The sequence below is a fragment of the Taudactylus pleione genome, unplaced genomic scaffold (genome assembly GCF_031769625.1).
Source record: "Taudactylus pleione unplaced genomic scaffold, aTauple2 ptg000490l, whole genome shotgun sequence".
In the NCBI taxonomy this organism is placed as follows: Eukaryota; Metazoa; Chordata; class Amphibia; order Anura; family Myobatrachidae; genus Taudactylus; species Taudactylus pleione.
Genome location: NW_028284892.1, coordinates 969,607 through 1,091,502, shown reverse-complemented (window position 1 = coordinate 1,091,502; position 121,896 = coordinate 969,607). Strand labels below are relative to the sequence as shown.

Here is a 121,896-nt window from a genome sequence, read left to right as displayed (position 1 = left end):
TCTTTTTTTAATGACCAGCATATATTAAGTGCAGTTTGGGATTTTCACAAGATCTTCTGAATTTCAGCTATGCTCTTTACAACCAAGGCAGACATTTTTATCATAAACTCCTGTTTTACAATTAGTCTTGATTACTAGTAATACCTAGAAAAAAAATTATGTACACATCGCTTATAAGTGCCCAGGAAATTTCCACCACATTTTCTTCAACCCTGGTTCAAACCCCAACCCCCCCCCCCCCACCACCATAAATGAATGAATGAATTTTCATTTATTCAATGTTAACAAAAGTTGTCTTGGCCATTCCGGTAAGGCAATTGCCTGCAGCTACTTGTTTCTACTTTTTAGGAAGCAACGATCCACATGCTTGAAGATGGCATTGTTTGTGTGTATACAAAAATACAGTCTGAATATCCATTATTACTTTTCCCATCTCAAATATATGTTAAACAACATAATTCGGAAAGACTTCCTAAAGAATGCTCCAAAGTCTAGGAGTTCCTTTTCCCAGATTAGATGTCCACATGCATGGTCTTCTGCTTCAGAAGCTGCTGTAGATGCCTTCAGACAGATACGCTACATCTTTCAGGGAAACCAGTCTCCAACTCCCAAACTTATATTTACATCTGTGCAGTTTAAATAGAAACCAGTCCTTTGCTCCATCTCTATTGTACCCAACCAGAACCATTATTTTGTAAACAAAAAGCGATTTCACAGATCATGAAGACAATTCCAGCTTGAGCTTTAACGGTGTTGTTCCACAAGGACCAAGAAAGGATATTCCACAAGAGGTTCTCTCAACAGGCTTTCCGCTTTGCTACAGGAGATGGGGGATACTGTCGTACTGGTGGCATGTCGTAGTGGCTGGGAATATGGCTGTTTTTCGGAGAGTCGTAGTGGTTTGTTGGGAGACTGTTACGAGGGGAACTGGTGGATGCTGCCCCGGCTCCTAGCACAAAGCTGTCTATAAATAGGAAAATAATTATCTGTTATTTGTATACTTGGCTTAAAGGAACGCTAGAATAAGCAATGGTTCGGTACATATACTTTCTCTTTAATTCATTCATAGGGTTTACAGCCAATGTATATCAAAAACACATTGTAGTTATAAATGTTTTTTTTCTGTGTTTTTGGTTAATTGCTTTTGACAAATGCTCAGAGATGTGAAGGTTACCAAGGGTACAAATGTGTGGTGTTGTGATTTTGGTTAGGCAGAACGAGATATAGTGCTGACTGAGTGTTTGATGGCATTGCTTACATTTTCCAAATAGAGGCCCCACCCCAATGCCCACATTGAAAACCAATATAAAAAAAAAATTGGTGCATAAAATGACAATAATGCACCAACAATTTATAGAAATGTAAATATCTTTATTTCAGCAACAGTGATTTTTTCCATGAGTAATATTACTTTATTTGCACAATCAATAGCTCATACATTATAGATCTATGATGTATAGTGAATATATGATCCCTCCTCACTAGCCTGTGCCACACATTCCACCCTCATCACCAGCCTGTGGTCCACATGCCCTTACTTGTGCACAACATAACCCCCTCCTTAACTCATAGTGCCTCATGTTAATTGTGCCCAATTCAGCAACCAGTATCACAAATACCCTCTCCTCACCTACTTTGCCTTACATGCCTCCTCCTCACTAGAATGCTCCCCACATTGCTCTCCTCTCGCCTACTTATAACCTTTATGCATCTCCTTAACCACTTGTGTCCTACATGCCCATTCTCACTCCATTGCTCCTTAGATACCCACTCATCTGCTTGTGCCTCACATGCCCGCCTTACCATCTGCTTGTGCATCACATGCCTTCCTCCTCGGCTGCAATCTTTGTACCATGTCACTGAGGTAGTCATACCACCTGGTGTCCTTAACAGGGAGGGGGACTAGCCACTAGTATTGGGGTGAGTGACAGCAGGGACATAACTGAACACAGTTCCTGTGCCTGAAATAAATTAATTTTAGGTTCCCAGTCCACTCTAGCCCTTGTAAGACAATACGTAAAATAGTAACGCCAAGCAGATTGCCCATAACACACTGAAATACTGTGTGGCACTATGACCATAACATCTGGACCAAGATCTTGTGGCAACAAAAAGCCTAAGCAAAAAATTAGAATACACTGTAGATCAACCTTCTGTTTCAGCATGTAAAGAAAGATCTACAATTGTCAAGGAACCTACAAATCATAAATTATCATCGACTAAACTCCTTGATATAGTCTGAGGCCTTCTACAGATCTTACCTTGCTCCTGTGAGTCCACCTGGTACATGGCGTCTTCATCAAAGAGTCCGATCTCTGCATAGGACATCTCTCGATGGACTGGGGACTTCATCTCCATGTAGTTCCCCTCTGAGGTTTTGGACATCAACATTGGGATGTCTTTAATTGTCGCATAGGGATTCTCACTGTTCAAGGAGCTATTACTAACAGAATTTTTCACATACTCTGGGGGAAAAACAAACAATATGTCCATGTTATTCGCATTGTATTTGTTTTCAGATCTCTATAAATTTGTATCGCTGGACTTCTTGTTCACAATGACAATATTTCAATAACTTATCCTCTGTGCTCCCATTGGGCTGCCTGGGAACTTTAGCATTTTACCAACAAAGCCTCAGGAGGACAGACTCGGGCGTACAGAACAAAAAGGGAGGGGAGAAATGTAAGCGCTTTAACAAAAAAAAACAAAAAAAAAAAACACAGCGAAAGCAACAAACGAACAAGAAAAGATGCAAAGGGATGGCACCCTGTATCCCCCACAGGACTCAGAACATGGTATTTTGTACAGCCATATTAAATTCTTTTCTCATTCATCCTGTGGGACACTAAGGCAGAAAACGTTCAGCAGTTGTGACCCAACATCCTTGGCATTTTTGAAATCTGTAAAGTTTTGCGAAGGTTTGCACTGAAGACTCAGTGGCTGTCTTGGTGCAGAGCTGCCTAGGGGGCACTCACCAATCTAGGGTACCCAAACTGTGAGGACACATTCCACCAGAGGAGCAACAAGTCATCCATCCTGTGCATTTCCCTGGTCCTATTGACATAGATCCTCAGTGTCCTGGCAACATGAAAAGAGCCTTCTTCACCGGAGGTAATATTTTAGACCACCTTAGGGCTGTTCTTAAAACCAAATCTATACCTTTCTTTCATGGACACGAGCTGAAATAATTTGAACCTACAAGACAGAGCCCCAGCTCAGAAACTCTTCTAGCTGTGGAGATCGCAAACATAAAGGCAGTTTTCCATGTAAGGAACTTTAACTACACTGTGTTTCGGGATGAGATCCCAAGGAGCTACTAAGGGGAGGGAGGGGGGGGGGGGGAGGGGGATGTATTTGAGGCTGTACATGTATATCCCTGTAAGAAGGTCTGCATTTCATGGTTTTCTCTCAGAGAAAACTGCTCTTTTACCTGATGGTTGGGTAATGACCACTGAGTTTTATATAGACTTCCAAACAGTCTTGCAGAAATACCAATAGTGAACAGTAGCGGAGGTGAACTCTGGTGAAGGAAGGGGCCTTGACTTAACAGATGTGGTCTTGGTGGCTGATGCTATGCTAGGTCCTCTGCTAAAACCTTCTTGGCCTGTCTGTTCTCAGGATCACCTTAACACCCTTTCTTTTTACCAATCTGAGCATCTGTAGAAGCATTGCCACAGAAGACAACAGGTAGATCAGACAGAAGATCATCATGGCATCTTTCAGAAACGCCTGCAAATACCTCATCCTGGATCTGAAAATCACTACCTTTGCGGCTCAACTGAGATGTCATCATGTTGACAACTGGTCATCCACAATCTGCTGGAGGACTTTCGGATAAAGGGAACCATGCCACGGGTCTCTCATGAAGAGTATATCTGCTGAGATAATCTACTTCCCAGTTTTGTACCCATTGGATGAACAGCACTACAGCAGCTGGAATATTTTGTTCTGCTCAACACATGATCCTCTGTCTCCCTCATAGCCAGGGCACTCCCTCTGAGTAATTTATGTAAGTCAAAACTGTGGCATGGTCCGACTGGATCTTGATGCTCCTTTCCTTGGCAAAACTGGCATCCGCTGATCAGAGCATTGAAAACTGCTCTGAGCTCCAACAAATTTGTCCAAAGATCCTGTAAATGGAGCTAAAGAGTGACGGACCCCAAGCCTCCGTTTGCCAATGGCAGATACAATTGTCCAGTGCTAGATAGAGAACAGACCATCCCTGTTTTGTGTCACCTCTCAGCCAACAGGGCAATAAACGCACACTTGGAGATAGTCTGAAGTGCCGGTTGGTGAGCTGCTGTTGAAACTTTTCCTATATTGAAATTAGCTTGATGCACCCATCAATGGAATGTTGCAAATTGTACTCCTTTGAAAAGTAGACAATTTTTCTCATCACCATCATGCACCCACTGACACCTGTCTGCTAACCACCAAGGACTTCACCACGTCATTTAAGAAAATAATGGTCTTCTCTACTGATGACTAAACAGAAGCCACAGGAAGAGCATCTACTGCTGAGATGTCAGATGGAATTTCAAGGTTGAATTCATTTAAAGAAATCCAAAGATCTGGGATGTTTCCAAAACACAAACCTACTGCAGGGCTGGGGAGATAATCTTGAACAGCAGACTGTCCAGGTAAGGGATGATGTGACCCCTCATGAATTTGAGAAGGCAAGCCACCACTATCAAAATCTTTGTAAAACACCCTTGGGTTTATCGACAAGCTTAGGGGCACGGCTTGAAACTGATGGAACATCGACTAATCTGGGAGGGATCCCAGTGCCACCTCAGATCACCGGTGTCCTTGAATACCATGAACCCATCCTGTTGGATGACTGACCCCAAGAACTCCATCTTGGACCTGTCCACATTCAAGAGAGCATTTAGAAAATATCAGGTTCAGTATAGGAAAAAGGAACCATCAAGTTTAGGAAATGTAATAATTGCTCCTGCTGAAATAAGGGATTAGATGGTTTACCATAGGGCAAAACATTTTGTATTGTCTCCAGAAAGACTGGTGGTGAGAAAGCACCTGGGTGCAGTCTAGAGGAGCTCTATAATATATCCCCGACTTACAATGCCTCTCACACAGCGATTTGTGGCAGATTTGAAGTACTGGTCCCTGAAGAGAAGCAAAACCACTCTCCAGAGGAGTACCCAGGGGGGCAGCCTTGTCATGTTGTAGCTTGTTACAGGGCTAGGTAGCTGGAAGCTGAGCTGCTCAAACCAGTTTGCTCCTCATGGGGGCAACAGAGAGGCAGAGTAGTGGCAGTAAGGTCTGACTCATCGCCTTCCTGTAGAGACAATAGCAGCGAAACCCAAGACCATGAGGTTTGGGGACATTAACAGGGAGAAAAGAAATGTTTTGCTCTGTGGTCTGGGAAACCACTTTATCCATTTCTGGACCAAAAATAACCTCTACACAAGTATGGGAGGGACTTAAGGTGACTTTTGGACACAGGGTCTACCTTCAAAGTACCGAGTCAGAGGGCATGGAGTGCCAAGACTGCCAGTAATTAAATTCTAGTCCCAGCATCCCCCGGATATTCTCCAACAGAGTTAGAAAAGCAATTTTGCTCTGTTCTATTCCACATGCTGAACCAATTGTTATGACCACCTTTCCTCCACGTTGTGGACACAAGCCAGAAGCTGAAATGGGTCTGAGGGGAGACCCCTGCCAGGGAGTCAATTAACCAATCCATGCTATCCCGTTAGCATGTTTGTACGTCTTTCATGATTTATATGCCAGGTTCTGTACCGGTTTCTTCATGTATATAGGCGTTCTAATTGTCTTTCAGTGCAGAGTGTGGCTTACACATACACACAATCACCCTGACTAGAGAATGACTTGTAGAGATTATCAGGCCATTTAACCTACAATTATTGACAGTGTCCATTGAATACTCACCGTTTCCACTATTAAAGTGAACCCCAACACTGTAGCTTCTGTCAATGCAATATCTCCCTGCAATCAAAATAACATGCTATTATATGAATTGTCAAGAACATTGACTCCCGTCATTCTGGAGCACGATGGGAGGGCAGTTTGCCCTTATACCGTAGAGCTGTGTACTGTATAATGGGAGGCCACAAAGGATGGAGGCTGTAGAAGCTTGGCAAATGACCATTGAAATTCCCATTATAAGGTTGATTGGCTTATCAAGCAGATAATGAAACAGCATTAGCAAGTGCTATATTTGTACCATAAAAGTCTACATTGAAAAAAAAACAAAAACGTGAATTGTGGGAAACCTTTTCAAAGAAGGTGGTCGTGCATTGAAATTCCATGTACCTTTGTGACTCATAGGCACGCCCTGATGTTTCCAGTCAGCTGGTAAGGTGGCATTGTGTTCCGGGCTGTAGACACTCATCCTTTCCCTCTCTGCGTTCATCACATTGGAGAAATGTGGATTGCAATTAGTCTATAGAAAAACATAAATTACCACCATGTAGAAACAAATATTGTAATACCCAGTTGATACAACTTCCCATAATACACTATCTCAGAATTACCTTTTTAGAACCTGGTCTGTCCGGGTTGCTGGGCACCGGTGGTGGGATGGGACCACACTGCGACAGCGTATGGTAGCTGGGGTTAGTGTAATAGTGCAAATAGCCGGAAGGCACATCTATAAATACAAAATATGAGTAATTATAAAGATACTGTATTCAAATCACTCAGAACAGAAATAGATATTACATACTGGGGAAGCATGATATCCTGTATTCTTTCAGCCTAATAATCTTTAAAATACAGAATTGCAAGAGCCAGTGTTTCCTATTTTATAGCTGATTTAGTAGATTTGAATATTAAATCATTCACATTTTGCTCTTTGTACTATGTGGTGATCACTAGGTTTCGCTCTGTATTGTGTGCTGGTCAGTAGAGTGGTCACTGATAGTCACAAGGGTTCTCTATTGTTTGGCGATCACTAGGGCTCTCTCTATATTGTGTGGCGGTCATAAGAACTGTCTATTGTATGGTGGTCACAAGGATTCTCTTTATTGTGTGGTGTTCAGTAGGGTGCTTTCTGTGATGTGTGGCGGTCAGTAAGGATGGTGCTTTATGTATTGTGTGGTGGTCACTAGGGTGCTCTGTATTGTCTGATGATCACTATAATGCTGAATACTAGTTCAATGGGGCTGGGAGATGCATTTGATTAACAAACTTTACAGATATTTTCTTGGCTATGTATTACTACACCCACCATAGAGAAACTACAGCCGCACGGTTTTCACCAATGCCATATTTCTGTTGTGCATTGCTGGTGTATTGGTAGGAGAGCTTGGGTTACTTTCTTGTGTTTGCCTCCCTGGCCAACATTTGTCAGCCCAAAAATGTCAATGAGCATGGGCGTAACTACTATAGGTGCGAGGGGGGGGGTGCAACTGCTATGGTGCTAAAGTTACATGTGTTCTATACATTTGGCACCATTGGGTGGTACATAGGGGCCCTTATAAACTTTATTGCTAAGGGATCTTTACATACCTAGTTACGCTGTTGTCAACGAGCAACCATAGATTTTCCCTGAGAGCTTAGGCAGACTGACTATGTAATATAAAGTACATTTAATGTGTGTATGATGTGTCCTGTACTGTGTCCACTTATTGCTCAGCTTTCCATATTCCATGTAACTACACATTTTACAAACAGGACCTAACATTCCAGCAATGTCCTGTCCACTGCCTGCTCCATTTCTACCGTCCATTCCTCTCACTGGGGTAGTAGTCACCATCTTGATGCAGACAGAATGCTGGCGGACAGAATCCAGGCACCGGAATCCCAATGGCTGCAATCCCGATGGGGAGAATTAGGTTTAGGGACTAGAGTGTTAGGCTGCGGGAGGGGAGGGTTAGGTTGCAGGAAAGGTGGGTTAGAATACTCACCTGCTTGCTTCGGGATTTCCATTGTCGGGATTACGATGCAGAGATTCTGCCAGTCGACATCATCAGCGCCAGTATAGTGTACCCAACCCCTCACACCTCCTCCCTCCATTCCGTCTCTACCCCTCCTCCTTTCCCACCGTAACATCTCTGCACAGAGGAGGAATCATCTCTCCTGTCTGAGCAATAGGGGAAAGCTGAATTTTCCGCTCACTGCTTCCCACAGGAGAGCAGAGTTGTCCAGCTGTATGGCGATGTAGTAAAAAAAAAAAACGACAGTTCCTGGAGCTAGTAAACACGGATAATTTATAATAAATACTTTTAGTATGTATTCTTTCAATTAATACCTGCTGCGAGTAAAGGGGCCTATCCATTAGCAGATCTTTCTCTACGATGAAAGACAAAATATTTGTCCCTTGAAAATCCCTGGGGCTGCGGTGACAGATATCCGTCATGTACATGACAGATTTTTGCAAACGACGAACGATATTGCATGACATCATTCAGGGAGTGGATTTTTTTTAATGTTTCTATTCATTTTCATTAAAAATATCGTTCGTCGTTTACCGCTTATAAACTGACAGATATTTCTAATAGCGATCAGCGATAATTGACCAACATGTTGGAGACTAAAGACACAATTTGTAGGCCGCGGGAGTGCGCATCTGTCATCGTTCAGGGCCTATCCATGACAGATAAATTGAACGATATATCGTTCAAATGTATCTGCTAATGGATAGGCCCCTTAAATGTGGTCTAGTTAAGACCCAAATTGCACTTAATTAGCAAAATTAAATAAGCCTCCTGTTCAATTAATGGAGAGCAGAACTCACTAAAACAGATTTAAATACCATTTATTAGTACCAGCGCAGTTATTGTTCCAATTGTTCCTAGAGGCATTGTGCCATTTGGGTCCTAACCAGACCACATTTACTTGCAGCAGGTATTAATTAATTGAAAGAATTTGATTAGAATAAATACACTTAGTATGTATTGTGTTTACTTGTGCCAGGAACTGTAGTTTACTACATCGCCACGTTTCTTTTTGTATATAGTTGTTCCTAGGCTGCTGTATTTTCTATTGAATTTCAACAAATTCCTAAATATAGTAGTTTGATTTGGTGACATAAGTGTTTGCTCTCCATTATGGCAGAATTTAAAAGCAATTACGATAGATACAAGCAGAGCTGTAACTAGACTTTTTGGTGCCCTGTGCCAGAAAGAGCATAGGCGCCCCACTCATTTTTCAAAGGGACATAATGCACCCGAAAAAGGGGAATGGCCTCATGGGGAAGGGCCAGGGAAGAGATAGGAGAGGCCAGGAGATGCTGGGGATGAAATAAGAGGAAGCTACAAGCAAGAATGATTATAAACATAATTTTGACAGGCCCAACAGCGCCCCCTGGCCTGTGGTGCCCTGTGCCATGGCACCGGCCGCACTACCCTAGTTACGGCCCTGGATACAAGTCCCGTCTATTTTTTCTGACACCTATAACTGAGAGATACAGATGATATAGTTCACAATAGTAACCCTGACATGAACAAACTATTCTTCTGCAGCAATCCAAGTACCCGGCATACGGCTTCCCGCAGCGTGGCCTCACCACTATTGGGCTGTATAAATAAGAGGTTTAAGTCAGACTGCAAATTCAGCTAGTCAGAGAGATGTAGTGCCCACACATACTGGGACGCCAGTATTATATGGCCTTTGTTCATAGCAGCTACTAAATGCTTAATTGACCTGCCGAAGTTATTCTGAAATTAGCAACATATTGCTACATGGTGTTAGTACACCACAGACTTGCTAACCTAGTAATTGGATGTAATATAGGACTCTTGAAAGTACAGCTTTTTTCAAGCCTTTTCCTATAATATGCATGTGGATATATTTTTAATATGGTTTTTATGTTCTTTTGATTTTATTTGTCTCACAAATCTAAGATTGGATACATAATAAAAACTTCCATTTAGCAAAATTACATAAACCAGCGCAGTAATTATTGTTTGAATTGTCTAGCTCAGAGGTTCCCAAAGTCCGCCATTACAGTCCACGTTTTAGGGATATCCATGCTTGAGCACAGGTGACTTAATTAGTACCTCAATCCATTTGATTTAACCATCTGGACTCAAGCTTGGATATCCCTAAAACGTGGACTGTAATGGCGGACTTTGGGAACCTCTGGTCTAGCTGCATGTCTCATCTTCTAGGGTCTGTGTGCTACAGATCGTGCATCCGCTTTGCCTGTACCCTCCACCACCATGTGCTGGATTGGAGGTGTAATAGGCCTTGCAGAAAGCAGATACTGCTCTGGGCCTTTGTCTGGAGCCATATGGTCTGACAAGCTACATTTCTGGAGAGCAGAGCAGGGATTGGGTCACTTTCATGCCTATTATACTAGCGGGTAGGTTTATCTGGCCATAGTGGTGCATTGTGTTTCACCTAAAGAACCTAGTTATTGAAAGTTTGTTGAACCTTGTTGCCATTTGGCTAAAATGTTAAGAAAAGGTAAAGCACTTATTCAAGTGTAGTCTTTACCTACTTTTGTTTGATCCACCTACCAGTGCAATGTTATGCCTTCGAAGTGTGACAGGCTCCACCTACTAGTGTGACAGGCTCCTCCCCTATCACTGCGACAGCCTACTATTGCATGTTGTAGGAGCTGGCTAGTGTATATTTGTACTAACATCTCCTATTATTGTGTTGTCTCTACCTAGCTTCCCACCCCCGTGAGGCCATTTTCAGATTTCCTTTTTCCAGGGCCATTATAAGTTCCCAAATTCGCTAGGGCACACCTCGGTCCTCAGGACCCCAAAACAGTGCATGTTTTCCAGGTTTCCTCACAGAATCACAAGTGAAATAATTAGCTCCACTTGTGCATCTTAAAATGTGTCAGTGAGTAAAGAATACACCTGTCCACCTGCTGGGTGACCTGGAAAACGTGAGGACAGAGTTTGAGAACCACTGATCTTGGACCACAAAAATACCATGGTAATTTGGCCATTTGCCATGTTAAACCTGTGCCAGAAGGGCCTCAAATTCTCACCCATTTCAATTATAGCCATTATATTTCTTATATAAAAAAACTTTACCTGTATCATCTTCTACTGGAGGGGAAGCACATTGCCTATGGGCCCCCCACAATGTTTTCTAGACCACTATCACTTTTTTTCATAAGTTACCAATTTACAGCGCAGATTACCTGGCACTTCATATTCAGAGCTGACCGGCCTGGTAGCGATATAAGCCACAGTTCTGTTGCGGCTGTCTTTGTCTTTTTGCCAGTGTCGGTACGCAAGAAAGAAAGCAATTAGCGCCACCATCAGGATGACTAAGGCAATGATGCCAATCATGGGTCCAATAGAATCAGTGCCCGCAGGGGCCTTTGGAACCATTGTGAATGGGACATCCACACTGGGAGCTGGGTACAAAGAACACTGTAATGAGTCACGATACTGCATCCATTTAAATACATTTAGTAATGAACTGCTCCCTCATTATACCACCACCTCGCTTACAGCAAAGTACTAAACCCATTGCATCTCATCCTCCTTTATAATGCCTTCTTGCTTACAGCCAAGTATATATCCTGCACCCAAGAGGATTCAAATATATAAAACAAGCTTTCTGCATAGGAGCCAGAGCGGAAAAGAACTAGTAGTCCGGTCAATTACTGCACATCTGAGACATGACCAGTGGAAGAAACAGTGATCTCTTAGCAATTTACATTTCTAATTCCTTCAGTCACTAACCAGTCAGCCATCTACCATCCAGCTTCCATACCTCTCTCACAACGTGTGCCGGACCAGCCAGCCTCACACTGGCACTGACCAGTCACGTGGTCGCAGGTGGCATTGTGTAGACAGTCACAGACCTGGTAGCACATCAACCCGTAGGTCCTAGGAGAGCATCCTGCAGACAGAGAAGAGAGTGGTCACAGCAATTTGTACTAGGACACAAGGGAATACTGTATGAACTTAGAATATGTAAATCAACGTATAATGGGATGGAACTATCCTCTTTATAAATTAAAGGGCCATTAACCCTTAAATGCAAAATGCTTTATCTTCAAAACCTGTAAGTATTGGGAAACAGACTAATGGAGCATACACATGGTCAAATTTGTCAGATCTGTCAGATGAACGATTTTACCAAAGATTTGAACGATTCCATTCATTTTAATGCAGTCAAAAATCGTTCAAACACATCAGATGTCAGATATCGTTATCTGACCATCGGGAACGCGCATCGTTCATCTGACAGATATGTCAGATAGGTCAGAGTTTCCTTCAGATATGAACGATTTTTTAAATACTTATCGTTCAGATCTGAAGAAAAATCTGACCGTGTGTATGCACCATTAAGTCTTACCTATCATTCTCTAAGTAACAATCCTGATGGAATGTTCAGTTTCATTGCTCTTACTGTAAAAGAACCTTTTTACAGCTGGAGATACAGGCTTCTCACTAAGCTTTGGCTGGAGATAAAGGGGTCTATTTACTAAGCTTTGTTAGGAGATAAAGTGAATGGTGATAAGGTACCAGCCAATCAGCTCCTAACTGCCATTTTTCAAACAGCCTGTGACATGGCAGTTAGGAGTTGATTGGCTGGTACTCTGATTGGCAGCGTGCAAGTGCAGATGGGTGCTTACTACATCATTCAGGGGCCTATCCATCATAACTAAACTTTCTCTGGAGGTAATTAGGTTTAGAACTGGCATGGAGTTCTACCTAATTACCGGAGGAATTAATCATTCCTCCTCCCTGTAACTATCTATTCCAAAAAGGCATCATTGTTGCGATGACAGCTTTTCGGGACATGGATAGTTATCCCTGTCTGCTCTAACTTACTGCAGCTGTAATCAGTGCTGCACATGTGCTGTTACATCTGTAAAACCAGCACATGCGTAGCAATGCCTACAGATGCGGTAAGTTTGTGTCCCCCCCTCCGCTAACCTGCCCCCCTCCCCCGCGTCCAGCACTTACCTGCCCACGCAGCATCCTCCGGCTCCGTCTGCTATGCTGTCATGTGGTCTCCCAGCAGCACACAAAGTTTAGAAGGGGAATAAAAAAAAAATTTTTTTTTTCTAAACCGTACTGTGTTCTGCTGGGAGACCACATGACTGCATAGCAGACGGAGCCAGAGGAGAGACCAGAGCGCTGGAGGGAGACGCCGGGGGACCTGCACACGCTGACACAGGTAAGCGTTACCTGCTATTCGCACATAATTTTCGGAATTTGATGAATACCATAATTTCCATATCCCCATACGAATGTACTAATGTATGGGGAGTGTGGAAATTAACGCAGGGGGACTTAGCAAGGAGATATCAGTGATCTCTCCTTGCCAAGTCTCTTCATGAATACTAAAATAACATTATTTAAAGGAAAATGTCCTTAAAAACGTTATTTTAGTGTTGATGAATAGGCCTCTCAGGCACATAAATATGCTGAGAGTGTTGAAGCATTTTTATTTTATGTGGTTTTTTTGTGTACAACGTGCGGTTGTTTCTGCTGTATTAGAGAGGTAGTTGCAGTTATGACAAATGCATTTGTTGTACAGTATGTAAGGGAAGAGGTTAAAACATGGGCACATTTTGGGCGTGTGGGTCTGTGGTGCGTTCCTATTATAAATCTGGTGTATGTGCACCATTTGCAGATCACAATATGGGTGACAATTATAATTTTTCCATGAACTTTAAAGGTGTAGTTTACAGCCATTTTGTACCCATCAGCTCCTAAATCAGTTTTCTTCCATCTGCAAAGGGTAAGCCAGTGTCCTCTTCAGGGAACTTAACCTGGGTACACAATTGGATGACGAACGATATATCGCGAGTGCAGCAACAGGAGAGTACACCTGATATGGTGAAATGGAGTATATTTATAATTATTCTACCTTTGTATCATGTGTATATTTATTTTAGAGTTGTTTTAATTTTGTGTTGACCATATGAAATGTTTTATACACAATATTTATTCTAAAATAAATGAAAGTGGTAATTTTCAATTTATATGCAGTGCATCCGGAAAGTATTCACAGCGCTACACTTTTTCCACATTTTGTTATGTTACAGCCTTATTCCAAAATTAATAAATTTAATTTTGTCCTCAAAATTCTACACACTATACCCCATAACATGTAAAGTTTTTTTTTTTTTTAGATTTTTGCAAATTTAATAAAAAAAAAACCACCAAAAAATAAAAATAAAAAATCACATGTACATAAGTATTCACAGCCTTTGCCATGAAGCTCAAAATTGAGTCTTGAGGCACAAATCTGGGGAAGGGTACAGAAAAATATCTGCAGCTTTGAAGGTCCCAATGAGGACAGTGGCCTCAATCATCTGTAAATGGAAGAAGTTTGGAACTACCAGGACTCCTCCTAGAGTTGGCCGGCCGTCTAAAATGAGCGATCGGGGAGAAGGGCCCTAGTCAGGGAGGTGACCAAGAACCAGATAGTCACTCTGTCAGAGCTACAGCATTCCTCTGTGGAGAGAGGAGAACCTTCCAGAAAGACAACCATCTCTGCAGCAATCCACCAATCAGGCCTGTATGGTAGAGTGGCCAGACAGAAGCCACACCTTAACAAAAAACAAAAAACAAAAAAAGCACATGGCAGCCCGCCTGGAGTTTGCCAAAATGCACCTGAAGGACTGACCATTAGAAACAAAATTCTCTGGTCTGATGAGACAAAGATTGTACTCTTTGGCGTGAATGCCAGGTGCTATGTTTGAAGGAAACCAGGCACCGCTCATCACCAGGCCAATACCATCCCTACAGTGAAGAATGGTGGTGGCAGCATCATGCTGTGGGGATGTTTTTCAGCAGCAGGAGCTGGGAGACTACTCAGGATAGAGGGAAAGATCAATGCAGCAATGTACAGAGACATCCTGGATGAAAACCTGCTCCAGAGAGCTCTTGACCTCAGACTGTGGCGACGGTTCATCTTTCAGCAGGACAACGACCCCAAGCACACAGCCAAGATATCAAAGGAGTGGCTTCAGGACAACTCTGTGAATGTCCTTGAGTGGCCCAGCCAGAGCCCAGACTTGAATCCGATTGAACATCTCTGGAGAGATCTGAAAATGGCTGTGCACCGACGCTTCCCATCCAACCTGATGGAGCTTGAGAGGTGCTGCAAAGAGGAATGGGCGAAACTGCCCAATGATAGGTGTGCCAAGCTTGTGGCATCATATTCAAAAAGACTTGAGGCTGTAATTGCTACCAAAGGTGCATCAACAAAGTACTGAGCAAAGGCTGTGAATACTTATGTGCATGTGATTACTTAGGTGATTGTTTTGTAATTAAATTTGCAAAAATCTAAAACCAAAAAAAATTTTACACGTTGTCATTATGGGGTATTCTGTGTAGAATTTTGAGGACAAAAATGAATTTATTCCATTTTGGAATAGGGCTGTAACATAACTAAATATTGAAAATGTGAAGCGCTGTGAATACTTTCCGGATGCACTGTATACTCTTGAGCACCATCTCTATTTTTTGCCATTTTTTTAGTACACTTGATATGTCTGAACAACGTTGTTCACAGACATATCAAGTCATCCCTGCAGCACAGCTGATAGATGTACAGATATTATATCTGGATGATCTGACTGTACAGTCGACCAGTCAACTACACTGGTCACAGCGATGTGTGTTCCTCCACAGCCAGCCATTGGATGGGCATCGGAAAGCTGCATTCAATGACTGGCAACAATTGAATTCCCGCTATTCAATGGAAAAAATACTTCCAATGAATCTGAAACATCGATGGTTGCTAACCATCGCCTTCCGATGTCCAACCCTACAAAGACATCAGGGTTGGACTGGCCCACAGGGGAAACCCCCGGTGGGCCCCAATGCCTGAGGGCCCACCCCCTCCTCTAGGGATCAGTTTCCAGACTGTGCACTTGAATTATACATTATATATAGTTCCCGCTAGGCTGTTTCAGCGGGGCGCCATGCCATGCCCTGCCCCATTTCTAAAGGGCAGAAAGCGCCCTGCCCTCCGGCGCAGCGTCCCGCTGAAACAGCCTCCGGGTTCTGTCCCCTCCCACAGGCCGTAGGGTCCCACGGGTGGGGAAAAATGGTGATGCAGTGGTCACCGCCGGTGAATGGATGCAGGGCTCATGCGCCCGGCATCCGTTCAGTGACCGCAGCGCTTGGGGGGGCTGCCCGGCATGTCCCCAAGTGCCGGGCACGTCCCCAAGAGTGATGAATATGGGACGCATCATAAAGACACACCCTCTTCATTGGCCACGTCCCCTTTTCCGACGCCAGACCTAAGGGAACACTAATTATACACAAGTTACATTATACTGCACTGGAATATGGTGTATTTTCTACAATGCATTGATGTTATTAAGCTCTGTGGAGGTTGACCACACCCCCTCTGAATGCTGGCCACACCCCTAAGTATGGGCCACTATAACTGCATTCCCCTGGTGGGAACTTCATGCCCCAATCCGAAACTGACCGACATCACAACTAGGTGGGCATATTTAAATACAGCACATCTAGCTTTAGCAGTCATTCCTCGTATTTAGATCTTCCATACCCCCTTATATATTTAGTTCTCCTTCTCCGCACATTCCAAGTACAGGATATCCTATTGTGAAGGGACACCCAAATGTAATTACATGTACTCTATGTTCCTCTCACTATTACATTGGTCCCCCTTACAACAACTGTCTTTACTCACTTTTATCACAAAAGTACCCATAGTATCCGGGCAGACAGCTGCATTTCCCGGTTATGTGGTCACACGTCTCTCCGTTCTTACATCGGCACTTGCTCATGCAGTTCACTCCATATGACCACAGGGGGCAGGCTATGCGCAAGAAAACATAAGGCTTGACATGAAACATTCACAGCACTGGTAGTGATAGCACTTCATACGTACATCCCAAACACGTGACGCTTATATATCCTCTCACAATTTGTCATTCTTAAGGGTATATTTTCTAAAGTGAGAGTTTTTAGAAGTGGAGATGTTGCCCATAGTTGTCAAAAAGATACAACCTTTGCTGTGACTTCCTAACAATGGCGTCTGTGTCGGACGCCCAAGTCCCTAGATATTACAGAACCCTAAAGTCTTCCACCACACTATCTACAATAGTGATCGGGGGCACCACAGGAGAGTGCCTCCTAAAATCTACTATCATTTACCATCATTTCCACCGTCTTAAGTGGATTTAAGTCTAGACTATTTCAACTACACCAGTAAACCAACCGCTCAGTCTCTCTTCTATAAAGCGGACTCCTCACCATGAGGCCAATAATCATGGTGTGTTCCGCAAATTTCAAGAGTTTCATGGATGGGTCCCTCGAGGTGAAGTCGTTCGAATACAAGGAGAAAAGCAAGGGGGATAGAACACATCCTTAGGGAGCCCCCCTGTACCAATTGTCCGGACACTCGATATAAACCTCCCAAGCCTAATCCTGCTGCTTCCGGTCCTCCAAAAAAATAACAATCCAACAGCAAGTAACCACTGAGACCCCCAAACTAACAAGTTTGGGATACAACAAACGTGGAACGATTGTGTTGAACGCCGAGCTGAAGTCCACGAACAGTACCCTTGCATATGTTCCTGACAGGTCCAATTGCTGAAGAACATAATGCAATGCCATGTTAACGGCATCTTCTACCGACCTATTTGACTGATAGACAAACTGCAAAGGGTCCAATAGGGGCCATGTAACGTCCTTCAGGTGGATCAACACTAATCGCTTGAACATTTTCATGATCACAGACGTCAGTCACTGGTCTGTAATCATTAAACCCCTTAATGGAGGATATTTTAGGTACTGAACAATCGTGGAAGACTTCCAACAAGATGGGAGCTACACCTGATTCCAGTGAACGATTAAAAATACCCGTAAAAACAGGTGCCAACTACTCTGCACAGATCTTTAGACATGATGGCGATAATCCATCTGGGCCAGAAGCTTTCGTAGACCTCAGGCTTCTGTACAACTTTTCTACCCGTCAGTTGACATATAAATGTAATAAATGTAAACTCCTTCGTATAACACTGAAAGATACCATTTAAATGGATACTCTTGAGGTACCAAGCCTTTAATCTATCGACTAATTCACTAATAATTGTTTTGGAATTTTTGCCATTAGCAGAGAAATGTTACACAAATAAAAAAATTAATTACTAGGTATATAAGAACTCTTTGGTGGCAATTAGCTTGTGCTACTTCTTGCAGCTATTTTTTGGTATTTAATTGGAAAATTAAAGTTAACGTTAATGTAGGGAGACAATAGGGCTTTTGAGTTGGAGATAAGTTTGAAAGTCTTTATTTTTTAAATGTACAAACGTTTGGGTATACCCAATGTGCAAGGGCTGAGACACCCCCACTTTGAGCATCTTTTGACTAAGAGGCTATTAACAGCCTCTTAAGCTTATGAGCAAACATTATGGCCACTAGCTTTCGATTTACCACTTTTAATGGGGTTCTGGGTAGTTTCCCCCCCTCTTTCATGCACATCGCATAGATTGCGCACTGCAGGAATTAACACGCTACATCTGCGTTGGCCACAAATGAATGTATGGAATTGAATTGTGACCTTTATGAAGAAACATTTATGAATTATCAGTGCAAGCAACCGCAGTGTTCTAATGCACCAAAACTGATGCCTGATCAGGGGAGAATGAGAATCCTGTCTGTTCCCTGTGGTTACTGGAAGCCAAGAAAAGATATTTGAAGCAAGTAAGAATAGGCATTTGTAACCCTCCACCTGTATGAAAGCTCGTATATTGTTCCGGCCATATGGTTGTTGCCACGTACGCTATAATGTTGCGCCAATTGTTTAAACAATTACCAATACTATCACCTGGATTGTTGGTCGTCTGTCCATCTATGAAGTGAGACTATCCTGCACACATCTAAACGGAGCGTAGAGAACACAAGGAGAAAGCAGATTTACCTTCAGAACACACCTTCCCGGTCCACCCCGGGAGACAGGTACACGTTCCATCCACAGAACTGCAGTGCCCTCCGTTATGGCAGTAGCAGGTATTGGCACAGTCCTTGCCCCACGTTCCCAGAGAACAGTCTGACCAAAAAAAGTAACAAAAAAAAAAAAAAGTTGTATTACAATGTATTGAATTAAAAACAAACAAAAAAAAAAACAACAACTATGCAGTAGACAAATAAAGCTATGTATAAAGAAATTGAATTAACGGTTTACCATAGAGTAGGCTATATCGGTAATTTGCATATTGACACAACCTCAAAAGACTATTGAAAACATGACAATGTACATTTAGATCCTCCAGCCATTACATCGTATGTCTCTTATACAGTACACTTGCTGCCCTTCTGTTACCTCCAGTGCTCTTTTTCCAGTAAGAGTGTTGTGCTTTGGGTGGTGCCCTGCCTGGAGCCACCCTCTAATGCCAATCCAGCCCTCTATTTATTCTACAGTATATCATATAGGGCCAAAATGTTCTGGGCCAACAAGCTCTTGCTTAGCCAGTATGTAAGGTGATGTCATGGATCATGTGGTTAACAGACAGGCATTTGGATCAGACATGAATAAAGCGTAGAAAGCAGCAATACCTTCAGAACAGGTCTTCCCAGCCCAGCCTGGTAGGCAGTCACACTTCCCATCCACGGGACTGCAGTGCCCCCTGTTATCACAGTAGCAGGTGTTGGCACAGTCCTTCCCCCAATATCCTGGAGAGCAGGCTGAGAATAGAACAATGCAAGGAACCGTTAAATATATAGAGCTTCTATAACGGAGTGCATCGGTTTGCAGGTGCGTTCTACATGGGAGCGAGTATTCTTCTGCTAAAGTCTCCAGTAACGAGATGGTCAACTACTCTAGTGAGCAAAACGGGTCTCCTTCACATTGCTCTCTTGCATATCATTCAACTTGGCAGATCTCTCATTGTTGGATAACTTGAGCTTTCGGACGTGCTCCCATTTTTGTTAACCACTTAGAGTTTTCAGTTGTCCTCTTGGCAGTTTTTATGTCAGGTGTAGCTGAAAAGGTCTCGTTGCTGGAAACTCTTGGGAGAGGAGACTGAAGGGCATTATTGTAATGCAAATCAAATGGGATGGTGTAGATGTAATGTTTAACACCTGTTTGGGAGGGTTGTATGCTGAGGGCAATAGAAAAACAGCCAACGCAACAGGAAACCCCCCAATCCATGGCCTGCTGATGGACTTGTAAACAATCAGAGGTTGGTCCAGGAGAAACCTATTGAGAGAGAGTGTAGCTGGTGGGGAGCGAGTCTGCCGCTTCTAACAATGGAATTAGAATCTTTATATCAAATGTGGAATAGAAAAAAAATAAATAATTAATTCTTAAAAACCTTAGACAAAACGAATGCCAAAACCTTGGCTCAATGTGTTTTTAATTTGTTCTGTCATAAAAGCTTCCAGTGTGGCACATTTTTACTTTCCAGGTCTTCTAGAAATAATTTGCCCCATGCTACATAATGATATTTTTGAGTGACAGCCTGTAAACAGACTCTCTAAGGCCTAGTACTGCATAGATATTAGAACAGGGGCGTTTCTAGAGAGGAGGGGGCCTGTGTGTAGTCTCCGTCACTGGCCCTCTCCTCGCTGTCCGGCGGCCGACAGTGCACTGAGACTGGGCACTAGAGTGTGCCCAGAGTCTATAGCGCATGTGCGGGTCACAGGGAAAATGGCCATGGCGGCCATTTTCCCTGTACTGGGCATGTGCAAAACGACTGGAAAATGAACGCAGAGGCCATTTTCCAGACGTTTTTACAGCGCCAACGCGTGACTCGAGAGGCAAGTATAATATGGGTGCACTCATACATACACCCCTGTATTAGAATTCACCTCAAAGTTCCATTACATCAGCCTTCAGAAGGGCCGGATTAAGGGGGGGGGGCGACAGGGTGGTCGTCCCTGGGCCCCCACACACAGAGGGGCCCCCGGTGGGTTCACCCGCCGCTAGTGTAGACCGCACAGTGAGCGCAGCCACACTACACAGTGACATACACACAGCCGCCAGCGGCAGCTGTGTGTTTGTTACAGCAGCTGATGAGAGTCACACAGACTCATTGGCCGCTGCTTCAACGGAGGGAGCCGGCTGGAGCTCACTTATGAGCTCAGTCTTCCGGCTCCCCCCCCCGGGTGATGATGGGAGAGACGTCATGACGCTGACGTCTCCCCCATACTGCAGGAGAAGAGGAGCCGGAGCGGACAGCGGCGGTCACGTCCGGAGCGGGGATTCAGGTAAGAGGGGTGTGCGTGTGTGTGTGTGTGTGTGTCACTGCATAGGGGGGGCCGCTTCATGGGGGCAATGCATAGGACAACTACTGGCAGCACTGAATAGGGGTGGGCTACTACTGGGGGCACTATATAAGGGGCACTGCATGGGGGGGACCACTACTAGGTCTGGGGGCACTATATAAGGGGCACTGTATAGGGGGACCACTACTGGGGAGTTATATAAGGGGCACTGCATAGGGGGGACCACTATTGTGTCTGGGGGCACTGTATAGGGGGACCACTACTGGGGCATTATATAAAGGGCACTGCATAGGGGGGGGGGGACGACACTACGCTACTGGGTCTGGGCACACTATATAAAGGGGCACTCCTGGGGGCACTGCATAGGGGGACCACTACTTGGGGCACTGCATAAGGGGTATTACTACAGGGGACGGTGGTATATAGGGGCCCCCACAAGTTTGTTACCCAGGGGACCCTACAGACCTTAATCCGGCCCTGGCCTTAAGTCCTGTGCAGTTGTATGGCCACATTACTTCTAATACCCTTATTTACAGTTAGAGGTACATCTGGTATATAAACTAGAAATCTGTTGTAGAAATGTTTAATATACTGCACAGGCAGTGTTATAGGAGCTTCTGCTACTAAGATGGTCGTTCTACCAAGGTCCCCGAGGAGATCTGAGGGACTTACTCTGAGAGCAGTCGTTGCCTTTCCATCCAGGGAAGCATTTACAGGAGCCATCTGTGGCATTGCAGGTAGAGTGGTCGGAGCATTTGCACATAAAGGTGCATCTCTTCCCATACCGTCCTGGAGGGCAGCCTGGAGCAAAAGACAGAACATCACCTTACTGAGCCATCGTCCTAACACTACAGCCCATTACGCACACAGCAGCTGGTACGGTTAGGCAAGGCAACATTAACTTTAGAAATTTTGTTAACATGTCCCAGTAAAACTGTAAAAATGCTGCATTTACAAGTGTCCATTCCTGACCTAGCAACCAGAGTGCTACTGCATTCCACAGTGACAGCTTACAGATGGAGCAGAATTTATATCCCTTGGTGTGACGTGCTTAATTCAAAATATCTCAGTCATTCACATCAACGGATAAAGCACTGGTATGTTCCCAGTCTCTTTCCTCGCCTCATACCTATAAATCAGCTATCGCTTCCTATAACTGCTTAAATGAGGGGATTCCCATAGCTAGGTGTATAAATTGTTAGCAGATGCAAAATACATCTATTATTGAATATTTTCCAATAAGTCATGTGATACAAGTGGCTGGGGCCTGTTCATTGAGTACATGCGAACAGACAAAGTGGGGCACGAGCAATCAGTGCTTATTCCTTTGCCAATAGAGCCTCTAACAGATACTAAATTAAGTAATAAGACCCACATACCCTCCAACAGTAAGGAATACAATAGTGGTGCACTGAGAGGGGAGCTAAGGGCCAATAAATAGCTTGGAGGACTGGAGAACAGATTGCCAATGGGTCCGCCAGTTTAACGCACATAAGTTAAAGGTTCAGAGGGGTTAAATGGACAATAGATTGTGTTTAATGATCAGTAAGTTAAGCTGACTTGGTTCTTCTGTAACACTACGGTGCTTTTCTTACTGTTCTCGCAGTCTCTGCCCTCAAATCCAGCAGGGCAGGTACAGGATCCGTCCTCGGTAGAGCAGGATGCCCCATTTTTACACGAACAGGACATGTTACAGTTCCTCCCCCAATAGCCATCTCTGCAGGTCTGCTCACACTTCACCCCTAAGAGGAGAGAAAATAAGGGCACATGAACTCACAGCAGGAATATATAGAATATACATTGTCCTCTAAGGGCTCATCAATATTTTCATGATCGGGTAGTCCTGTAGGTCTATAAATATTTACCAAGTGCTACTTATTTGACTTGTTTAACAATTACCCTCCTTTTACAAGTTTTCCCCTTTGACCTTCCTGTATAGTGTGACCCAAACGTGTACGTGTGTAGGACAACTCTAGTTTTTAAAAACAAAACGTTTACTAATCCCAACTTCTTGAAAACAGAAAACTTCACCCAGTCCCCAGATGGTTGGGGGCCTGCTGTAGAATGATGTTCTTGTCTCTGGAGCTTGAAGGATGTTCATAGTGGGTAATTAAGCGGCGGGTGTGCTGGGAATGAGTATTGGACAAATGGCTGGCTAACGTTAAGGGACCCCTAGGTGGTAGGGTTTGGTTAATGTTTATTTTAGGTCTTCTGCCAGTGGTAGACCACCAAGTCAGTACACAGGTCCTCCAAAAATGGCAGGAGAGGCTTATATAAAATACTGTCTACTAGGAAGTGTATATAGTAAATGTTTGCAGACAGGATAAGAGTTCTATTTGAAGAATACACCAGAGACTCATATGGAAACATCTATATTAAGATTGTGTATCCTTGTTTTGAGTCTATACACTTGGAGTGGTGAATTGAGGTAGGGAAGGAGCCCACAAGTGTAGGAAGGCTACAGGAAGAGTGTGTTCAATAGATTAGGCATGATTTACTAGCTGATCGGTGGGAGGGTATGCTGGGACTTGTAGTTGTTTCACAACAGCTAGAGAGCCACAAGTTGGCCAGGCCCGATCAGAACAATGCATATCCCAGCCGACGTCTGATGGAAGGATATATAGATAGGGCGCTGTGTGTACGAACGTGCAATATACCCTTCCATCCCGCATTCACCTGCATGCCGGCAACGACGTAGCCGACAACGCAAGTGAACGCGCTATTGAGGGTATATGGACGATCTAGCGTTCAAATCTGCATCGGAATGATATATCGTTCAATATATAGCCTGAGGTGTACCTGGCCTCTTCAGCAAGGAATGTCTTAACCATAAGAATACAGGCAGAGTTTGACCGTAAAAATTATTTCACGTCCACCGACCTGTCCATCCTGGGAGGCACTGGCATGTCCCAGTCACCGGGTCACAGCCATCTGAGTTTTTGCATTCACACTGCATGCTGCATCCGGGGCCGAAGCTTCCGGTCTGTATAGCGAGATGGAGACAGCGACGGATTAGTAACCTCAGGTGTTTGGACAAAATATCGCTGGCTTGGGCGCTGACAAAACCGTCCTTTGATAAATACCCCAAGGTCTCTATCTCGGATAATATGAAGCAAAGAGCTTGGACTACAAGAAAATGGCATTACGGGATTAGTTTTACATTCTTCATTTATGGACAAATGGCCAGGATGTCACTTCTGTAGGCAGCTCCCAATATCTGTTCTTTAGAAATTGGAATGACTAAAGCCCATTATACTCTGCATCCTTCTTCTTAGTACCTGCTCTTATTTTCAATGTATGGTCAGCATACAGTATGTATTTTATCCGTTTAGTGCAAACCCAAGCATCTGCGCTCTTTATGTGCACACTACAGGGCCTATATATCAAGAAATGTGGTGAATCCCCCAAAAATGAACATTTCTTACTGGTGCGATTTGGAATGTGTTTTTGGGTCTACTTATGGGCCAGTCACGGGACACTGGCTCCGATTGCAGCTTGTCCGGGCGATGAGTAAAGTGACAGCTAACACTACACCTCTGGTTTCAGGCCCAGTGTCACCATAGCAGCAACGAGTGACCAGTCAGGTGCAATGGATATTGCCAGGTGCTGGTTGGTACGTACTTTACACGGCAGCTCACATTTCTCCCCAAACCAGCCAGATTTACAGGAACACTGTCCGGTGATGCGGTCGCAGGAGGCACCATTGGCACAGTCACACGTCCTGTTACAGTTGAAGCCCCAGCTTCCCTCGGGGCAAGGAACAGAGCAGTCTCCTTTCTGCCAGCCTGGGTGAAAGAGATTATACAAAATAAAAGTAATGTGCATACTTGTCACAATGTGTTATTTGCTTGTCCAGTGTTGGAACCAGTTAAGGTGGAACCACCAACCAGTACAATTACTAAGGGCAGACTACAAACAATTACCCAATTTCCCAATAAATTATGGTTGTGATTTTTAATTTGATGCAAATTGAAAAAAATAGTTTTTAATATGACGAATAGAGTGATTGTTTTTTTTTGGGCGGGGGGGTTTTTAAAAGAGAACTATTATTTAAGGAATAGTATAAATAAAAATATTTTAAAATGGAGGGTTTAAAAAAAAAATTTTAAAAAATCCAAATAAAAAAATTCCTACATAAAATGTTTAATTCTTTTAAATACACTTAAACATTAATATTATAAGATTTACACTATTCTAGACTATATAGTTCATATGAAGATTTTAATTAGGACACATCGGTCAGAGCATCTTACACTCTCATTACACATTGATTTCTCTTGTTAGAGTCTTTTTATTGCTTGTAGTGAATAAACTAGCACTTCTATCAGTACACCTGTCTCTTAGTACATACCTTCTTTGCACACACAGGTACCATCAATGGGGGAACACGCCAGGTGGTTTTCACACTTGCATTTCAGAGAGCATCTGTCCCCGTAGGTTTCATCTGGACAGTAGACTGAGCAGTGATTTCCCTGTAACAATACGCCAGAATGTGAGACATGCATTATCACTCTAGATCAGAGGTTCCCAAACACTGCCCTCAAGGCACCATAAACAGTCTAGATTTTAAAGGATATCCATGCTTGACCACAGGTGACTTAATTAGTACCTCAGTCAATTTGATTTAACCACTTGCGCTGAATTAATCTCTCTAAAACCTGAACTGTTAGGGTGCCTTGAGGACCACGTTTGGGAACCTCTGCTCTAGATTGTTAGTTCCCGGGAGCAGAAGTCTCTCTACCTTCTATCTTATGATGTGCACGTTTTCTGCATATAGAAATCAACCTTGGGTGGTCTCCCAGGGCAATGAAATGACACAAGTAGGCCTGATTGTCTTTATACAATGATGAAAAGCACGGGAGAAAGCCGAGCATAGAGAATTCATTTATTGAGTGAACATTGCAGGAGGGCTTGTGTAAGTATATACAGTACATGAAAGTCTCCTGCAGGTCTAGCACTGTGTAATGTTATCCAATTTCGCTTTATTCTGAGAACTCTGATCTTCTATAGAACTCTCATTGTTAAATACAAGTGTACATGCATTATTGCATTTATAAGATTTGTTTTATCTAAATGATATATTTTATAAAAAAGGTAACACATACAGTATTCTGCTTTTTTATCCAGACTTTAGACCAATAGGGCACTATCCATTACTGATTGTGGCAGGTCTCACTAATGGTAACAGCAGTAAGGTCCTTATAGCAGAAAGCATTAGGCAAGAGCATTTGGCACGCTATGCACTGTAAGACTTACTGAAAATCCGGGGGAACAGTGACATTCCCCGGTCTCACTGTCACAGGTACCCCCATTTAGGCACAGGCACGGCTCCTGACAGTTGGTCCCATAGTAACCATGGGAGCAGGTCTCGTTGCAAAACAGGCCGGCCCAGCCCGTCTCACAGGTGCACTCACCAGTCATCGGGTGACAGCTGCAAAACACAGGAATATGCAGAATTATATTCTCTTCCCGTACTGCATGATGACCAGTTAGATGAGCATTATAATGCCCGTACACAGCTTTAAGTCAATCTGTCATGCACGCAGTGATGGCAGCTATGTTCTAAAGAACCGTAGTGCGAGACAGGCCAATCTCCTACATGTTAGAACCAGCGCCTTTCATTGCATAAAAACTTAGACCCAAGCATAAAAGAGGCTAAACCGAACAGGATGTTAACAAATTAGGCTAAAAAAAAAAAAAAAAAAAAGTAGGCTTGAATTAAATGCAGGAGTGCTGGACATGGGTGAGATCCTTAATAGGTGTGGCATTTTTTTAGTGTTTATAGCACTTGGCAAAGTTCACTTAGAAACGCGTTTCTCCATGGAAGTGAAGAACACGCCCATCACTGCCAGCTCCCTGCTGGAGCACAAATAAAGGCTTTTCACACGTAGTGAGTTTTAGCAACCTGCACATGAGGTGTGGCAAACACACACATCGATGCACATCTCTGGCAAAGAGAAATGTCTGGGAATCTCCTAGTCAAATGGGTGTTTCTGGTTGTCAGTCGGCCTGCAACAAGGCATATCAATGGAAAAGTAGATCTATGCACAGGCAGATAATCGCACTAGACTTCTAATCGCAGATGGCGAACAGAATTTCGAGATGTGTTTGGTTCAGAATCAGACCCCATAGAGATAACCTGCAGCCAATCTTCTCTACACATGCACAGACATGATATATTCTACATATTATACATCATGCATGGAGAAATTCTTCAGAGATAGAACAACCTGTAGCCATTCTGAGAAGTAGAAGAGGTAGAACCACCAATAGCCAATCAAAACATGACATTAGGCGATGCATAGGATTACAGCAACCTGTAGCCAATCAGAACTTTTGAATATACTGTACACAGGATGACAGCAACCGGCTGTCAGAGCATCAGAATATGCAAAGAATTACAGTAACCTGTGGCCAATAAGAGTCCATTGGTATATGCACAGGATTACAGTAACCCATAGCTAATTACAACATTCACAGGGCTACGACAGAACGTTTTACAGGGCTAGGACATCCTGCACCCAATCAGAGAATTAGAACAGGCACCCTTACCTCTTAGAGTGCTGGATATCACACTGACACTGCATGTTACAATGCACGCCGTACATGCCGGATTTGCAGATTCTCTCCTCACAGTTGGTCCCGTAAAAGCCGGCTTCGCACAGACACGCTCCGTTGATATGGTAGCAACGAACCCCATTCACGCAGTCGCAGCTTTCTTTACAATCTCTGCCATACTTCCCGATGGGACACTCCTCTCTGCACCTGCGGAGACATGATAATATATAAAGGCATGGACTATTTAGTCATTCACATCAGTCCCTGCCGCAGTGAAGTTTAAAATCTATAGGGCAGATGTACTAAGCTATGGAAAGTGATAAACTATCAGCTGTCATTTTTCAAACACAGCCTGTGACGTGACAGTTAGGAGCTGAATGGTTGTTAGTTTATCAATCTCCCCCTATCTTCCATACCGCATAGACAAGCCTTCATTTTGCCAGAAGCCAATAAATTAGGCAGTATGTTTGGTAACTCACGCAAACACAGGGAAAACATACAAACTCCACACATGTAGTGCCCAGGTTTGGAATCAAACCCATAACCACATTGCTGTAAGGCAGTAATGTTATGCACTTTTATGGAGATCCCTCATTCAAAAGTTACTGCAACTCACACAGTTCTGGGAAAGGAAGTTTGTACATTTGTCTATTGGTGGCGCTGTTTTCATGATGTTACATCTGGGGAACCGTGTCTTTATGCGCTGGTCATAATGACTTATAGACGCTCCACTGCTGTAACTAATAATGCTATGCCAAAGGTTATGTCAGCCAAAAACACATAACCAAACTAGGATCTGCTCTCCAAGTTTTTTTTTTTTTTTGTAAAAAAGGTCCTTGAACATACAAGCCAACAGGACAGACTGCAGCTGCCGGCCTCTGACCTCTGTGCTTGTCATATTTTTTTATACTAACTTCTCTTATTTCACCAATTCCTTCAAATATAAAAGCCTCCAACTAAAAAATTTGGAGTATGGAGGCTGTACGGACAACACAGAGGGTCCGCTTTATGAAATATCCCACAAATATCAAGTATCACTCTTATGTATGAAGGCGGCTGTTATTGCTTTGAGCCATGTTAGAGAGGGTGGTATGACTAGTCAACATTCAGAAGGTCGACAATCAGAATGTGACAAGTTCTGAAGGTTGACATGGACAATAAGTCGACAACCAATATGTTGTCATACAAATATGTTTAAATGTCAACATGTTCAGAATGTCATTTAACATGTCCTCGACTTTTTTTGTTTATTTTAGCCTAGACCTAACCTGGGCACTAATCATAAACTTAACTCTAAAATGAACAAAACAGTTCGACATTCTGGCGTTGACATGTTAAATTTAGACATACTGAACGGGTCGGTACAATTGTATGCCAACATACTGGTTGTTGACCTATTGAATGTCGACAACCTGATGGTCGATATTCAGAACCTATTGATATTCTGGTATCGACCTTCTGAATGTTAACTACCTGCCTGGATATCATTAGAAAAGCATGTGGTATAACAGATAGACTGTTAAAAGGTTGATAATGTCTAGATAGACACCAGATGTTAGACAGACAGTAGGTCATCAGGGACAAAATGTCGACACACTAAGGTAGATATGGTTAAGGTCGACAGTTACAAATAGTCAAAATGTAGACTATGAAATGGTCAACTTTTTTAATCCTAATCTTCACCCTAACCCTCCCCTTGGTGCCTGACCCTAACAGTCACTTCTAGTGCCTAACCCTCCGGTAAGTCCCTAACTTTAACCCTCCCTCCTGGTGCCTAACCCTCTGGTAAGTGCCTAAACTATCCCCCCCCCAAAAAAATAAAAAATAAAATGAAAGTGTTGACCTGCTGTCCCGGTCGACCTTCTGTCTGTCTTACATCTGGTTTCTATCTAGACATTGTAGACCTTTTAACTGTCTATCTATAGTCCAGAACCCATTAGAAAACAACTCCCAGAACCCTAAAGCATGACTGCTATTAGATAGAAGTTATACAGGAAATGAATATATGCTGTATATACAAATACATTACAGCCAGAAGTAGATGAGCTACCAGCAAACACGGAAGAAAACAATAGCCAGAGTGCCTCCATAAACTGCCTAGAATCGGCTGGACGGCAGTCGGATTGGACAGGTTTAATAACCAAAAACAATATACTGGTTTCTCAGCACTTTTCAGGCTGTGACCGATTATCGTTCAGGTCCATACACTGAGCAATGATCGTTCAAAACCAGCCAACTTTAGTTTCTGCTTGTGAATTGCCATAAAGGTTTAGCATACTTCCCCATTAGCACATTCGCCCTGCTGTAACTTACCGATCCCCCATGTGCCCCAGAGAACACTGGCACTGCCCACTTTCCGGGTCACATTGACCATTATTATGACAACTGCATTCCTGTTCACAACCGGGTCCATAGTATCCGGGCGGGCACGGGATGGAGCATATAGGACCCTATAGTAAAATGTATTTCAGAGGTTACATACGGATTTATCAATGATGCTGCAATTCAAAACGTAAAGATGGCGATGTAGACCTGGGACGTCCTCGACAAATGGGACTGACATGGTTTTAAATAGTAGGGACCATCTTATACTGCAAGTTGGGTTCCTATATGGAGCAATTATGACTAAAACGGCTGCGGTTTCATATTATGTAGACGGCGGTTGTTCTGCTTACACATCAGCAATATAAGAAAATAATAAACTAACCACCGAATGATCAAAGATTTTAAAATGCAATTAATCTGACTGATAATGATCGGACTAGAAAATTGCAGTGTGCCGGTATACGGTTAGTTAAGATAGAGAAAATACTATATAGCAAAAGCATTCAGAGATTCTGGGCCTGATCCAGGTACGGACGCTAATGCAGCTGTGTATTTGTACGTAGGGGCGGTGCGAAAATATGCAAATATCACAGCCATCTGGATTTGTATTGAGACGCCCACCGATGGCTTTGCAAACCTAACCAACTGCGTGCAAAGACGCTGCTCGGTCACATATCAGTAGATTGGCCTTCGGTAACCCAACGGTCTTGCCGTGGGAAGAGACACGCCGGAAACTTTTTTAATGCGTATGGAATTACAGTAGTAGGCAGAGACGCCCCGTTAAGAGTTGCCCACAATCGGCCCCAGCCCGTCAGTGACTTGTGAATAAATCCTCGCCACCTGCGACAACGTTAATGAAACCTGATGCATGCGCGACTCACATGCGCAGATAACTGATAATCGCCAGGCTGTGTAAACATCGCCATTGCGTCCATCTCTGAACCAGGCCTCTGTACCAGAGCACACTAAGCTTATACGATTGTATCTATTCTCTATACAGAAGGCAGATGTTCCAACTAAAGGATGTTGTACCAACGCCAAGCAAGCTGCACTAACTTCTATGGCGTGGTGTGGCCACAAACTGCGGTGACCTGCGTCACACATTGATACCGGTCCCAGAACCTCGCCAGTCACATGGGGTTTAGTAATTGCTTAATTGATTCCCTTTCTCGTATTACTGCGGAAATTGAGCGTTTCCACATAATTGGTTCCATAATGTAACGGTATAAAATATTAATGGTTTCTTCACAGATGCTTCATTAAGACAATAATGACTCCCTTGTCTTGTTATTATAGTACATAAACATATTTTCAGCACACACATGGATGCTTTTCATATGATTTAGGCACACGCAGGTCCGTATGTGTCCGCATCCAGCCAATTCTATCAAACTGCGCACGCGCCATAGTAAACAGTCATTTTTTACATATATTGGGCGGATGGATCATGTCCCTTTCTTTCTGTACGTGAAATTTGTATTTCCGGGTGACAACTGGTTATAGGCACAGAAGAAAACCACCTGGTGGGAGCGGCATGGGCATCTTACACCATATTCTGAGCCGTGAGTATGGCAAAGGGTCACCTATATAATCAGACAGATCCGGGGTTATTTGCAAGCACTGATACTAGTGATGGTGGCTGTGCTGGCAGACATACAGTAGCGCGGCGCTGTGCTGCGTACGCTATAAGACACATTTAGTCGCACTAGAATTCCATTAGCAAAATATCCACATTCTGAATGCGATCGCACCCAGAGCTGCACGAAACGCAAATTGGGCCCATTTTGTGCACGAATGTCACAATAAGCAGGAAGAGTAATAGGCGTGTGTCTATTTCCAATCTTCCATCTGCGACTATGTAAATGCTGCTACAAAGTCCTTGTGTACATCCGTGCGTCCAAGGACAGACGCCCGCTGAAAGCGCCCTTAGACGCTGATCTACCGATTGGTGCGTGTAGACCCCAGCATTGGTGCCACCATCAAAACTTGCACCACTACCATGGCAGGTGCAGTCTCTCCGCCCGAGCATGGCCTCTTATGGTGGCAGTTGAGCATCTGTATAATGCAGCCACTTTCACCGGCATGCCAGCGACAACCCCATAACGCGCCCATAAGACACTGTGCGTGCGCGAAGACCCTTCCCAGTAACACACAAGGCGCGCCCATCACTTTTCCCAAGACATTTCTGACACAGTGTCTCAACTGCAACAGTGCCTCTGTGTGTACACTCTGTGTAATGCATGCACCTCATTGTGGGTGCATTAACAAACTAGTCAAATGCAGAGCTGGACGTAAGAGAAAATACACCTAATTAGAGGCTGATCTCTTGCAAGTAGTAAAAGGCAGGTGTAAGTCCACCCTAATGATAAGTGACAAACCAGATACGCGACCACAGATCTGGACGCATTTCGTGATGTGTAGTCCTTGGACGCAGCTCGGATAAGTAATGTATGGGTGACACCTCCTGCTGCATTATAATAGTGCTGTCTTGTTATGAATCCATTTTGCCTCATTTATGTCTGGAATGAAACGTGAGGGAGAGGGTTCATCGGGACGGTCTCTATTGTGTGTAACACTTGTGTGTTTTTCTATTGATGTATGTTCATTTAACACGTAAGTTGACCAAGATAATGGTTGGATGTTCTTACCATCCAGCCTGGTGGACAGATGCACGTCCCGCTCTGGTTACAGATGCCGCCACCTTGGCATGGGCAATGCTCGGGGCACTTGAACACAGCAGGCTGAATCTCGGTACATTTGATCTCACAGCTGTTGGGAGGTTAAAAATGGACATTGTTATTTAATTGCTTCAGTATTAATAGGTGCATATTATTATTGTACAGATGATCATACGTGAGGGAGGGGCTAATGCTTTGGTACTCAGGGGGAGATGTATCAAACCTTTGGCTGGTAACCTGCGGGACCAGCCACTTATGTTGCCAGATGCCGTAATACGAATCAACGGACAAGGGGAATTGATCGGTGATATCCGTTCCTCACTTCTGCAGCGCACCCACCAGGGCAGTCTTAACATATCGGCACACTGTGCAGCTGCCCAGGATCCTAGGGGCCCTCAAGCATGGCTGGGCATCTACATGGAGTATGTGGCTGCTCGCTCCATGCATAGAGGAGCCGGCTGAGATGCAGGCAGAGAAAAAAAAAAAAAAAAAAAAGTGCTCCCCTGCCCCTCTGTAAAATACACACAATAAGAGCGGCCAGGCAGCATTCTCTTCCTGCCTCCAGCCACAGAGCTATATTAAGGGGGGGGGGGGGGGAAGGGCAACAGAGGGTTCCCCTCTCTCAGGGAGCCCCATAGTTTAATCTCAGCTGGAGTGGAGAGCAAGAACTACACTGCGAGCTGGAAAAGAGGGAGGTGGAGTCCATAATCCTTGTTTTTTCTTAGGTTTAGACTTTCAACAAAAATCAATGTTTAAAGATTTAATTTAATTGACTGCTTACATTTGTATTCCCATGAATGGGCAAGTAGGGTCCACAGTGCATTGCTTTGCCCAGGGCCTACAATGTGGTTAATCCCATAATGCTGGCACTCCTCTTGGTAGCAAGAGAGGCAGACATAAGAGTCTACCTCTAGTGGTGGCACTCCAAAAAAATATGTTATGGCTGTGAATGTTGAACATCTGGCCCCCAATGTGAAACAAGTTGCCTACCCCTGTCCTAGCCTATGCACTTTTACCACAAATGTGTCCTTTGGGGCTCAGTGGCAAACACAGAATTTCTAGAGGGGGGGGGGGGGTTTCAAAAGCTTGATTTTAGAGCAAGTGTGGCCAGTCCATGAAGGGGGCAGAATTAGTACTTATCCAGCTTTAATATGAGTCATACACAATACACTTTGTATCATAATTCCAGCATATACAGGACCAGCGATCACAGTAAGCCATTAGATGCGGCAGTAGGCCAACCTTCCTGAGCTGGATGTTATTATTTTCGATGTGGGCACCATTCCAGACTATTGGAGCAAGTCCGGGAGTCTGGAGGAGCAGCAGCAGAAGAACCTAGCACTGCCCTGGGCATATATGTACATATTGGGCTCTATAGCAGTGCATCCATAATACATAATAGTGCATGTTTTCCAGATCTCCTAGTTGGCGCACAGGTTATTTATTACTGTCTGATACATGTGAAAAGATCCATAGGTGGTGCTAATTATTTCATTTGCGATACTGAGAAGAGCATGCAACACTAGTAACATTCTATTATATTACTATTTCTACTGTGGTCATGTGTGTGCTGGGGAGGGAGGTTTCCAGGCAGACTGAACCCCCCCTGCGTTTGCCTATGGGGCTGATAGAGCTAGGGTGGAGTGTCGCAAAAGTAAAAAAAGATATGCCACAATGTGAAAGTCACCACTGAATTAAGCATTGCAAGTTACATTTTTGGTCTAGCATTCATTTGTAGAAAATGACAGACAGTGAGGATGGTTCATCTCTAAACTAGGGATTATAGATTCCTACTGTCAGAGCTGTAACTAGACTTTTTGGTGCCCTGTGCCAGAGCATTGGCGTCCCCCTTCCCTCCCCCCTCATTTTATAAATGGGTACATAAGAGTACACCTGAAAAAGGGCCAGGGAAGAGATAGGAGGAGGCCAGGAGATGCTGGGGATAAAAGAAGAGGAAGCTACAAGTGAGAATCATAATAAACAGGAGAATTGACAGGCCCAAACAGCGCCCCCTGCCCTGCGGTGACCTGTGCCATGGCACTGGTCGCTCTACCCTAGTTACAGCCCTGCCTACTGTTACCAACTTATACAAAGAAAAGAGGTAATTTGCCTAAATTGCGAGAATATAAATAAGGGATAAACACCAATGTAGGAAAATTCAAATGTGAGTTCCACCACATCTACCAAAAATAAAAACATGTATATAATCTTACTCTTTAAAGTAAGTAATGTTCAATGAAAAATACCATACAGAGGATATGAACATTACTTACTTTAAAGAGTAAGATTATATACATGTTTTTATTTTGGTAGATGTGGTGGAACTCACATTTGAATTTTCCTACATTGGTGTTTACCCCCCATTTTTAGTGTTATCAATTAGCGCAATTTAGGCAAATTACCTCTTTGTATATTTATGTTTATGAGTGTGGTGCAAACTCATTTGTTTTTGCCTAGAGGCTGTTGATTTTGTTGCGCAATTAGTAAGGTCACATTTTCTTGTTACTGTTACCCACTTCCAAACTGTGCTCTTAATGCCAGATCCAGCAAATTGTCCAAATACCATTGGAGAATAAAGTGCCCAGATCACTCTTCCAGAACTAAAGCACATACCGAATGTTGGAACTCCTAATGATCACAGTATCATTATTTTTAAAGGAAAGACATGGGACAGAGACCGGATTGATAAGGTGTTGGAGGATCACTCACTAGGGTCCTGTGAATCCTTCTAGGCACTGACAGGCCCCACTCTCAGGGTCACAGCTGACTCCGTTCCGGCACTGACAGTCCAGTAAACAGTTCAGTCCATAGCTTCCCGGATCACACGGCTTTTCACAGAACGGATCCTTGTACCCTGCAGCACAGATGCAGGACCCCGAAACTGCATCACACACCCCATTATTTTGGCAAGCACAGGAACTGTTGCACCTTGGTCCCCACACGTCAGGTTGACAATCTGGATATAAAATAGATTGTGAAAGGAGTATGTTTGATACATTGTAGACACACAAAATAACAAAGCAAGACAGAAATGCGATGCTGTAGATGAAAGCAACAAAAAGGTTGAGGTGAAGGAAGTTCTAGATCTCTAAAAATTTTATACATTTTATAATAGGCCAGTGGCACGTCCTACTAGAACTGGCCCACTGGGGTGCAGGGGCAATCCCTGGTGCGGCCCAAGTGCCTATGCACAAGGTGACATGGTATTATAGCCTGCTGCATAGACTGTTAATGTGGGATTAGACACTTTCTGTACAGAGCAGGTTACAAATACCGTGGCCATGATCACACTCTGTAAACTACCCTGTGAGCACATGAAGATCTTTTCATCTTACAAAGCCATAAGCAATGGCAGTCTGCCGGTCATTGTAGGAGGCATTAATGCCCCCATCCAACCACTGGACATGGCTCTACAACCAAGATGTTATTGCATCTACCATACCTTCCGATAGTTCCCAATTAGTGGACCACAAAAGTGGCATTGCCTAATGGAATGTGGGCATTGTTCAGTGAATCTACGTGTGTTTTAGGAAGGTCATGGTTACACCAGTGTCAAATGACACTAATATTAGAGGAACTTTCTTTATATACCAGTTATACCGGTATTTAAGCCCAGCAATTCGAATATTATACAACACATCGGTGGTGCAAGGCAACTAGTGTTGCTTGAGATTATGCTTTAGTCTCTAGCAGCGCCAGGCCCTAGCAATACCCAATGCCAAGGTAGAATTTCTAGTGCAGTATAATATATAGGTCCCTCTAGCTGGGATGTCAGGGAAAGTCAGACACACTCATGAGTAAACTGTTAATCACCAATTGCCCATTGATAAGAGAAGGTGACAGTTACAAGAGCAATTGCTGAAAAATGGACCAAACCATTTGGATGGAGACACAGTTTAAAGCATTACCCCCTAACCACGGAGAACATTTCATTTCACCACTTTACTGGCCCCTTATTCTATTAAATATTGGGAAAGCCAGAACGTATTCCAGTAGAGCGTGACTTAGTAATAAACCAGCTTCCGCCGAGTCTGAAGACATGTGTCACGTCCTTATTTACAAATAAAGAGGCTAATGTCCCTACTGCTGCTATTTATAATGCACTGCAATACCAGATGACCAGGTTCTTGAAGACTAGACTTAAGTGTTGATGAGAACACAACTGTTTCCCAGCTGTCAGCATCTTTGTGTAAGCTGCAGCTCCCAGCGGACATCTGTCCCTGGGAATATTCAGCGGTGGTTCCTTTCCCCAACCACAGGTTTAATTCCCGGCTCAGCCAATTAGTGAGAACCTTAGAACATTTCAGTAACGTAGCAGAATTTTTTAGAATGACCCAGACAATGGGTTACAGAGCCAATGACGCAACAGTCAAAAAAGATACAGAAATATAAATGATTAGACTAAATTATGAGAACTTGCTTCTACTGCCCATTTAATTTTCTCAGAACAGACTAGTATATTGGATAAACGTGGTTAGCAAAGTGGTCTGCACTTGGTTTCTCATCCATCTGTCCTCTACCCCAAACTTCATCCATAGGTCATTTAGGAGAGGGCATCAGTGTATGGCACAAGGGGGCACAGTTACTCACCACTGGAGCAGTCTTTCCCTCGCCAGCCTGGCACACATTGGCATTCATCTGGTGCCACGCATCTGCCGTGCACACATTCCCCGCTGCAATGTGCTGCGTGACACAAAGAATAGTGTAAGACCACTGGCTGGATGCATAATGGTGCCTCATATCACATACATACATGGAATTTATAACAGGGCAATAATAATAACAGGTTGTTCAGGACAACCCATCAACAACAATCCTACATATGGTGTGACCAACATAGAAACCAAATTAGATAGCACATTATTATTTGCTGTGTTCTCATATTCTCCTAGAGCAGTGTTGGCTAACCTTGACACTCCAGCTGTTGTGGAACTATATATCCCAGCATGCCCTGCCACAGTTTTAGCATGCCCTAATAGCAAAACTGTAGCAGTGCATGCTGGGTTATGTAGTTCCATAACAGCTGGAGTGTCAAGGTTAGCCAACACTGTCCTAGACCTTACGTGACTGCTCACGAGGTAGCCTTTAGAATTTCCTATGGATTGGAATCCTTATAGAGTCCCACCTTATATGCAATACACAGACAAGTGGCATCTTACAGTCACTCATCAACATGTATATAGAATTATATTAATGCTTCACGGAACAACTGTTCAAAAAGTAGTTTCAGTAACCACAGGAATTAGCTGTCTGTGGATGGCTTCACTTAAAGAGCACAACAGCTGCATAACACCTAGAGCACAGGTTCTCAAACTCGGTCCTCAGGACCCCAAACAGTGCATGTTTTCCAGGTCTCCTCACAGAATCTAGTGAAATAATTATCTCCACCTGTGGATCTCTTAAAATGTGTCAGTGAGTAATGACTACACCTGTGCAGCTGCTGGGTGACCTGCAAAACGTGACCTGTGTGGGGTCCTGAGGACCGAGTTTGAGAACCACTGACCTAGAGAATCACCTTGATTGTGCAGCAGCAGGGCCAGATTAACAATGGGGCGGATGGAGCTACAGCTCCAGGCCTCCACATAAAAATAGGCCCATCAACATGAAAGCATGATTACCAGGTGCCTAACTGGCCATAAATTTTAAGTATTTAAATAGTTTTTCTAGTCCCCCCCCCATCCCCCCCACAAAAAAAAATGCAATTTTTCTATTTCTATGTAGTTAGGGATACATTGTGTTCATAGTGTAGGGGGTGTACACACCAAGGTGACTCTGACCACAACCACACAGCACCGATCACAGTTCCTCCCCTTCTCAGTATAGGCCCTTGAACATTTCCAGCTCCAGGCCATGTGGGCCTTAATCCGGCCCTGTGCAGCAGTACACCCACAGGGTTTGCCTAGTGCAAGCCAAGGTGTGGGATTACTTCCGAGACTCTAGAGACACCTGCACAGACTGGAATGGTGCACAGGTTTGTAATGAAGCAGTCTGGCGGTGTAACCACACCCGCACGTTAGAGTGACCACTAAAGAGGGGAGACCGATGCTTACCATCAGCGTTACCAACGACACAATCATTGAGTGCCCCCAGGTGAGTTGGCTCTCAATTTAGAAACATGAAATGTATGACTCAAAGTGGGCTATGATGATGTAGTGTAGGACCCCCTTGAACAGAGGAGTCTTGACATGACTGGTGGCTTATCCTAGATTTGCAAATGGGCGTGATTAGTCCTCTGCATTTTATCATTAGGCAGACTGCTGGTCCATTGCAGATTGCTGGGGTAACTTAGTTTTTCTAGTCTAGATTAACCCCTCCCTTACATGTACCTGCGATGGGCCAATACATTGATTAGCAACTTCCATTCTGTGTATCGCTATTCTAATTCCACCTGTGTCATCACCAACATCCAAACTGGTCATTACAAATGCATGTTAAAAAAGGTATGTAATAAAATATATTGCATTTTTGCAGTTAATTTTGAGTAAAAGTGTTGGAAAGCTTTGGCATATAGAAGTATGTGATCACGATGATTTTTGCAGAGAATTGGTCGTCACAATATAAAGTGTTTGTTTTGGATCTGGGGGATTTGCTTTAACACAAGTATTTCATTGTTATGTTCAAAATTCTTTGTGCTCCCTCCACAGGATGCATAGAAGCGGCCAGTTTACAGCAACTGCTACCAGTGACCTAGTTTGGTCAGCTGTAACCTCCCTCCGCGCTGCCTTATATAAACCAATCAGAATCCCAAGTGAGGCTACAGGAGTCAATCACACGGCAGAAGACAAGCAGGGAGCTCGGCTTTAACCAATGCCAGAAACAACATGGGGGCAGTCTCCTGATCTCCATGGAAACGCCTGTAACATGGGCACCAGGCCTCAATAAATTCCTCAGTCTTTGAAAAAAGTAGCATCGGGGACTTAGGAAAAACAGTGAGGAGATGGACAGCGAAAGTCTGAGATGTTGTATGCGGTGCTAACATCTGATAACGGCTCTCTAGTAAAAACAGGTCAACTCTTGGCAGGTCATATTTGTTGACCATGTTCCATTAAATAAAAAAAAAAAAAAAAAAAAAAAAGACTAAAATGTACCAAGAGGCAGATTGTCCACATTAGAGGCATATTCATTGATGCGGCCAGCCCCCAATAAGAAGGATTCATTATTCACCCAAATGTATTAGAGTTGCCGCATCCCTGTGATTAGTACAAGTAAAGGGATTGCAACCACGATCACTTAATTTTATTTCGGTGCACCGATGTTGGTCAGCACATGTGCGAGCGGGTAGCAGAGGAGAGGGATCCTACAGATCCCGCTCCCCCCAAAAAATTAAAAATCTAGTGAATGTAGCATCACGTGCCAAGGCCAGGTCATTCTGACAGCTTCACAGCCCCCATAGAAACCTACAGGGTTTTATAAAGACAAGTGGAGGAGTTGCCCATAGCAACCGATCAGCCTATAGCTTTCATTTATGTAGCACGTTTTACAATATGATAGGTAGAATCTTATTGGTTGCCTTGGGTAGCAGACACCCTTATTTGTCCTCATCAGGTGGTTTGATATATCTCCCCATTAAGGTACGTCCGCACAGCTGCTTTGCGGAACATTTATCTGCCTATAATAGGAGTACATACCAATCAGCTAGTTACCAAGATCCACCCACACTTGCTGACCTTCTGGCTGCCTCCTCCAGGTGGGCAATGCGGTGAGTGTGGTGCAGCCCAGCGGGTAGAGTGATGGCACATTTGAATCATCGTGGGCCCGCTCTCGCAATAGAATGCCGTGATTCTTGTGAAGAAGGGGTAGGATCACTTAACGCAATTCAGTGTGAATCGTGTCAGAAGCCTCCCGGATTGCCCACTATACTTGGGAAGCGGGTGGCCACAGACAGCTGATAGGCAGCTGGCAGGAAAATTGTCCACTATTCCACGAGAGTCATTGACACACAGACCGCTCGGTGCATTCAGGGAGTGTCGGTCCCCTCTGTGCGTTCTCGGAATGGTACTAATAAAACCACCAGTGCATTCCTTCAGTGATATTCGTACAACCCCATACGTATAAAATTAATAGTTCCTCAGGTGTCTATATATTTTTATGTGAACAAGACATAATAACTAAAACACGCCATGTGGAATCAGTTAGTACTGGGATATTATGCATTTCACTTTCTTTCCTCCAGAGAGTAATGTTTCTACACGTCCAGATGTAACAGGGCTGGAATGAGTTGGACATTTGCACCTTGTATTTTTGCAGATCTAATGATGAGCAAAGTGATAATATATCTTTGACACCAAGGGCCTGATTCTGTGTTGCACACCAAGGGGGCACAATGCCTACATTCACGTAGTTGACTAATGTTATAAATACTGCTCATGTGTCTGAGTCGCACTGCTAATGCGTCGCGATTGTAACCGCACGGGGACGCAGAAAGGATTTGGGCGCAGGAAGTGTGGATTTTTGTGGGCACACCTGGGAGGTGCACAGTGGGGTGGTTAGGCAGACTTAAGCATGTTGCTGGAGTGTCCCTGGCAGCAGCTGCATCCAAAGATGCAAACCCTCTCACACAGGAGCCCATGTTCAGATGGAGAAACTGCACCTCTCATAGGGCTGGTGCACGTTTTGCTGATGCAGCGGTGGTGCACCGATGGTGTGCCTAAAGACACACCAAGACGGAGTTCCACAGACAAGATACTGCAAGTGGGTGTCTCAGTTTTAAAGTTGTCGATAGCGGCATTAGCAAAGAACAGTCGCGGCCCCATCTCCGTGTTAGGAGCACATAACAAAGGAGCAGGACAAACCATGATGCAATGCAGGGGGTGCACATGCATGTATCTTTTTGCAGGCAAGGTAAACACTGGCTGTTATGGCCTATTGTTTATTTACTGTAGCAATAAAATATCATCATGGCAGCAGAGCCATTAAACTTCAAACTTTGTCTAATGCGATAGGTTACAGCATATACTGTACATATATACTAGTATGCTATTGGCTCCATGGAAATTTTGAAATGCCTTATTTTTCTGGAAAACGGTCAATTCCAGAGCTGTGAGACAATAAATATCCCTTCTGGAATGTCCTTCTGGCCGTTCCTCCAGTACTGGGGATTCTGCAATGTGAGCTGGACATCTGAGGTACTGTATGACCCATGCAGGGACATCAAGCTGCGAGAGGTCCGACATATGGAATCAACTACAGATTGTGTAAAATATTTATCATGAAATGGGACTTACGGACACAGACGTCATTGCTTTCATAATATCCCTGGCAACATCGGTACCTTTTCCTGTAGTCGAGCTTAACTCTTTGGCGGTAAGCTGTCCTATACATGATCCTAAATGGAAAAAAATAAAAAATAAAATTGAAGGAAGTCCCATGTGGACCAGTCTTGAAAAATCCATATCACACTGGGTTGGCGCCAGTGGTTTTGAATGCAAGCTTTTTAAATATGTGCCCTAATGCCAGCCCCAATGACATTGCTGATATGCATCATTACACAGGAAAACATTTCTGCTAAACCTACGGGCCCCCATTTAACAACGAGACGACCTCTTTAGCGCATGCTAAAGGGCTTATGTCCTCCTTTCAATATTTAACAAACAGCGGTAATGGTCAATGTATCGTTTACACCATCTAGATGACGAGCGCAATCCGATCATTTTTTGTGGCAATAAAGACCCAGCAACAGCCTTTCCGGCTTCAGCAAAGCCTTTAAGACCTTGCAGTGTCCCCGCTGGGTGAAAGGGTCATGTGGATGGCAGAGCAGCCCATCGCCAGCAGTGGTAGGCTGCCAGCAGCAGAGTGGAGGATGCCGCCAGACCTTGCCAGAGGTGTAATTTTATATACCAGTAGCATATTCATTATTAGCACTGCGATACTAAACTAAATATGTCGCTGGCATTAAGACTTATTAAATGGGGCCCTAAATATAAAGGAATCCCTGATTGAAACAGGAATTAGTGAAGCTGCCTATATCCTGAGTTGTACGCAAACCCGAAGGTTTTGGGAAGCACCATTGCCATATCATGAATGTACAAATATGGTCATACAGTAAACATTAGACTAACTTGAAGTAGTTTATGGAAACGGCTCAATGGGTTTCAGCGTTTTCTTTGAGAGGGAGTGGGGTATTGCTTAATGATCATCGGATGCACTCTCCAGCTGAGACGCGTTTCACCTCTAGTCTGCAGCGTCATCAATGAAGCCACAAACTGTGGGGTGTACACCACTAGATTACCAGGGGAATGTTTAATTCACTTTTCATTATCTAATATTTTATTCATGTATTTCACCAATGTTTCTTTTTTTTTTTTTTTTTTTTAGTACTGAAAGATACCAGTGACATCTCGAGGCATGAGGTACATAATATTTATACTTCATTTGTACAACAGTTGAATTATCAGCAATGCCATGGCTAAATTATAATGCCTCTCACACGCTTGTGACAGTATCTTCAGCAGCTAAAAAGCTACTGTAAAATTATATATATATATATATATATATATATATATATATATATACACACATACATACATACATACACACACACTACATATATTGTACACAGCAGAGGACTATGGGTAAGCCTAATGTTCCTCATACTGTCACCTGAAAGTGTTTCTTGCAGTCATGGTAATACTTACTTAGGCTGCGTGCATGTCTTGAAATAGTTCCACGTACAGGAATCTGTGGCGGTGTTGGTGTACGGGTGGGCGTAGGATTCCTTTACCGCCATGGTATAGCTGTTGAAAGCAGAGCAGGTTATCAGAAGTCCCAAGGTAAGGTATGTGGACCCCATAGGGGCAATTCAACTCACGGCAATATTAGTTATTACTGCTTAATATGGGTGCAAGGAAACGAGCAAAAATACTGGTCGCAAAGTGCCTTTGCCTGAATTGATACTATGGGCCGTATGCAATTAGTTTCGCACCCGCGATACTTTTCGCATGAAGGGACTTTGCCTACATTGCGTGTTTTGCATGCGAAAAAGTATTTGAAAAAGTATTGGGTGTGCTGCCGCTATTCCCCATATTCAATTAGGAAGGACGCGAAATTGGCACCCAGCGAAACTTAGACGAAAAGTCCTGTCAAAAATGGGGAACTCTGCCCGACAACCCCCAAAAGGTATTTGGTGTACTCAAGTGTGACAATTGGTTCCAATTAGCGCCTTAACACAAGTGGTGAAGAATGGCATTAAGCAGTATTTTTTTGAGGAAATAACTATTCCCAGCAAATTTGGGGGTACATGAAAATGGGGGCTAGCATATTTTATGTTGCTAAAGTGAAGTTTTAAATCACGTAAAAAATCCACCTGCCGCAAGCACCTGCAATCATAAAGACACCTTCCCCATACTTGGGGACCCCCCAGAAGAAGTCTATTTCGCTAGTTTTTAAGTTTGCCCCCCAACTTTGCACTTTCACCCCCAAAATGAAAGTGCTTTTTTGGGGTGTTCTAAAGTATTTTTTTTTTTTTTTTAAATTGACAGTTTTTGGGGGACTGTCCCAAGGGTGCAGGGTTTTTTATTCCGAAGTTTGCACCCCAAAACCGCAATTCTGCACTTTTTTCCGCCTGCTATTCATAGGCGAAACTTTTCTGCCGATTACATTGCATTGACTTTTCGCGTTCGCGAAGAGTCTTTGGAATTGAATACGGCAGAAAGTTTCCGCCTGGTGAAATTATGTCATCCGTGATACTTTTCCGCGGATTTAAACTTTTCGCCTCTAGTTGAATACGGCCCTATGGGTGGGATGCACTTTGGTGAAAAATTTGGTCAAACCTCTGAATTTGCCTCCCAGGGTCCCCGCGATGGCTTGTGCATTTAGGGGGTACAGCAAGGTTAATTTTTGGGGAAGCTTAGCGACGTAGCAAATATCGTGGAGTTGTGCAGGAAGCGCGGTGAATATATTAGGTTTAACTGGAAATCAGTTCAAGGATGGGAGAAGATTACTTTTAATTAGTGGGTGGATTGAGGCATAGGGAAAATTATTTTGATCTGCAAGTTGGTTTATCCTCATTTTAATTTGGGTCATTTTGGCATTGGAAGTATTTTTAGGGTCCCTTCGTGTCCCGTTTTTTTCTTAGGAGACTACAGCTTGGGCACAGAAGGGACCAAGGACGTCGTTACACTATTCGCCTCTATAGTGCAGCCTGGCCGGAGAGGAATCTTGCAATTCCTCCCCAGTCGGCTGGAGATTATCAAGATGCCCATTGCAACTAATTCACGCTACAGTTGCGCGGACGAGTCTGAACCCGGAAGTAAAGAGATAGCTCCCAGCTGCCATGTCACAGGCTGTGTTTGAAAAATGGCAGTTAGGAGATAAAGTGAACAGTATTAAAGAGGTACCAGCCAATCAGCTCCTAACAGCTTAGTAAACAGCACATGTTATTGCTAAAACTAATAATGCTAGCATCCATATTGTACATATTTACTGTAAATTGCCGCTATTGTCATGTAACGTACAGTGTATGATGCCGTCAACCTTTAGAGGGCATAAACCAAGTTTATTAAGCCAGAGTGATCCAATGACAAAGCCGGAAGCAGGAAGACTAGCGTGGCCAGCTGTTTCCTCTCTGTGTGATGATAGCACTATGGTATGAATTACACTGGCTCTATAAGCCGAGCAGAATGCATGGCCCCAACGTAAAAGCCTTGTTTTCTTTTTACCTTTCCCAGTAACTGCAGACATTGGGGTCATTGGGGTTGAGAGATGTGCCAAGCTGTATATTCGCCAGCAACAATATAATCGGTATAATGGAGAGCGCCTGCGTTATCTTCATTCTGTAAAGGAATCGATAAATAGGTTTTACGTTAGAATGAAGAAAATAATATAAAGCACATACTTTACTGAGGGCCTTATGGAGTTCTAACACATTTTAAGTATAAGCACTTGTCCACCAATCAGCTCTCAGATGAAATGTAAACACAGGAAGTCAGCGAGTGGAAAACAGGAAGTGGAGGATGTTTTGTCGCTGAAGACAGTTGTGTTTGGGCAGATGGAAGAATTTGGCATTCGGACAGAAAAATGTCTAGAAATTCATCTCTAAACCTAAATACAACCTCATGCAACAAGAGTCAATATTCACATTTTTTTGGATTCGAGATACATGTCATATTGAGAAATGCAGGGAAAGCTCTCATCAAATCGAGGCACGTAGTCAGGGGCGTTTAGCATGTTTTTTTTTAAAGGCATATGAAAACAAGTAATTATAATGTAAACAGTCATGCATTTTTTTCGATACGATTCATATGTGGTTTTTGTGTACATTAGCAATTTGCAAAAATTTTTATCAAGAAAGTGTTTTTGTAGTCGATGCCTAGACCAGCCCTTATGTTCAAGCCGATCGCATACATTAAAGACAAATTATACCTTAACTGCCTACTTTCAGAATACCCTTTGGGAGGTCATGGAGGGGAGGTACAAGTGATAAGGGGCTGTGGTGACACGATTTAAATTACAGTCCAGCCCTCTACTGCATAATATTTTGATCTGAGGCATCAAGAAACAGGAGCAGGCCTATGACGCAAAATGGTTACCGTCACTATCACTGCAATAGAGAAGATCTGGGGAGGGAATATCTTCCTGGATATTTTGGTAGAGTAGGCAAGTTTGATTTAAACCTTTGCTAACTGCATGTGACATTGTTTATAATGCATTCTGATGGAGATGAACAGACTTTTTGGAACCCCATTGATACGTGTGTTTAACTAGTGTGTGCAAGATGTAAATACAGTAGTGTCTATAGTCACATCTGGTACAATGGGTTTTGACATTAATTTACATGTATTTAAAAATCAGCATAAAATAGGAATTGTAATGCCAGAGGGTATGAGGTATAAGACTGCCCAGGCGTGCAAATTGAGGATTTAGAACAAATTTAAATAAAATTACGTTATGAATAATCAATCTGCATTTGACCACACATGAATCAACTTTTGAGCATGCACAGAAAACAGCTTAATTACAATCAATACATCTACCGAGATATACACAAAACGCGTCTGTTTACATCTGTTAAGTTGCTTGTCACGTGTAGTTATATATTTGTACGATCCATATGATCACATACAGTAGCAAGTAAAAATCGTTACACGGTATATGTGGACACCTGTACGTGTTGCAACAAATAGAAATAATGGTACTTTTTAAAAACACATTAAAACAGTCCATTGTTTATCCCCATTTAGCTGCATTTTACCTCCTAGGTATTTACATATACCAAATGCAATGAACATATGAGGCATTTTCAATCAGGTGCGAGTTGCCTCGTGCATAACCCAGGGTAAAGTGTTGGAAGCAGTTAACAGGGTTAATAAATAATACATCATGCAAGGCAACTCACACCCCAAAGGCTGAATAAAAGGTGCCTAGAGAGATGAATTTCTAATGTAAAGGACTCGGCTAAACTTGTGTTGTTGACCTGAGATTGGTTGCATTAGACCAGGTTTGGCCAACCTGTGACTCTCCACACTTTACCAGCTGATCAGTGGGAGGGTATGCTGGGACTTGTAGTTTCACAACAGCTGGAGAGATACAGGTTGGCCAGGCCAGCATTAGACCAGAAGTTTGTGAAAGTTCCTCCCTCAGGTCAGTGACTTGGAACAATAAATAAGTTTCCCTGTGAGCAGCCGTGGGTTGCACTGGGCAGCAGACTCACACTTAGGTCACTGGTTTGAATACTGCTAGATGCTTTAACTCATCTACTGCCGGGGTCTGTGTCAGAGCCTCCAAAGGACCTAAACATTTGTTGCATTTTCTGCTTCATTGTAACATTAATTCCACTCAATTATTTATTTTGCAATTAAAGACTAGGTTTTGTATCCTGGGCCGGCCCCATCATTAGGCAGGGTACATGGCTGAGTAAAAGGAGGGTCACGGCCTGGCATTCAACAATGCCACGCCCGCAGTCAGTGACACCGATTCACTGTCACTCAGTCCCCTGCTGTGCTGCTGGGGGCAGTATGTGGCACTGAGAGGTGGGCAGTATGTGATGCTGTGAAAAAGGTCAGTGAGTGCTGTGAGGTGGGCAGTAACTGGGTCAGTTTGTGCTGTTAGGGGCTCCGTGTGCTATGGAGGGCAATGATTGTCCTAGGATGGAGGTCACTGTGCGTTTGCAGTGAGGGGGTCAGTGTGATATGGAATGGACTGGCAATGAGAGCTACAGAGGGGGCAATCAGCGGTGCCAAACTCCGAAAAGCAGTTTTGTACATAGTGGTCCCCATTGATGGAGATTAGGCTGTACATAGTGGTGATACCTTAAATATTGCATAAACTTCTGCTGCAACCTCTGCATAATCTGATTTAAAAAAAAAAAAAAAAAAAAAAAACCAAACACAAAAACACCTTGATAGGCCCCAGAGTGCTTTAACTTTATCGGTGTATAATATTGTTTATTCTACAATCTACTATACTAAGGAGCCTCAAAATGTATAATGAAAAGAAATAAGTAAGATATTCAGTCACAGGCCAGCCCTGTTTGTACTATAGTCAAGTAAATACATTTGTCACTTACAGTATGGGCATTAAATGGCAAACAAAACAAAAAACATGTAAATTATTCTTGTATGTGCATGTGAGTATTTTTGTACATCATCTTTCTTATGTACATGATCTTTGTTCAGGTGTGATTGTGTGTTGGTATGCACTATGGGCCTGATAGAGATGTATGGTATTGCACAGCGGCAGGGAAGTGGCTGGTCAGTACCGTACATCTAATACAGTAATGCAGAAGGAGGAGGAGTCCGGTGTAAATGGACGCCTCCTCCTAAAGGTGCGTACGCACTTACACAATATCACCCCTTTTTGTGGTTTCCGGGCAAATCGGAAAGGACAAACATCGGGCATATCATTAAGTGTGTACGCCCAATTTGCACGCTCCCACGGCGATCGCATGCGCTCTTTTGGTTGGTCTTGCTGCGTGGTCAATCAGAAGAGACCATGGCCCTCATTCAGAGCCGCTCGCTAGCGGCAGTACGCTCGTTCCGAGCGATGTTCGCACATCTGCGCATGCGTACGGTTTTTAGTACGCATGCGCGAACCAGTCAGTGCGGCCGAAAATCGTTTGTACGCTATATAGCGAGTGCCTGCTATTCTGAGTGACAGAATGAGGCGTATGTGGGTGGTAACAGGGGAAGGTGCTTGAAAACGGGGGAGTGGAATTCGAACGCAGGCGTGCTTAAAGGTCAAAATGGGCGTTTTAAGGGAGTGCATAATTAATACAGCAGCGTCATTGACCACGTCACTTGGTTTTTTTTAACTCAGAACTGCTCGCAAAATAGCGGTTGAAAAAAACAACCACAAGAATAGTGAGCAGTTCATACGCTGTACGATGTACTCGATTAATCTAATAAATAGCGGACATGACGTATGGTGCGAGCGGCCAGGGGGCGTTTTTATCAAATAAACGAGCGTATGTTTTGCGCGCTCGTTCAGACTTAGAGGTGGGAACAGACTGCAATTTGCGAAGGGATCATTTGAATAGCCACCCCTTGTTTTTGAACGAACGACCGCAAATAGCGAACGGCTCTGAATCAGGCCCTATGTACGATGCCATGCTGCCGAATGCAGCATGGCATCCTACATCGTGCCGTCGCCCCGTGCATAGTGCAAGTGAGCATGCATTTGCCGATGCTGGGGCCCGTTGCCCGTCGGACCGGCTGGCTACACATTGTTCTGACTCATTTGATGCAGAATCTGCTCTTCTGCGAGACCATCAGCAATCTGAGTAACCCCCAGGTTACTCTCCCCCATTCACAGCTCCATAGCCGGGGATATGAAGTCTGCGGCTTAAGATGCAGACTGTGGCACTCCCAGAAAACAAAGGGGGAGACATGCCCAGTTTTTCAGAAAGGAGGCCGGGCCCACCCACGCCCTGCCCCCAAACAGCCACAGCCTGTCAATCAGGCTGCAGCTCAGGGGCCACAGCGTGCGAGGACACAGGACCTGTCATGCACATGCGCTGATGCCCCTCATTAGGAGTTCTATGCAAACAGGTCTAATTCAGATTTGCATACAACTCTCCCTATAGGGTATATTTATCAAGCACCGCATTTTGGGATTGATGCTGTAACCGGCGCTGTGCGATAATATGCAAATTCTGCATGATGATGCAGCATCAGACCAACTGCGTGAACATCGGCCACTCGGAACGTCTGGTGACTTTACACTGCGTCAACAAAGGATGAATCCACTGGGTCGGCACACCGACACCCCTCCCCCAATTTCAGGGACACTGGATTATGCTGTCCCAAAAGCAAGCAGCGTGTTAATCATGCTGCTACGTTTGGGACACTGCGAGCAACATCAGGATCTGCACATGTGTGACTTCTGCTCATATCCAATAACACTGGAGATGTATGGAGCCATCAGGTTTGCGTACAACTCTGAATTAGGCCCTTTAACCCAAATTATTTCTCAGCTCCGCACATCGCAGCAATAATAAATATATATACTGGGGTAATGTATTAAGAAAGTCTTGCAAGGACAGAGGAGGCTTCTCTGCGAAATCTGAAAAGTAAAGTGATCTATAAAAGATCAGATAGGGGGAATACCTCGCTTTATCAAGTGAAGCGCAATTCTAAGCTCAGTATCATAAGTTATTTGTATATCTATAGCTGGATACACAGACGATATTTCAGACAATCCGATTTATATTGTCAATATCGTCTAATGTGTATCCACTATGTCAGATGCGCTCCAGTTTAGTCATCAGTCGCATAGTCAAGTCGGCCCTACATGCAGCTCAATCCGACTGATGACCCAATGCAGTGGACATATTGGGTGGTCGGGCACTGGATCTATATGCACCAGCCGCCCAATATGATGACCCATCGCCTATCGGACCACTGGGTGCACAGTTTAATGTGTACATAACTTATGTGTATATCCTGTGTCACTTTCAACTATGTTTAGAGTCAATGAACATGTTGAATGAATGGGATAGTGTTAATCATTTTTTTACCCATTGTCATTTTATTTAGTTTAGATATTAATGAAATAACTGGTACGTGCTAAAATAAATATATTTATTATAGTGTCATCTACACTGCAGCTCAACACAAACAATAGGACTACACACACAGCACACACTCAGCGCTTTCGGAATATAATACTATTGCTAAATATTCCATCAGAGGTTACGAATCTTATCCTCAGTCTGTCCATTCCCAGACAGCAGCTCACACAAAACACAGATCAAGAGTGGTAGGTTGGATATCCCTGTATTTGGGAAGTATGATATGTCCGTCTAGATTTGTCACACAGTCTACACGTCTGTGGCTGGGATGCACCATTGCGGTCAAACATCCGAAAAGAACGTATCCAGATGTTTGGACGCTTAACGCATATGCTCCAAGCTCTGGAATGTGATATTCTTGGATGCGGTGGGCAAAGTAATCTTTAGATGGCGTTAACTAATAGGAGCCTATGGGCTTCTATTCGCAAAGTGCTGTGAGAGCGATCCAATCGGATCCCTCCCAGCACGTGCGTCACTCGACGAATGTGCAGAAGGACTTCTTTGCGATAGAAAGACTTCTTGATTTAGGGCCCAAGACAGCTCTTACCAGGAGAGCGGTCCTTTGTGATTTTATTCATGCATAATTTACGCCGACATACATGATATATGATTGGTGGGATGCATCGCAAGCGAAATGTGATGAGTCATACATCCCACCCAGTATGTTCCTTATGGATGATTCTCTGTATGCCAAACACCCCATTACTTACCAGCTTTTTATTCTTCTCCCAGAGGGGAGACGCATGTGGTCACTGTAGGGGGGGGCGATTTGCAAAGTGGGGGCGGGACCAATAGGATCAAATGCTATTGCGCACACCATCTTGTCCATTTCACTAGAAAGTGGGCGGGGTGTAGGAGTGGCCTACTCTGCTAAGAGTCCGTGGGAACTCCCTGAAATTCAGGCGTCCCCCAGATCTTTCAGCAGGTAGGTCTATCTGGACTGTGGCACAGAGTGTAGAGAAGATAGACGTGGGTGGTCACAGTGGACAGGCAAGGGTAACTGAGCATATTTAAGGCCTCCATACACAGTGCGATAAAGCAGCTGATCCGACGGATTGGTAAGATTTGGTTGCTATATCGCACAGTGGCCCTGATTCAGAGCCGGACGCTCTGACAGAGCGCTCGCTCTGAATCAGGGAGTTTATTTTTTATGGAGCGGCCCACAGATAATGCAAGCGGCCATGATGATGGTCGCGATGGTCAAGACCATCGCGACCAAACAGGCTTGCGATGAGACCCTTGTTGGAGGGTCTCGTTGCCGCAAGTCCCAGAGAGCTTTCGGCTCTAGCAGAGCCGAAAGCTCTCCCACTGACATCACTTGTGATGTCAGTGGGGCCGCCCCCAGACGGTAGGCGTTCTCATGGGAACGCCTCCGTCTGGGCAGACAACCCTCCCGGGGTGCCCACCAAAGGGGGCGTGCTGTCACTCATCAAGAGCACGCCCCTTTTGGTGCGAGACCCGGAGCGACGGATTGCCAGTCGATATCCGGGTCTCGCGCATGACGGAGCCGGCTCAGTCGTGCGCATGCGCTCTGGGCCACCATCGACCTGATTGCGAGCGCTCAGCGCTTGCGACCGGGTCTGAATCAGGCCCAGTGTGTGGGCATGATATCGGACAGCGCACGCACCCGTGGGGGGTCTTACATCACACCACCAGCTCTTACTGCAGATTTAGGCGATCTGGGGATGCGATGTGCGATCCCATGCAGCGCTATGTGGGTGGGGGAGCCGGTGTATCGGATGGTCAGCCACCCAATCGCACAGTGTGTGGGGACCACCCGATATGTCGGATCTCCCGTCGCATATCGCACAGTGTATGGCCGGCTTTAGACAGGTATCCGGTCATTAGATCTACATTTTCTAGAGAGACAGGCAATAGGTCGACAGGGACTGAAGGTCGACACACTTAATGTCGACTAGTAACAATGGCGACATGGTCATTAGGTCAACAGGGTTAGGCACTTACTCCAAAGGTTAGGATTAGGCAGCAGGAGGGAGGGTTAGGCACCAGGGAGGGACCTATTGCCTGTCTATCTTCCATTGTCTATCTAGATCAGGGGTTCCCAACCACGGTCCTCAAAAGCACAGTCCAGGTTTTGGGGATAGCCATGCTTGAGCACAAATGACTTAATTAGTACCTCAGTTATTTTGATTTAACCATCTGTGCTCAACCATGGATATCACTAAAACCAGGACTGTTAGCGTGCCTTGAGGACAGAGGTTGGGAATCACTGATCTAAACCTAATGACCTTTAGACGGACAAATATGGTATAAATGGTATGTTATTCTGTGTGCCCATAATATAACAGGGGGAAATGAATCAAACCTTGGAGTGATAAAGGGGGAGAAGTTGCCCAAAGCAACCAATCAGCATCTAGCTGTCATTTATCTACCAGAGTCTATGAAATGACAATGGAGATTAACGTCCATCTCACCAAGGTTTGATACATCTCCCCCTACACTTTTCTTCAAATACATTCATCCAGGTTATTTTTCTGTTAGCAGTTAATATAAACTAGCATGCATCTGGGACTTGCTTTTAAAATCCCATTTCCCAGACCTCTTTTGCAGAGTTGAAAGCCTATGAGTGAGTTTAATTAAATCCAGCGGGAATCTTGATTCACTTACAGACCCATAAAGATTTGTTACTCTCTTTTTTTTTTTGCAAACTGAATCCCAGAAAAGACTTTGGCCGAGGCTGAGCTGATGGAGTTTGTTGGGGGGGGGGGGGGGGCTGCTCTGTATCCCGGGGCCACCCAGCCTAACAGAACGGGAGTTGGTGTGTTCCTGACCGAGGCAGTGACTAGCCTCCAGCCCAGGGCTGCGAATTCTCCCAGAAGTATAGAAGCTGGGAGGCGGCCAGGGGGTCCTGAGGATGGGAAGAGAAATCTGGGCTTGGTTCATGCATCTCATTCCTTTATATGTGTTTGGATCTGTGCCTACAGCTTCCAGAGGTGCAGTAAGGAGTGGCAGACAGGACCCCAAGCGTGGGAGGACAGCGGCTGATTTATCCGCTTAATGATATCCAGGTCCGCTGACTCTGCACTCTTCATCTGACAATAACCATTGTATTCAGACTTGTCATGCTCTAGGTTTACAGGCTGGGAATAGTAATTTAAATATAAATACACAGGTTGTGTTGTTATATGTACAAGTCGCATGTAGGTCTGATTGTGGCGACATCTAGCGATTTTTCATATGGCGCATGAGTCATTGACTGCATACCAATCTTTGCCAATATACGCATGATTCGTGGTGTGGTATGTATCTCAGCCAGTGCCGTAACAGGGCGTGTCAGCCCCGCCCCCTGAGCGCGTGACATCACTGACTATGCTCCGAATGTCTGTACAGACTGCAGCGATACTGGCTACAGGGCACTGTTCCAGGCACCCAGCTAGCCAGATGCAGGGGCTGTGGGGCAGAGATTGCCACCCCCAGGGTACTCTGCCCTGTCCAACGGCACCATTTACACACCTTGATCTTTCTGGGTGGCAACAATGGGTAGGCGTGAAAGAGAATGGTATTGTTGGTGCCCAGTATTCAGTTTTGCCCGCATGTATGCTGGATGCCAAATTCAGCCTGATCTCCTGCATGGGGTAGCTGTAAGCTACCCCATGCAGGAGGGCTGCTGGTGTACAGAAATATATATTGGTGGCTGTGTGATCGCATAGATGCGTATGCATTAGGACTCATTCGCAATAGTCTTTTGTGTGCAACTCATTCAAACTCACAATACCATTTGTACTTGCGCGTGGCTCAGACCCAGGTCGGGATGTACTAAAGGGAAACTGGACAAAAATCCAAGAGAGATACATTCCATGGCGGGATGTACCGCATCCATAATGCGATGCATAGTACATACCACCTGCAATATCTTTATAAAAGGGGAGTTTTCACATCATTATTTAGAATCTGAGTAGGGATATCATTAGTGTATTCATTATAGGCATACATACCGGGATCAGTATGAATCAAATCCTGACAGCGGAAGCCCGGCAGTGAGATCCTGACAGGTATTTTTTTTCTATTTACTAACCTAACCTTCCCACCCCCACCCAGCTGTCCCAGCCAAGTGTCGGGCTACCGGCGTAGGTCTAATGACAGGCGTCGGGATTTCGATGCCGGTCATTAGACACTTGCTGGGATTAAACAGTCGGGATGCAGATGGTCGGCATTTAGACTGTCGGCATCCCGACTGCATCCTTACTGTTAATGCATCACTTCCAGGAGATGCAGTGTGACTGACTTCATGATGCAATCACACCATCATCAAGTGGGCAGGTAAAAGCATATGGTGATTATGTCGACATTGTAGTTTAGACATGTTAAAGAGACATTCTGAACGTGCCAACATCATCATGTCAACCGAATAGAATGTTCATATATTGGTTGATGGCCTAACGTCGATGTTGACATTGACTGTTGACATCTTGCTGCATTGTATACATTCAAGGAATTTAATCTATGGGAGTAAAAGAGGTAGGAGCAGTGGAGTGGCGACCTTCCACTGGGTGACATCCAGTAGAAGGGGCGGGGCATCACAGGTAGGGGGCGTGGGCCAAACACCCACGTATTCATCTCTCCGGGGTGTCCTGGAGGTGTGGACTGCCCCCAGGAACCAGTGTATCTGCAGTGCCAGCTCTCTCACTGTGAGGATCAGAGTGCTGCACGTAATGCTACACTACAGCACCCGGCTCTTGTCAAAGTGGGAGTCGGCACTTTGGAGTCACCCCTCGGCGGGTGACACCCGAGTGCGGCCCACACTCCCCTTGTGAGGCCACTGGACCAGTGGTATATCTATAATGGTGCAGGGTGTGTGGTGCACAGGGGCCCCTGGATCAAAGGAGGCCCTACTGTGCGCAGAGCAATGGGCCACACGCCCCATTATTGCTGCTGGCGACCATCTTCCAAGCGATGGCTTCAGAAAGATGGCACCAGCCCAGAAAAGCCAGAGCCTTTGTGATCTTCTGTGCATGCACCATCTTTTGAAAATGTCACCTGAAAGATGGTCGCCAGCAACAATCATGGCAGGGGAGCGTTGCAGAGAGGGTGAGTGGGTGTGTTGCACATGGGCTACCCGCCAAGCTTTAATACACACAAATATGGCAGTGAATATTGAACAACCTGTGAAAGACTAATCTGAAAAAGGCAAGACAGTAACATATAAAACAGTATTTTGTGCAATATAATAAATTAAGATTAAAAAAAATTTTCATATTGTTGATACGGACATCGACATTTGGTTAGGATTACGGTTAGGTTTAGGATTAGTTGACAGCTGTATGGAAAAAAAAAAAAAAAGCATTGTCAATTGGGTCAGTGTCGATATTGTAAATATCGACATTTGCATATTCTGAACGGCGACTTTTTGTACCAAATCCATTTATGTTCATAGGGTCCATTTGAAGAATTGGATCACTATTAAGTACGGCCTCCATGACATAAAAATACAAAAGAAACAAGGAGAACATGTTGTCAGGCAATGATATTTTCCCTGTAATTATACCATTTGCATTTATAATCCAAAAGATCAAATAATCATCAAAAGTCATTATAGGACTATAATTATCTATGGAGTCAGATTGTGTTATCCGGTGCTGTGAGCTCTAGTCGTCACCTTCATGCAATAGGCGCAGTGAGTCTTACGGCTGAAGGCAACATTGGGGGTCCATTGGGGGACCCACTTTCAAAAATATTAAAATAAAAGAGCCATCACGGAATATTGGGATTTCTGCCAATTGCAAGAGTTTGTAATGCAAAATTGTCATCTGGGCTCAGTCAGGGAGATCTAGTTCTGCCTGGAGCATGGAGAGACTATCTGGATATCATTAAGTTTTGTGAATGAAAGGTTCCCCCACTCTCTATTCTCATTTCATACAGGAAACAAACTCTTTACAGGCTCCTATTAACACAGCCAGTGCTAGCGTGGGAATCGTACAGTATCTCTCTGGGCGGCTCAATGGTTTGAATCATGTTAGGTTAGTACTATATCTGAGAAGTTGTTTGTTGACAAAGCAGAATGCGGACACCTGATTGCAGACACTTAGATGTCGGCAAGTGTTACAGCATTTTACGCCCACCAGTAGTACAACTGTAAACATGATTAACTAACAGCAGGTTGACAGCTGTATTGCCGGCATGTGTAAAATACTGTAAGTAGCATTTGTACGCTTATTGACATTGGGTTGGGTACTACATCCCGGCATTCCGCCGCCGGGATTCTGAATGCCGGGATGCAGACTACGTCCCCCGACATCCCGGTGTCTCATAATGTTTGTTGACAAGCCGGATGTATCCCCTATATCAGTGGTTCCCAAACTGTGCCCCGTGGCACCCTGGGCATACTTGCCGACATTCAGCTCTATCCTTCCGGCAGGGAGCTGAATGCCTGCAAACAGCGGGGGGGGCGTGGCCGGGCAATGGGTCCGTGTTGGGGCCGGGCCGCACGATCGAGTCATCATGGCCCCGCCCCCTCCTCACAATGAAGAAAATAAAGGCATTGTGAAGCAGGGGGCGGAGCCACAATAACGCGAATCACGTCATCGGGCCCCCCGCTGCGGGGGTTTCTAGTAAGGAGTTGGGGGGGGGGGGGGAAGGGGGAGGCTTGCCTGCCCTTCCGGGGGGGGTCAATGTAATGTAAATTTGTGGACAAACAGAAGTGCAAACCTGTCCACCGCCCCCACATAACTGAACCCAAGGATAAGCAAAATTTACTTCACTACATTTTTTTTTTCTGAATTCTCAATAACGAAATTTTGGGTTACAGGTGCCATGAAAACATTGCTGATACACTAGGGCGCCGCTATTCAAAAAATGTTGGGAACCTATGGCCTACTGTATATCTTTGTCACAGGTAACCACCATGTCACTTTTGCTAGTGTTAATTCAAAGGAGTTTTACTTACATATACTAATACTTTCGGACACAGTGGGGCCTACTTCTTAAGCGACAATAAGGATTATTTTTAATCTCTGCTTATCATGGCAATATAAAAACTCCATCACCCCTATTTATCAAAGAACAATAATTTTTGTGCCAACCTTTGGGCATGATTGAGAAATTAGGTAAATATATAAAACATAGATAAAATAAAAATATATAATAAAAAAAATAAAAAAAATTTTTTTCAAATAATTTCTTTATTGAAATAAATTTTAAAGTGATTTTTATTTATTACAGAGCAGGGATTGATGTGGTACGGTTACAATACTTGATAAATAGTCTATTACCATGGAAAAGCACAGGGGGACGTCATTACCATGGCAATAGCAATGGTGTCACTAGCAGAATCCCATTGATTTATGTGCTGATAAAAGAATAAAAATCCTAAATCAACCATAACACATGTTATTGGATCTTGTGCGTTAACTGGCAATTACTACCTAATAACTGCACAGCAATGAGGGTTTATTTTTGGGTCTCAGGAGCTCCAAAAAGAAATTCCTAATAAGCGGGGCTAACTGAATCCCGCCCTATGTATTCCTTTACCAATACTTAAAATCTCAAAATTATTTTTCTCTCTCTCATTGTCAAATATTAAATGTTGTTTTTTTTTTTTTGTTTTTTTTATTGGAAGCTGCTACAGGTTGAGAATCTCTAATCTGAAATGCTCCAAAATATAAACACTTTTCTAGCAGGTGACATTTTCTGATGGTTCAATCAATGTACATAAGCTTTGTTTCATGCAAAAAAATTAAATATTGTATACAATTACCTTCCTGCTGTGTGTATATGAAACAAATTCATACTTCAAATTATAGCAGAAAGGTTTATTTTTGTACCACAAAAATGAATGATGTGGGGCAGCCTACACTTCTAGTTAAAAGGTTAATTTCTTGGGTATAAAGTTTCCTATACATTCTGTGATGTGGACGCTCAGTTGGCCCTACTTAACTGCAAATGTCTGAGTATACAAGTCCAACAAGACCTCTGAACCCCATTCTCTGATGGGGAAATATCAGATGTCTGTCGGGAAGCATTGTCGAGGCTGCAGTATGTGGATGAAGGCCCCAATGTCTTTTTGGAATCAGCATTAGTTTTTCTTTCACACAAAGCAACGCTTGACAAGAAATCTCCTACAATCCTATAGACATAACAGCAGTCGTGTACTTGTGATATCTTCTTCATTCATTACTCCTCTAGTCACCGACCACATTACTAATGGTCAGTACATGACGGACACTCTCACAGCATCTGAAAGATCGGTCATTAGGACAATCACAACCAGATGATTTGTGTTGGAGGTGATGACTCAACTCCCTGAAAGGTGAATATTGAAAGTGGGTAGTTGTTGGGCCTGTAGGAAAACACATGGCTCTGGTTAGATAATTTCTGTAGAAGTTCATACGAAAGGCCATCTAGCGTACAGCACAGGTTAAGTCCTCTGGCCTCGGTTGTATGGACACTGTAAAGTTTAGTAGAGGAGATAATGCGGTCTGGCTCCCTGTGGTTCTGTTCCACTTTTTAATACTATTTATTATCTTTTAGACAATTATTGCTGCAAACCCACCCGTTACCCCCCTCCCTTCCCCTCCATCCCATCTAGTAAAAGTTTTAGATCACAAGAGAATAAAAAACAGCTGTTTCAGATCCTCTTCACTGTAATAATACCTGGTGAATATCAAGAGGGGAGACTGCAAATTCTGTAATAAGCTATTTAAAATTCAAGGTTATTTTTTTTTACAGGAAAATTGTTTAAAAAAAAAAAAAAAAAGAAAGTAATAGAACCACTGGCCAGTGTCTTACTGCAGTCATTCTTGCCAATTAATAGGACAGAGCATATAAAAATAAGATAAATATCCCACCACACACAGAAGCATCGGGTCTAAGCCCAAGTGATCTTATGTACGTTTCAATGTCACAGGGTTTACGACCCAATCGGAGGATCACTCACAATATTTAAAATTTTGGCTGACTGCCGTTTATAGCAGTAATTTCATCTTTTAAAAACTGCTAAAGGTTGATTGTTGTCTGAATGTTGTCTGAATGTATTATTAAAGGATAAGATCTAGGTGCAATTGTTTACTCAGATAAGGGCAATGTTGTTATCTTCTGAGAGTCTGTGAACCCAGGGCCTGATTCAGAGCTGCTCGTAAGCGGCCGCTCATTCGCTCCGAGCGATGTTCGCACATCTGCGCATGGGTTGTAATGCGCATGCGCCAACCAGTCAGTGCGGTCGGAAATCGTGTGCTCGCAAAATAGCGAATGCCTGATAATTTGAGTGACAGGATGAGGCGTTTGTGGGTGGTAACAGGGGAAGGTGCTTGAAAACGGGGAGTGGAGATCCGAACGTAGGCGTGCCAAACGGTCAAAAGGGCGTTTTAAGGGTGTGCATAATTAACAAAGCAGCGTCATCGACCAAGTCACTTGGTTGTCTTTTAGCCTGAACTGCTCGCATGATTGCGGTAGGAAAATGCTACCACAAGAATAGCGAGCAGTTCATACGCCTTTCGATGTACTCGATTAATCTAATAAATAGCGGAGATGACGTAGGATGCGAACGGCCAAGGGGCAGCTTTACAAAATAGTGAGCGCATGTTTCGGACGCTCGCTCAGAAGCGTCAACAGACCGCAAAGAGCGAGCGATCAATTTAAATAGCCAGCCCCTTTTTCTGAACGAGCGAGCGCAAATAGCGTCCGGCTCTGAATCAGGCCCCCAGTCTTGAAGTGGGAGCGGATTAGACAATCTGTAACCAAGTAGATCAAAATATTCACAGCAGCACAGAGAACTCAGCAGATGAAGGATAGAAGCTGTGTCATGATGGGAGTATAGGAAATTGGAAGCAATTGACTAAGGACCTGACAGATGGACGCTCAGAGCTGTAACTAGACTTTTTGGTGCCCTGTGCCAGAAAGAGCATTGGCGCCCCGCTCATTTTTCAAATAGGGACATAACGCCAGGGCCGCAACTAGGGGGGGGCTAGAGGTGCACGCGCACCGGGTGGGGATTGCAGGGGGGGGTGAAAAAAGCTGACTCAGCCATCCGGCGGCCATCCAAAAATGGCAGTCGCCAAGGGAGAGACAGATGCTAGAGGTCCTACTGGAATTCTAGTATCTGTTAGCAGAGCGCAATGCACACAGCGTTCCCGGAAGTGCCGGGAACGCTGGGCGCTGCCGGGAGAAGATGCCGAAAGCTGCATCTTCTCCCGTGAAATCCCCTGGCAACGAGCATAAACCCCCCTGGAAACGAGCATGTAACCCCTGGCAATGAGCATAGCACCCCTGGTAACGAGCATAAATCCCCTGGCAACGAGCATGAAAACCTCTGGCAACAAGCGTAAAACCCCATGGCAATGAGCATGTAACCCCCTGGTAATGAGCATGAAACCCCATGGCAACAGGCATATAACCCCTGGCAACGAGCATAAACCCCCTGGCAACGAGCATAAACCCCCTGGCAACGAGCAGATAATTTTATAGAAGCCTTACTGTGGGATATAAAATGGTGTCGGGCAAATATGTAAGTGGCACTTTGGTAATAGGCATTATGCTGTGTGGAATAATGTAAGTCACTATACCAGGGACGTCTGAGTAGTGCACTGCCTTATGGAGGGGCAAGGCCAAAATCCAGGTACAGGAAGGGAGGGGGTGCAAAATTGCTGCCTTGCACCGGGTGACGGATATCCTAGTTTCGGCCCTGATAACGCTACCAAAAAAGGGTCATAGCCTCATGGGGAAGGGCCAGGGAAGAGATAGGAGAGGCCAGGAGATGCTGGGGATGAAATAAGAGGAAGCTACAAGTGAGAATGATAACAGTAAATTGACAGGCCCAAGCAGCACCCCCTGACCTGCGGTTCCCTGTGCGATGGCACCGGCCGCACTACCCTAGCTACGGCCCTGTGGACTCTAATGCTGCCGCAAGTTTGTACACAGCAGCTGTGCGAAAATACGCAAATGTCAGAGCCGCTAGCATTTGTAGTGTGATGCCCACCGGCAGCTTTGCAAATCTAAAATGACTTTGTACAAAGACGCAGCATCGTCCGCAAATCAGTTGATAATCGTCTGAGTAACCCTAAGATCGTGCAGAACGGTCACCATAATGGAGACCGGAGCCATTTTTACTGCATACGGGGTTGCAGATGCAGGCTGTGACACGGCCAGAAAATGGTTGCGACATCTGCGTTTCAGCCATCCAAACTGTCCCCAACCAATCACTTTGCAAATAAATCCTCGCTGTGACTACGGTATGGAAAGTTGATTCATGCACAGAGTGACTCAGAGCCATGCGCAGGCCATCAATAATCGCTCAATGGCGTAATCATTGGCACAGGGTCCATCTCTTCTGAGTAGAAAAAGGAGGGGGATTTAACCCCCTATTGTACCTCAGAACACTGAATAATACCTGCAACAATATATGAAGACTATATGGTCATAGAAATTCAGAGATATTAGTTGCATGCATTTGCAAATACATGGGAGGCTGCTAGGCCACGTCACGGCTTCTCTGTTACTAGCAGTCCCTAACACTAAGGGGTTCACATCCGGGGCGCAGTGCACCCCAAAAAACATCCAGCCCAGGACCCCCCAGGACGTGAATATATTTTAACCTCTCATTCCACACTTAATGATTACTCGCACACATCTATACTTTACACTGCACTGTCACTCTTTTTCCATTTTTGTGTGATGCCCTGGGGGGGGTCCTGGGCTGGATGTTTTTTGGGGTGCACTGCGCCCCGGACGTGAACCCCTTAGTGTTAGGGACTGCTAGCAACAGAGAAGCCATGACGTGGCCTAGCAGCCTCCCATGTATTTGCAAATGCATGCAACTAATATCTCTGAATTTCTATGACCATATAGTCTTCATATATTGTTGCAGGTATTATTCAGTGTGCTGAGGTACAATAGGGGGTTAAATCCCCCTCCTTTTTCTACTTAGTATGACCCCTCCCTTTCATGCACCTGATTAGTACTGCTAGACTGATTGAGCAGCTGCCATTTTTGTTTGTCCATCTCTTCTGAACCAGGCCCTAAGGTGGAATCTACTATATAAAAGTGAGGTTTGACTACAAAAAGTAAAACTGGAGGCAGTGCAGGGCTTTGCAAATCACTATACACACTGGATGTGGTTTGAGCCGTCACCTTTCAGTCTGCAGGGTGGTAAATCCCGCAGTTTGGAACTGAAATTCACATCTGACTTACGGTGGTTTGGAAACCGCATACTAAACTATAGTTAACCTATGAAAGTTAGATGTGAAAGTAACAGGCGAGGCTCCTCTCACCCTGATGCAGGAAGACAGCCATATAACAGTCTTACATGCAACTACTTGTTTTTGATTAAATAGGTACAAACAAACCGAAGTTTCGATATTCTTAAACAACTGGGAAAGGCAAACCCCACACCGACAACCGAGTAATGCAAACTACACTAACTAGGAAACATAAACCCTGTTGAGAACTGGGAGCACAAACTACACCGACAACCGCATACTACACACAGGGGTCTATGTACTAAGCCTTGGTGGGAGAAAGTGGACGGAGATAAAGTACCAACCAGTCAGCTCCTAACTGGCATTTTTTTCAAACGCAGGCTGTAAAGTGCCAATTAAGAGTTGATTGGTTTGTTCGCTCTAAAGCTTTAGTACATAGGACCCCAGTGTCACTTATTAAACAAAAAAAAAAAAAAAACAGAAGTGGTTTTCTGATGCAGACACCCACAAGATCTCTACTTAGTATTTGTAGAATTACCATTGAAGGTCAATGTTAATTCAATGTGTGTCAGTTCTACTGAATATTTATCAGTCATGGGTATCTAATCGGTGTAGACATAAATCGTCCACATGTTCTGATCGCATCATGGAATTCAGCCATTAACCAAACTGGCCTAAGACACTGTGGTAGGGGAGGTCGACGTTCTTGCCATCAATGGCGGTGGTCTTTGCAGAGATGTGGCCATTTTTTTCTTTTCAGCGTGCGATGGGAACAGGTATCGTGCCGCACAACCCTGCCTCATTCCCCAATTGGTGGGCCGCATTCCTGTGGCCCTCAGTAGCAATGCCCACCAATGGTTCAAACCATGGATGGGATTCCCTCAATAGCTGCAGTACCAATGGTGAACCATTCAATGTCAATCCCTACAATGTAGTGCATGCCTTGTACCTCTCATCCTCAAATAGTATCTCTGAAATCAGATAGGATGCGGCTGCAGTGGTCAGCGCAGAAAATCCAGTCAGCCAATCGCCTACACTGGCACATGAATGAAGACATTGGCCCACATTAGCATGGTAGGGGCTTGATGTACATTGAAATCCACTTGTTCTGCCTGACACAAGGCCTGGATCTGTGCAGGCTTATAGAACACTGAAAACTTAGACGCTTAACAAATCCCCAAAACGAATGGCAAACAGACACTTGCATCTGTTGCATACCCTCAAGCTGCTAGTCCGTTATTACTGGCAAAATTATAAGGCAAATTCCCCGACCTTTCAAAAAGGTACAAACTTTGCCATACTTGGCAGCAGGGGTAAATACAGTAGTTTCAGGAAATGGGGTTTTCTGAAATCGATGGAAAGGAAAAGTTGGAAATAACACTTTAGCGTTAATATTTTTGTTTAGTTGGAACCCACTTTCTAGGCTGCATAGACTAAACATTCTTGTCAAACAAGCCAGGTAATAAGTATAGCATGTAGGACTGAATCGATAAGTCATCCAAATGAAGGGATCACATTACTATAAATACTCTTATAGAAAGCCCAGAGCGGATTAAGTAAAAGCACTGGACAGGTTCATAGGACTGCCCAAGTAGGGATTTGTCAGACTCACACATATATATTTACATGCCGCATACCTCTTACTGCCTGACCTGTCTTCCTTAGAGCGAAAGCAATCCCACTACATCACTTTCTATCTGTGTGTTCCCTTTCAGTCATCTGGTAAAAGCTGTCACCAGGGGCCCCCAGGCTTACAGAGATATGCACCGAAAATGTACAACTTCAGGACTGGAAAATACGATGTCCCCCAACACATTGCAGTGCGCTAAAGGACAGAACCCCAAAACCAAAAGAGGTCTCTTGATATACCCACACTTGCATACTATCCCAGAATGTAGGCAAGTAGGTGCAGGTATTTTTAAACTGTCAGCAACTATGGATATACCTGATGTTAACATGCTTAAAAGCTTTGTATCCTTATAAAAAAAATAAAAAAAAATATAGTACTGTATGCTAGGGATGGCCATCGATTGGCCATAAACATCGATGATTATGAATAATGTCAAATGTTTTTGTTCTTTTTCATCGATGGGGAGAACCAGATGGTTTCCCTTAAAATTGATGGAAGAGCATAACCGAAGAGCTTTTTTTTTTTCTTTAACAAGGCGCTGGGACATGGAGCATAGCTCTGCCCCGACACCTGCAAAGCCACGCCCCTGATTCTGATTGGTCCACAGGCCAGTCAGTCATGGAGCAGGGATGGCCATTGGATGGTGAAACCATTGATGGTCATCCATTGCATGCCACTTTGCCATTGATAGTAACCATACTGTTGGCCATCCCTAATGTATGCATGATTTGTCCAGTCTCCTACATGCATGCGCAGTAGAACCGGTTCGCGTGTGCCCCTCCAACGGCTCCCAGTGCTAGGGAGACTGGAAAGAGGTTAGCAGGAGAGGAGGAGCCCGCTGGGACTCTGGGAGATGGGAACGCAGCAGGAAGCGGGAGAGCACAAGAGTGGGGGGACAAAGATGGAGCAGGCAAAGAGAGGGTGGAACGATGCAGAGTAGGGTGGGATGGAACAGAGCGAAGGCCGGGATAGAGCAGGGAGGAGGTGGAGCTTTACTGTGGTGACATTAGTATTTCGGTGTTTTCCCCCTTTAGGAGAAACCTTCAGTGATTCCCAGGGATTATCGTTTATGCATATAATAATCAATCGCTTTCTACAACTTCCTTATCACAAGTTGACATGAGCAGGCATTGGATCTGATTTCACCATTCTGTGCTCCCTATATTCTTGTCACATCTGTGAATTTTGTATTTACAATTGAACAGAAACCAAAAAAAAAGCTTTTGTATTCAGTAGAATTACATTTGGATGCATGACTATGGGAAACACAATGTAATGGCTGAAAGAGGAGAGAAATATTCTTCCTTTTCCAAATTCAATCCTCAAAATTCTACACACAATACCCCATAATGACATGTAAAATGTTTGTGTTTTTAGATTTTTGCAGATTTAATAAAAAAAAAAAAAAAAACTAAGAAAATCACATGTACATAAGTATTCACAGCCTTTGCCAAGAAGCTCAAGTGCATCCTGTTTCCACTGATCATCCTTGAGATGTTCCTACAGCTTAATTGGAGTCTACCGGTCGTAAATTCAGCCGATTGGACAAGATTTTGAAAGGCATACATCTATCTATATAAGGTCCCACACTTGACAGTGCATGTCAGAGCACAAACCAAGCATGAAGTCCAAGGAATTGTCTGTAGACCTCCAAGACAGGATTGTCTCGAGGCACAAATCTGGGGAAGGGTACAGAAAAATATCTGCTGCTTTGAAGGTCCCAATGAGCACAGTGGCCTTCATCATCCGTAAATTGAGGAAGTTCAGAACCACCAGGACTCTTCCTAGAGTTGGCTGGCTGGCCAAACAGTGATTGTGGGGAGAAGGGCCCTAGTTAGAGAGGTGACCAAGAACCCGATGGTCACTCTGTCAGAGCTACAGCATTCCTCTGTTGAGAGAGGAGAACTTTCCAGAAGGACAACCATCTCTGCAGCAATCCACCAATCAGGCCTGTATGGTAGAGTGGCCAGACGGAAGCCACTCCTTAGTAAAAAGCACATGGCAACCCGTCTGGAGTTTGCCAAAATGCACCTGAAGGACACTCAGACCATGAGAGACAAAGATTGTACTCTTTGGCGAGAATGCCAGGCATTATGTTTGGAGGAAACCAGGCACCGCTCATCACCAGGCCAAATACCATCCCTTCAGTGAAGCATGGTGGTGGCACCATCATGCTGTGAGGATGTTTTTTGGTGGCAGGAACTGGGAGACTAGTCAGGATAGAGGGAAAGATGAATGCAGCAATGTACAGACACATCCTGGATGAAAACCTGCTCCAGAGCGCTCTGGACCTCAGACTGGGGCGACTGTTCATCTTTCAGCAGAACAACGACCCTAAGCACACAGCCAAGATAGCAAAGGAGTGGCTTCAGGACAACTGTGACTGTCCTTGGAGTGGCCCAGCCAGAGCCCAGACTTGAATCCAAGTGAACATCTCTGGAGAGATCTGAAAATGGCTGTGCACCAACGCTTCCCATCCAACCTGATGGAGCTTCAGAGGTGCTGCAAAGAGGAATGGGCGAAACTGCCCAAAGATAGGTGTGCCAAGTGTGCCAAGCTTGTGGCATCATATTCCAAAAGACTTGAGGTTGTAATTGCTGCCAAAGGTGCATCAAAGTATTAAACAAAGGTTGTGAATACTTATGTACATATGATTTTCTTTTTTTTATTATTAAAATTTGCAAAAATCTAAAAAAAAAAACAAAAAAAAAAAACCCAAAACACTTTACACATGTCATTATGGGGTATTGTGTGTAGAATTTTGAGCACATTTTGGAATAATAAACATGTGGAAAAAGTGAAGCGTGAATACTTCCCGGATGGAAAATTGTGTGAAATACAGAGATTGTATTCCCAGTTTACTACTCTTCGCGTTCTGCCACCAATTCAGAATCATGTACAATTTCACCAACACTCCTCGCTACTCACAAAATCAGCAAGCTCGTTTCTCCATGGTTACAGGTTGTTAGTCTTTAAAAATATGGCAGCTGGGAGCAGTTTGCTTATCACTCTCCAGAGCTTAGTACATATGGCCCTTAAAGAGATAACACCTGCAAGAGTACCTGCACCAACAGTACATCAGGAGAGCAGGTCACTGCCCTTACCCTGCCTACCACCTAGTGAAATGGGCAGGACGTGGGAGTCATGTCACGGTTTTCAGTAAATCGTATCATCCCACCTGCCCCAACCCCCCACAGTGGCAGCCTACTCTCTCACCAGGATTTCTCCTGGAGGGGACAGGAGAAAGTAGGCAAGTGTATACTAGGTACACAGGGGAAGGGGGGGGGGGGATTGAGAAGGGACTCAATCAGCTCCAATATTAGCCCACTTTTTTGGCGCCCAAAAAGATACCCATTTTCAGGTGAAAACACAGGTCCGTGACCTTTTCACAGTTTCTATGCCTCAGGCAGGCTAATTGAATAACTGGTAGTAGGGGCGCAACTCGTACTTGCCAACAATCAGCTCCCTTCCGGGAGGGAGCTGATTGTAGACTAACAGCTGAGGGGGGGGGGGTGTCCGGACAGTTATGACACTGGAGCGGAGCCAGGGCAGAGCGATCGAGTCATTGTGGCCCCACCCCCTCTTCACAATGCCGTTATTTTCAGCACGAATCGCGTCACCGCCCCCCCTGCTGCGGGGATTTCTAGTGGATGCCGGGAGCGGAACAAAATATTCAGGAGGCTCACGGCCAAAATCGGGAGGGTAGGCAAGCCTGGCGTAACTATATATTTGAAGGCCCTATAGCAAAAGTTTGTAAAGGGCCCTTAACAGCCAATGGTTGAAAAAAAAAAAAAAAAAAAAAAAGGCATAGAACACATGCAACTCTTACAAGGAGGATGGCCCCGGTCTCTGGCCACATAGCAGATGCACCCCTATGGTAGTTACGCCCATCCCAGTCTACATCCACAAAGCCTGCTGAGCAGAGTGCAGGGAGGGGGAGCTTCAAAGGCCTCCAAAAGGATTAGCCTATGACTGCTTAGTGGGCCAGCACAACAGATACTCAACCCATATGGCATTTGCCAGATGCATCAAATGACCTGCCCGGGCTTGCCACGTTCTTATAAAAAATATTTTTTTTGTGTGTTTGACGAAAGTATAAAATAAAGCAGAAAGTACCTTTACTTCCTGTACACATCAATAAATTAAGAAAAAAAAAAAAAAAAGGTTTTACTTTAACGAGGACCTGAAGATCATAGGATGTGTCAGTCAGCAAGTACAGCCGTGCCAAAAGTTGCTTATCCATTTTATAGCCCATAACTTGCCCTGACTTTTGGATAACAATAATAAAGTTAAGACGAGTCCCAGAGTGGTGAGAAGACGGCTCAATGTCATAAATTTCTTGTATAAGAATAAACGTTCCATAATATGTTGTTATTTCAAATGTATATTGAACACAAATTTAATAGTCACGGACAAATTTGTTTTAAAGGGCACGGCCACCAGCCTGGTGCAGGATAAATGGGTGTATCAGAGATTGATTCCTGGAGCGGGTCTCATTACATCTATGCTACAATCAAAACCATATTTGTGTAATAATCAGCCTTCACTCTCCTCCCACTCACTTCAGTTGCCTGACTGATTCTCTTGGCCTTGTGAATGGTTTTAATCAGAATTTCATGTAAAAAGGGAAAACAATGGTCTCTAAATGAAACACCGTAAACAATAAATCATGCTAATTATCCAGCTTTTGTTTTTGGGACAATTTGATGAATTTGTGACATATGGAAGGTGACCCAAAAGTCAAACTTGTGTATCTCTCAAATTGAGAACACTCGGTATGAACGCCCTCACTGTGCTCAGGATTTGAATGTTACTGTAAATGGTTAAGCAGGTTTTCAGCAGTTAATCCTACACTCACTTATCACTCAAGAAAATATCTAGCTGCCCATTAATTTCAATACACCCCCAGATTCGTAGATTTCTCTGTAAAGGATGAATTTGATACGTAGGGTTTTGCAATAGAAATGAGGCGACCTGCTGTGACTTACGGGTGTGGCACTCCAAGAAGCAACGCCCCCACAGTGAACCCGCCTCCTCACCGCAAGGCCACACCCACAATTGTGTGCGAATGGCTCTGCAAAAGGTCCCTCTTCCTGAGGTAAAGAAGTGGTTTGCCTTGTATTTTGATACTGTGAACACTTGTGTAAAGTGGTCTTGTAAATGGCTCCTAGGAAGGATCGATAAACGATCTGCCATAGTCACTTTGAGAAACGCAGGGCATAGTTTGTGTGACATTGCTCGCCTGAAGAAAGTTTATCTTGGTGGCGTGTAGTGTATCCTCAAGAGATATCCGCAAACAGTGTACGTGACCTGGATAACTGCAAGTGACCCCAAGCCAGTGAGGACAAATTCATCAGTGTATTCCAAACAAAGCAGATTCCAAATAGATCGTCAGATCAGTGCTGCTCTGATGGAAACTAAGAAGAAAAGCGCGTCAATCGCCATCTTGTTGCCGGTGGCTTGAAGGGATGTGTTGTAGCCTGAAAACTATTGCTAATGCTGGGCATACACTATACAGTTATCAGATATCTGTCCAATCTGGCTGGTTGGAATGAAAACCTGGTAATGTATGGGAGCACATGACAATCGATTATATGGTTTTAACGCTGGAAAACAGACAAACGATTAGTTAAATAAAACAAATTTAACCATTTTGAACAGTGTGGCTGAACGTCCATTGTTGTCTGTTTTCCAGTGTTTGTGAACAAATGGTCGATGGTGGATACTGTGTGTAATCAGGGGTGCTGAGAAGGAGGGCACGTACAATGTCCCCAGGTCTGGTCACCCCCCAAGTGACCAAGGCACTCTCATCAGTACATCGCCTACAGAAGAGGCTCAATGTTCACAATGTGGCATCATATCCCTCATGCAACTTATCTCTAAGTACTAGGGCCCGAAATTATTATATTCTATATAAAAGGGATAAAAAAAAAGTTTATATAGTTTTTCACTTTTCATATGTGGAGATGAAGGAGTAGTTGAAAGATGTACTGGTTGTATTTTGAGCTGCAGTGTAATTAAGTTTATAGCACAATCGTTTCTTTGATACAATAGGAGATAAGCGATAGATTTCAGGATCATTTCTATATTAGAAACAGTTAGCGATTGTAATCCCTTAACAGAGTGGGAGAATTCTGGGGTGGAAAGGGTCCAGAGCATCTGCCAAAGGAGTGGAATGTGTGGGAGTAGACGGACCTATCCCACTTCTGATTTTTTACATACAATCTGGCTTTAATTGGGACAAATCCCTTGTAGATTGGATTGCTGACTGCACATTATTACTCTGCCAGCCGTTTTTCCTCTGTTTTATTACATGTTGTGATTGAGTTGATCACTGACAGCAGGAAACATGTTGTTGGGGGTCTTGTGACCAGTGTGCCTACAGGACAATGCAGAACACAGGGGGCATCATGCTGTGAGGTCACCTATCATTGTATATGCGGATCCCTGGCTCTGCTCACTTCTATGCTGCAACAGACACCAGCTGTGTAGTTCTGTAAGGTCCTCATAGTAAAGGCCAAGTGTCCTGATACTACACACCACAACATTCCCACATCAGTTTTAGGAGCTCTGATCTGCCTCAAGTTGGCCTAACTCCTACCATTTCATACTTGCTTAAGTATGTATATCCAGAATTTGATTGATCTTAAATGATCTGTGCTGCTGTGGGTAAAGGTTTTCCCAACTCCATCCACAACTGCTTGTCAGTGTGTCCCTTGAAGAGTGACGACAATAGGAGCGAAAAATGGGGGGAGGGTTTACAAATATTAATGTCAACATCACAATGTCAACACTTTGATGTTGATGAAATGTCGACATGGACTATGTCAACTGCAGAATGCCGACATGTTCCCAATGCTGACATTAAGGTTAGGCTGCATGGAGAGCGAGGATGGGGGTAGCGTACTCACTGACGCTGGATCAGATAAGAGCCAGACCGCTGGATCAGCTGACTGTCGGACCAAAGGAAACAGCCACGTCACCAGTAGTAGCGTAAAGATCAGCCAGTGTCCAACGTCATTCCCTACGATCCAAGTGGGCATGGAGGGGGGAATATATCCTTGTGGCGAGCGAAGACAGCCACCGTGCTCGCAGCGTGGCGAGCGAAGCCCACAAGGGGCCAAATGGCATTTCCTCATGTTTACGCTACATACGTATCTTCACTGGCTAGTGAAGAAACGCAAGTAGCGTAACCAGCGCCTCCAGCAGGGGGCCGTAAAGATGAGGAAGTTACAGTATATATATATATATATTACATACACAAACTGATTTTACCGCAGGTGGACACCAATTAAGCTGTAGGAACATCTCAAGCATGATCAGTGGAAACAGGATGCACCGGAGCTCAATTTTGAGCTTTATGGCAAAGGCTGTGAATACTTATGTACATGTAATTTTAGTTTTGTTTTTTTGTTTTAAATAAATTTGCAACATATATAATGCTACAGTGTTAACAAAATAAAATGTAGATATATTTCTCAAATATTAAAAGAAAAGTTTAACAGACAATTAAACTATAGTCCACATATACTTTAAAGCTACTGTATGTTACTTTGTTTTACAGGGGATACAGGCCAAGCCTGCGTGTGAGCCTCAGTCTGAGAGGTGAGTGAATGTAGCTGCAATTCACTGCTGTTTACAACATATATGATAATGCAGGACGTTTAGACATACGGAAGCCCAGTCGTTGGCCTCCAAACTTAAATGCATTAATCAAACTGAACTCATTCACTGTTGTACGCAATCCAATGCATTTGCATGCAACACCAATTGTGAGATACCTGCATGTGCAGGTCTCCCTCTGCAAGATAATGCTCGCAGTTCCCACAAGCCGCAGGGTCGTTTGGCTTCCGTTCCAGAAAACAGGGGCATGTCTGGGATAGACTTTTTTTTTTGTTAAATGATCACAACATTTAGAATTATCTAGAAACTAATAAACCATTAAAGAACATTACTCTCGGTGATGTTCATGGCTACGTGAGAACTCAATAAAAACTTTTACTAACTGAGTAAAAACAAAATGTCAAAATGGTGACCTTTGGTTTAGCCGATAGTCAGAGGTTGCTATGGATTGCAGCACCAGTATGGTATTAAAGAATTGTGTTCGTATAAAATTAAATAGCATCATAGATACAAGTCTAGTGGTTATACAGACTACAGTACAATTGTTCCAGTAACCATGGTTTATGTTGGCCCTCTGCCAAAATAAAAAAATAAATAAATAAATAAAAAAAAACATGAAATGACCTCACGGAGAACACGTCTATTCAGGGATGTTTTCAGTCTCGTGTTTTGGTGATCACACGGTTATTGAACATGGAATCCAGCGTGAACACAAACACGCCACAGTTTGCGGCTTGCCAGCACCTAGACAATTATCCACAAACATTATAGGTGGGATGTCTCTGGGGAAATACGGAGATTGCTTGCTACTTCTTGCTAAAACTCATTGCTGGTGAAAATGATCAGGCCCACACAGAAGCCTTCATTGTAGTGGCACAGAGGGAGGGTGGGTGCAATGATAGTGCAGCAGTACTTTGATTTGTATCGCTGCAGAAAGATGTAATATAGTATTTTAAGTACCGCTGTCAGCAAGTATACTATGATAAATAGACCCCGCTCTCTTTGCTGTGAGCATGCAGAAGGGATTGCAAGCCGTTTGAAAATTGTGGACGCTATAGGCTTCATTGATCCCTATGCCAATCAGTTCGTCCACGGGAAACATACCACGAGCCATTTCCGTTCAAATGAAACGCATTCTGCTCAACAGTCAATGTGACCGGATGACCTCACCAGGCAACCACCATGACTAATTTTGAGAACACTGGATCTTGGAATATTACCACCAGTAACTGACTTATTGATTCCGCCCACTGTGCAGTGAGTAACTTCGCTGCCACCACCAAGCTCCTCCTATCGGCACTTGGAACCGCTTACTTCTGGGTATGTGCGGGCCTGCTGCTGTAACACTTCCTGGGTAGTGTCGGCTAACCATCTCTGGTCCCTCACCATGGACCAGTCTCTGCAGTGCAGCTCAAAGGAAAGAAACGCTAACCAATTTTAATAAAATTGAATTAATTAAGCATAAAATTTGTATTTTCCAGCTGGTCCCAACGCACAATATTTAAATAGAGCAGTAATCACAATAATGAAAAAAAATAAAAATAAATCAACAACACCCATTAAGATAAGCACTCGCCTACATGCACAATAATTTATTTCTTTCTATCCCTCATTAGAGTACACAATTAGGACCAATGCATAAAAGGAAAATCGGTTGCAATTCTCAAGTTAAAAAGAGCGTCTTCCAATTCATGAGATGTTAAAAAATCCCTTGTTGAAACAAAAATGTTTGTCACTTAAGGGAATTTCTTATAAGGATTGAATTTTGTGCAGTCTTTGTTACAATCCTGCAGCACTAATTTATAGCAAGAAACAGACACAATGTTAATAAACCACCAGCGGCGTACTGGCAACAGGTCCACGGTTTCAGAAAACTTTCTGTTCTGAGGCTGGCTGTCAGTAAACCAGTTTACTTACCTACAACACAACTGATTTAGCATAGAACAGGCTCTCAAAGTGCAAATATAACATGTCAATTGCACTCCTCCTCTTATATCTAGGACTCGTCTCAAACCAGTTTGGCCTAAATCACAATCTTAACTTCTTAGGCAGGCCCATGCTACCCCCAGATGGCTATGGCTGCAAACAAAAGTTTAGCCATCTCCCACCAAGGCAGGTAATGCCCATGTCACTTACTACATTTGAATGTCCTATGAACAATTGGTTTCCAAATGCCAATGCCTTGTTAAACAAATAGTTTTGAAGCCTTGTAAATGCATAGTAGACACATTTAAAACATGAGTTTTACAATTCTAGAACATACACAACCCCCCCCCCCCCCCTCCTACCCATCCTGAGGATGCCCGCCCTATTGCTTTCTGGTCTTAGTCTGCAGTGACCAGTGCCCCATTGCCTGCCGGGTTCACAGCGCAAGCACAAAAGCCTGGCTTCTAGGGACTGCATCAGCACCTAGATGCCTGGTAAGGCCGACGGCAAGACGGGGTAGTTGGCCTCCCACTGGCCACTCTGTTGATCGCATTCCAGGGGGAGATAACACCCCATCCCGAGACGGCCTGTCCTCTGTGTGATTGGTAGGTAGTACTTCCCATGGAGGTGGCGGATTTTACCCAGCTTCTAACCCTTCGCCAACACAGGCCGTTCTCACAAATGCTATCCCGGCACTTGAATGAGGATATTTGCAAGTGAAAATACTACATTTCACTTTGTAATTATGGGCAATATCACATCACAACTACATTGGCTTTTTAGTGTTTGTATTGTTGTTTAATGCATATTTTAAAGTTGTATTTGCACCAGAATTTCTCTCCGCTTCCAGTATGATAAAAAAAAAAAAAAAAAAGTTCTCATCTTTTAGAATCCCTTCTAAACAAAATGCTTTACTACCACCATAATCTGTGTGACTGAGTCTTGCCCACCTTCAACACCCTGCTGTATTTCACATTTTATATTTTATCCACCCTACAGTGCATCAGGATACTTTAGCTCCTAACATAACTACACATTTCTGAGACACTTCTCACACAATCAGACACATATTTCCGAGATATTATCAAGCTCCCCGCCGCAGTGAGCAGGCAGTGCAGTGTGCGGAGGGGAAATTTTAATCTTTCATAAGAAAAGCAGGAAACTGTCTCACTAGTTATTTGGGAGAAGGGTAAAGAAAGTCTTGGGATATGAGGTGCGGGAAGGAAAGGAAGCCATCAGGTGGTACAACACGTGGCATTGTTTAATGACCGGAAGGGAAGAGTGGCACCAGACAGCCTCCAATCAGTGGCAGAGGGGATGGAATGCTTTGGAACAAAGAGTAGTCGTGTCTAGTTGCCATTTACTACAAGACAAACCTCTGGTGCTGTTTTTGTAGGATATATTATACGTACCCTCACACTACATCAGTGGCGTATCTATAATGGGTGCAGTGTGTGCGGGGCACACGGCCCGGATTGCGGGCACGTTATCTGCATGGGTACCTGTAGCACTCGTGCCCATAATTGCCGGCCCTTATTTTTCCACTGTTCCCTCTCTGGGACCTATTCATCAACCGATAAATGGCCTGGTAACAATGCGGAAACGCTAGTTTACACATGTTTTAGTCACCGGGCCATTCATCATGAGGGGTCCCAAATGGAGCGCCTGATATTCAGCAAACTCCGAAAATTTTAAGTTTTCGGAGTTTACTGCCGAGAACAAGCTCCATCTTCAGACGACGCTTGTTCTTGGATCCCTGTTCCTTCCTATGGGAAGGAGTTCCGTGGATGTGAAGAGGGATCCCTCCGCCGCCTCCTCACTACCTCCCTGGGGGCTGTGTGCGTGAGTGCCCTCGGGACATGCATGCGTAGCCGGGAAAGAGGTAAGTAACAGCTACATCTGTAGCTGTGATAGTAACCGAGGGGACAGTTGCTTTTTGGATGAATTGCTCTGGTGTCACGTTTTCCCTCGCAGCATGTTCATTACTTATACAACCAATGCTCTAGCACAGGGCACCAAAAAGTCTAGTTACGGCTCTGGACTTTTATTAAGCAATTCCATGTATAGATGGTGTTGCCTACCTGGTACAAGCCAGGCTATCGGCCACAATTTTTTTTCCTCATTTTGCCTGTATGCGCAGTGCCGTTTATCACATAATTCAACTCTAAAAGTAGTGTTCCGGCATTGGTGCAATAATTCTTGCAGGTTTTACATGTGATAAGTAAAATTAGGGTAATTTGTCAAAGAAGGCAGAGCATACATTGGATAACAGTATAGAAGTCTATTAGTGGCCATAATAATAAGTATTTGGGGTTCTTAAATGGTGTAAAATGGCTGTTATAAGCATTTTGATTATAGAAAGCAGGGACAGACTGAGCAAAAGGGGCATAACCTCACTGCGATTAACGGGGGCCTGACGGCACGCCCCTGACTTTTAGCATCCCTGGCCGAGTAGAGCGCCAGGAGGCAGAGCTGCTCGACTGGGGGTTTGATGCCGGACGGGCCCATCTGCCATTAGTGCCTGATGGGCCCATCCGGCCCTGGTGGAATGTATATTTTTGCAAAAGAAATGTACTGGAATTAGGGGTGCAGAAAACGGCCTATAAGTATATATTGGTGTCATTTTAATCCACTTAAAAAAAACAAAAACAACTTTCAAAATCCGCCTCTGAAACCCACCTCCAATCTTTAACACACCAGTCCCATTCATACAACACCCCCATATACCTGTCCCACATCAATTAATCCATTTTCCTGCACTTTGCACATTTTTCACCCCAAAACTGGACATGTCATTAGTGGCCAAATTGTTTAAAGTAGCTTAATTATTTTTGCCTGAAGTGTCATTAAGGAGGGTGTCCCATAATAGGGTTTTTATGCCCAACTTTTCACTTGCTCAGGAGGTGAAGAGAAATTCCTGTGAAATCCTATGAAGAATTATCATCACGCTTTAACTTTTGGGCTAACGGAATAGGGAGAATTTACCCAAAATTCACTTTTACGCACTTTAACAAGCGAAGACAGGCTATCACTGCCAATAGATAGAGAAAGAGTGAGAGATATAACTAACGATTCACTCCCAGCTTTCCTTTCTTACCGATATTAACCACCCCCAGACCGCCCCTTCAGTCACCACCTTTCAATCCCAACACCCATTCATTGCTGCACGCAGCATATACCCCACACAATTCAAAACAGGTCTCAGTTGGTCAAAGGTGTATCGCCTCCCACACATGTGATGTCACAAAAAACGGGCCAGTCATATGACATGCGCCGCAGGGGATCAGATTGCATCACTACAAAAAGACACCCATATGAGAAATGTGGTCAGACCCACGAAAACTGCATTTTTGGGGGTTTAGCCGCATAATTGATAGTAGTGCATCCCGCCCTTGGACCGCTGTTGCCTGCATCATGTAGGATACATTTTATTATTATTACCAGTTATTTATATAGCGCACACATATTCCGCAGCGCTTTACAGATAATATTTGGCCATTCACATCAGTCCCTGCCCCAGTGGAGCTTACAATCTATATTATTTTAAAACCACCTTTGTTTAAAATGCCTTGTCATGTGTCACAGCGTAGCTCTCTAGTAAACATACCGTATCTTACAAGTAGTTGCACTGGATGCTGGTGACCCCTCGCTGTATACAGTCAGACACATGCTAGTAATTACATCGCTGTACTGTACAGTGCTGGTACTACAGTCCTGCATGGACTAATTGTGCAGCACATGCCTGGCATTCCTCTCCGCTGAGTAACAGAACAATATCACACGTCTCACCAGTCACTGACAGCAGGCTGTGGGGTTACACCCAACTCTCACACTGGCTTATTTCCTACCGAAGAGCCGGATATAGGTTAATGTGGATGGTATTTCATTAGTAAAGAGCTTATAACAGGGACACCAGTTACCCTGGTGATTCATCAGCACGTGAGGCCGGTTCTGGGCTATAGGGACTTTACACTAGCAATACAATAAACTCAAAGTGACAATTGCAATACTATTTAGGTGCACATTTTGCATGTCTGTGTAGGTAAGCGCATGGGTCAGAGATCCCAGTAAAAGCAGGAACACTACATTTTGCCCTGTCCTATTGTTTACTTATATAGCGCCACCAAGTTCCAAAGCATTGTACAGAGAATATCGGTCATTCATATCTGCTGCCCAATGCAAGGAGATTAGAGAATCAGGCAAAATGCACTTAGGCCGGGATGTACTAAGGTTGCGGTGACCATTCCGCCAGTCACCGCAACCTTACTAATCGCGTATGTACTAACATATGTTATTAGTATCGCGAAGGACAGCTCTTGCGATAAGAGCTGCCCTTTGCTAAGCAGCCGACGCCAGGTGACTGGTCTCCGTGGGACCCCGCCCCCTCCGAGCCTCGGGAGCTTCCTGTTGGTCACATGTGCAGGAAGTCCTGGGCTCCTCCTTCTCCCTGCACGAGGACCCAGGAGGAGCGCGGGCCGGCCACCATGGACAGCAGGTGAGTGGGGGCTAGCGCTGGGCGATGGCGAGGCGGCGGTGAACAGTCGGGAGCAGGTTGCGGTAAGAAGCCCATAGGCCTCTATAGGGTAATGCCAAGTTTTTCTGGCATTACCCTCTGCACCGATAAAAGTGCAGCCAGTCCTTAGTACATATGGAAATGCGGTAAAAACCCAGTTTTCGGGGGTTTTACCGCATTTTTCCTTTATTACATCCTGGCCTTGGAGGTGTAATTATATAATATATCACACACAGTGTGTAGAGATATATATATATATTTATATTTTCAAATGGGATCATTAGTATTATTTCCCTGCATTGTATAAGGCACAATGATCCCTATGGCTACATGTATTTTCTGGAAAGGATCAGTAAGATCTACTTGGTGATGTGAACACACTAACTGCTTTTGGGGCTAGTTTACATTTGGATGGAAGACAATGTGATGACACGTCTCTCTGATGTAGCAGTACTGTTCACTTTACCGCCACGCTCATAGGTGCTGCCATCACTTTCTCCCTGAAAAGGCTTTCAAAAGTAGGCAAGTGTGCCCCATACACGAGAGGGACTGGGGCAGCTCACCAGCATGATAAAAAAAAATAGGGGTGTGCTGCATAGTCACACCTGGACTGTGAGACCATGCCCCTTGTTAAGGTGCACATTGTCCTTCTCCCCAATGTTGGGAGTTAGGCGGCCCATACTCTGGGCGATTGAAAATGTACGACACCTCGGTAAGTTTTCAAATTCAGCCCGATGCATGGCATGCTGTTGTGGATGGTAAACGATGCATCTTACAAGATGCTTCGGTTACCTATTTAACGGCATGACGATCGCAGATCTTATGGTTTTTCCATAAGATCTACGATGCAGATGGTGAGGACGCGCATCACAGTCATACAGCATGCCAAAACACACGATACGCACGATTGTTGCGATCGAAATCGTGCGCAAAGTCGCCCCGTGTATGGGCCGCTTTAAGCTTTCAACCAGATAGCCATCCAATCTGGTACACTTTATACAGTAAACCACATTTACAGAGAAATTCTGAGAAGATAATGACAGCATTGACACATAATATAGATTGTAAGCTTGCGAGCAGGACCTTCCTACCTATATATCTGTCTGTTATTACCCAGTTTTGTTCTATAAATATTTCCAATTGGAAAGGGCAACGGTATATGCTGCGCTATATAAGAAACTGTTAATAAATAAAATGTGAACAGCCCTCTTGTGCTTCCATACATGGAGATTGTAAGCTCTCACAAGCAGTGTCCTTATTGCATTTCCTGTCTGCCTCCACTTTTACCAATTAAGTTTTATGCTGCAATTTTATTTAAATGAGTATTATTCTACAATGTTCAACTTAGCATGGATCACAACTGCGATTGCAGCTGTGTAAATCGCACACAGATCCGTCAGTAATCAGCAAAGCATCCTGAGACCATCCATGTGTGGGGTTGCTTCTCAGCCAAGGGAGTGGGCTCACTCACAATTTTGCCTAAGAACACAGCCATGAATAAAGAATGGTACCAATACATCCTCTAATAGCAACTTCTCCCAACCATCCAAGAACAGTTTGGTGATGAACAATGCCTTTTCCAGCATGATGGAGCACCTTGCCATAAGGCAAAAGTGATAACCAAGTGGCTCAAGGACCAAAACATCAAGATTTTGGGTCCATGGCCAGGAAACTCCCCAGACCTTAATCCCATTGAGAACTTGTGGCAATCCTCAAGAGGCGGGTGGACAAACAAAAACCCACAAATTCTGACAAACTCCAAGCATTGATTAGGCAAGAATGAGCGGCCATCAGTCAGCATGTGGCCCAGAAGTTGATTGACAGTATGCCAAGGCGAATTGCAGAGGTCTTGGAAAAGAAGGGTCAACACTGCAAATATTGACTCTTTGCATAAACTTAATGTAATTGTCAATAAAAGCCTTTGACACTGATGAACTGCTTGTAATGTTACTTCGGTATACCATAGTAACATCTGACAAAAAGGTCTAAAAACACTGAAGCAGCAAACGGTGTGAAAGGCAATACTTGTGTCAGTCTCAAAACGTTTGGCCATAGCCATATACTTGAATCGTGCTACAGCTAAAGATTGTTATTATTGTGTGCTACGGAAGAAACACCTCATTGGATCGCTGTGTCACCTGTCCTATCAGGAGCTTTCCAAGTGCACATCCACAATTGATGACCATTTGTGTTCAACTGGTGGCTCTAGACCAGTTGTGGGGAAATAAGCACCTCCCCATCCTATGATGCACCCACACTGCTTATTACCTTGTCAGCTGGGAGGAGCCTCATGTTTCTTTTGGGAGTGTGGCACTTCTGTGGCATCATAGCCAAGCGCAACACTAATTGTGCGACACTGGCATGGAGCTTATTTTTCTCATAAGTTGTTGGCGCATTACGTCAGTCAGAGTTTGGGCACCCTCTAACAATTGGCATCCTAGCCCAATAGCAGAGCTGGCCCTGTAAACTGGATTTCGAAAAGGGAGGCTCTTAGGTGTGAAATCCTATTTTGAGTGGAGTTCGCTTTTAATTAGCAGCTATCTCATTCAGCTGGACAGCTCAACAACAGCGCCGTGACTTCCTCACACTGTCAGTGTAATAACATTTGTCGCTATCTGGGATGGTCTTTCCAGTCTGTTATGTGACCTTCTGCCATAGATCTCACCTGCAGAGCACAACACAGCAAATAGGAACTTAGCGTTTGCTGAGGTCTGTCTACATGCTCTGGAACACTGGCGGCCCGTGTTGTTGTTCATAGTTTCCGCAGCCCATGTGTACATGAAGCCCAAACACCACGGACTTATCCAGGGCTGACGTATCTCAGGAAGCTCTGGCCTGCATTTCACAGTAGCGCCATAAACATAAATTAGAGATAACATTGTCAATCTAAAAGAGGAGATTTACCAGAGCTGGGCCCAGCGCTCACTGGAGCATTACATCCTCTGGCCAAAGCGACACTTTTTTTTGGCAGAATATATTGGATTTTTGGCTTAACCAAATTATCTCCTTTTGCTCAAGTTTAGTCATCTGTGAGGTTAAGAATGAAGCAAAAAAATTAAATATATATCACACACATACACGGCCAAAATTGGACACATTTTGAAATTTGAATGTTTTTCAACTGAATGCTTATAAAAAAACTGTTACACATCACGCAGTGCAATGATTCATATATCAAATGAAAGGAAATTTAATGCTAAATTCAACACAAATATTTGCATTACAAGGGAAGTTATGCTACTTTCAGTCAGACAAAGAAGCACGAGATTCAAGAAGCGGATTGTAGTAACAGCTACCACCAGCCAATCGGAATCGTCGTTCTGAGGACCAATCAGCTGTCGTTTATGAGCGGGTGCAAGGTCATGTTCAAAGGTGGGAAAGGTCAGTTTGGCTGTTTCATTTTGCAGAATAAAGGGGGGAGACAGAGAGACAGAGATCCAGGATTGTTGTGTTATGTGAAAATGGTCGTTTGTATGCAGCAATTGCGGGAGAAGTTGGTGAGAATGTGACATCAGGAGTACGAAAGTTTTTTTTACGCTATCAGAAAACACAATCGATACAAACCAAAAGGAAAAGGCCGGAAAAAGTGTACAACAGCTGTTGATTATAGGAGACTAAAACAAATTTGCGTCAGGGACAGATGGATGTCATCTGCGGCCATTAGCAGTGAACTGAGTGCAACTAGTGTTTTTGTCAGTGCAAGAACGGTACAGAGAAGACTAACGGAGGTTGGCCTAAAAGGTAGGATTCCCCGAAAAAAGCCATTGCTGAATAAAAAGCAGCGGCAGAAACAAATACAGTGGGCGAAAGAACACATTGCATGGACAGAAGGTCAGTGGAAACAAGTGATAAGGAGTGACGAAACTAAGATATCGATATCTGGTAGTGATGGGAGAAAATGTGTGAGACATCTTGTTGGGGGAAGAGGTACATCCAGATTGCATTCAAGCGACAAAGAATCCTACAAGTGTTATGATCTGGGCATGTATGACAGCAGATGCTGTAGGCCGTCGTTATGTCATAGATGGCACACTGACACCATCCTACAAGTGTTATGATCTGGGCATGTATGACAGCAGATGCTGTAGGCCGTCGTTATGTTATAGATGGTACACTGAACAGCAGAAAGTACATTGACACCATCCTACAACCAAAACTTCTACCTTTATCAGGGATCTTTTGCCAGATAATGCCCCATTTTTTTTCCCCAGCAGAATTCAGCTCCCTGCCACACTGCACGGACATGCAAACAGTGGTTCACGGAGAATGACATACAGGTGCTGGGATGGCCAGGAAACAGCCCAGACCTGGACCCCATAGAACATTTGTGGTTCAGTTTGAAAAAACTGGTACATCTGAGGCATACTTGCCTACTCTCCCGGGACTGTCAGGAGCCTCCCGAAAATCGGGTGCCGCTCCCGACACCCCACAAGACTAGGCAAGTCCCCCGGAAAGCCCCGCTAACCCCCACGCCAGCTGCAAAATTGGGTGGTGCGGGGGTGTGATGACGTGATTCGCGTCATCGTAGCCCCGCCCCCTGCCTTATGCCAGTAATATTGGCATTATAAAGCGGGGGGCGAGGCCACTATGACGCGATAACGTCGGCACGTCCCCACTACGCCTATTTGACCCGCCCCCATCCTCCCTGCTGGACGGACCTGCCAGCCCCCTCCTGGATTCCCCTGCCGAAATGTCGGCAAGTATGATCTGAGGTATCCATCCAATAAATGCAATTAATTGAGGATATAATTGTCTCATGGCACCACATAAGAAGGAAGAGCTCCAAACATTGGTTGGCTTAATGCCACGTCGCTGTGCTGCAAAAAATGAAAAAATGAAGGCTACCCAACGAAATACTGAGTGTGAAAATCCCTGTGTACTTATGATGTTACTGTCCTAAGTGTTGTTTTCATTGCATAACTTCCCTTGTAATGGAAATATTTGACCTCTGTTTATTGTGCTGAATTCAGCATTACATTTCCTTTCATTTGATATATGAATCATTTCACTGCGTGAAGTATAACAGTTTTTATAAGCATTTAAAGTTGAAAAAAAATTAAAATATCAAAAAGTGTCTGCAGTTGAGAATAGATATATATATATATATATACACACACAAAATTATTCCTCTTACTTGCCTACTCACAGCTCTATGCCAGCCCTGCCCATATGTGATGTCATGATGCCTAGGCAAGGGGCGGGGCCATAGGTATCAGGACGTAGAGCACTGCCTGGAGCATCCCCAAGCATGTGGGCAGCTCTACAGCACCACTACTGGCTGCTGGGCGCCAGGTACACTGCAAGTCAAATGCAGGTCAGCAACAGCAATGGCTCCACATGTCCGCTTTAGGAGGTTTGATAAATATCCCCCTTAGTCATAGGTTGGGCTTTAGGCAGGCACCTATGTTGCTTTACCGATAATCTATCATTGACACAATTACAGAGCTATATCGCCATGTAATTACTCACTGATGAATCCAGAGAGGATGGCTGAATGTACCAGCTATAAAGCAGTTTAACCCTGGTACTCTGGAACTTTGCACTACAAGTCCATGACATAAAGCCAATGTTCTGATTATAGAAATATGCAGAAAGTTTCCATTACCAATCTGCATTCCAAAGTGTTTGAAGCTGAGGCCATAGAGGGAATTCTAATCATATAAAACACCACTTGTTTACTTCATGCATCTTTGCAAGAATTCAAATCTCTTATTGGGGGCAAGACTTGGCACAGGTGCTAGCGTCCTCCACACTGACATCACAGCTCCTCCTGCTTCTGGTTCAACAGTTACAGAAACCCTGACAGCATCCTTTTCTCCCCTGGTCAGGAGACACTTGTTAGGCGTGGATTACAATCCTTGGTCCATTGTAGTCTGTGGGTTTATACAGCTGATCATCCACTATGATGACCTATGCAGGAGATCGTTCCTGGAAGCTGGACCTTAGTGCGTTATATCTGATTGTTGGCTTGAACTGTCTTTTCAATCTTGTTGCTCTCTGACTTGACCTTTGCCTGTGTCCTGATTTAGCCACCAGTCCTGACCCAGGATTGTATACCAACTTGATGTGCCTGCTGTCAGCCCCAATCCTTGAAAGTCTCTGCCCACAGGGGCATGTCTATAATGGGTGCAGGGTGTGTGGTGCACACGGGCCCAGGGGGGGCCCGCACTGCACACCCTGCACCCATATTATTTAAAACTTCTCTCCAAGGTCCCACGCTGTACAAAAAGCCAGAAAAATGGCTGAAGCGGCCATTTTACCGGCGTTAAGCACGGTAGACTCCAGGCACTCTAGTGCCCAGGGTCTACTAATGCTCTGGGGCCAGCCAGCCGCATCAGTTGGCTGCCGGTAGGAGAAGGGGCCCCGGAAGGGGGATGCACACGGGCCCCCTCTAAAAAGACTCCCCTGCCTGCCCATATTCCGTCTGAGCTAGTATTTATTGATAACTTAGTTCTGTTTCAGTCCCATTCACTTCTGCTCCTTCAGTGTCAAACTTGAATACTCTGCAATATCTTGGGGTGATCTCAGATTTCTTTGTTATTAACTTTTTGATAAATGGAGACAAGGTGAGAAAAGCCCAATCTCCGGTGAAAAGTCAGATGCACGGCTTTTCTCTGTATACTAAATAGACCTTGTCGTCATCTTTAATTACAAAACAAAAAAGGGAATAACTGTAGAGAAAGTTGGACAGTTGTATTAAAAAAAAAAAATTTGTACCATCAAGAAGGTGGTGCATAACTAGTTATTTGTGGGCCCCATAAACATTTGTAAGGACCCCCATTTCACAAACTTGGGGCAGGCAAGGAAGACAGGCCTCCCTCAACTGTGGGCAGGGTCGGCAACAGAAAACTTGGGGCCCAGCACACTTTTTGGGGTCCCCCATTCCTCCTTGGAAGGTACAAGATGATCAACCATCTGCTCATATCCCCCCTCATCCAGCACCCCCCCCCCACTTGTCTTTTCGATTCTAGCCATTGCTCACTCATCTTCTGCCATTCAGCGACACATTGCCATGCATGAGGAATCGCAAAATGAAGAAAGATTTTTTTGGGCAGGATTTTAACACTTGAATTGCCTTCAGGCTCTTCTATCAGATCCAATTTTATTTGGTCCCCAAAAACTTCTGTTTTTGGGCAAACACACATGGGGGGGGGATGACGACATCACACCCCACCCTCTAAGGGGCTGACAGAACACAGTGCCAGGGCAAATAGGTTTATCTTCTAAAGGGGGCCGTGGCCACACCTCCGATAAGTGCAGGCTTCGTGGTTAATTTAATTAGCCCAGGGGATCAAAGTGCCACTGCTAATTTAATTCCCTCCTTAGGCTGAAAAATCCAATAATTACTGTACAATGATTGGGAAAAAAATAATTAGTTTGTTGCCATAAGATAATTAAAAACAACATCCTATGCATATAGATATTTTGCTCAAAATAAAAAAATAATAAAACAAAACCACATATGAACTATGAAATGGGGACGAGACACAAATCTGCCTGGCTTATCCCATTGGTAATCTGGACTTCAGTTTCTCATATCTGAAATTGGCAGCAGATGTCTTGAACATGTTGTCACTTCAGATTTCCACATGTCTACACGCTGCCGCAACAGGACATGAAAGTCTGCAGTCACCGGGCTGTGTAGCTATAATTAGTAGAGGACATAATGTGGTGACTTTACCACAATAAGGGCAATCGGATAAAGAAAAAATAAAATACATACATACATAATACACTACTAAAGAAAGGGCAAAGCACAAGTCTTTCATTCTCCTAATTAGAGCATTTTAGTCCAAAAGGTGCATACACACACACAACGATTTTGTTACCAACTATTTTCTGTCAGATTTTTTAAAGTGTAATGAACGATTTTTTTGAACTACAAACGATTTTTGCATATTCCCTTAATGAAAATCATTGCGTTGGTCAGTCTGACTGCACTACAAACGTGAACGCGCATGAACGATAATCGTTAATAGTTTTAAGTTAGAAAGTGAACGATTTTTTCAACGATGAACGATATAGTTTATCGATAATCGTTCAAAAAATCATGTGTGTATGCACCTAAAGGGTTAAAAAAAAAAAAATTACACCTCTTTGAATAAAAATAAAAAAAATATTTAGAGTTACTATTATATTGGCCTCTTCTGCACAAGAGGTTCATTTTCCTCGATATCAACATCTTATTGTGCCCGAGAGGCAGTTAATAAATGTCCTATCTGACTTCCCCTTCTGCTGCAGGCTGATATCACGTACTGGTGGCGGGTGACAGACTGAAGACGCAGGATCTCTGGTGTCCTTGCGTGACATCACAGAACCTCGCACACTTCATCGTTAAGCCCCTGTGCAATCTTTGGTGACTCAATGTCACACTTTTGCATTCAATAAAATATATCCCGAACTTTTTCTCAGAGCTCATAGTCACCATGTCAGAAGGGTTATGGGAAAACATTTAAAGCTGCCCTTCACATATAAAGTGCTTATGGGAAACTGGGTTCATGTTTTTCCACAGTAAATTTAATTTGATGAGAACATGAAGTGCTTGAGGAAGATGCCAGCATCCCATCGTAATATAGTTACGTGGTTATGAGCGAGGAGTTATCACATGTCACTCTTCACGGAGTGATTACCCAAAGTGACTTATAGGTCGCTTACACATTTGGTGGCCACTTATGAAGAGCATATGATGTGCAATGGAGAACATCTTGGTTTTACATCCAGTGCACATCACAGCGACACCTCTGCAACGTAAAGATGCGCCGTACGAAAAAAATAAATAAAAATAATTCACAAATCAGGAGCTGAATAAGGACTCTATGGTGAAGGTATAAAGTCTTCTATAAAAAGAGCATAATATAAGGGGCAAGTTGCTATAGCAACCAGTCAACTTATAGCGATCATCTAGTACATTCTATAAAGTGATAGCAAGCAGCCGATTGGTTGCTACGGGCCAAGTTTGGACACTATTTTTTAGGTTTGATAAATCTCCCCCTACGCCAGATGGAAAAAAACAAACAAAAAAAAACCTCTGTACAAACAACCAATGTAAAGGCCCCCATACTGTACATGTTCGATTTAACAGGTTTGCAAATCTGAAATTTAACATGTATAATTTCAGCAATTCTCTAACGCAGGGGTTCCCAACCACGGTCCTCAAGGCACACTAACAGTCCAGGTTTTAAGGATAGCCATACTTGAGCACAGGTGACTTAATTAGTACCTCAGTTATTTTGATTTAACCATCTGTGCTTAAGCATGGATAACTCTAAAACCAGGACTGTTGGTGTGCCTTGAGGACTGAGGTTGGGAATCACTGCTCTAACGGATTGCGGAACATAGACAGCCGCCGGTAGGCATTTCTGACCGGCAGATCTGTGTTTCCAATCCCATCGCAGGATATAAAAATATATATAAAAAAGTGCAACAACATAATCGCTGATCTGTAGTAGAGTAAATGTAAGAGGACAATGCATACAGTATACCAAGTTTGTTTGCAGACCGTAAATCAAACACTGAGAAGTCCTTTCATTATGATAATTAGGTACCCAACTCGCTGCAAGCAGCAGTAGTGGATAGAAAGCCACCGGAGCAATTCAACATTGCTCCGGTGCGGAGACAGCTAGCTGCCCCTACAAAGTCATTCATTGCTGCGCATACGTGAACATCGGTTCACGCATATGTGACCTCCGGCGGAAGGAGCCAGATGGGGGCATAGGGATCCGAATGAATCCAACTTCGCAACCAGAGACTCCTTCCCATATGAAGGAGCTGCGGTCCGGGAACAAATGCCATCTGAAGATGGCATAAATTCCCAAACTCAAACTCTGAAAATATTTTCGGAGCTGGATGAATGTAGGTCCTTATACTAGTCTATGGGGATGGTGGGCCAGAAATGAGCTCAGAGGGACGACAACGAATTTTATTTATAGGGCGCCACAAGTGGTCCACAGCGCCGTACATACAGTAAAGGGTACACAGAACATTACATTACAATACAGTAACCAAAATATAAACAGAACACAAGTAACAATTAGCAACACAATTCTCCATACACAATACAGCTGGGAAGGTGAAGACTGTCCTAGAAGTGCTAGAGAAGAAGGCTGTGAGACAGTGGGGAGGAGGACCCTGCTCCTAGAAGCTTACAATCTAGATATCAGTGATACCTCCCGACTTACCTGTATAATGAATAGCTCGATCCTTCATTTACACAAAAGTAGGTGAAAATGTAATAATTTGTAGAATTTAAGTGATGAATACACACCCGGGTCCCCTCTCTCGTTTTCAGCTTGGGATAAAGTGCATCACGAGGGTCTTTACTAAACAAACAGAACATCATCACTACTATACCAGGAGTACATACACCCAGTTCTCCCCTGATCTTCCATATGTGTACACCCAATTCCTCCCGTGAGTACAAGTTTATCTTTCATCTCCCTTATTTTGCATTGGTATTCTCATCCCATGTTTTTTACTACTGGTCATCCTGTCTCTTCTTGTTCAGTGTAAGTGAACGCAGCAGTCACAGGCCAAGGCCCAAGCTTAATGAAGATGGTTCCGTCACATCCCGCACAGCTCAGGAAACAGACTGATAAACACAACCTGTGACTCCTCCAACACTTGTTCAGCTGCGGATCAGTCTACAAAGTCGCTGTCACAATTAATTTGATGCTGTACAGCTGTAATATAAATTGCTACAGATAAACTCCATGCAAATAAGATCCTATGGTGCCTATTTATCAAAGGACAAAAAAAAATAAAAAAAATTAAGTTTGACGGTGAAAATGGGTATTTGAGACAGCAAAAGGACTGGTCTTCAATTCGCCTAATATACTTCTGGCAGAGGTACCAAAACTCCGCCATTACAGTCCACGTTTCAAAGTATATCCATGCTTAAGCACAGGTGACTTAACTGGAAACTCAGCCAATCTGATTTAGCCATCTGGACTCAAGAATAGATATCCTTAAAATGTGGACTGTATTGGTGGGGTTTGGAAAGCTCTGACTAATGGGGTTACAGTTAACACTTGCTATTGCATAAGGCAGTGGTTCTCAAACTCGGTCCTCAGGACCCCACACAGGTCACGTTTTCCAGATCACCCAGCAGGTGCACAGATGTAGTCATTACTCACTAACATTTTAAAAGATCCACAGGTGGTTCTAATTACTTAACTTGTGATTCTGTGAGGAGACCTGGAAAACATGCAGTTTGGGGTCCTGAGGACAGAGTTTGAGAACCTGTGGCATAGGGGATACCATTTATCAAGTGGTTCCGGATGAAACGTCATCAGTAAACAGGTTAACAAGCAAGAGGTCAACACCAAATGGTTGACAGTCAGTCGACAGGGACAAGAGATCAACACAAAAATGGTTGACACTTATTTTAGTTTTTCAGGTTTAAGCACGATATATAGACCATACCCTTGTCAGCCTTTTGTCCATGTCGACCATTTTATTGTCGATCTAATGGACACACCCCTCCACACATGCTCCTACTCCCCACAAATTTCACCATAACAGAACAGAGGCCTCTGGAGCAATACATCTCACACACAACTCTGGATAACTTTGGCCATGGCAGGGGAGTATCGAGGTAATAAGTTGCTGATTAACAGAGCAGCGAAAATGGACACAAAAAATAGGTCCCTATAGATCGGCCTCTAGGAGAGGCAAACAATGAAGATATGCCCAACTTCATAATGGTACAATCAATGTATGCAGAGCAGCTGCTCAGCATATGTAGGTCTCCTGCACACTGACATGGCACAGGACAAGCTGGAGGTGCTGGTCAGGGGCACATTTATACCTGTAGGGCATTCTTGCCCATGAATTGGGGGAAGGTGCAGAGGAACAGTACATTGTTATACAGATTAATAACATGGTGATACAGAATAGCAGCCTGGATATCCTGAGAAACAATGGGAAAATTACTACCTCAATTGTCTTGGAGGCCCTACAGTTGTTATAACACATGTACCCGGACTATGAAAGACACAAAAACCCACCTTTAACCAGGGACAACTACGAGTTACACAAGTTTTGTGGCAGATTAAAAGGTGCCCACACACATGGCGATCTGCACACGATGAGCCGATGTGTACGCTTTCCCTTGAAACTCTCCCTGGCAGCTCTGCACACGATTTGGTGTCTAATCTTCAAACGATCTCTCCTGCATCCAGGACTGTCACAGTGCATCGTGTCCTAGATTGTCAGATCTGCCCTACTGCACGTCAGATCTGACGATGCGATGTGCGACAAACGGTGGCGCGTATCGCATCGTGAGTGGGGACTCACGATTTAGCCATATTTTACACGATCTGTCGTTCCATTGTGTCGGAATTGGCCAGATCGGGTAAAATATCACTATGTGTGTGGCCAGCTTTAGACTAGGCCAAATCCAGACTTGTAGTCAGTCAGCCACATAACCTGTATAATTCATAGGTGTCCCAGTGTAAAGGGATAGTATGGCAAGAGAGATATAGAATATATTTGTAGAAAAGGAGGACACTCACCATTGGATCCAGCTTAAAAGTCAGACAATATTTTATAACACACCACCAAGTGCGTTGCACAGAAGTCACCACAAACGCAGCCGATATTTTTGGTCCTATAGTGCAGAACCTCTGTAAAGACTCTCACCAGGACCAGCTTCCCATAACCAGCACATAGACAGAATGAGACACACTACCTTAAACACTCAGTGGCTATGTGTGCCTGCTTCAATAGAATACAGGTGCAGTTAGCTAGCAATTAACAACAGGCTTAACCCTATGGGGAGTTTATGATCGACCCATAGCCCACCAATAAAGTTATATACATAGGTAAAAGGGTTATTTACAAATAAGGTATTCAGCCTACAGTAGATTCCAATGGCACCCCCAATAATTGTGTGTGTGCATACTATTTGCTTTGCAAAATAAGCACTTTTTATGTCATTTATGGTCTGATAAAACCCATCAATCACACTATTTATTTATTTCTTACCGTGGATGATAAATCATATAAGGTTACTTGCATAGAACAGTGGTTCTCAAACTCGGTCCTCCGGACCCCACACAGGTCACCCAGCAGGTGCACAGGTGTATTAATTACTCACTGACACATTTTAAAAGATCCACAGGAGGAGCTAATTATTTCACTTGAGATACTATTAGGAAACCTGGAAAACATGCAATGTTTGGGGTCCTGAGGACTGAGTTTGAGAACCTGTGGCATGGAGTAATTGGGGTATATTTACTAAAATGCAGGTTTTTAGAAGTGGAGATGTTGCCCATAGCAACCAATCAGATTGTAGCTATTATCTTCTAGAAGGTGCTAGATCAGTGTTGGCTAACCTTGACACGCCAGCTGTTATGGAACTACATAACCCAGCATGCACTGCTACAGTTTTGCTATTAGGGCATGCTAAAACTGTGGCAGGGCATGCTGGGATATATAGTTCCACAACAGCTGGAGTGTCAAGGTTAGCCAACACTGTGCTAGATAAATAAGTAGAATCTGATTGGTTGCTATGGGCACATCTCCACTTCTAAAAACCAGCATTTTAGTAAATATAACCCCTATGTGTTTTTATAAGAACCTCAGGAAACTAGAAATCGTCCGTGGCATCTAGGCCACAGGCAACGTTACAGCCTTATTGGCGATTGTACGGAGCACAGTGGAAAGTGACAAGACAGTGATAACCAATGCCATACCGCGCATTCCAGCAACACACATGTACACGTGTGCACTATAGATCATGATGCAGAGGTGGGTGCAGTTCATGCACGGCTGCCATTTTCTCACAGATTCGCAAGTGCAAAAATATGCAAATGACAGCTGGAGCATTCCTGCGATGCCCGTTTTGCGTATCTAAGCAATACTCAGCTACGCTGGTGGTTTCAATCACTCCACCATCAACACGCCATCAGTCACAACATAACACGGCCATGACACTCCCATAACACGCCAATGACATCACCTTTTGCGATCACTTTAGGTCACCTCCCAGTCTCCACTCTGAAATGTCCATGGATTGCAGACGCTGTCTCAGGTCACATTGATGTCGTACGCAAATGCCTACGCCATCGCACACATGCGCGGTAAGGGTTTTCTACACTTTTTGAGCAAGTGAAGTAGCAAATAATTGCTCAACTGATAAAACATCGGTACTGTGTGCACCTCTACATCAGGCTCTATTGTCTCTTACATTTCAGTAAAACTGCTGGGAGCTTATTCCATGTCTCTACTACACCTTCTCATACTGCAGCAACGTGAGAAATGCAGTCAAACCCTGACAATGCACTAAGCCGACTTGGATGCGGTGGGTAACGCCATCTTCTGATGGCATTACCCTATAGAAGCCTATGGGATTCTAATTGGAGAGTGCTGTGAGAGGGATCCCTCCCAGCACGCTCTACGGCGTGCACGTCCTTCTGCGTAGTCCAGAGGGACTCCTGGGTCATCAAATAACTGATCACCTGGCTTCATTGAAGATCAGGTATGTACCCAGAATCCTTTGCTTGTAATTTTAGTATAGAGACAGATAGCCAATACCATGATAGGTATTGGCACAGACGGTGTAATGGTTAGCATAACTGCCTCACAGCACTGAGGCCGTGGGTTCGATATCCACTATGGCCCTAACTGTGTGGAGTTTGTATATTCTCCCTGTGTTTGCATGGGTTCCTCCGGGTGCTCCGGTTTCCTCCCACACTCCAAAAATATGCTGGTAGGTTAATTGTCTCCCAACAAAATTACCCCCTAGTGTGTAGGTGTGTGGGCATGTGGTAAGGAATATAGATTGTAAGCTCCACTGGGGCAGGGACTGAAGTGAATGGCCAAATATTCCCTGTAAAGCGCTGCGGAATATGTGTGCGCTATATAAATAACTGATAATAAGTAAATAAATAAATGATACCTGCATCAGAGCATGTAGTAATATTTCATCTGTACTCACATTTCTGCTATTTGTCTCCAGTGTAGAAGAACTTCGGTTCTGATCCTTAGGATGTACACGATGGATGCCTGCTTTCCGTAAGGTGAGAAGTCCCCAGGAGTGCCGGAGATGGAGAAAAGACTCGTGAGCTTCCTCGATAAAATCCGTCTCTACGAGCCAGAGATACGGACATAAGTTTGGAGTCCAGTTTTGAAATAACAAGGAGAGAAAGAGGCTGTGCGCTATCTGGGGCTGGGAGGAGGGGGCTGCAGGAAAAGTGTTGGAGCTGAGAATTTACAGGAAGTTTTGACAAGGAAGCTCTACAAAGGATGCAATTAGGCAAAACTTATGTGTGTGTTTTAGGCAGAGATTGTGGACAAACTAATAGGACACACAGAAATGGGACGGGAGGAGTTTGGGGGGAGAGCTTGGAGTGGGTGAGTCTAACCATGCAGATTCTCCCAGACTAGCAATGCTTTATTAAATCCACCAAAGTTTTATATCACTATAATACACCGTTGAAAGTATTTGTAAAATAAATTACATTATATGATCGCTGCATCATAAGATAAACATTAATTTAGAGCAGAAACTGCAGACAGAAGTGGGGGTACCTCCAGGTGAGTGGGTCTCAACTTACATAAATAAATAAATTAATGTATGTGCTATTATTATGTAGCATAACAGTATGCAATTATATGACCCAAAGTGGGTGCTATAATCATGTAGCGTTAGGGACACCGGTACAGAGACGCCTTGATGAGGCCCAGATGGCTTAAACATATCTTTGCAAATATATGCAATGTAGCGATCCTGCAACCCGCCATCGCAGGATCGCTGAAATCCAACATGTTGGATTTCACAGCTATGCCCATCACGATAAAAAAATTATTGTGATTGGCAGATCGATGCAATTTAACATGTAGAATTTCACCGTTCCTGCGAAGGATCGCGGAACATCGATGGCCGCCGGTCGGCGTTTCTGATCCCATCGCTACATCGCGACGAACTGTTGCATATGTATGGGGGCTTTAAGATCTGGCAATCTCCTTTGCGATGCACTGGAAATCATTAAGGAGGCATGATAGGTCACATTGCACAGTTTAGCGAGATATCGCCTGTCCAGGAGACCGTTGCCCGGGGAATTCTAGGGAAATCGTGGACGACATCACATCTTTTGCGAGTCGTCCAGTGTGTGGGGGCCTTCAGAATGCAACACTGGGAACTGCGATGTTGTCAGGGGGACTCTGATTACACCAGACATCTCCTGCTGTACTAGCATATGTTAGCATCGCGGCTGCATCCGACCCTGTGTCTGGCCCATAATGTAATACAAGGTGTTATAAAGCTGCCAAGTCGTTGTGTAGAAAATGTTTTGTTACCAATTAAATTCTCACTGTCACTGTTCTCGTACAAATTACCAAATAAAAACAAAAATAAGCATGTAAGAGTGGGAGTCGTACCTGTGTCGCTCACTCTCACCCTCAGGAAGCTGCACCACGTAGCCGGTCCTGGAATCAGATCCCCCCACGTTCCTAAGGGGAGAAACCAGAGCAGCCTTGGCCAACCTGTGGCTCTCCAGCTGTTTGTGAAACTACAAGTCCCAGCATGCCCTGCCACAGTTTTGCTATTTGATAATGATAAAACTGTAGTAGGGCATGCTGGGACTTGTAGTTTCACAACAGCTGGAGAGCCACAGTTTGGCCTGGCCTGAACCAGAGCAATACCAGCCTGCTTATCTTATCAGAGCGAGGAACACCTAACATCTGCTGAATTTCTCTACCAGGCTGGGTGTAATGGCATCGCTGGCACAAGTGCCTCAGTAACCAATGTCATTTATGTTAGTGCCCATGTACTTCAGGCAATGTCTGTCTCCAGCACCCAAACGCGTCAGTCTGTCATTTGCCTGGCCAATACAGGGAATCACAATGCTTTCCGCAATGCTCACGAGAGTTAGCGCAGATCTTCCTGTGTTGCACTGTCGTATTGTGATGGCTTGTGTACAGCTAATCAGAACTGCTCTCCCAAAGACGTTACTCCTTAGCTCTGCTCCAACTGGATTAGTATAGTACCCACCTCAGATTGCACAGCAGGTCTAAGCCAAGCCCTATGCTGGGTATCCTACTCCCAGACAAGGGACCTCATTCAGAGTCATTCGTTGCGGCTGCACGGTCGTACGCCACCGATGTTCGCTAAACTGCGTATGTGTAAAGTTCGCAATGAGCGTGCGCAAACTAGCTCTTACGATCAGAAATTTCTCTCTCCTTGAACACAGCCAGGTCGTTAGTTTGAGTGACAGGATGAGGCGTTTGTGGGTGGTAACAGGGGAAAGTGCTTGAAAACGGGGGAGTGGAGATCCGAACGCAGGCGTGCCTAATTATGCGAATGGCGTTTAATGGGAGTGCATAATTAACAAAATAGCGTCATGGCACACGTAACATGGGAGGTTTTTACACTGACTTGATCGTAGTGCTTAAGAGAGGGTATGGTCAACCTTAAGCTCTACGACCAGCTCCGATGGTTCCCGATGCTCGCAATTAATCCTTATATCCCAGAAGGTGACGTGTGTTGTGATCGAGAAGGGGGCGTTATTTAGTCTTACGGCCGCTTCTTACCCTTGGTCGTTCAGCTAACGATCTCATCTTAGGACCGCAACTTGTGATCGCTTCATTTGCATATCCAGCCCCTTTCCCCTACGACCGTGCGGCCGCAACGACCGACTCTGATTGAGGTCCAAGGTGTGGTGTAATACCCTACAAGACTACCTGAACTTCCTACAGTACAACTAAACAAATACAACTACACAATTTATTTGCTATACAGTACAATATGGAAACACCAATTAAACAATGGCATCACAGTATGCAGACACATTACAGTACAGAATACAATACAACTTAACCACAAAACGTTTGTTACTGTTTTACTCACCAGCCACAGACCCCAGCAGTACATGTGTCATAGCATAGTGATTCACTATTCTATGACACATGTACTGCTGGGGTCTGTGGCTGGCCTCTGAGTCCTGGACTGCTTGCTGAGGCCGGGGGATTGGCACTGAGGTCTGGGTTGGCTTGGGGGCTGGACAGACTAACACAGGCCACCTATCTAGCCTCCATGTGGTCTATATCCATAGCTGCTCACAGTGGCCATTGCGATTGGCTGGCGAAACACGATTGGTGTCCAATTATAAGTCACCATTTGCAATGCCCTGACACAAGGTAACATGCTGGGTTCGGTCTCTGCAAATGGTTTAGTCTATTTTTGTAGCACTTTTCTCCCACTAGGAATCAAAGCTTTTCTCCCAATATGACACAAAGCAATTATTACATCTGCAGAGTAAAAAAAAAAACAACAACACAAAATAAATTTACAAAGGATGAGAAGACTTCAGAAAATAGAACGTAAGGGTCTATTTACTAGTCAGTGTTAGGAGACAGAGTGAAAAGTGATAAGGTACCAGCCAATCAGCTCCCAACTGTCATTTTGCAAACACAGCCTGTGAGATGGCAGTTAGGAGCTGATTGGCTAGTACCTTAACACTTTTCACTCTGTCTCCTAACACTAATTAGTTACTAGACCCCTTAGCATTTTTTTTTATAGAAAATAAGGGGACATTAGTGGAATGTTTGCGTAATCAGGTAAGTTGTGAATCTGTTTTATAGGTAGAGGTGAAGCCTCTCAGACTCTGTGAGAAAGAGAGTTCCAGAGGGTCGGAGTCACAAACCAAAAGCTCAAGCTCCAAGTGAAGTATGGGAGATTCTAGGTGCTGCTCATAGTCCTCCGTTTGCGGACAGAAGTAAGAGAGTGGGACTATAAGGAATCAGAGACTACGTCAAGTACCTTAGACTCTGGCTAGGTAGGAATTGAATGACAATAAGCCAGTCTAGATATCATTTTGCCATCTTACAGGCAGCCAGTGAAGGGGACGGAGGACAGGTGGTACAGTATGAGGCAGGAACAGGATGCTTAGATAAGAGCTTGGCTGCTGCTTTTTGTACCACTTACAAGTGGTACATTACTTTTTCTCACAGAGACAGGTATAATGAGACCATAAACACATGTATGAGTGTGTAGGGCAATACTCTGAGAGTAATCAAATGCCCAATCCTTGTTATGTTCCTCAATGAAAGAATGAAGATTTGATCATTAGGCCACAATTGAGAACATCACCAAGATTCCGCCCATGATCAGAGTTTTGGCCCAGCTGCAGTCTTGTTCTGTGACGGTGAGCTCCTACCATTAGAAGCTCTGTTTTATCAGGATTAAGTCATAGCCAACTGGCACTCATCCACTCCTGGTGTCTTAAGTACCTGGAGCAAAGTAGAGATAGTTGTGCATCATCTGCAGAGCAGTGCTAGACCAGGCCATGACCTCTGATTATGTCACCCAGTGGTAGCATGCATTCTGCATACAGCATGATAGATAGGCTAGCACCCTGTGGATCCCTGCATGACAGTGGCACTGGTGATGATGGGGATAACTGCTGTAGACACTAAACAATTTGAACCAGTCAAGGACTGACTGTGCGATCCCGTCCAAAGAAACTTTGTAAGCGTCCTATTAGAATCCCACATTTGTAGAAGATCTCTGACAACTGGTTCCTTTAGTGGCTCAGGAAAAATGCCCGTCTACATAAAGCGTTGTGTTATTGTGGTGATAGCTGGAACAATTACATCAATATAACATATTAGAAGGTTTGTTGGGGCTGGGTCCAGATTATGGGTGGTGGGACGCAACAACCTTAGGATAATATCAACAATATCTTCTACATTCAGGATCAAAGCTGGTCCTGGCGACCAAATGTCCCACATTCACAAATTTAGAATCTTGGCACCCACGTGATGGCATTGTTGGGATTCCAGCCTGGATAGTGGATACCTTATCAGCAAATACTGCAATAAAACAAGACTGGATAATAACAGACAAAAATGTAACAGGCCCTGTTCGCAAGTTTACAATCTATAGGGAAATAGGCACCACCTATTGCCCCCCAACCCCAGAAAGTAGTGTACCATACTGTTGATGCAATGTAACTACATGTACGGTATACTGTGACATTATACAGCTCCTGCAGTGTATGAGATTATAATGTCTCACACTTTTCTACACATCCCTTTGCTGTGGTGCCATCTAGTGTTACCTAAATAGAATGTCAAGTTTTTGTACTAAAATGCACAGTTGATATTGTAGTAGATGAAACATAAAATTAGAACCAGACACTCCTCACAAAGGGGCATATTTATAAAATGAATTGTGCGGGAAATCCCCCAAAACAGCCACCCTCATTGAATAACCGCAACAATGACGCATCCCCAGGCCGTATGAAGGTTTTCGATTGCAAACGCCGCACCGGAGGGGGCAGCGGGAAAGTCAGCAGCTCTGCCTATAATACCTTACTATAATGTGTACACATTACAGAGCAGTGAAATAGGAGGTACACAGTATAAACTGTGTCTATTTCTTATCATTTGGGTTCCACTGCCTGAAAAAATCTATTATCAAGTTATGTTCTGGAGTGGGAAAACACTTCTGGCTCTTGAAAGTGAGATGATAGCGGAACAGAGACATGGGGTAGATTTGCTACAGCTTCTAACAATGAAGTGGCAGCAACCAATCAGATTCTAGCTATCATTTGTCTATTGCATCCTAGCACATGATAGACATGATTTGATTGGTTGCAATGAGCAACGGAACCACTTTTTTTAGAAGCTTTAGTAAATCTACACCTTGGTCTCCTGTGCAGTAAGTCATGTATGAAATAATATTGATAAATAAGATTATATGTGTGTGTAACATTGGTAAACTGTCTTGGACCGACACTAAGGGCAGTATCCAATTAGCAGCTCTAAAGTAACGCTGCTAATTGACCGCGGCAGGGCTATCCAATTAGTCCCGAAGTGCTGCCCGACACCGGCACTTATCGTGGATATTTTTTGGGACCTGATGTGTCCCGAAAAATAATTCACGATAAGTGCCATTTTTTTAACCACTTAAATGGCGAAAACACATCGGTCCGTGAGCTTATAGCGGATCCTGGGTGTTTTCGGGAGAAATATCCTGTTATTTCGACTGAAATAATAGGATTGGGGGGAAAACAAATAGTCGAAAAACGGTGATAATGGCGGATAATTGGATACCCCCTTACATTCTTGCCATTCTCTTATAGCTATGGTGGAATATGGAGATTGGATAAAGTCGGGAGATCTATCTCCTGCCAGAATGTTACCAACGAATCATGATGTCTTCACTTTATTATAAAGAGATAATTTTGTAATAAATACCCTTTTGAAACCATTCTAATCTGGCTGCTGCCAGACCCCCTGTATAATATTAAAGCAGCACAGACCTTTCTAAGCTGGTCAGAACCTGGTAACAAACCCTCCCAGCGTCCTTATTCTAGGCCTTGGGCGCCCTCTAGTGGTCATCTATACAGAAGTGTACTCCTTGGGACACTGTATGAAGTGGAGACCAATTTTTTTTAACATTTTTGTTTGCCTTTGTCTGTTTGTTTCGGGATCATGTAAAAACTACTGGATGAATTGGGATTGCATTTCCAATGTATATCTTAGTCACCTAGAAAGAGCTGAGCTTACTCCTGCAAGGATCGGTATGAAATTCAAATCCCGACGCCTGAAGACCCGCACCAGTGAAGATCCCGATAGCTCTAAAGGTAAGTATAAACCTTACCCCCCCTAACCCTAACCTCCCTCCCTAGTGCCTAACCTTAAGCCCCCTCTAAGTGCCTAACCCTAACCCCCCTTCCCCTAGCCCAAACCTAACCCTCCCGGGGGGGGGGGTGCCTAACCCTGAGTCCCCCGGGGAGCCCTAAAACCTAACCCTACCCGCTCCCACAGCCGATGCCCGGCTTACCTTCGTTCGGTATGCCGGGTGACGGGCTCCCAGCATAGGTGTGCCGGGTGTCGGGCTCCCAGCAATGACAGGCGTTGGGATTTCGACGCCTGTCATTAGTGCCTTGCTGGGATTTGACAGTCGGGAAGCCGGCGGGCGGCATTTCGACCATCGGCTTCCTGACTGCATCCCCTCCTGCACTCTGATTGGTGAATGACCAGTGCCAGCCATCATCAGTCAGTGTACTATTGCTGCTGCCCCCATAGCCTTCAGGAGATCTTAGGGCCCCGGCGTTATGGACCCTCCCCTATTGTGAATACCAGACCTCTCTATACATGCTGCTGCAGGTGGTGTGGCCACATTTATATATGTACTTATATAAGTGCCAAAAGGATCCTCATTCCCGGGAGGTAACACAGCGTCTCACAACGCCGTTCAAAGATCAGTATGGACCACACTTCAATATATTCCATCAGTACAATGGCTGTGACTATTATTGTGCTTACATTACATACCACCAGTAGTATGGGAGTATATTTATTCAACTAAATATAAGTAAATTTTCAGAGGCTTGCCGCATTCATTATGTAATATTGGTATTTATAATAATGGTGCCGCCGCAGATTTCTCAGATAATTGCTGTGGTTCTTCTATCAGTTGAAAAAACAGTCCCTATAGCCGCCTATGGGGACAGCGATAAAGGTAAATTTACCTAGATCCAAAAAGCCTAGCTTAGCTTTTTGGATCTTGGCCCCGGGAGCCAACGTCTTCTTCACGTGGCGTTAGCTCATAGCGGCCTATTGGCTACTTTGCCTCGTGGTGTTTTTTCAGAGAGGGATCCTTCAAATTTCCTGAATCTCGGCGCCCTAAAATTTCAGCATTTTTTTCACGGCACCCCTGGGCAAAAAGTTTCTTATTGAGAAATTCAGAAAAAAAATAAATATTACATTGAGTACATAGCGCTTACCTGTCATCCTCAGGCTCAGTTATGTGGTGTTGGGCAGGGTTGTGCTTCTGTTTGTCCATGTAATTTGTGACTGGCAGCCACTAGCACTGGTTTTGCCTATCACATTGACCATAAATAATTTAATTTGATCCTTGACAACCAATCTGTGGCACCGATGTAAGTGCACCGAGGCACCCAGTTTGGGAACCGCTGCCATATGAAATGATATGTATCCCTTTTTTTGCACAATTATTTGCTGTAGCGCCATCTAGTGTCACGCTGGGGGCACTACTATTGGGGCACTAATACAGGGAGCATTACTATAGGAGGCATCACTACTGGGGCATTACTATTGGGGGCACTATCACAGGGGACATGACTACTGGGGGCACTGCATAAGGGGCACCAGTACTGGGGGCAATGAATAAGGGGCACTACCACTACTGGGGGGACTGCATAAGGGGTAAAACCACTGTGGGCACTGCATAAGGGGCACCACTACCAGGGGCATTGCATAAGTGGCACTGCTGTGGGCATTATGTATATTAGGGGCACTACTGTGGGAGTTGTGTAAAAGGGGCACTACTGTGTGTCATAACATGAATAAGGGACACTACTATGTGGCATAATGTGAATCAGGGGCAGTATGTGCGGTGTAATGTGGATAAGATTGCGCAACTGGTGAGTAATAATTCATGTGGGTGCCTATATGTGTTTTTTTTTCCTGTAAGTGTATATTGTATGTTTTTTTTTTTCATGTGGAGCCCATGGGCCCCATTTCACAATGAGGCATAACCCCTTTAGCACTCACTAAAGGGGTTATGGCCTCCTTTCAGTATTTAACAAACAGCGTTAAGCTTAGCTTATCGCTGTTTGTCAATGTACCGCTTACAAGCGATACGGTCACCATTGCGCATACCCCCATTTCGTCCATATTTTAATAGGGGCCCGCACATGTTTGTTGCTCAAGGGCCCCCACAGACCTTAATTCCGGCCCTGCACACAGACATCACATGGCTGTGAACCCCTGTTGCAGTTCCAGGTCTGAGCCACAAGGGGTCAGGTGTAGTCAGAACAAGGCTCCTTATAATGGCTGAGTGTCTAGGACATACCTCCATATACATAGGACATTAATAGCACATATACCGTCATTAATAAAAACATTTCACTGAAAAAGTGCATATAGAGGATTGTGTAATATATTATATCAGTCAATATCTAATAATAAAGTAAGACATCAGGGCGTATAAGTAATGATAGAAGATGACCCCACGCTCACTCGCGCTGTCATTTTTTTAATGTCGCACTGGATGGAGGTTACCCCCAAACATTCTACGAAGTACAAGAGGTAATGATAGCTAGAAGCTGATTGGCTGATCTGGCTAACTTCTGCTCTTGTCCTCCGTAGGTTTGACAGGTCTCCTCTTTATATGAAACTTCTGGATCTGTCAATGTAATGTCAGGTGTCTACACTAATCATATACAGACAGAACAGGTTTAATACATGATGGAGCCCCAATCGCATTAATTGCACTTAACTCAGGCCCCTACAGTGTAATAGTACTAGGGGACGTTAACTGCAGTGTGATACGACGCTGTCTGCGCGACGCACCGTGTAATTGTAAAATAAATCTGCTCCATCTGCTGATGGGATATTATAGGGGTAACGCCGAGACAGATAACAGATCTACTGGAAAGTCCATTATTATTCCCACTACGGACATACTTCACGGCAACCCACCTGCGCCAACCACGGAGTCCACTTTCACTACATATACTAATGTCTAAGCTGTGTTCTAGTGCCTGTGTAATTGGCATTGACGTCGTTCACAGTTACAGTTGGTGGATACATGATCGTGTTATTGTTATAACCAAATGAAATAATTGCTGATAATATATAAAACATGTGAGATAACAATTTCAAATATATCCTTGTATTTAGAGAGTAGTGATGTCACTCCCATTAAACATAACTTGTATGTGGAAAGTTGTGATGTCACTTGTGCCTTATCCGGTTGAAGTGTTCTATGATTGAATGGATAAAAAGTCAGTGAAGGTATAAAACACCTGTATAAGATTTGTATTTATCTCAAATGAAAGGTTTGGATTCTAGATAATAAAAATATAAAGTATATTAGAAGTCACGTTGTGGGGTCAGCAGTCTCCATATAGTCACAGAAATCGTTGGTGACCATATAGTCACAGAAATCGTTGGTGACTGCCAGGGGTGCTCCTTTACTAAAGTGCGGGTTTTTAGAAGTGGAGATGTTGCCCATAGTAACCAATCAGGTTCTACTAATTTATCTAGCACCTTCTGGAAGACAATAGCTAGAATTTGACCGGTTGCTATGGACAACATCTCCACTTCTATAAATCTGCACTAGAAAATATACTCCTATGATGAAGTGGTCAGCTATGAAGAATCTCCATATTACGCCGCATCTTTGGGGAACTTTAATGTATGACATGAACGGATTGCTGATGGTGTGGGGGGAACATGATCTTACTGCAACATGTGCCATGCAGATTGTATTCATGGGACATACACCCGATCTTACATACAATATAGTCTATAGAGTAAACAAGTCTATAGCCAACTTATTATTATTTTTTTTTATTTCAAGCAAATACAAATACATAAATATAGCAGACAAACGACATAGTATGCTAAGAAAAGTAAAAAAAAAAGAGACGCCAGTGCATCATTTATTCTGGATTTAAAAAAAATAATTTAAAAATTTAAAAGAGACCATGTTTAAGAGGTGTGCCACCCAGTAGTAGTCCTTTCCAGTTGGTCTGGTTCCCATAGCCTGCTATGGGGAATCTGTTGTTGGTTCATCTAATTAAACTGTGATTAGAAAAAAAACGGTTAGAAAACATCCACAAACGCCTTCCTTCCATTATCCGATCTGTCGATCAAGGATTTGTACAAAGCCAAGGGTTCCGCTACCAGCCCAACGCTCACTGTAACAGCGCACACAGGTTTCCAAACTACGCATCTCCCTGATTGGGGGGCTTCTCTTTTATTTTAATGTATATTAGTATCTGAAACATAAAGTAAATAAATGATAGTATTAAATTAATCCATCGGATAAAAGCCATCGGCTGTTATACAAATCCCATCCTCTATTGTAACGTACACGGAAATATTTTTTCTCCAAATCTTTCCAGAATGTATAAGCTGCAGGATAAGCTCTCTGTACATATAGGGGCTCACGTACATTTGGATGCAGAGTCATTTAGCACATTTTTTCCCCCTGCAACTTGCAAGCTCACTAATAACCTCACTCATCTTCTATCAGAGAGAGAGCTTATAAGTGTGGCAATAAACCAGGAAGGGTCTATTCGGACAAAATGCGTCCCATGCTGACCAGGCACCTGTTAGGAGGCGGAGCAGTTGCTGGTGCTCGACCCCAGTGCGAAACGCAAACTGATATATAAATGTTATCTTTTAAAAAAGTGGAACAAGGTGTTTATGGATGTGTACCTAATAAAAAAACATTACATTTGTTTTTGTGTCTTGTTCTAATTTCATTTTACATGGTAAATGCAACTTTATTAGTTATCAATAGCACTGGCCAGATATGTACTATATTATGTTTGAATTGTGTGTTGACATTTGAGCATTTACTACTTAACATGTGCAGCCACATCTGCTGGGGTAACCCAGGCATGTGTATTACTGTTCTCTCCTGGTGTAACCCAGGCACGTGTACTACTGTTCTCTCCTGGTGTAACCCAGGCACGTGTACTACTGTTCTCTCCTGGTGTAACCCAGGGACATATACTACTGTTCTCTCCTGGTGTAACCCAGGGACATATACTACTGTTCTCTCCTGGTGTAACCCAGGCACATATAGTACTGTTCTCTCCTGGTGTAACCCAGGCACATATAGTACTGTTCTCTCCTGGTGGAACCCAGGAACTTATACTACTGATTCCTCCATAATTAGGCAAGAACATATACTACGGTTGTCTCCAGTATAAGCCAGACGCATATAATAACATTACTGAGCTGAGTGCATCTTGCATATGTGAGGAGCTCTGCAATTTTAGCATAAAGCAACTTTTTTCAGGGTGCATTCTGCTCTTGCAATTTAGATATAAATTCCATCCAGCATAAGCCCCATAGTATAGTAAATAAAATAACTATGATCTAGTCACACTTGCACTTTACCCACACATTTGAACACAGCATATAAATATATAGGATCAGAGAGACTTTTTCTGACATAAATTTAGAGGAAAATTCTCAGAATTTAAGGCTGACTCCTGATTGGATACCGTGTGGTCTGGATAAATTAGGTCAATATTTCTGTGTCCTAAATTACTTCTGGCAGATGCAGGAACAGCCCTGAGCACTTGGGGGGGGGGGGGGGGGGGGATTGGATGGCGATTTTAAACTTAAGAAAAGATGGACGTGAATGTGAAATAAAGTTATATATCCCTCAACCCACACACACACGCATCCTTCCCCATCCGTGTTGTGTGTACATGTTCTCCAAGGGATCAATAATCCCTTCAGTGTCAGTGTCTCTGCTACTCCTATCAAGTATAAGGGGCAGGTGAATTAAACGGGATCCGGTGTGACGACACCAGAATGTTGACAGGTTCTGAATGACGATATGGACATAAAGTAAATTAGAAAAATGTCAACATATTTATAATGTCAACAGTACTCGTCAGTGGGGAAGTTCATTACATGATGAAATAGATACAGTACATACCGACACAACGACAGCCAGGACAACAGCCAAGACTACCATAATCCGTCGGGGAAAATGTTCAGCGCACCCTGATAATGGCATAAAATATAATGGTGAAATACTTATATCTTTATAAATGATACATTTGAAGAAATGGAAACCAGTTGCATTGGGTGAGAGATGTGTGCATAGGGAGGGTTATTACTCATAGGGATATATTTACTAAAGTGCAGGTGTTTAGAAGTGGAGATGTTGCCAACCAGATTCTAGCTAATATCTTCTAGTAGGTGTTAGATAAATGTTAAGTAGAACCTGATTGTTTGCTGTGGGCATCATCTCCACATCTAAAAACCTGCACTTTAGTAAAGGAGCAGACCTGAGAGTCACCAATGATTTCTGTTACTATATGGAAACTGCTGACCCCACAACATGACTTCTAATATACTTTATATTTTTATAACCTATAATCCAAACCTTTCATTTGAAAAGAATACCTTCAGTGACCCTTATCCATTCAATCATAGAACATTTCCACAGGATAAGGCACAAGTGACATCACAACTTTCCACATACAAGTTATATTTAATGGGAGTGACATCACTACTCTCTAAATACTAGGATATATTTGACAGGTTATTATTACATTTGGGTATAACAATAACACGATCATGTATCCACCAACTGTAAAGTGCAGCAGTATATGCCGGTGCTATATACACAACGTTTATAAAACAAGTAAAAGACAACGACATACAGTACATCCATATAGTAAAGTATAAAAGCACACATAACTACAGACAGGAGTAAAAAGCTCAGGCAACAGCGGGAACAAATATAATTACAGATATTTAATATAAACATTTCTATTTGCTAATACAGCAGCTCAGCTTTCTCCTATATCTCATTCAGAAATAAGATACAAGAAAATTCTGTCCTACATCTCTGTATGTTCCGCAATGGAATACGTATTACACATGACTGCTGGAATTATTATAGTATTTATGGAGAAAAGTAGAATAGTAGGTATAGGATTGCGTCCTGCTGTCCTGCAATTAGCGCAGTGATATTACTTTCCCACATAATGTAATAGTCTAGTCCTCCAGAGTTTAGAGACGCCAAATAAGCACTTTGAACAAAGGGCCGCCATTAGAAAGGTCGGGTATATAGGGTGAAAGGTGATCACACCGCACCACCTTGAGGGGTCAAACCGCTTTTATTCGGTCCTCTACTGAAGGGGGCGTGGTCAGACCATGTTGGGGGCATGACTGCGTCTCTATGGCAACCACGCCCCGTTACTTTGTACCTGACTCTCCTCCCCATTGGCTGTCCTGTTTACATACTGTAACTGCTCTAAAGGGCGCATTCACCAAACAGTCCCTCTGCCATCTGTTACTTTGGTATCAAACTCACCGCAAATTGCGGCGACAGATACCGAACTATTGGAGCAATCCTAAATTGCTCGGGAGCGGGGCGAGCTGCCCCAAAATGCAGCTGTCCTCTAATCCCATCATACTACTTGTGCCGCTACATACTGGCAGTGAAAGGTTACGCTGCTGGGTTTCATTCAGTCCGATACTTCATACACATTCCCTGCACCTTCACTAGACCCACAGGATGGCAGTGACAGCTGTGGTACTTGGGTGACGGGGGCACAGTTATGTGCAGACAACATCTATAGTGCTATCAGATGTTCAGAGAGATATATATATATATATATATATATATACACACACACATACACACTGCTCCCAGAGGAAGGTCAATAAGGCTGAAATGTGTTGGAGATTGCTACAAAGGAACTCCCAAATAAGAGACTACCACACACAGCTCCCGGCAAGTCGCGATCGCGCGAACACAAGCCGGCTAAGCAGGAACCCACCGCAGCAGAAGACGGACCGCGAACACACAGCTGGTGAGGGGAAGGAGCAGTCGGCCGTATCAAGACCTTTGAAGGTAAGTTCTCTGCAGTGGAGGGGGGTCCCCGGTAGTCGGTTTGGAGGAACCACTCCCGCGATACCCACTTCACAGACAGCGGTCTGCCTCCCCGGAAGCACGGACGCAGTGAGGATCCTGGAGACAGGCACATTGCTGGTGTCCGTTCCCGATAGAGGCAAACCCGGTCCAGAGCACCCCTGCACATTCTCTGGCCTCCGTACTAGCTACCCCGAGAAAATACATCCCTGGTAACGGTACCATTATAATGTCTGGACTATGTATATCTCATCCTCTGCCTAAAACCAGAATCTTCACTTATTCCTCAATTATCTTCATTTACCTTTCAAGCAATTTAAAGTGAACTTTACCGATTAGCGGGACGCCGCTATCACCTACATCAACTTTCAATTATCACTAATTTTCTTTGGATTGACTATATAGGATTATCATCCACCTTTACCTGACCAATTTTTATATAGAGCATCGTATGTTCTAATTAAGAGACAATATTTACTATTACATTTGACTTCATTATTTCTAATTAATATAGGATTTATGTAGTATGTTCATTTAATGTTTATCCACTTATTGGTACCTATTGATACATGTTTTTCATGCCCATGTGGAGAGGCATCATAGGAAAAATGTGTATTGTATTTTACTTACATGTTTAAAGTAAAAACATTTAACGCTAAAACCATCCGCCTTCTATATATTAATCTAGTTAATAAGAACTAGGGGTAAACATAAGGAGGAGTATAACGTATAACATTGCAGCATCTACATACTAAATCGGTTAGAGCGCAGCACAATTATTTCCTTTTAAATAAATAAGATAGAGTCAGCTATCTAGTGCGGCAGCTTGCCATCAACACATAGTACTCAGCGGGCAGGTCCACATACCCGTCGATGTAAAATAAAATACACACACACACACACACACACACACACACACAATAATATACCTCCCACCTACCTGGAGCTCAGGAATTGAATGCTTGTAAGAGAGAAGAGATGAGTTATTCACACAGATGTCACTTACAGCTCTCACGGTTAGTGGATGTTACATGCCAAAGCAAACACATGTATGAGTTACAGTCTGGCTGTAATCACACGTCTACTGGTCTAGAAGAAGACGTGAGTACAGGACCATAATGAGACCCCTACACCGTAGCGTTTAGTATTATGGCAATGACAGTGTCACCCAGAGCTTAGTATTAGGGCAATGACATTGGCAGATAAAAGAGAACTAGCAGAAAGTGTCCTTGATACTGGACAATGATTGGGAACATCCTGTGATACAGTGGTAACATAGCGCTGCCATAGTCCCCAGGCTACATTACACTATGACACCATACAAGTCACCACTGTCGCCCCATGATAGCATAGGTCATGCTGCTAGTAGTGACTGTTGCCCAGAATGAGCCCACCCCAGCCAACGGTAAGGTCATCAAGGTCACAAGCGGCCACTCAGCTTGACTATTTGTACAATGTATGTATTAACCGGGCAAAGATGTGCTATAGACCTGGCCAGCAGGGAACCAGCCCTTCCTGCATTTGCCTGATGGCCAGTCCTTCCCTGTTGCAATGGGACAAGCCTAGTATCATGTTATGCTTTCTCCATAAAGACTAATGGGGAGACGGCGGTACCCCCATCGCTGGCTGCTCCTTTACTGCCAGCTGTGGTCCAGCAGAGATCAGATACATCTTTGGTATGAGGAGGACATGAGTAAGTCATACACTATGGCCCATTCCCCATCTCAGGGTGGCCCAGATGATCCTCTTACCTCTGGCTGGGATGGTATAGGTCATGTTGCGTGTACTGGCATTGTTAGTGACAGTCACTCTGTATAGCCCAGTGGCGTGCTCTGGGATGCTGAGTGTCTGGTTATGGTTGCTCAGGTGGTGACCCTGGGGTAGATCTCCTCCATCCTTGCTCCAGATGACTGTCATTGGCTGCTCTCCAGTAAATATAACACTCAGTGATCGGTTCTCCCCCAAATCACTGGAGCTGCAGGTTATGTTGGTGATGGTGACTGGAGCTGGTGAGAGAGGTCACAGATTGACATACAACAGTCTATAGATTGGTGACAAATCACAATGAATGCAGAGCAGTGTTCACCAGACCAGTTATCCCATTCTGGCAACATAATGGTTATATTAGGAATATGTAACATTCTATTAAATCTACTACACCTAATCTGTACAGTGATCTCTCATAGGAATTCTTTTGGCCTAGATCCAAGGTGGCTACTTTAATCCCAGATTTATATAACCAGTCGCACAAATCACATGAAATTAAATACTATACGAACTCCCAATGTGTATGAAAAATAATCACACATAAGATCCCCTGGTGTATTCACACTGTACCAACTGGTAATGTTGGAAAAGGTGGCCCAAGAAATATCTTTCAAGGGGAAAAGAGGAGGATAGATCCCTTTCACCGAATCCCACAAGTTTAAATACCCACATGAACAATTCTTGACGGTAATGCACAGCCGCAAGGAGGAGGCTGTACAGTACAGTCCTGTAAATATCAAGGACTAATGTTGGCGTCACGGCAGGCACGTCCCCGCTCCGTCCCCCAAATGCTGCAGCATCATAAATCATACTGCGGCTTGTGGGATCTGGGAGCGAGATCACAGGAGCTGTTCTGCACATACACCACAGTAGTATTACATTTCCTCCCATGTACAATGAGGACTCACCTATGACCTTGCAATTCACAAACTCCACGAATCGTGCTTTCTGGTGCTCGTCGGTGAACCTTAGGGCGTAGTCACCGGCGTCACTGTCAATTAAATTTCTGATGGTAACACATCCACGGGTCTTGTCCACCTCAACCCTTTCATTGTAGTCACCATGGACCTCGGCAAGTTGACCTGGACAAGAGTAGGTAACAACCAGTGAAACATCCATATGATCCAGGAGGTATTCACCGTCTGTATCACAGGTCAGATGGCAGAAGGTCAGGTGATCACATAGAGCCACGTAGCGCGTTTCTGGAGCGTGGGACCCGCATAGGGAAAATACAACAAAAAGGAGACCTAGAGAATAGAAGATACATATATTACAAGTGGGTGTAGCAGGTCTCTACGCAATGCAAAAAGGCAGAGTATGACAATCTCCAGAAAGTGCACTTTAGAATTGTGCATAGAGCCTATGGCCCTCATTCAGAGGCGGTCGCAAGAAGCGATCGCTCTCTCTGAATGAGGGCGGCCGCTTAATTTTTGAAGTGCGGCCTCCTGGTCGTTAGTTAAGCTGTGGGTTACCACCCACAGCATAACGACCGACCAGGTTGATGGCCGCGATGGTGATCACCATCGCGACCATCGGGGCTTGCGACGAGGCCCTAAGGTTGGGTTTCGGCAGCCGCAAGCCCCAGGGAGCTTCCTGCTCTGATCGAGCAGGAAGCTCCCCACTGACATCACTGATGATGTCAGTGCGGCCGCCCACAAAACGCCTCCGTTTTGGAAACCACCCCCCGGACCGCCTACAAAACGGGGCGAGGTGTCGATCAACATCGACAGCCGCCCCTTTTGTAGCGAGCTCCAGAGCGAGAGAGTTACTCTCTCGCTCCGGGCCTTGCGCACGCGCAGTGCGGCCGCTGCGCGTTCGCAGGGCTACCCATCGACCCGGTTGCGAGCACATCGGTGCTTGCGATCGGGTCTGAATGAGACCCTATATCTCTCAGGGACAATGTATGCACATGGTGGCGGATGAGACGGGACAATGGGCCTGATTCAGAGCCGTTCGCTATTTGTGGTCGTTCGTTCAAAAACAAGGGGTGGCTATTCAAATGATCCGTTCGCAAATTGCAGTCTGTTCCCGCCTCTAAGTCTGAACGAGCGAGCAAAACATACGCTCGTTTATTTGATAAAAACGCCCCCTGGCCACACGCACCATACGTCATGTCCGCTATTTATTAGATTAATCGAGTACATCGTACAGCGTATGAACTGCTCGCTATTCTTGTGGTTGGTGTTTTCAACCGCTATTTTGCGAGCAGTTCTGAGTTAAAAAAAACCAAGTGACGTGGTCAATGACGCTGCTGTATTAATTATGCACTCCCTTAAAACGCCCGTTTTGACCTTTAAGCACGCCTGCGTTCGGATCTCCACTCCCCGTTTTCAAGCACCTTCCCCTGTTACCACCCACATACGCCTCATTCTGTCACTCAAAATAGCAGGCCCTCGCTATATTGCGTACCAACGATTTTCGGCCGCACTGACTGGTTTGCGCATGCGTACTAAAAACCATACGCATGCGCAGATGTGCGAACATCGCTCGGAACGAGCGTACTGCCGCTAGCGAGTGGCTCTGAATGAGGGCCAATGTCCCAAATGTATACAACAAATAGCACTTTTTCCCCATAATTCTTGGGCTTGTTCTAAGGTCCAGAAGTTTTGGATCAAACTTAATTATATCAATACAACTTTTTGCATCCAATTGCTGTTAGCATTTTTATGCGCTGTCATTAGTGATTGGAATTCTATACTATCACATAAGCATTTAATTCCCATATTGACAATCATAGTCAGCATTGCTATAAAGGTGATTGGATCTCTAAAAAAGCCCTGATGTTGGAGACAGTCAAACGCTAATGAAAACCCTCTACTATGAAAGGCGGTCAACAGTACCTGATGTTGAAAAAGGAGTCATTAGGATTCTACAAAAAGTGGGGTCTATACATAAAATCTTTAGATTCATCTGTGCAACAGCAGGTATTAAGATTATTTGAAAATATGAATTGGTATCTTTATCGTAATCTTACTTGTATAGCTAATGTATTATTCTAACTGAAGAAATTATTATATGGGAATATTCTGCTAGGTATATAAAAGTAGAGGGTACTTCCGTATCTTTGCGGCCCCCTGGTTACGCTATGTAAGTAGCGTAACCAGGAAATACTATTCGGCCCCTTGCGGGCTCGCAGCGCTCACCACGCTGCGGGCACGGTGGCTCGCTTCGCTCGCCACATGGATTTATTCCCCCTCCATGCCCATTTGGATGGTAGGGAATGATGTTGGATGGTAGGGAATGACGTTGGACACTGGCTCATCTTTACACTAATGTCCAACGTCATTCCCTATCATCCGTCACTCCCTACCATCCAAGTGGGCATGGAGGGGGAATAAATCCATGTGGCGAGCGAAGCGAGCCACCGTACCCGAAGCGTGGCGAGCGCAGCAAGCCTGCAAGGGGCCGAATAGTATTTCCTGGTTACGCTACTTACGTATCTTCACTATTCAGTGAAGATACGTAAGTAGCATAACCAGGGGGCTGCAAAGATACGGAAGTACCAAGTAGAGATTGATATTATATTATATGCACACACACAAATGTGTATATATAATAACCGATTACTTCGCTTCTGTAAAGTGAATGACACTACACTGTAGTCCTCTAGATGCTGTAATGCTGCACAGCGCACACACCCCGCAGTGGAGCCTGTACAGGACCGAAGTACTGTACTAGCAGTGGCCTCCCTACCTCATCTGACAGCCGGGGCGTGTAGTAGTGATGTCTGGGTTCGTACTTCGCGCGGTCTGTGCAGCTGGACGGGGAGAAGGGGGCGTGACACAGTGGGGCGTGGCCTTGCGGTCCGAGTCCCGTTTCTGACACACCGGGGGGTGCCGGCTGCTCCCCGGGACCAGCCTGTCTGAAGTGCCGGCTCCCTCACTGCGTTAGGAGCCGAGTGCTGCACGTAATTCTACAGTGCAGTACCCGGCTCCCGTCACTGACTGCCAGGGGAGTCTGCACCTCGGGGTCACCCCTCGGCAGGTGACACCCGGGTGCTACCCGTAACCCCCTTGTGACGGCACTGTGTACTAGTCAGGTGAATAAAACAGCGTACACTCCCCCGCCCATAGCAGCCACCCGTACCTGGCAGGACACGAGTGCCAGAGCCCGGAGATGCCGGTCACTGGGCTGTGTCATTAGCAGACAGTGACAGTATGACAGCCGCTCAGTCACATCCCCGGGACGGCCGCCGGGTAACAGCAATGTCGGGGTTTTCACTTACCAGTCATACGGGCGATCACCAGCCCCCAGCAGCGGCTGCTCCTCTCCTCCAGCAGCAGCACCATCATCTCACTTCAGGTAACTGGGGCTCTGCCGTCTGTACTTGGTTAGGTCTAGGTAACGCAGGACCGGTCCAGCCTCCTGCAACGGTCACGTGGTGGATACGTCACAGAGGGTCCTTTAGCCACATAGGAAATAGCAGCAACCGTCTGTACCTGCCTGGCATAGGTTCCTCTCCGATGTGACGTCACTGGTAGTGCTGAGTGACAGGGCGCCTGGCCAATCGTCAGCTCTCTCCGCCGGCTTCATCTACACACAGACCCAACTCCCAATCACCAGCGTGTACTTTACCCATTTATGCATTCAAATGTGATAATTAGTTTCCCTGCATTGGGTGTAAGGCACAATGCTCCCTATGGCTACATGCATTTTCTGTACAGTATGAGGTTGTTTTCATCACCAAGTAGATCTTTCTAACTGCTTTGGGACCGATTTACATATGGATATAAATAAATTTTATGACACGTCTCTCAGATGTAGCAGTACTGTCCACTTTGCCGCCACGCTCATAGGTGCTGCTATCACAATCTCCCTGAAATGCTTTTTTGAAAAGTAGGCAAGTGTGAACTGGGTGCGAGTGTCAGGGTGTGTAGTTCTTACAGATAGAGGGGGCTCACTCATGCCCCAAAAACTCACCAGTCGTATTCCCTTTCAATATTGCCAGGATAGGTGTGGGATTCAGTCCAGATGAGGCAACAGAAATTGAAGTGCAAATAAGGGGGGATGGGAGCAAAAGGCCAAGGACTACTATCGGACCTGGAACCCCTTTTTCTCACGTTTGGTATCTCATTTTGCGACAGATGTAATAGTCACTGTATGTATAGAAAGACTCCCAATCCTATGTTCATTTAGGGTGTGGGTAAAAGCCGGAAACCATGAAAAGTGTATTGAAAAAAATCTGAAAATCATAAGAACCGAATCCAATTAGCTGTGAAAAGCTGCGGTTTGGTGAAAAGTTTACACTTGTGCAAACTTTTCACCAAAAATGCGTATCGTGCTATCCTATTAGCAGCGGCTTTTGTTTTTTTTAAGGCAAATGGCACATCGCATCTTTTGTAGAATTGCCCGAAAACCTGCATATGCAATAGCGGAGAAAAGTGACACAATCGAGTGAAGGGTGCAAAAAGTTTACACACGCGAAAACATTACCTAATAGAATTTCTGGCTTTTCTAATACATTTACTATGGATGTCCAGCTTTTCCAATACATTTACTATGGATGTCCAGCTTTTCCAATACATTTACTATGGATGTCCAGCTTTTCCAATACATTTACTATGGATTTCCAGCTTTTCTAATACATTTACTATAGATTTCCAGCTTTTTCAATACATGTAATATGATTTCCGGCTTTTCTAATACATTTACTATGATTTCCGGCTTTTCTAATACATTTACTATGATTTCCGGCTTTTCCAATACATTTACTATGGATTTCCGGCTTTTCTAATACATTTACTATGGATGTCCAGCTTTTCCAATACATTTACTATAGATTTCCAGCTTTTCTAATACATTTACTATGGATTTCCTGCTTTTCTAATACATTTACTATGGATTTCCTGCTTTTCCAATACATTTACTATGGATTTCCGGCTTTTCTAATACATTTACTATGGATTTCCTGCTTTTCCAATACATTTACTATGGATTTCCAGCTTTTCTAATACATTTACTATGGATTTCCTGCTTTTCCAATACATTTACTATGGATTTCCGGCTTTTCTAATACATTTACTATGGATTTCCTGCTTTTCTAATACATTTACTATGGATTTCCTGCTTTTCCAATACATTTACTATGGATTTCCGGCTTTTCTAATACATTTACTATGGATTTCCGGCTTTTCCAATACATTTACTATAGATTTCCAGCTTTTCTAATACATTTACTATGGATTTCCTGCTTTTCTAATACATTTACTATGGATTTCCTGCTTTTCCAATACATTTACTATGGATTTCCGGCTTTTCTAATACATTTACTATGGATTTCCTGCTTTTCCAATACATTTACTATGGATTTCCAGCTTTTCTAATACATTTACTATAGATTTCCAGCTTTTTCAATACATGTAATATGATTTCCAGCTTTTCTAATACATTTACTATGGATTTCCGGCTTTTCTAATACATTTAGTATGATTTACAGCTTTTCTAATACATTTACTATGGATTTCCGGCTTTTCTAATACATTTACTATAGATTTCCAGCTTTTTCAATACATGTAATATGATTTCCGGCTTTTCTAACACATTTACTATGGATTTCCGGCTTTTCTAACACATTTAGTATGATTTACAGCTTTTCTAATACATTTACTATGATTTACGGTTTTTCTAATACACTTACTATGGAGTTCAGGCTTTTCTAATACATTTAGTATGATTTCCGGCTTTTCTAATACATTTAGTGGCCCATTTATTAATGATCGCATTTTGCAATGCGATCAGGGCATGCAGTACCGCCCCTGATCACATTGCAAAATGCGATCCTATCTGCCGGATGTATTATCCGGGACATGCAGGGAGACGGGCTCCGAAAAGAGCCCGTCCCTGCGATGTCTCCGGAGGGCAGTCGGGGCTTCTGCGCATGCGCAGTCCCGCGGGCTGCACATGAGCGGCGCCCATAGGCGGCGGAGGGATCTGGCAGATCCCTCCGCCGGCTGATATGCGGTAAGTCCCCATAGGCTACAGCGGCTAACGCTATCTTTAGATAGCGTTAGCTGCTGGGGCCAATATCGGGAATGCTTCGCATTCCCGATATTGATACATTTTGCAGCATCGCATCCCCCATAGAAATCTATGGGGGAGGCGGCAGCCGGCGGCAATGGAGGGATCGCAGCAGGTATCGGAGATACCTGCTGCGGTCCCTCCTTCATACATTCGGGGGATACTAAGTATTTGAGGTAAACCCCCGAAAACAGGTGTTTTCGGGGAATTTACCTCAAATTCCCTTTGATAAATGGGCCCCTTAGTATGATTTCCGGCTTTTCTAATACATTTACTATGATTTGTGGCTTTTCTACATTTACTATAGATTTCCAGCTTTTTTCAAAACATGTAATATGATTTCCGGCTTTTCTAATACATTTACTATGATTTCTGGGCCTGATTCAGACCCGCTCGCAAGCGGGTCGATGGTGGCCCAGTGCGCATGCGCACGACAGAGCCGGCTCCGTCGTGCGCATGCGCGAGACCCGAATAGCGACGGGCAATCCGTCGCTCTGGGTCTCGTACCAAAGGGGGCATGCTGTCCATGTTGAGTGACAGCACGCCCCCTTTGTTGGGCGGGCCGGGGGGCGTGACTGCCCAGACGGAAGCGTTCCCATGAGAAGTGATGTCAGTGGGAGTGCTTTCGGCTCTGTTAGAGTCAAAAGCACTCTGGGGCTTGCGGAAACGAGACCCTACCACAAGGGTCTCGTCGCAAGGCCGATGGACTTGACCATCGTGACCATTTTCCTGGCCACTCGCTATAGCTGTGGGTGGTCACCCCCAGCTATACGAGCGGCCAGGAGGCCGTTCAGAAAAAAACAAAGCCTGGCCCTGATTCAGAGCGAGCGCTCTGTCAGAGCGTCCTGCTCTGAATCAGGGCCTCTGGCTTTTCTAATACATTTACTATGGATTTCTGACTTTTTCAATACATGTAATATGATTTCCGGCTTTTCTAATACATGTAATATGATTTCCGGCTTTTCTAATACATTTACTATGTTTCCGGCTTTTATCCTCTTCCGTTCATTTATGTCAGTGTTTCTGGGGTTGATCAACCTCAGTTTCATTGTTTATTTTACTATAAAAATATATTTATACATTGTTAACTGAATATTAATTATTAATATTAAATACCAATTAGTACAATAGCTGAAAGATAAATTCAATTCTTAATCTTAAAAATGTACATTTTTCATAGCCATTAACCTGGTTTTTATTCAGATTTTGTTGATCTCATTTGATTGGGAGTCATTTTAAATCTATGGTCACTGCCTCATTGGTTATGGTATGTGCTACTGGCTAAGGCTGTCATGTCACCTGTGTGTCCCTAGCAGCAGGGGACCCCCCCGATGGTTACGGCTAGATAAGCTTCAGCTAAAGGACCCTGACGTCATCATCTACTATCCACGTGGATATCTCATGGGAATAGTAACCTGCCGGAACGCGGCGAGTGTACAAGTTTCTACATGGTTGGTGGCCGCATACTGCATATGAGAGAAAATAACAGCGCTGTCAGGGCATGGAATCGCATTTGCACCCTCACTCTACGTCACGTCTGGGTCCTGTAGCTGAAGGGGAACTAGGCTCAACCAACCCCCAATGGTTCGCTGTAGATGCCGGCAGAAGAGTAGCAGCGTCAACCTAGTGTGACAGCGGAGCTCGGTGTATGAGGATTCCACACAGTGATGACACTTGGTCCGGATAGTATGTTTCATCGGGACTCTGGGGCCTCTTTATCACTACATATTCGCAGCATATTTTTCAAAACACCCTTTTTCAGTGGATACCCGCAAATATTAAATATCCCTTAAATGTACTATGAATGGATCGCAGCAGGTATCTCCGATATCTGCTACAGTTCCTCCATTTCTGACAGCAGCCGCTGCCCCCAATAATAGGTTTCTATGGGGGACGCGATGCTGCCAGATTTACCAAGCTGAGTTTGGCCCCCGCACGCTGTGCTGCTGTGGCCTATGTTCTACACGGCGCAAAACTAACGCAGACTTTCTGGCCTCGGCCACGGAGCTGTTTAGGGCCAATCTACATAACCTCAAGGTTACCCAGAAGGCTGATGGTCTCGCTGAGGATCTGATTCTGCGTCTTGGGATGCAGCACTCAGACCTGCAATGCACCCAGCGGAGGACGACATGCTCAGACTTCACCTTAGGAAAAAAAAAACTCAAAGAAAAGGCGCTTTAAATCATAGGAAATTGATAGCAGCTGTGAGGAGGGGTGTCAAGTCTCCTATAAATTTACTAAGATGGGAGTTCTATTAAGAAGTGATCTTGCCCATAGCAACCAATCAGATTGCAGGTATTATCTTCTAGAAGGTGCTAGATAAATGAGAAGTAGAATCTGATTGGTTACTATGGGCAATATCACTTCTTAAATAGAACTCCCATCTTAGTCAAGTTATCCCTAAGGGTGTTGCCTCTGACGAAGCCGTGAGTGGAGCCACAGGGAAACGCGTCAGCTCTGCTGCTCTCTCATTGATCCTCGCTGGAGCTCAAAATAGCACAGATTCAACTACACGGCACTGTATCTACAGGCTGCCCCTTGTTACAGGGTGTTGCAATACAACCACCGCCTGCCCGCTTGCTCACTCACACCTGCAGCTGGACAATTACCATCGGATCACTTCAGCCGCACGGTGAGCACACTGTCTCGCTGCACACAGGCTTTCCCGTACGGGACTCACATTATCCTGCAACGCATCATTCACAGCTGTTCCTACACCACCACCGGACTTCCAGCTTATGGTGAGCATACAGCGTCTATTACACAGACTTTAATGAATGGGACCAATACAAGCGTTACAGACCTATTATCTACCAGCTATTGGACTTTGGGACATTGTTCCCCATCTACTAAGCAAAATAGGAGACCTCCATTTTCGGAGGGCAATAGCTCAGACTTCAGCTTACTAGAATTTCCTCTTTGCTGGTTTAATCAATGATTATTACTCTGTTTGCCATTTATGTGCCTAATTCAGTTGCATTTTGACTAACTGTTCCTACTTTTTAATGTATATGCTTTTATATTTGATATTTTTCTAATTAAATTGACCTGATTTCAGGAAATGTAATTAATATATTTTCTTTATTAGTATACACTACCATGTGTGTATACTTCAAGCGCTGTGTTACACACCCTTCACCTTATAATGACAAAACACCAACAAAAACATTCTTATTAATAAATAAATAAAAATAAAACACAGATTTCAGTAGGATATAAATAGCTGCACAATTAAGTTGGGTTTTGTTTAGTCCTAATACTATAGGGGGCGTCAGTAGTTTGTATTGTAAGTTGGCAAATATGGTCAAAAATAAAAAAATATGCAAACTCCGTTTTTCCTAAACTTTCTCCTGTAATAAGTCTGATATGTTACATACAGGTGAATTAACCTGAAGAAAAAAGGAACAAAGGACTCTTCTTGGGGGCACACTTATGGGGAAACAATCATATTTATTTTCCTGCAATATGTATATGCAGGGCCGGATTATAGGGAGGGTGACAGGGCGGTCGTCCCGGGGCCCCCCCACACTGTCCCCCGGTCGGCCCCTTCCCCAAGATGAATTGTTTTTTTTGTTAGTTTAAGCTCTGCCCCCTTCTGCTGCCGCTGGGCTGCTGCATCTAAAGTAAGCAATAATATATATATACAGTCAGGTGCATAAATATTGGGACATTGACAGAATTCTCATATTTTGTCCTTTATTCACCACCACAATGACTTTGAAATGAAACAAACAAGATGTGCTTTAACTGCAGACTTTCAGATTTAATTTGAGGGTAATTACATCCAAATCCTGTGAACGGTGTAGGAATTACAACGGTTTCTATATGTGCCTCCCACTTTTTAAGGGGCCAAAAGTAATGGGACAAACTAAACAATCCTAAATCTAACTTTCACTTTTTAATACTTTGTTGCAAATCCTTTGCTGGCAATTACAGCCTGAAGTCTGGAACGCATAGACATCACCAGACGCTAGGTTTCATCCCTGGTGATGCTCTGCCAGGCCTCTACTGCAAATGTCTTCAGTTCCTGCTTGTTCTTGGGGCATTTTCCCTTCAGTTTTGTCTTCATCAAGTGAAATGCATGCTCAATCGGATTCAGGTCAGGGGATTGACTTGGCCATTGCATAACATTCCACTTTTTAGCCTTAAAGAAACTCTTTGGTTGCGTTTGCAGTATGCTTCGGGTCATTGTCCATCTGCACTGTGAAGCGCCGTCCAATGAGTTCTGAAGCATTTGACTGAATATGAGCATATAATATTGCCCGAAACACTTCAAAATTCATTCTGCTGCTTTTGTCAGCAGTCACATCATCAATAAATACAAGGGAACCAGTTCCCACGCCATGACACTACCACCACCATGCTTCACTGATGAGGTGGTATGTTTTGGATCATGAGCAGTTCCTTTCCTTCTCCATACTCTTCTCTTCCCATCACTCTGGTACAAGTTGATCTTTGTCTCATCTGTCCATAGGATGTTGTTCCAGAACTGTAATGGCTTTTTTAGATGTTGTTTGGCAAACTCTAATCTGGTCTTCCTGTTTTTGTGGCTCACCAATGGTTTACATCTTGTGGTGAACCCTCTATATTCACTTTTGTGAAGTCTTCTCTTGATTGTTGACTTTGACACATATACAACTACCTCCTGGAGAGTGTTCTTGATTTGGCCAACTGTTGTCAAGGAGTTTTTCTTCACCAGGGAAATAATTCTTCTGTCATCCACCACAGTTGTTTTCCGTGGTCTTCCGGGTCTTTTGGTGTTGCTGAGCTCTCCGGTGCATTCTTTCTTTTTAAGAATGCTCCAAACAGTTGATTTGGCCACACCTAATGTTTTTGCTATCTCTCTGATGGGTTTGTTTTGATTTTTCAGCCTAATGATGGCTTGCTTCACTGATAGTGACAGCTCTTTGGATCTCATATTGAAAGTCGACAGCAACTGATTCCAAATGCAAATGTCACACCTAGAATCAACTCCAGACCTTTTACCTGCTTAATTGATAATGAAATAACGAGGGAATAGCCCACACCTGTCCATGAAATAGCTTTTGAGTTGATAGTCCCATTACTTTTGGCCCCTTAAAAAGTGTGAGGCACATATAGAAATCGTTGTAATTCCTACACCGTTCACCCGATTTGGATGTAATTACCCTCAAATTAAATCTGAAAGTCTGCAGTTAAAGCACATC

General features: G+C 44.1%; 2 protein-coding genes across 5 annotated transcripts; both read right to left on the bottom strand.

The window, feature by feature from the left end:
- Positions 1 to 254: 254 nt before the first annotated feature.
- PEAR1 (platelet endothelial aggregation receptor 1) lies at positions 255 to 93,769 on the bottom strand. Of its 4 annotated transcripts, none has more exons than XM_088449637.1 (25): positions 93,473 to 93,769; positions 45,346 to 45,459; positions 43,324 to 43,422; positions 41,914 to 42,014; positions 37,280 to 37,372; positions 35,399 to 35,645; positions 32,660 to 32,780; positions 30,000 to 30,136; positions 27,681 to 27,893; positions 26,385 to 26,559; positions 25,480 to 25,600; positions 24,750 to 24,913; positions 24,009 to 24,111; positions 22,724 to 22,870; positions 21,801 to 21,929; positions 19,458 to 19,586; positions 18,823 to 18,951; positions 16,588 to 16,716; positions 11,671 to 11,799; positions 11,090 to 11,308; positions 6,519 to 6,634; positions 6,298 to 6,427; positions 5,914 to 5,970; positions 2,262 to 2,465; positions 255 to 964 (listed from the first exon to the last, which is right to left on the bottom strand). In XM_088449637.1, exons 2-25 carry the CDS (start codon positions 45,456 to 45,458, stop codon positions 798 to 800), a joined length of 3,372 nt encoding a protein of 1,123 aa, XP_088305763.1. In that variant the 5' UTR covers position 45,459; positions 93,473 to 93,769; the 3' UTR covers positions 255 to 797. The 4 variants fall into 4 exon arrangements, with proteins under 4 accessions (XP_088305763.1, XP_088305761.1, XP_088305762.1 ...); XM_088449635.1 differs by lacking the exon at positions 93,473 to 93,769 and adding an exon at positions 91,519 to 91,600; XM_088449636.1 differs by lacking the exon at positions 93,473 to 93,769 and adding an exon at positions 91,047 to 91,233.
- Positions 93,770 to 103,901: 10,132 nt separating this feature from the next.
- LOC148502571 (uncharacterized) lies at positions 103,902 to 114,090 on the bottom strand. Its single transcript, XM_088449612.1, has 5 exons — positions 113,919 to 114,090; positions 110,602 to 110,940; positions 109,678 to 109,932; positions 105,977 to 106,044; positions 103,902 to 104,294 (listed from the first exon to the last, which is right to left on the bottom strand). Exons 1-5 carry the CDS (start codon positions 113,983 to 113,985, stop codon positions 104,241 to 104,243), a joined length of 783 nt encoding a protein of 260 aa, XP_088305738.1. The 5' UTR covers positions 113,986 to 114,090; the 3' UTR covers positions 103,902 to 104,240.
- Between the last annotated feature and the right edge of the window lie 7,806 nt (positions 114,091 to 121,896).

Bases quoted from the DNA above. Each gene is read 5' to 3' on its own strand.
- PEAR1 (XM_088449635.1), bottom strand. The intron at 27,894-29,999 runs GTAAGTTACAGC...ATGTCTCCGCAG, and splicing joins CTGGGGCACATGGGGGATCG to GTGCAGAGAGGAGTGTCCCA. The intron at 2,466-5,913 runs GTGAGTATTCAA...TTTTTCCCCCAG, and splicing joins TCACTTTAATAGTGGAAACG to AGTATGTGAAAAATTCTGTT.
- LOC148502571 (XM_088449612.1), bottom strand. From the start codon at position 113,985: ATGATGGTGCTGCTGCTGGAGGAGAGGAGCAGCCGCTGCTGGGGGCTG. The intron at 110,941-113,918 runs GTAAGTGAAAAC...TCTATTCTCTAG, and splicing joins GGTGATCGCCCGTATGACTG to GTCTCCTTTTTGTTGTATTT. The intron at 106,045-109,677 runs GTAAGAGGATCA...TGCCATTATCAG, and splicing joins CTATACCATCCCAGCCAGAG to GGTGCGCTGAACATTTTCCC.